The sequence below is a fragment of the Ictidomys tridecemlineatus genome, chromosome 3 (genome assembly GCF_052094955.1).
Source record: "Ictidomys tridecemlineatus isolate mIctTri1 chromosome 3, mIctTri1.hap1, whole genome shotgun sequence".
NCBI classification, from domain to species: domain Eukaryota; kingdom Metazoa; phylum Chordata; class Mammalia; order Rodentia; family Sciuridae; genus Ictidomys; species Ictidomys tridecemlineatus.
The window spans coordinates 37,149,796-37,292,804 of NC_135479.1; the positions used below are offsets into that span (position 1 = coordinate 37,149,796).

Here is a 143,009-nt window from a genome sequence, read left to right on the forward strand (position 1 = left end):
TATTTTTAAAGTCAATTCCTGAAGAGGAGTTTCTTCACCTCATTGAAACCATTTCTTATGGCTGTCATGAGGATGAACTAAGATGAAGCACAGCTTTGTGCTCTCAATATCTGTGTTCTGTGAGTGTGAAATGGCATTCCTTCTTGCTTCCTGGGGTAGATGTGCAGCAGGATTCTAGAGTCCAACTCCAACAGTCGGCAGTTGAGTCCCAGTGGGCTCTAGTTTCTAAGTGAGAGCAAATCAGACTTGTAAACTCCACAGTAAGTCATTTGAGTATCATTCATTTCAAAAGCTGTGGTTTCTGGTGACAGGTCTTGTACAGAGTTAGAGAAACTGTATCACCATCACAGTATTTCCTTAGAGAGCCCAGGAAAACAAGCTGCAGGAGGGCTGTATCCCACCACAGGAGCCATTGAGAAAGGAATAGTCCCAGATGTCCTCAAGATGCTCCTTGCACCTGGAGCCTTAGGCATCTGAATCTGCCCTCACTGGAGCAGTCCTCTCCTAGCCCCTTGGTTGTTTCCTGTTCATTGAGCTGTTCTCAATCTATCTCTGGAGGCAACAGCAAGGGGACAGCAGTGTCCCTCTGGGAATAGGAGTGTTGAAGTTCGGAAATCTTGAATTACTGCGCCAGAGGCTGGCAATTCTTCTATTTTGGGAGAGGGTGCTGGGGGTTGAACCTAGGGGGCGCTTTACTACTGAGTTCCAATGCTCCCCGAAACTTTTATTTTTGAGGCAGGGTCTCCCTAAATTCCTGAAGCTGGCTTTGAATTTGAGATCCTCCCGCCTGCACCTCCAGAGTCGCTGGGATTACAGATGTGCGCCACCACGCAGGCTACTTCTTGAATTTTGATAAACCAGAGACAATCTCGCAAGAACTCAATAGCATGACCGCCCGTGGCTCCACTTCCTTCAGTGTCAGCTGATCACAGTGGGCGGGCTCCGAATATTCATTCATAAAAAAGGCACTTGGAGTGCCAGGGGCCATTTTGGAAAACACAGAAGAAAGGAAGCAGGAAGTGATTCCCCAGCCGCCCCCAGCCTAGGTCGCGCGGAGAAGCAGCAGCTTGGCCTTGTCATTTCGCGTGCAGACCAAGGTTCCCCGGGGCAGGGTGCCCCAGTCGCCAGCTTAGTCTTTCTGGAGCCCGCACTCACTTGCCTCACAAGGCTCCTTCAAGGGATCCTGCTACCAGGCAAGGGTGTTCTGGTAAGTCTGTCTGCTCCATGGGGCCATCTTTGCGCATCTTGTCCCGGGTGTATGGGCGATTGGCTCTGGGGGAGGGAGGGGCGCTGGCAGCATCTGGCCACCGGTGTCTGGAGACCTGCCTCCCCAAACCCGCTGGTTTCTTTCGCTTCTGGGAATCTTGATCACTTGGCTTTTCTACCAAATCTCAACAGGCCATGGAGGCACCTCGAACTCAGACCTTGGGGTACTGGTGCCAGCAGGACTTTGGTCCCTGCTTGGGTGGGGGAGACTTTAAACAGCTTTGGGACAGGGTGCCTGGGGCCTGCGTTTTAGGACCAGGGGCTAGAGAGGCAGGTGCAGAGGGTGCGGGTCAGGCTCCTGTGGTCTGCAGAGTGCCACAGGGTGCCCCTGCTCCTAGAGATCTGAAGGTGAGGGGTGTTGAGGAACGTGGTGATATCACTGAAGAACTGCATTCTGGGTCTAGAAAGAGAAAGCAAACACAGGAATGCCCTGCCTGAAGTTGAGAAACTACAAGAGGGGAAAGGACAAAGCGCCTTCCCAGATGCAATTCAAAGTGGCACCTAGCAGAAGTAGGGGCAAGGAATGTTCCTTGATTTTTGTTCCTGAGGTTTCTCCTGTCACTTGGGTCCCACCTTTCTGAGCAGTTCTACCAACCTGTTCTTCTGGCAGAGCTCAAGGGATTGTATGTAGTCCCCTTTGTGACTCGAGGTAACTAACAGCACAACCTTTATCCCAAGTTCAGGTCTCATAGAATTTTTCCCCACAGGTAAAGGATTTTAGAGAAAACTAACTTGTGAACCCAGACCCAAGGTCTCACAGAGGATATTGAGTTTAAGGTCCTACTGAATTGGTGCGTCCCGTCTCCAGCTTATTTTTTTTGAAGGCTTGTGTCCCAGATATATGCCTGAAGAAGTGATTCTGAACCATAAAAATGTGTACCTAGTCTTGGGAGTTGGGTTGAGATTGCTAAGGACCCAGGCCAGCCCATACGTTCTCCTTAAAGAACCCTCTTCTGCAGCCGCCTCTAGCTTCAAGCTCCCCAGTGGAATGAGAATGCTCCTTGGGCCTGTTGGGGGTGGTGGGAGGAGGCAGGTGTGATTGATTCCTGTTCCTTTTGCATATGGTGGATAAACCTGAAGTGTCCCTGATAGCAGGGACTGATGCAGAGGGTGCTGGAATAGGGGCTGGGAGGAAAGGTGACAGCAGTCTATTCTCAGAGGCTACAGTATGAGATGAGGAACCATATTCTTCCTGGAAAAGCATAAACCCAAGATGGAGAAGTTCAAATGTGTCACTGAGCAGAAGTGAAACTGATTCCCCTGCCCTCCTTTGGATAGAAATGGAGAATCTTTTCTGTATGGTCAACAGGAAGGTGACTCATGTTTGAGCTGTCCTGTGTGTAAGAAATTTGGGGTAAAGTGATGGGGTAAAGGACACGAATTATGCCCTAATACTGTGGAGAAAGCTCAGTATGGCAGGAATATGCATGTTTCTCTGCTTTTTTTGCCTAATGATGTCACATGACAAAAATTATTGTTCTAAATTTAAACTGAAATGATTGTGCTTACCTAGCTTCTTGGTTGTTCATCTACCAGGAGTCAAGACTTTTCCTGTAGCCTCACTTTTTCTGGGACCTGTCTGGGCAGGGTGCTATTTTATTATAGGTTTGGAACCATGGTCTTCACCATAGGTGAAGCCCTGTAATCCTCCTCCCCAAGATAAAGTTGCTAAGGAAAAATCACATAAGATATCATTTGATAATGTATATCCAAGTTCTTAGTATTTCATCAGCTGCCCCAGTAATTCAACTTTCATAAACCACTCACTGTGTGTATATATATTTTATATGCTTACATAATTTTAGTTAACGTAAAACCTAAAGCGCAAGATCTGGTGCAATTCCTGTTTTAGCCTGAACCTTGATTTTCTACATGTTCAGACTGTTTCATCTCCTCTTTGACTCTGTGTCACCACAATGTGTCATACTCTTGAAAAATCAAAGAGTTGATTTTAAGTATTCTTACCGCAAAATAATGACAAGTGTATGAAGTAAATAATATCCTAATTAGCTTAAAGCAGTCATTCCACAACATCCAAATATTTTAAATAACATTTCCTACATTATAAATACATACATTTTAGTTGTAAAATTTAAAAAATGAAAGAAACAAAATGCCACAGCTATCTTAAAGATCAGAGATCTAGAGACAAAAATATGTATATATCACTATAGGAAACCAGGAAATAAATATATGAATAAAATGAGAATATTAACAAAAACTAAAAATTATGAAAAGGAACCAAAGTATGTGTTGAGCTAAACAATACAATAACCAAATTGAATAGCTTATTAAAAGGATTCAAGAGCAGAAACGGGAGATTTAAAAGATCAGTGAAGTTGAAGACAAGAGCATTAAAATGATTTAGCCTGCAAAACAACAACAGAAAGGTACAGAGCCTAAGGGACTAATGGAACACTTTCAAGCAGCTCAATATATCATTATTTTGGCCCAAGAAGAAGAGAGAAAGCAGCAGAGAAATTATCTGATGAAATAGTGGCAGAAAACATCTGAATTTTGACGAAAGATGTGACTTTACAGACCCAAGAAACTCAACAAACTCCAAGCAGGATGGACCCAAAGGGACCCACATCAAAACACATTGTGATGAAAAGCCAATCCTGAGAGAATCTTAAAAGCAGCGCAAGACAGAGGACATTCAGCACCAAAAAATGATTGCAAAAATCTGTGTAAACAGGTGTTCAAGACATAAAGGTGTGACATCCTAATAAATTGGAGAGGGACGGACGGGTCTCTAAAGGAATAGATTTTATATGTAACTGAAGTGAAGTTACTATGAATTTAAGGTAGATTGTCAAGACTTTAGGACTTCATATGTAATCTTTATGAAGCCTCTCAAGGAATTATCTGTAGAAGATACACAAAAGTAAATCAGAAAGGAATCAAAATGTCACAACCCAAAAACTCAAAGGAAGGCCCATTGAGAAATGTCAGAAAAGAAACCACAAGACTCAGAGGAGACAAGAAAATGACAATACAAGATCGTTCCCACGTGTGAAAGCCATGTTCATCAGGGCTCTGTGTCTAACTCAACTCTAAAACTTGTTTTTTCTCCCAAGACAGAAAACAAAAACAAAGGAAAAAGCATGCGTGTCATCTGGTGGGGACATTTACCATCCTCACCCTGAGCTGATCAACACCTTGTCCTAATCCTCCCAAATGCAGTCCACACAGCTGCCCACATCATGGGGATTTCCCATTCCACCTCTTTTGGAGATCTGAGGCAGGAGACACGTTGAAAGCCAACCTCAGTAACTTAGTGAGGCCCTAAGTGACTTAGCGAGACCATGTCTCAAAATTAAAAAAAAATAAAATAAAATAAAAAGAGTTGGTCATGTGGTTCAGGAAGAAAGAGAATATTGGAACAGATCAATAAGTAATAAGGAGATTGAGTTAATTATGAGAACAACAAATGCTCCCCAAAAAGAAAACCTCTGAATCAGAAGTGTATTCTACCCAAGCAAATGTGTTTGGGCTCCCTTGTCAATATAAAAACTGGTGTCAATGAAACTCAGCCTACTGACACCATCCTGGCAGTTTGACCTTGTTTGATCCTGTGAAAGAAATACCCCTTCCTCTGGTGAGAGGGATCTGTTGTTGTTTTGTGGTCTCTTGGAATCCACAGTCAACCACAGGGTCCCAGAACAACTCCCTAGGCCCAGAGTTCCTTAGGTAGAGGGTCGTGGCACATCCCAAAGGAGAGAAATAGGATGTGGGCAGTTTTATCTAGGTTTGGGCAGCCTCACTGGAGGACACTGCTGGTCCTGGGTTCCTGTAGGCCCTGGAAAGGGATTAGGAAATTTCAAGGAAGGCATTACAGAGCAAAGAGAGCACTCACAACCTCCCAAGATTCAGTGTCCATGACAGAAACCAAGCCTTAAAGCCTTTCCTTCTGGTGTCTTAAGTGATTTTTAAAATACAGATTTCCTGTAGTTTGAAAACCATTCTCTGCACACTTCAATGCAGTTTCTAAAGATTTCTCTCGGTCTATGGTAGAATTAGAGACAGGCATGGATCTATAGTTTAGTGGAAATACCTTGGAGAGAAGGATTAACATGGGAGATCTGTCGGAGGAAGGCAGTAGCATCACACGCACCCCTGGGCAAAAGCACATGTTGAATGGTGCTCACTCTGATGCTGTAGAGGGGTGGCATGTATTGAAAGGCCTATCTGGTCCGTGTAAACTGCTGTTGTATGGATTTATGCCTCTTTCTTTCCTAGATATGGAGTGCTCATCATTGACATATAAATTCTCAAATGGTCTGGGGCCTCAAAGTTATCATTCTTCACATGTGATCAGGAATTCATAGACACAATGGAGGTATTCACAGCCCACCACTACACCTATGCCTACACCTACGGTCCAGCAGCGAACAGGAATACTATGACCCTCTGATAACATTTTCTGGGTAGCGATGACTACCTAAGATGGACTTTTCTCTCAACCATCTCTGGGCCTGTTGATGAACCAAAATTCTTTTAGTTTTCAACTTATAGCAAAGCAGTATTACAAATGATCTTAAAGGCACAAGCTAATGGATTAGGAATACACAGACTAATGCAGACTGCCTTAGAACATTCAGGGTGCTATAACCAATCACCCTCGATGTGGGAGAGGCAGCTTCTAAATAATAGAATATGTGTTATACAATATTAATTATTAGAATGGAGATGTAAGCATGGGTTCAGATTTAGAGAATTAGAAGAGGATTATAGAAAACTACACCTACAAATTTGAAAAATCAGTAAAAGTGTGAGGCATTATAGTCTTAGATGAAAATCTGTTCAAAAAATCATGACTTCCAAGGTGTGCACTTACCGTCCAGTGGGACTTCTGCAGCAGATTTTGCCCCCAGTTTTCTCAGAATTCAGAATATGCTCACTCCTGCTTATGCCCCTTTCTAATGGCTTTGTCTGTTTTACAGGAAAGAATTTCAGCTCGAATCACATGGCCACTGTGGACATGAACGTGTATGGACTTGCAGACTCTATGTGGCAAGCTGAAAAGGTCCCTCTTGGAGTGAAGAATGAGATAGAAATGGAGGATCGTCGACTGAGAAAAAGGCAGAATGACTCTCTCTCAGAAGCTACGAGTGCTTTACCGAATTCTGGAGGAAAAGTGATGAAGCCTGAAATTGAGAGGAAAGAGGATAACAAAGACGGAATAGGACAAGATTTGGACCAATCTTTGCATAATATCCAGTCATGTGCTCAGAATGACCTTGAGTCCATGCAGGTTCCTGAGGAAATCCCGAATTTATTGAAACCAGGGATTGAGAATATCTTGGGTATGAGTATTTCCACCTTGCAAACAAATTTGTACCAAAGAAATGTAACACATACAGTTGTCATGAATGCTTCCAGTGCACTGGACTTCCTCAGAGAGAGAAAAAGTAGAAGCCGCTCGTATTCAAGATCACAGCTGCACACAAAGAGGGCCCCCAACCATGTACAAGAGGAAATTGATGTAGAAAAGAAGGCTGCTGAACTTTTTAACATGACGGAACCTATACTCAAAAAACAGTTGGACTTGACTGAATCCACAAACGTTGAGATGAAAATTTTCTCAACAAGAAAGGCTCGACAGCGCATTAAGGAGATTGTCCCTCGATTTGTTTCTGCATTTGGAAATACTGATGGCGGATATTTGTTCATTGGTTTAAATGCCCAGGAAATAGAGAGAAGTGGTTCTGAAACAAAGCAGTGTTATTTCTCGAAGATAGAAAGTGAAATCGAAAAGCATATTAGCAGGCTGCCTGTCTATCATTTCTGTAAGGAGAAAGCGAAGATTAATTACTCATGCAAATTCCTAGAAGTCCATGATGAAGGAGGTCTGCATAGTTATTTCTGTGCACTCCATGTGGAGAGATTCTGCTGTGCCGTGTTTGCCAAGGAGCCCGTCCTGCTTGAGAAAAAGAAACCTGATTCATATTTGATCGGGGAGGAGTGTATCAAGTACATCATGGATGCCAAGCAAGGTGGAGGAAGGGGGATTAGCAATGAGTATACACTTGGCCAGGATGGTTGGGAAGTTTTATCATTGTGATTTTTAGCAAGATCAATAGTCCTTAAATGTCAACCTCCACCTTATCAATCTCTAGTGGATCCCATCAGGAGTTCACTATCTCTTGTTTTCCTCTGCCCATGTAGAAGACACATATTACACACAGCAAGCACCTTAGCTCCTGCCAGGAGCCCCATGCTTTGGTCATCTTTCCAACACAATGACAGATTTCTGAGCTAATCCACTTAGGAAGAGAAAAGTTTCCCATAGGCACCCAGTTTTGGAGGTTCCAGTCCAAAGTGGATTGGACCCATTTCTTTTTGGGACAGCTCATTTTTTTTTTGTAAGTTTTTACTGTTTATTAATCCCTGTGAAAAATTCACACAATCAACACAGATAAAGTCTTTGCAGAATCTTCACTCCTTTGGCTGTAATCCAATCTCCAGCTCACTTCTTGCCAGTACTAACATTTACCTCTGCAGTGTGCCCCCCCCTTTCTTCCTTGTGCTGTTTTCTTGTTTTCTTACAGGCTCTGTCTTGTCAGTCTATGTTTGGGTTCATTTTTCTTTACATAATCCAAGGAATCCTAAAACGGGCCAAAGCCAGTTGTCTTGCCACCTCCAAAAAGGGTTGTGAGTCCAAACACAAAGATGACATCTGGTGTGGTCTTGTACCTTCTGACGAATTTATTTTTTCAAATTGCTGCTTAGATACTGTTGCTTTCCCCGGGTGGAGAACATCAATGACCATTTGTTTCCTCTGAAGTAGTCAGTTGGTCATGAACTTCCTGTTCTGAATAGTCACTGTGTCATTCATGATGGTGGCAGATCCTCAGAAACCCAGGGAGGAAAAGAAGGGGACCCATCATCTTGGCAGGGAGCAGGTGGTGGATGCAATCTGTTCATGTAATGTCGCAGGGAGTGAAAGTGAGGAAAGGAAGGGTTGAGGGACCCACAATCCTTCTGAAGAGAAAAGAGAGTAAGAGGAAGAGGCTGGGTGCCATAATTCCCTTCAGAGCTGTTCTGAGCCCCCACCAGAGTCCCTGTGAAGCTCTACTTACAGCCTGGGGAGCTTTTTCTAAGACCTCCCACTAGGTCTGGCATTCTCATGGCTCCATCACCTCCCAATAGTTTCACTCTGGAGTAAGGCATTCACACCTGGCCCTCTGGGAGATCCTTAAGTTCTAAGCTGGGTCATTCTACTGCAGCCCCACTCCGCCAAGGTTCATGTCCCTCTCACAAAGGAAAATGCATATAATTCGTCTGCAAGGGTCCAGAAGTCTTAACTGTTTTTTAAAGTTGCTCAAAAGTCCAAGTTCAAAGCATGCTCTGAGACTGGACGCCAACTCAGCTGTAAGTCCCAAATTTAAAAGAAAACACAAAAACTGATGGCATACTTCCAAGATTCATTGATGTACGGAAACAGCATGAACATTCTAATGGCAAAAGGGAAGAACAGGAAGATTGTGGGGAGACCCAGGAGCACAGCGAGACTGAAACTCAAGGCCAGCATTGAATCCTACAGCTGCACCTTCAATCCAGGGGGCACATTGCTCCAATAGCTTTTCTGGTTGCAGGCCACACAACTCTCTTAGGGGGGCACTGTATGCTGAATGTTGCTGCTTTTTTCAAACATCAGTCATCGCCTGCATCTCTTTCTCGCTGGGGTTTCGGCTGCAGCGCTGTCTTCACCATACCCTGATATGGTTCCTTAGTCTGTCCTGGGTTTCAGCGTGCCCTTGGGAATGCTGCCTTATTTGAAACAAATTGGCACTTTTCTATTCCTCAGAAGACCCCAGGCTGTCTTTCCCATTGTCTTATGTTCAAAGCCCCTGGATTCTTTTTCTGGGCACTAATTTCTTCAGCAGCTACCCCCTCCTAGGCTAAAATTTTACACGTGTACCTCTTTGGGTCATATTGAAGTTTCCCAATATTTCCATTGTGTTGTTTTATGTTCCTGATTCTCACTTGGCTAAAAGCAGCCAGTGAGTGGTAGGTACCCACTGCCACTTTGGCAATACTTTGCTGCCTGAACGATTTTTTCCACCAGACAAGCTGGCACATCACCTTTAAATTCAGCCTCCACCAAAGTCTCAGGAAATGGACAAATTGCAGTCAAATTCTTTGCTACACTATAATAAGAATAGCCTCTAGTCCAATGTCCCGTGGAATCCTCATTTCTGCTCAACACTTCATCAGCATAGCCTTTATGGTCCATGTTCCTCTCCGTATTTTGGCCTTCTGAGCCCTCAGCAGAATTGCTGAAGTTCACTGAGGGCACTGTTTGTAGCCGGCTTCAAACATTTCCAGATTGCTCTCATGAACCAATTCCTGAGACTTTTGAAGCACAACATCAGATATTGTCACAGCAAGGATCCCATTCTCACTACCAACTTTCTGTGTGAGCTTTCCCTCACTGTGAGAAATCCCTGAGATGATGAACAAGCAATATGAAAAAGGAAGCAGGTGTATTTTGTCTCACAGTCTTGAAGGTTTGAGTAGTGGCTGTCTCCATTGCTCTTGGGTCTGTGGTGAGGCAGTGTGTCATGGTGTGGAAGGAGCATGGTGGACCCAAAGTGCTCATATCATGACCAGGGAGAGCAAGAGCAAGGGGCTTGGGCCCCACAAGCATCTTCAAGGGCTGGGCTCTCTCTAATGACCTAAAGACCTCCCCTAGCACCCTCCCGGTAGAGGCTCCATCACTCCCTATAACCCACCCTGCAGAGAACACCTTTCACACGTGGACCTTTAGGGGACACATAAATTGCAAAGTATAGCCCCTATATTGTAGAAAGATCCAGAACCCCTGATGGTTCCACCTACCACCTCTTTACTCACACTGCAGAGAAATGTGCTCCATCCTCCTTTTTCTTCCGAAGCTCAATCTCAGAAACTGACCATTTCTTTCAGGAACACTTGCTCCTTTTTTTGCTCCTTCATTTTTCTACCCTCACTTTTCATGGACCCCTGTACCTTAAAACCTCTCCCGTCTTCTTCTCACATTGGTAAGACAAAACGTAGCCCTAAATTCTACGGAAAAGAAAAATGTTGGTATTTTGTCTTGTTTTGGTAAAGGAAAGCCTCCCATGAAATCAGACAAGCACTACCGACTTTCCAAATCTCTGAAAATGCAAGCTTTTGCTCAGACAGCACAGGACTCGGCACTCCTTCACCAGCCCTCACCTGCCCTGATTTTAACTGCTTTTAAAGGAAGCCAAGTTATTTGGTAATATATTCAATTACGATTGAGGTTATTTTCACTATAACAATTCATTGCAAACACAGTTTTTTAGTAGCACTAGGAGTTAATTTTACAATTTGTTTCTGGAATCCAACTACAATATCTGACCAGGACTCTATTGGGAATGGGGTCAGTTCTATGTCAACTTTTAAGGTATAGGTAGCAGTTAGTTTTCCTTGTGGCCAATTTAACATGTAATTTTTGTTTCCTTAGGTTTTCCCAGCTTATCTAAAGAAGCGTCTCTTCCGCCAGGTATGTCAACATTAATTATTCCCTGTAGTCACCCTATTTATGAATATGAGTTTGGAGAATTAGCAGCAGAGATGCCACCTTCTGAGTAGTTTCGTTTTGGCTTGTCCTGATCTGGTGGTATTCAAGCCTGCATACTGCAAGTCAGCTCTGTCTTAAAATGTGTCATGGAACCAGATACTTGTGTCTATCAAAATACCTTGGTGTTTTCCTCATTCTGTGAAATGGGTTTTGTATGCTGATTTTGTGTCCTGAAATTCTTCAGCATCTGAATAGGCTCTTTTTTGTGTGTGTGCAATTGGAGATCCTTTATGTGAACGTAAGAGAAAACCAACTCAGTTTAGTTGAAGCAAAATACGCAGCCTAGATATCACGTCTCCGGGAAGTCTAGCTTGAGATCAGGCTTCCAACAGGGCTATATTCAGTTGCTGAAGAAAAGCCAACAGCCCCCCACATCTCTCATTTATTTGTTTCTGTTGTTGATGATGGGTAACTGATTTATTTCCTGGCTTCTGCTTTACCAATAGAACTTTCCTGGTTCCTGTTTTATGTCACCTTCAACATTCTTTTTCAGTCTTCTGGTGCATGTGTGGAAGTTTGTCTTAGGACACACCTAGTGGTTGAATTGCTGGTTGAGGAGGTGTGCGAACATTCAAGTAACAAGATACTGCTGATACTTTCCCAGTTAGACAGCTCACTTGGCTCCCCTGGGGACCATCTTAGACATTCCACCTTTCCTCCAATTGTCAGATTTTTCTTCATCTTTCTGGCTCTCTTCTCCTCTCTGTCTGCCCAGTACAGAAGGTACAAGATGGGATATATGGGTATGAGGTGCTATCTTTATGGTATATGCTTTTATACTTAATAATTTGGTGGATCATATCTTAATATATTTATTAGTTGAATTGCTTCACAGTTTTTGGAGTGCCTGTTCTGTCCTTTGCCCATATTTCAATTCGACTTTGTCTTTTTCTCTTTGCTTTGTTGGAGTATCTTACAGATTAGAGAATCAGTCCCCTTGTTGTCCCAGGCATTACAGACTGCAAACAGCTTCAGTTTTTGTTTTTTGTTTTTTTTCCTATTTGGTCGTCTTCATTGTGTTTTCTGCTGTTTGTCTATTACAGGGAGCAATAACAATCTTAACATCAGATACTATCTTTTTAAGTTATAGAATATCAGTATAATCTTTACTCATTAATTTCAAATTTATGATCCTGACAGAAAATCAGGACATCTTCATATTTTTTTTTATCATTTCTTCATTTTGGGGTAAATATTAATTACAGTGATTTTTAAAGTCACTCTTTGGTAACTATGTCTGAAGAAGTTACCAGTCTTTTCCCGTTATGTGTTTCTTCTCTCTCTCTTTCTCTCTCTCTCTATTTGTCCTATTTTATTATGTCTCCTAACTTCTCATGTATCAGAGATTATGAATTAGAGAACCTTTGGAATAAGATCAGGTCCTCCCTGGAGGGTTCTGCTTTTTTTCTGGCAGGTAGATGCGATCCAGATAAAACTAAAGTTTACTTTTATGCTTTTCTAGCTAAGATTTTCCTCTTACTACTAGGTTATGACTTATGGAGTCTGAACTTATGTCAGGGTGTTCACCAAGGGCCTCCTGTTTGCTGGGACATCATGAATTCTTGCTGTAGTTCTGCTTGTAGTCCTACAAGGCTATTGAAATTTTAGCTTAGTTTTTCAAGCCTCTAGTTTCTACTTTCTTCTGTGTTCCCAGCTTCTCATCCTGGATCAGTCAGTGAGTTGAGGGGAATTTGTAAATTGACTTAGGCTCCTCCTCTGCAGTTTCACCTTCTCTGGGATTTTTCTTTCTCAAGTTCTAGCCCCTCTGGCAGCCTTGAAATTTGGACCCCTTCCTTTCTCCTCATCCCAGTGGCCTGTTGACTGCTGTGTGGGCTCTGGGGACCCACCCCAGGACATGGAAATATCTGAGGGAGAAGCAGGCTGGAGTGTGCTGCGGCTTCCTGTGCTCCTAGCACACGTGTTGGCCTTGTCGCCCTGCTTGTCCCACTTGCCCTCCAGTTCTGGACGCCACAGTTGGCTCTATTTTGTACAGCCTTAGTGGCTGTTTCAGGTGGGAGGTTTGGTGCTACAGTAATCACCGTTTCCATGGCATGTTCTCAGTGTTTTCTTTTTTATGTTTTCTTGTCATTTTCCCCATATCTAGTGCTCCCAGAGAAGATGAGATGTATTCCAGAAGCCCTCTGCAGAGAACTGTTCTCGCAAGAGGAAGCTCTTGAACAGTTAGTGCAGAAGGAGATGGGCTCCGCTGGTCAAGGCATACTGATCTTCTCTAGGAGCTGGTCTGTGGATCTGCACTTGCCACAGAACGAGGAAGTCATCTGTGATGCGCTTCTGATTTCCAAGGACAATCCACCGGTCCTGTACACCTTCCTCAGGATGGAAGAGGAGTTAGAAAATGGTTCCACTCTCCACAGGGAACTAGATGAGAAGATAAAGGGGTATTCTTCCCAAACTGCCCGAAGTTTAAAGCAGAAGCTTGGAAAACTTGGTAATTATACGGAGAAAATATGTATCATGACGAAGATATTCTGCTTGAGCCCTAAGGGAAAAATAATTGCCTTTTATGATTCAAGTGAGAAAGCATTTTATCCTGCGTCCTACTACGTTGCAGCATTCGAAACCATGGTAGACCAGCTGAAGGCTCTTTTTATGGTCTTAAAGAAACTCGGGTCTGTGAGTGAGCAGTGGGCCTCTGAGATTTTCAATTGGTATAGATCGCTTATAGGAAAATTCCCTGAGGAAGTTTAAATGGTGTCAAGGCCTCATCCAAATCATGGAAGGTGCACTGGGCTACTGAGAAATTTTTCATCATAAAGAGGATGATGATCTCCAAGTCTGAAAAATGATCTCCAAAAATGCTGCAAGCGAAGCAACTTCACCTAATTGGAAAAATAAATGTGGCCTGTGTTTACTTCTTCCTGAGCCTTTGGGGATTGTGATTGGGGAGATTTTAGAATTCAAGTGTTCCAGACTCGGAACATATGTAAAAAGATTATGCTTAAGGGTGATTAGGAAACTTAATCAGTTCACTATTCTGTGCACGATAGTTATTTACTCGGTTCCTGGTTCATGGATAGACTTTGTTCCATTTTTGGATCAGGACAGATTGCCGTCCCTTAACAAGAATGAGAACTGTCCAGGAACTACTCATAGAACCTTGTAACTTGGAAAATATCATTGTTGATGAAAGTCATAATTTCCCCAGTGGGAATGAAAAAGAAGGGAAATGTCATCTCCCCCAAAGAAAGACCCCAGGAATTCTTTAGGTCTTCTTGGACTACTTTACCTCTGCTCACTTGGAGGAGTCGAAACTTTCCTGATCACTCTCGTAGCACCAACTTTCCTGATCACTCTCGTAGCACCCTTAAATACTCACCCGAAAAGTTGTTTTTCTGCAGTTGGTTCTGAATAAGGCATGTGAGTGGATGAAATCCTAAAAAAGCTCTCTCACTCATCTCTGGGGAAAAGCAGCTGAAGGAAGTAGAAAGCCTCGCAGGTCTGGAGAGTTTTCGTAAGAAGAGGAGCACCAGGGTTTGGCGTTTCTCCCTCATCAGAGATGAGCTGGGGACTGCCAGGAATCCAGTGGACCCAGATACATCCTGGCTGGGGTGTTCTGAGTCCACGTCCAGGAGGCTCAGTGGGAACTTGGAACAGAGACTAGAGCTGGGAGCCCCGCAAGGCGCAGTCGAGAGGAGAGGAGCAATGCCCTCAGAATTCCGAGAAGAAGGAAACATTACACAGACCACATTTACAAGCCACGTTGTCGTTTGAATGTAAAAGCTAATGACCTGTGCTGATCTTTATCCTGAAAGACCGTAATCCCAAACTCCGTCATTGCAAATGTTTAAATCCCCAAAGATCAAAATGCCGAGTCTGGAACACCTGAATTCTAAAATCTCCCAAATCATAATCCCCAAAGGCTCAAATCTCCAATATTGAAATTCTAAAAAGTTCCAATTCCCAAAAACCACTAATCCCATGAAAAAAAGAGGTCATTTAGAGGGACAGGAAGCTGAATTCTGGGGAAGTGACTGGCCATGGGTCAAGGCGGTGTGTCAAGGCAACAGTGACAACTTCAATGTGAATGTGTCATGGTGTGCACTGACGTTCCCTCCTGCTGATGAAATTCCAGGAGCTTGTGATGAGCTCAAGTCATGTTTGCCCGAAGGAGCCAGCGAGGTTACTGACTTGTGTAATATGGATACCAGCACCGTATGATAAGAAGACGCTATGCATGTTACTGTTCCGGTCACTGTATTGTTCCTGCAATCCTTGGTCTGTGTGGGAGCATATGTGGGATAGGTTTCCACATCCCCAAAACACAGCATGGAGGTTGCGAATATTTCATAGGAATTGCTTGCGTCAGTATTTATCGAACATGCAACAGTTTTGAAAGGAGCAGTGCCATGAAGGAAATGGACGTCAATGTGTTCTCTCAGGAGAGCCAAGTCCTGAAGCTCAAAAGCAGCCATTCATGGCAGTCAATGCTTCACAGTAAACCAGGCTCGCTGACACCCACCTGTTATCCCAGTGACTTGGGAGGCTGAGGCAGGAGGATCCTGAGTTCAAAGGCAGCCTCAGCAAAAGCGAGGTGCTAAGCAACTCAGTGAGACCCTGTCTCTAAATACAAAATAGGGCTGGGGATGTGGCACAGTAGTTGAGTGCCCCTGAGTTTAATGGCCGGTATACCCCCAACTATCTATCTATCTATCTATCGATCGATCGATAATGAGCCGGAGCCTGAGGTTCAACCAGATTTTATGGAGTTGGAGTACAGTCATGCATATAATGTTAATGCACAGTCATACGATGAGTTTAATTAATCTTTTTTATTCTATGGTTGAGCATTTTCTCTTCATATCATTTCCAGTACTGGAAATATAGATGTGTAATGACTTTTAGAGAGTCCAATTTTGTTTCTGCATTTTTGCAAATTGGACTCCATGAAAGTACATTACCATAGCGTTGTGTTGACTTTCTACCGAATTATTGTGCGTATAGATAAAAATGGCGAAACTCCCTCCATAAGTGAGAGTCTTTCTGGTAGATCTGGGATTGGAAGGATAAAATTATAAAGATCCCAGTTCTTGGGTGGTTTTAGAGGCAGCGGTGACTCTCCTGGTTTTGATCAGGCTCATCAGTAGATTTGGGTTATCCTTCACCGAATTCGGGTGACTGCAGTAAAAAATTGATGTGGACACAGTTGCCAATCTGAGTGGGCCACATTTGTATGTGTTGTTGTCCAAAGTATTCCTTTCGAATACAGTGAATCTGCTGAGAATCGTTATGCAAATGCAACTATCTTTTGGACCCTTGAGGGTTCATCATTACCCTGAGGTAATTTCATACACCAGTGTCTGGAATGGGAATTGCATGGTTATGTCTTTGCGATGAGACTGGAGCTCTTCTCCTCCCAGTTCATGAATGGTGATTCAGAGGAAGGACATCTGCATCCTGAGGACCGAGAGGAATGAGGATGGACTCTGATCCAGGTACGAGGGAGAAAGCGCCACCCTGCTTGTCCTTTCTTCCTCTTTGTCCCTTCTGGGTCCTTTAGTCTCTGTGACTTGGAGCTCCTCCTACCCGCTGCAGTTTGCTATCTCCAAATGTCCTTGATCTTCATAAATGGACAAGTTTTATTGGGAGGATGAGGAAAAGCCAAATAAAATATTTGGTGAATGATGATTTTCCGTAAGAGAAGAAATAGAGGGAAATGTCGGAGGGGGATCCCATGTTGAACTCTACATTACTTAGCTTCTTTTCCTTGGAGTTGGCTGGAGCATCAGAATAATGACTAGCTTGTGCCTCAGTCTAGCAGGAGACCAACTCTGGGAGGCAAGAGCCAATGCTGGGTCAGGAGTGTTTCCAAAGGGCTTAGAGGAAATGCAAGGGCATAAAACACACTGTGATTAGAATTTTAGGAGAGCACTTTAAGTTATAGTATAGTTCCAGTAAAGAACTATTCAAAGGTACAAGAGGGAGCTTTATACTGAGTGGGGCAATAGGACTGGAGATTCAAAAGAAAGTCTCTTCATGATGGATCTTTGGGCACCTGGGTGTAGGGTCAAGAAAAATTGATGCGTCTCATCTGCTGGGCTGCATTACACCAGGGGAAGTGAAATTGAGATACAGCCTGGTCTGGCCTCTTCCAGTGAGGAGGGGGTGAAATCACCTAAATTGAGATGTTTTCTTCTTTCAGGGTGGTCTGAAACTTTTGAATCTCAGCTGAGTCTGTCCCAGTGTCTTCCATGTTGCAGACTAATATCTTCTAGGAAAGGTCTAGAACAGAAAGCCGATTTTCAATTTTCTTTCCAGTGTTAGCTGCCAGTTTACTTTAGGAGAGAGGGAGATAGTTTAAAACATTGATTTATAAATTGATGAAAATTTTGTACTGCAGCTAGGGTATATCAAGAGGCAATGTCACAAGCCTGTTGGGGAATGAGTTTCAGCTGCCTTTAGAAATCATCCATCTTTGTGCTTGCAAAACCCAGCTGATTGTCAGAAATGGTAGAGGAGGTAGTTAAACACACAGGTAGATGTCCCTACTTCACCAAGAACTTGTCCACATATGACTTCCAGCTAGGAGGCCTAAACATGTGCACGTGAGCAAGCTTCTCAAAGGATTCTGATGCTCTTCCCATGTTGGAACCACTGATTTAGACACGATAGGGAGAGCATTAGACTGGAGGACATGGTGGGTTAATTGACTCCCTCTTCTCAGCTTATCAGATGTAGAGGAGATACACCTATAGAAAGAGGACAGGCATTCAGCTCATAGAATATGAAAGGAGAGACCGTGAGTAATTTCTCTTGGAAAAATCACTAAGGTCCCAATGGACCACAACATAATCATTCATGATCAGGTGCAATGTTAGATGACCTTTCCCACCCCTGCCCCCCGACTTTTTTCACCTGGATTTTGTCTAGGAATTGTTACTTAGAAAAGGGAGTGTAGATGTTTGAGGAGGGAAATGTGTTTTTTACCTTCACATATTGAACCTTTTCAGTGTGAGATGCCACAGAATGTGACATAGGAATGTCCTATGTATATCCAAACTTGTGTCAAGGGTCAGGTAACTAGAATATTAGGACTCCTGTAGTTGCACCTTCAAGAAAATATTTTATTTACCTGAAATCTCTCTAGTCCTTAACAAAAAGGTGTTTAAACATTCCACAAGGAGGATCTGAGATTGAAGAGTGATTGCATATCTGGTTTTCACTTCTTTGGGCTCAACAAATTCCATTTATTTGGCACAAGTGCTCTCCATGAGATAATAGAAAAACAACATCATTCTTTTCTCCTGATTTTTAGGATACAGGTTAAGGAGAGGTGACCCAGAGGGAAATTCTCTTATGTTGTATTACGGGAGCTTTATTCTCTTTTTGAAGTGTTAACTGAGACTGATACAAAACAATACCAACACATTTTATAATCTCTGATGTTTTCATTCTAGAATCACCAGGATGTTCCTGATATCCTGCCAAATTCTCCTGGAATTTGGCATGAAGGACCGGAGGGGATAAAAAGTCAGCAAATGCATCCTCCTCCCAGGGAATTCTGAAATTCTCTAGAAGCAGGGCTGTGGGCCTGGACTTGCAAGCCAAGTAGAGAGTCATCTGGGATTCTCTGCTGATCCCACTGAACAGCATCTCCGTCCTCTGCATTGTCCTCTGGGAGCAGGATGCAGAAGGGTAGGTCTCCTTGCACCCACTTCCTTTTCCTTTGAAGTAGAAGCTGGTGAACGTGGGCAGAATAACGGGAAAAGTTTGTGTCATTACCAGGGTCTTCTACCTGAGATCTGAGAGCCATGCAGTGTGCATGGAAGGAACCATTACTCTGGTCCTGTTATCTTGCAGACACCCAGGATTGTCTTGAGATGCTCCATTTCTTTCTTGAGCTTGGCCGTGAGATTTTGAATTTGCTAACCAGCTCTGCCACGCGACCAGTGCTGGCCTCATGAAAGAAGGTTTGGTTCATAAGTAATTGCCAGGGAGTTTAAAATTAAAAGACAAGACTCTCATTAATACCAGCTTTAATACCAGCTCCAAGACGGCTTCTCCTAGCTCCTGCCTCCAGCCACCTAATGCGGTGGTGAGGTTTACAGAAGAGACTAGCGAGAGAGGGAGAACACGCCAGGGAGTGGGCTTTTATTAGGGAACAAAAAATTCCAGGGAAAAATCCCATCCAATGAAGGTTAAGGGGGATGCATCCTAAGATCAGTGGCGACGATTGGTCTTCAGGGCAGTGGCCAGGCATGCCTCTGCACTGACAAGTCCTCGGAGCTGGATCAGGGTGGGGAAGGCTCAGACACAGCTGTGTCTAAGTGCCTCTCACCCAGCCAGGGAGGTAACTCAAATCACATGGCAAGGATGGCCTACTACAACCAGCCTCTGAAGAACTTCATCTGGTAAGCCGTTGAATCTTATACCTATATGTGTTATCTAATCAGGGATTATTTTTCTACTAAGCCAACTTGTTGCTTGAGAATTACATGGTGAAATGATTTGTGACAACGGTACCATATTCAGGGGAGCACAAAAGAGTGATTTTCTCCTTTATAAAGTGAAGAAAAGCTGAGTGTGTCATTTTCTTGTTACAGTAATAAAAGGATCTGGGAGGCAGTGTCCCGGAAAACCTTCATGAAGAGGGACTTTGAAGACATTCAACACATCACTGTGGATGAAGCTCAGAATTTCCACACTGAAAATGGGGACTTATATGGGAAGGCAAAAGCCATCACTCAGAGGGAAAAGGAAGCCCAGAAATTCTCTGGAACTTTCTGAACCATTTTCAGACCAGCCACTTGGATGTTAGTGGTCTCCCTCCTCTTTCATCCCAGTAGCCAAGAGCTCACCAGAGTGATGCCCAATGCAGATGAAGTCGCCCAATACCTACCAGAAGTGATGAAGGTCATTAGAAGAAAACCACCATCCAACATCCCCCATGGGTCCTTGGAGGGGCTTATGAAAGCTGAACAACTTTGGGGTTGTAAGGAACTATGCAAATTGAGAGAGAGATGAGAAATGTGAGCCACTGCATCTGCATTTTTTCCTAAATTCATGAAATTTGTCTTTGCTCTATTGATTCGGGACATGGAAGATTCCTGAGATAATTCAGTCACTGAATTAATATCTCAAGCATTTGGCAGAACAAAGAGCACTGGTCTGGATATGTAGGATACTTCATTTGCCCTTTTTCAGAGAAATTTTAGACAAAGAGAAAGCACACATACACCTCTTTTTTTTTTTTTCTGGATTTCAACAGGAGTTTGTATTATGGAACAGAATCAGATTCTATAGGTGTGTATAAGCTCCTAAAGAACAGGAATAGGAAAGAAAGTCTTTTAAAATCTACAGGTCTTCTGGGTATGTCACTTCGTGGTAGATTCTTGCCAAGCAAGCCTCCGGTCCTGGGTTAGACTCACGTGGACACATCCCAACATCAATAGGTTGAAATGACGAACTCTCATCTCAGTTCTACTTACTAGTGCATAATACAGCTACTGAAGTATTAATTCCATGGTTTTTTTTTTACCATTTTTGTTAAGAATTTTCCATTTGTTATTTTTAGTTGTATAGGACAGTAGAGTGTATTTTGACATATTATACATAAGTAGGGAGGGAAGAATAAAAGTATTGAGTCAGTGATTGTCCTCCTTCTCTTTCATAGCATAGTGAGCTGAATGTTATGAGCTGAATGTTTGTATGTCCTCACTCTCACATTCACACATGACAGCCCTAGTGCCCAGTGTGCAGATGGGGCCGTCATGGAATTAAATCAGGTTAAAGAGACCATGTGGGCAAGACCCTGATCTATAGGATAGTGTCCTTAGAAGAAGAGACGCCAGAGAACTTCCTTCTTCTTCCTGTGTGCACAGACAAGAGGTCCTCTGAGCACACAGAGGGCAGAAACCTACAGGCCAAGAGAGGAAGCACAGGGTGAAACCACCTTGATCTTGGACTTCCCAGCCACCAGAACTATGGGAAATGAATTTCTAAAGTTGAAGCCACTCCGCCAGTGGTATTTCCTTATTGCAGACCAAGAACATCATTACAGTCATATAGTTAGCCTTCTGTCTAAAATTACTGGCACTAACTCTTAGCACAGGATGGGATTGTAGCTCAGGGACAGAGATCATGCTTAGCATTTGTGAGACCCAATATAAAGCTCCAGCACCAGAAAAAGACAACAAAAACCACAATAACAACAAAAATCATAGACAATGTTGATGCAATTATTTATTTGCTTTATTCTGGTCCAAACATTCTGAAAGGTTGTTCTAAGCACTAGCCAGAAAATATCTGGATAACTGATGGGAATCTGGAATATTACGGGACTAATATTTCACTTACTGTGAATGTATTCCCATGTTCTAAGCTTTGAGCTTCTCTGCCTGTTGTTCTCCCATCTGTGTTTACTCAAGGAATTCTAGGAGCTCTCCTTGAAATCCTAGGCTCCTCTAGTTTCAGCAAAATAGGGAGGAAAATATTTCTTATTTCTTTCTGAGTGCATTAAATCAGATACAACTGAGGCCCATCTCCTAGGTCCTGCCTCAGCCCCGGGGCCATCCATTTCTCCATGGAGCTCTGCATGCTTCAGTGGAGAATGGTAGCAGAAACCAGGATCTGGACACTGGCTGTGCTGGTTGCTACTTGTTAGCTTACTTTGTTGCTGCTGACTTTGCAGCTTTTGCCATCTGTCCCTGAATGTGGCTGTACTGTCCATCCTGGCACATACTGATCACAGGTGGCAGATGAATACTTGCAGTGTGGTTGGTCCAAATTGGGATATGGTGTGAGCATGAATCTGCACTGGATTCAATAATTTGGTATGGAGAATGAAAATATCCCCTTCATCATGTTTTTATAATTATTATATTTTATAACCATTTCATTATATTTTATAATCATTATATTTCCGAATCATTATATATACTCTTTAAAAAATGTGGTTACTGGAAAATTTTAAACGATGTAAGTATCTTGCATTATACTTCTGTAGAGCAGCCATGGTGTTCTCATTATTAAAATGAGTGTGGCTAGATGTGGTAGCACTCGCCCATAATCCTAGTGGTCGGGGAGGCTGAAGCAGGAGGATTGTGAGTTCAATGCCAGCCTCAGCAATTTAGCAAGGTCCTAAATAAAATATTTTTAAAAAGTGCTGGGGATGTGGGCAGTGGAGAAGTGCCCTGGGTTCAATCCTTGGTATAAACAACAACATTCATAATAATAATAGTAAATGTTCAATGCTTCACTAGAGCAGAGGTTCTCGACAAGGTAGAGGGGGAGGGTATTTTGCCTTTTAAGGTACATAATGTCTATAGAGTTGTTTTTAGTTGTCACAACTACAGGGAGTGTTAATGGTACCTGATGGGTTAAAGCCAGGTATGCTGCTAAGCATCCAATAACTTCCTCTTCTGTACTGCTAGTGGGCTGGTAGGTTGAATGAAGAGACCTGGGGTAACCTGTGCCTCCAATAGGGATCCTAAACTTTCTAAGATGGTGAAGTAACACCATTACAAAGGCTGTTTATTCCTTGTGCAGTGTAGAGAATACCAAGGTGAAGTATAGGAACAGTGTCCTTTGAACAACAGCCTATCTTTAGAGGTCTTAGCTTGTCTTCAATTCTATGGATGTATATTGATCAGTTGACATATTACTAAGTGCTTATTTAAATCTAGTAGTGGGGGTTTCCAAGATTTCCATGGGAAAAAAATAAAAACTAAAACACCACCTCTTATTCTGTAAACATCCTAACTCTTTAAGAAACATTCCAGGCATGAAGAAAATCAGAATATATAAGCTGAGTGGTTATGAAAAAGACACAAGTCTCCAAAACTTGCACAAGTTTGTGAAATGCATTGTTTGGTCTGAAAAATCTCTTCAGAACTCTGAATCTCATGATGCTTTCTGGTTAAAAACATTGCAAAAGAGAAAATCTTTACTCAAAAGTAAATGCAAAATCAGAGTAGAAAAACATATAAACATGACAATCTAATTAAATGTAAATAACATTTCATCTCTCAAATATAAGCCATTTCTCTCTCTAAAAGTGTTTTGGGTTTGAGAAATGGGAACATGTTTTTGGGAGTGTGGTCCTGGTGCTGATAAAGAGGTAAGAGATTCAGCCTGGTGGTGGTTCAGGCCTGTAACCCCAGCCACCCAGGAGGCTGAGGCAGGAGGATTGGAATCAGAGCCAGACTCAGCAACTTAACAAGGCCCTAAGCAACTTAGCGACACCCTGACCCTATATCAAAATAAAAAAACAGAAAAGAAGAGGGTAGCCCAGAAGGGAAAAGGGAGAGGAAACAAGAAGGATATTGAACTGAAATCAATTTTTACGTATATATGAGTCTCTGGGACAAAACCAACTACTGTGTATAACCATACATTTCTAATAGAATATAAAAGAAATAAAATGGGCTGGGGTGTGGTTCAGTGATTAAGCACCCCATGAGTTCAATCTCCACTACCAAAAAAAAAATTCAAATTAAATTTCAGCCAGAAATGTGTAGTACTTAAATAATTTATGACTCTTTATCAAGACTTTGAAGGATGTTTTGGAAGGCTGTGTTATTATGTGGTAGGATGAATAGGAAAAAATCAACCGTGAAGCTTCTAATTAAGGTATTGCCTTTGTGAAAATTGTTCCCTGAATGCAGGCTCCACAAAGTAGTTATCTTCTGTGTGATGCTCCAAGGTGTGAATGAAGATGCAAAGAAGACACTTTCAAGACTTTTGCATTGCTTAGGAATTTCCAAAATAGCCCCAGGAAGCTATGAGGCCACATGGGTGTATTACCTACAATAAATATGCCAATAGAGGATCCCAAACAAGGCCTTCCAGAGCTGAGCCAAGGTGGAATGACTTATCACTGGTTTACATAGTTTTTAAAAATTTTTTTTGAGACTAAATGGGAGAAGTGATCACAAGCTATTATCATGATAACCTTCACCAGAACTCACAGGAAGTGTAAAGAAAATACAATAACATTACATATGTGTTGAGAGCCACAGCGGAAGGGGCCCCAGCAAACTTCCAGCTGCCAGCAAACTTCCAGCTGCCAGCTGATGATTGGCTCACAGCGGCCCCAGCAAACTTCTAGCTGCCAACTGATTGGCTCCTCTGCGGTGATGCTCATTGGGCTGTTTCCCTGCCCTTTCAGACCACAGAGCTGGGCGACTTTTCTTGGCTCTGCTCACATGACCCAGCCAATCAGCCTCAAGAGCAGGAGGAGTGGGGGAGGTTGAGAGGCTTGTGGGAAGCCAGTGGCAGTTGGGCTCTGAGGGTTTTTCCTGAGGAGCTCTGTGGTTTGGCGTGTGTTCTAAAAAATAAAGTTCGTTTCTTTTGACAAGTGGCTCCTGAATTGTGCCCAGCCAGACTGCGGCACATATGAATACAGATAATGATAACTAGGAAAGAAAAGGGGAGCATAGTAGGGAAGGATAAAATCTGTAAACTACTATTATTTCATTTTATTGAAAGTACCTTGCACTCATGATGAATGTTTTCTGGCTTTTGCCACATATTTCAATGTTAAAGTTACTTTTTACATGCAAGGAGTATGAAGAGTTTTCCCCATATGGGAACATAGTTTTTTAAAAGATGACAGACCCCATGAATTAAATGTCTTTTTTTAATTGAAAAACTATCCAAATGTCTAGTTACATTTCTCCCCTCCAAATCCACAAACTGGGTAATAACTGAGTTCTCTAGGCAACATATTCAAAGCTGACATTCAAGAAAAAGAAAAAAGAAAAAAAAAACAAGTTCTCTGGTCCAATTAAGGAAGCCCTGCTACATACAGGCTAATCAATCCCAGTGGTACTGATTGACTCCAGGAGGCTGGAAGACATCCTAAGAACCCCAACTCAGAACATTTACTTTCAAGTAGCCTTTTTCCAGTTTCCAACTCATGAATAAAGATAATATTTTGTTAATTCCATTTCAGAAATTCTTTTGCCAACTTTTCAAAGCTCACTCAAGTTAACTGGACAATAAACTAGGCAGAAATTGCTTTACAAAAGGAGGGAAAGTTCAGTTCTCTCCCCCCCTTTTTTTTCCCTTGGGAGGGGAGGGGAGGGGGGATAGTAGGGGATAGGAAAGGTAGCAGAATACAATAGTCACTAATATGCCATTCTGTAAAAATTTGAGTATGTAACAGATGTGATTCTGCAATCTGTATTTGGGGAAAAAATGGGAGTTCAAAACCCAATTGAGTCAAATGTATGAAAGATGATATATCATGAGCTCTGTAATGTTTTGAACAATCAATAAAAAAAATCAATAAAAAACAAAACAAAACAAAAAAAACCAAAAAAAAAAAACAAAGGAAAAAAAGGAGGGAAAGCCCAAAATGCCCCTTTCTACAGAGAACCCACAGTCCTGTTGTATTCAGAAGAAAGAAAGAAAGAAAGAAACTTTCTCTCACACTAGAAGAAATTCAGCCATAGGTTTGGAGTCTGTACTCAAACCACACATGCAGTAAGGACAGTTTTATGCTAATAAAACTGATTTGCTTCTTCATTTCTCCTGTCTAGTACTAACAATTATAAACAGAGCAGTGCAACTAGTATTTGGAACAATCCTTAGAGTGTTACAGCATCAGGTCCAGCATTTCACTTCTCTTCACACCACTGGTTCTCTTTGAGTACCTGGGCTTCCTCCTCTTCAGTTGTTTTTGATATTGAAGTTTTTGGGAATCTCCAAGTTTTCCCCTTGATCATGTGGGCAACCGTCTTGCATGGAGCATCAAGCAAACCGTTGATGTCTAAGTAGTTTGCAGCCAGAAGAAGTTCAAAAAGTGTTCCTTGGTCAAGTTTCAGGAATTCTTAGTCCCAAACAGGGATATGTTCTGTTTGCTTTTCTTTGTTCTCATATTCCTCAGGAGGAGGAGGGTCATCCTTGTGGTGTGTGCACCACTGAATGACCTTTTGAAATATTGCTGCATTAACATTTGGTAGAGGAACTGGGTCATCATCACCTTCATCATCCGTTCCCAAATCTTGCAACATGGTCTTGATTGTCATAGATTGTTTGGCAATTTCTATATCAACTTCAAATATCTCCCCATCAGAGCTCTGCAATGTAATTGAAGGCATGGTGTTTGGTCTCAAAAAGACAGAGAACTGAGGCCAACGGGGCGGGGCAGAGTCCACACAAGGAGAGAAAAAGCTTACATAGACTTTTTCTTTTTAAAAATTAATTGATTAATTAATTTTAATGAGGTACATATGACATCAGAAAATGCATTTTGAATCATCCTACACAATTGCAGCACACCTTTTCATTTCCCTGGTTGTACACGATGTAGTGTCACACCCTATGTGCAGTCATATGTGATGATAACCTCAGGAAATGGCCAGGTACCTGGGGCTACAGAGTTATTCTGCTTATTCTGTCCCAGTGAAATTTGAAGCCGTCCTATTTCTCTGAGGAAATGATGAAACCTTTTGCGGTCTCAGTAACTTTTTGCAGATGGGGATGGGTGATCTCCAGCACCTGTCACCCAGAATCACTCAGCCCCTTCAGCTGAAGACCTGGAGAGGGTGCAGAGAGGAGACCTGAAGGCAGTCCTGCTTTCAACCAGCAGGGAAGAGACACAAGCGCTGAGCTCGCCCAGACCTGCCTAGGGCAGCAAACCTGGGTCCCCCACCTGCACAGCGACACCAGAGAGTCACTGTAAATGCCCCGTGGATGTGGGGCAGGACCCAGACTCCAGCTTCTGCTGGCTCCTGCAAAGAAGAAGGGGAGGCGGTCTGGTGGGGGAGGGAGGGACAAGGGAGGTAGGGGAGCCACAAGAGGGAAAGGGGAGGGCGGAGACGGGAGGAGGGGAGGAGCCCCCAGGACGCCCCAGTTGCTGGAGCCTTTCTCTTCCTCAGCGGGATCCTGGAGGCACAGGCGGCGTAGAGTACCTTTTCGTACGTCTGTAACATTTCAAAGTAAAAAGGAATCATTCTTAACTAGTTCTCCCTGGGTTGACTTTACTTGGTGAGTGGGACATGTTTCTCGGGCACCCGGGGGCGTCCTTAGTTCGGAGGAGCTCCCCTCCTGGTGGTGACAACTTCTGGCTCCCAGGGGACTTCATTCCCCCACCTGCAAAGGGCGGAATCTAATGACCAACCCGAGTGCCCAGATTTCTTGCGCGGGAAATTTGAAGATGCTCCCAGTGGCGCAGCAGATGCTGAATGAGAACCTCCCCACCCCCACTCCGCAAAGGAGTTTATCTGGTCTCTTTTGCTCTGGGGGCTTTGGATTTTCCCGGATCTTGGCGGGTCTGGTCAGTTGTTAGTGAACGGCCAGGGCAGCGCCCCCTAGCGGCGGCTGAAGACCAGATTCCAGTGTGGTCTTCAACTCTGGGGAAAATGGGTGGGGCAGGCACCACTTCTGCATTCCTGGAGCTGTGGAGGGCCATGGAGGGGTGTGGGGTAGGGAGGCAGGCACAGCTGAAGCATCTGTGACATCGTGCCCTTCCCAGGTGGGATGGGTTGAAGCAGAAGAGATGGCTGTGGCAGGATCTCAGGTCTCCTCACCAAGGGAAATGCATTCAGGGGAACTTCTTGGCCTGAGGATTCTTGGCAAGTGCAAATTGAGTCAGGCTGACCATACCTTAAATAGTGACCAGATGCATCCTTTATAAGGCGCCACTCCTAAGATAATGGGGACATTATGGTCTTCTTAATCACCTCTCAAAAGTCCCTTCTCTCAACACTGTTGACTGTGGAGTTTCCAACACAGGGATCTTAGGGGACACATTTAACTTATCACATCCCTTTAACTTTCAATGCTTCAGTGGTTGTTTCCTAAAATTAAGGGTGTTCACAGGACAACGATCAATATCAGGATGTTAACACTGATCCAGTACTACTACCTAAAGTACCTTTGGTGAATTGTATTGATTGTCCCCAAATCGTTCATGGCAAGAAGCAGATTACACCTGACTTTTTAGCCTTTCATTCCTTTTAGTCTGACTTAATGTGGAATCCTCCTTCAGTCTTTATCTCTCATAATATATAAATACTGTTGAGGGCATGGGTCCATTGTTTTGTAATTTATCAATTTCTGTGGGTCATCTCATGGTTCCTTATGTTTATATTCAGGTTATGCATGCTTAGCAAGAATACCACGTACCTCAGTGTATCACATCAGAATGAATGTGATTTTGATTCATTCAATTACTGATATTAACTTTGATTACTTTGATAAGATGATCTATGGTTTGTGTACCCACTGGCAAATTAATAGTATCCCATTTGTAATTATGATTATCTTGTAGGAAAGGTTTTGCTTCATGGCACTGATATTTGGGAATTTCTCTAATTACAAAATATTCAACAGAGTTCCCAGGACAGATCTTATACCAGCTCTATTCTTTGACCCACCAACGGAAATACCAAAGAAACTAGTTAATGGAATGGTAAATACAAAGTTTTCATATGTGCCAGAATTTAAAAATAGTTTTAACTCATGGATTAAAATAGAAATTCTATAGTCACTGATAGTCAGTGAATTAGTAGTAAAACATTTGCCCACAATCATCAAAGGAAGTTTTCATAGGTTTAAGGAAGAGAGAGTTTTGCCAGATGTGGTGGCTCACTCCTGTAATTACAGTTCCATCACCAGACTGAGGCAGGAGAATTGAAAGTTCCAGACCAGCCTGGGCCCTTAGGGAGTCTCTGTCTCAAACTAAAGTAAAATGGCCAAGGATATAGCTCAGAGGTACAGAGCTTGGGTTCAATTCCTGGAATGGGGGCAGGAAGATAAAGAGAACATCAACCTTACACAAAGTCTTCCAGTTATAGAAAAAGAGAACCCACTTCCTTTTTGTATGAGGCTAACATTATAGAAGACAAGTTAGATAGAGTACAAGAGGAACATCACACATCATCATCACTCAAATATGTACATGAAAAATCCCCAATAGATTAGCAAACCATATCCAACAGAATGGAAAAATGATAACAGATCACGTTTAAGGTGAGTAAAGTTAGGAATTCAGTGTTGATATTAGCATCAGAAAATCACTGTAACTCACCTCAGATTAAAAGAGAAAAATCATGAAAGTTGGAGTAGATGAGGAATAAGTTTTTGATGAAGTTCATTATCCATTCAGGACTCTTAACAAATTAGAAACACAAAGAAGCTTTTGGAAATGGGCAAAGGCATTTACTAGAAGGACATACAGCAATCATTTTTCATAATGAGGAACTGTTGCGATGTGCCCTGAAGATAGGGGCCATCATATTAGTGGCTACATCATCACTTCTGTTCAGTGTTGCACTAGAGGTCCTAGTCATGCATTTGAGTAAGAAAAAGAAAAGGTGATAAGATTCTGGGAAGAAAATAATTTTATTGACTATGCAGAAAAAAGAAATCTCATTAGAATTAGAATAGCATGTGAATTTGTTAGATCTAGATATCAAGGAATGAGAAACAATTATATTATTTTGAAAACAGTAGAAAATATTTTTAAATATATCATTTAAGCTGCCTCAAAATAAAGGGCATCCGAATAAATGCAGCTAAAGTTGTGCAAGAATATCACAGAAAATCGTATATAACTAAATTGTAAGGCACTGAAGACAATGTAAATGACAGAGCTGTGTTGTGTTCTTGGATGGCAAATTGTAATCTCATAAAGATGTCAATTGCTTCCTAATTGATCTATAGATATTTTCAGCACAATTTGTTGTTACACGCCAATCAATGATTGTTGCTCAGAGAGAAGTAAACTGAAACTTTCATGGTTGAGAAAAATGAGTAAGTGCAAAAATGCCAAGGGTTGGAAAGTACTTAGATCAAGGAGAATGTGAAGACAGTGCTGCATTGTGGCATCTGGTAGATTACACTTGGGCTTCACATGTGAGCCACCATTTTCTACTGAGGACTATGCATCAGGAACATAATGTTGGTGGAAAAAGGTAGGAAGATTGCAGAAGATGCACACAGTATTGCTCCAGTTACTACGGGTGTGTAACAAATTCCCCTGGGACTTAGCCAGTATAAAATAAACATTTATTAGACTCAGGGATCCTGAGGGTCTGGAAAAGATGCAGAGCACAGTGGGGGAGCCTTGTTTCTGCTGCCTTCACTTTTGGTGGACCAGCTTGACCAAAGGGGCTGGAATCATCCAAAGACTCCTTTACCTGTGTGTGGTTGATGATGGAGAGACATCAACAGCTGGGGGGTCCTTAGTTGTCCTCCCTGCCAACACACATGCACAACAAACACACACACACACAATCCTGCAGAGGCCTTGGGTGTAGCTCTACTGTCTTTTCAAATCAACCCTTGGAAGTGACACAGCATGGCTGATGCCTGACTCTCTTGGTTACAAGCAGGATACCAAGATTGGCACACGTTCAAGGGGAAGGGATATAGATGCTGCCTTTGTGAGTAGAATGTCAAGGAACAACGGAGAGTTTACAACCAACGCAAAGTACAAATTCATTTTTATGAGCTTCCATTTACAATCATGTGAAATCAAACCTCATGTATTTTAAAATATGGTGACACTATGCAGAAAAACAGGGGAATGTTAAATGTGAAATTTGTGAGGTGTCTTACCTCTGAGGGGAGAAAGAATGAAGTATGTTTTGGGAGCAGCACGCAGGGGTTTGTACGCTCCTGTTAGCATTCTCTGAGTAGGTAGGAGTGTGCACACACTCTTACTTCTGTTATACTTTAGGCCATAAATGTACTCCATGTGTGCTGTCCCCTCAATACTCCAGAGGTCATTATAACAGGATTTAAAAGTTGCATGAATTTTGTGTACTTGGGGAGCCCCTAGGGAGATGATGTGCCTCCCACCCGTTATGTTATGCTAACACTTATTATTTGTCAGCTTACATCTTGGAAGTTATCTTGTGCTCTGGGAAAGTTCCTGCTCCACTGTTTTTTAAGTCAATTCCTGAAGAGGAGTTTCTTCACCTCAGTGAAACCATTTCTTAAAACTGACGTGAGGAAGAACTGAGATGAGGCCCAGCTCTGCGCTCTCAGGATCTGTGTTGTGAACAGGTGGTCTGCTTTGCCTCCTGGATAGATGTGCAGCAGAGACTCTCTCCAACAGTCTGCAGCTGAGTCCCAGTGGGCTCTGGGGAGCAGCTCCCCAGTGAGAGCAACTCAGACTTGTACACTCTCCACTGTCATTTGTACCTCTGAGCATTTGAAAGCTGTGGTTTCCGGTGACTTGTGATTTCTGGTATCGGTTTGAGAAGTGCTAAGCTAGAGAAACGTACCCCCATAATGTGGACCAGAGCCAGGGGAAACAAGAGGCAGGTAGGTTGTGTCGCACCACAGGAGCCATAGTAGACTCTCAGTGAAAGGATGTCCCCTGATGCTCCTTGTTCTACAAGCTCTAGGCATTGGACTCTGCCTTCTGTGGAGCACCCGCTCCTTGCCCCTTGGTTGAGGCATTGACAGCTGTCCTCCCTGTTGCTGGAGGCACCTGGGATTTTAAGCAACGTGACAGCAAGTGACCTGTGAATGAGAGTAAAGTTTGGAAATACTGAGTTACCCCGCTACAGGGAGATACTTCTTCGAATTTGACAAATCAAATGACAATTGTGCAACTGAGCATAGTGCCCTCACTTCCTGGAGCGTCATGAGCCCGATAGAAGACGGGAACTAGAAAATTCTGTGTGAGAGTCGCGCTGAGAGTGGAAGGTACTAGGGTGCAGGAAACAGAAGGCAGAAGAGCTGGAAGGATCTATGGGCAACTACCCTGTCTCCACACTTAGAAGGGCTCGGTAGGTTTCCTTCTCCACTTTGCCTGGGGAAGAAAGTTTCTGAGGCAGGGTGCTCTCTTTTCTGACTGGGTTTATCCGGCACCTGCCTTCACCTGCTATGCAAGGGCCAGTGCATGCACTGGGTGCACTGATGTTTGCAAGAGGTCTTGTTTCAGGGGGCAATGCACTGGAAAGTGAGGCCTGCTCTTTAGTCACATTTTCCAGCCTTAGTTTTCTACTCTACTCCCACCCCCAGGTCTAGGCATCTGACTCTGGGGCGAGGTGGGGCACCAGCAGCACAACTCCACCTCTTTCTGGAAGACCCTCACCCCAACCCTGGTCTCCAGACTGACTGGGGTCTCTCTTTTCTGGGAAACTTGGCATCGTTGTTGGAGTGTTCAGATCACCTTCTCCCAGACCTTAACAGGACATTGAGGACTGGGCTCCTTGAACTCTGGACCACGGGGTATGGTGTGCCAGAAGGACTTTGGTCCCTGCTTGGACAGGGGAGACCTTAAACAGCTCTGGGACAGGGAGTCGGGGTCTGTGGTTTAGGAGACGGGTTAGAGAGGCACTGGCCGAGTGTGCAGGTCAGGCTCCTGTGGTCTCCAGGGCACCTCGGATCCTCCTAGAGATCTGCACTTGAGTGGAGTTGAGGAAATGTGGGGGTGTCACTGAAGAACTGCAGTCTAGGTCCAGAAAGGAAAAGCAAGCACAGGAGTTCCCTGCCCAAAGTTCATAAACTAGAAGAGGAGAAAGATGACCACATTGTCCTCCCAGATGCCATGGAACGTGGGACTGGTAAGCAAGGAGGGGCCAGGAATGTTCCTTAGTCTCTCCTGTCAGTTGGGTGCCACTTTTGTGCATTTCTACCCGACTTCTCACCTCACAGAATTCTCCCACCGTCAAGGGAATAAAGGAATTTAGAGGAAACAACTAACTTGTGAACCCAGACCCAAGGGTTCATGGAGGCCATTGAGTTTAAGGTACTAGGGACTTGGTGGAGTCCAGTCTACCGCTTATTTTTTTTTAAAGGATTGTGTCCCAGATATATGCCTGAAGACTGGTTTTGGATGGTGAAAATTGTACCTGGTCATGAGTGTTGGACTGAGATGGCCAAGGACCCAGCCCAGCCCACAAGTTCCCCTAAAGGAGCCTCTTCTACAGCTGCCACTAGTTTCGAGTTCCCTGTGGTGTGAGAAGGCTCCTTAGGCATGTTGGGGGTGGGGAGGCTGCTGTGATTGACTGCTGCTCCTTTTGCTTATTGTGGATGAACCAGAAGTGTCCCTAATAGCAGGGCCAGATGCAGAGGGTGTTGGAATGGGGGCTGGGAGGAAAGGTGACAGCAGTCTACTTCCAGAGGCTACAGTATGAGATGAGGGACCCTATTCCTCCTGGAAGGGCATGAACCTAAGATGGAGAAATTCAAATGCGTCACTGAGCAGAAGTGAAACTGACTCTCTTGCCCTTCTTGAAATAGAAATGGAGGATCTTTTCTGACTGGTCGACAGGAAGGTGACTCATAGTTCAGCTGCCCCTGTTGTGTAAGAAATACGAAGAAATGAGGTAAAGGGCCCCAATTGTGCCCTAATACTGTGGAGGAAGCTCAGCATGGCAGGAATAGACACGTTTCTCTGCTTTTTTGGATAATGATGTCCCATTAAAACAATATTTCTTATAAATGTAAACTGAAACAGTTTTGCTTACTTGGCTTCTCCGTTTTTCCTCTCCCAGGAGTCAAGGCTTCTCCTGCGGCCTCACTGTTTGGGGAGCTGTCAGAGTTCTGTGCCAATGCTTTCCTGGAGGGGCCCAGGCCCAGGGGACCCATCTGAATGAATGCCCAGGTCCTAGGATGTCTTAGGACACAGCTCTGATTTTCCAGGCCCCTCAGAGGGCAGGCGGCTACTTTGTTATAGACTGAGAACCAGCAGCCTGCACAGGCCCAGGGTGGAGCCCTGTAATCCTTCTGCCCAAGAGAAGCTTGCTAGTGAAAGTCTGATGCAATCCTTTAGGAAATCATTTGATAATACGTCTCCAATTGTTAGTATTTCATCAGCTGCTGCAGTAATTCAAACTCCATCAACCACTCACAGTGTGTATATGCACTTTGTATACTTGATTTAATTCCGAGTGTACAAGATCAGGTAAAACCTCTTGTTTTAGCTTGAGCCTTGATTTCTCCATGCCCAGACTGTCTCTTCCCCTATATGATTTTTTTTTTTTTTTCTGAGCCAGGGTTTCAGTTCCTCTTTTCTGCACTCTGGTCTGCTGTGGCCTTCCCCCCTGGGGCCAAGTGGCTGTTTCTTTATGTGTGAACCACATCTGTATGTAGAACTGAAGTACTTAGCCAGGGGACTCTTGGGCTCCATGAACATTCCATGAGGTCATTTGAATACCTGAGTCTCAATCTAACAGAGCCGAGGTCTTGGAATTATTACAATAAACACTGAAAAGCAACTTCAATTCTCAGGTATACAGGAATAATTACCTAAGAGTTCTTTTATACTACCTATAAAATTATGCAGCAGTTGGTAAGATGTTATAAACACAGGTGATCATTATTTTCCAAAAGTGATTATATAACATAGGAAGATTCAAAACTTTCTATTTTAGTTTCTGCAAGTGTGACAGACCTTGGTAAACTCTGCCACGGAAAGCCACCATGTTGGGTACGATGTTAGTGGATAGAAAACGAGGATCGATACCCAACTGATTTTATAAAGTCACCATAAAAGTTGATGTGAACAAAATCTAGCAATGATGTGAAAGTAGAATGTGAAAAAAGAGAGGAATATCATAAGAGCAAATTATTAACAAACTGAATTTATTATTTAGAAATGAGGATAGAGGCAGCAGGATGTTACAAACCTGTAGCCCCAGCTCCTAGGGAGGCTGAGACCAAATGGTTGCTTGTGCTAAGAAGGGCAAGGCCCGTCAGGGCAACAATAACAACAACAAAAAAACAAAATGGAAAAATAAAAACAAAAGAAAACAAAGAAACAGAAAAAAGAATGAAAGAAAAGAATAATGAGAGGGCTCATGTCAGCAAAGTGGAGACTAGGAAGCTTCCCCCTTGTGGAAACATCCAAAGCAACAGAAACTGACTGAAGTCAAAGGCAGAGGTTTACAGCAACCACGCAGAGGCCCAATCAAGAAGCAGCCACATTCAAACCTGTAGAAAAGGTAAGGATGTTTTTTCTTGCCCCTGCCATTCCTCTCCCTGGCATAGCAAAGTCTCAGGCTGCAGGGGGCAGCAGCACTGTTTGCAGTCCCTTCCCTTGAAGTGCAGGGGCCAGAGCAAACCTGATTGGCAGGGTTCTAATCTGCCTGAGGACTGGCTGAAGGATAGGTCTCTGGACCACCCAACTTGGATCTCATTTCATGGGGAAATGTGACTGCCACTGCATGTGAAGATTGTAGGGAGACTACATACCCCTGTATGCCTGGGGCAAGAGATTACAGCTGCGGATATGTATGAGCAATCCAAGGCCCAGGAGAGGAGCAGAGGGTGGTGAAGATTTGGGGGGTAATCAAGATATTCAAAAGCAGCTATTTATAGGAGGAATTGAGAAAAGTCCATTCAGAATAGGCAGGGTGAATGCTTAGGATATACCTGAGAAGACTTTAAACTTTGACCTCAAGCTGGTCCCTGGGATCAGAATAAGATCAGCTCATCTGTAAAGAGCTGCCCGGGTATAGAGCTGGTCTGCAAAGATTGGGAGACATGGTAGTTTGTTTTAAATGCCTGATTTTCAGCAGAAGCTCTGAAGGCATTAAAACCAGGGGAACATAGCTTATGCTTAAGAAGAAAGTAATTTGGCAGAACTTCTCCCTGAGGAAGGTAAGACCCATGGACATATTAAAAAGAAAGGCTGTAAAAAACAAATGTCTTTTTATCCACGTGGAGAAGAGTAAAATAAGAACCTTTTTCTTGCACCTGAGACACAAATCAACTCAAAATAGATGAAAAACTTGTGCAAGACCAGAAACTGAAAACTAGCACATGAAAACAAAGGAGAAAAGCTCTGTGACATTAGTTTGGGCAATGATTTTTTTAAAATATGTTCCCCAAAGTGCAGATAACAAAACCTAAGCTAGACGAATGGGACTACATCAAATTGAAATGTTTCTCTACAGGAAAGGAAACAATCAAAAGATTGAGATAACCTACAGGGTGGGAGGAAGTACTTGGCAGTCACATTCCTGATAAGGGCCTACTATCCAAAATATAGAAAGAACTCAACATATTGCGAGACATCAAATAACCTCGTTATGAAATGAACATAATAGACATTTCTCAAATGAAGACATAAAAAGGGCCAACAGGTACTTAAAACTCTGACAGGTCCCAGAAGAACTGAGGCTACAGGAGAAATCTTGACTCCTGGTAGAGATGAATCACCAAGAAGCTAGGTAAGCACAATGGTTTCAGTTGAAATTTCAAACAGTAATTGTTTTAATGTGACATCTTTATACAAAAAAGCAGAGAAAGCTGTGTATTCCTGCCATGCCGAGCATTCTCCATAGTTTAATAGCATGATTATTCTCTTTCCCCTCATGTCTTCATGTACAACAGTGACTCCATGTCATAGCAGCATATTGTGTTCTTGAAAAATTACTCAGAGAGTAGGTTTTAAGTGTTCTCGCCACAAAAAGGCACATCAGTAAAATAAACAATATATTATTTACCTTAATTGAATCATCCCACAACATACACATATTTTAAAACAACCTTTCCTACATTATATACACATAAAGTTTAGTCATCTGCTGAAAAAAGATACAAACAAAATCCCACAACTGTCTTAAATTTGTCCAGAGACCTAAAGGAAATGTATATTAAGAACTAAAGGAATTCAGGAAAAAACATATAAGTAAAATGACCATGTCAAGAAATATTAGAAATTATGAAAAGAAACTCAAAGAAGAAGTAGAGCTAAAAAATGCAATAATTGAATTGAAACGTTTATAAGAAGGGTTCAGGAGCCAATTTGAGAAGAAATCGGAAAGGGGAAAACATCTGTGAAATTAAATGCAAGAATTTTTAAAATATAATAACCTTTAAAACATTTGTCCTTTAGATATACATGACAGTAGAGTATATTTTGATATATTATGGAAACATGAGTATAACTTACTCTAATTAGGATCCTGTTCTTGTGGTTGTACATGAGGTGGAGTTCACTGGTTGCATATGCATATGTGAACATAGGAAAATTAGTCTAATTCCTTTTATTGCTTTCCTATTCCCATCTCCACTACCTTCTTGGGGCCGGGGAGAGCAACCAATAGAAGCAAAAAGCTGGAAAAATCACAAATATACAGAAATTAAATAGCACACTCCTGAAATGACAAAACGAGAAATGAGAAATCACAAGAAAAATTAGTAAATATCTTGAGATAAATGAAAACGAAACACAATATACCAAAATTTAGAGATCTAGTAAGAGTAGTTCTACAGGGAGGCTTTGAATAGTGTAAACACCTACAGTGAAAGTGAAGAAAGATCTCAAGTCAACAGCCTGACACTAGACCTCAGAGACACAGGGAAGAAAACAAGAAAGAACTAATCACAAGTCAGCAGAAGATGGGAAATTATAAATATTAGAGCAGAAATAAGTGAAATAATGGAGTAGAAAGTAGAAAACAATAAAAGAAAGTTGTTTTTTTTTTTTTTTACAAAATCCAGCAAATCTTTAGTTAGATTGATAAGAAAGAAAAAGAAAATGAAAGTACTAAAATCAGAAAGGAAAGAAACAAATTTACTAGTGGTTTTCTCAGAAGTAAAAGATTATCAGTGAGAACTACGAGCAAGAGTATGTCATCAAATTAGAAAATAGAGATGGAATAAAGAAAATCTTAGAAACACAACCTACGTACACTGAATCAGGAAGAAATAGAAAATCTAAACAGGTCAATACCTAGTAGGGAGACTGAATTAATAATGAAAACAAGCCAACAATCCCCCAAAAGAAAACCCTGGAATCAGAAGTTTTCAGTGGTGAATTCTACCAGCAAACGTGTTGGGCTCCCTTGTCAACTAAATAACTGGAGTCAGTGATTAAGAGCCTATTGACACTGTCCTGGAAGTGCAACCTGGCTTGATCCTGTGAAAGAAATAGTCCTGTGGGGTGTTCTCCTGGGATCCACAGCCAGCCACAGGGTCCCAGACAACCCAATAGGCCCAGGGTTCCTTGGATAGAAGGTCGTGGTGTATCCCAAATGAGAGAAATGGGACATGGGCCATCTTCTCTAGGTCTGGGCAGCTTCCCAGGAGGACACTGCTAGTCCTGGTTGACCTCAGGCCATGGGAGGGGCCTGGGAAATTTCCAGGTGGGCATTCCAGAGCATGGAGAGGGCTCAGAACCTCCCAAGGGTCAGTGTCCACACCACGAAGCAAGCCCCAAATCCCTTCCTTCTGGTATCTTAAGTGACTTTCAAAATACAGATTTCCTGTAGTTTGAAAACCTTTCTCTGCACATTTCAGTGCAGTGCAGCTTCCACGGGGAGAAGGAAGAAGACGGGAGGTCTGTGGGAGGAAGGCATTAGTGTCACCCAGCACACCTGGGCCAAAGCACAGAGCCCCCTATTCCATGTTGAATGGTGATCACTCTGATGCGGTCGAGGGGTGGCATGTATTGAAAGGCTTGTCTGGTCCCTGTGAACTGCTGTTACATGGATTTATGACGCTCTTTTCTGTATGGAGTGCTCATCATTCATGTAGGATTCTCAGGTGTTCTGGGGTCTGGGTCACAAGATGAGGAAATCATGGAGACAAGAGGAATATCTTGCACTTGTGCCTACTACTGACCCAGCAGTGGCCAGGAAGATGATGACTCCTGATAACCTTTTCTGGGTAGTGATGACGACCTAGGATGGACTTTTCTATCAACTGTCTCTATACCTATTGATGAACCCAAAGATCTTTTAGTTTTCAAGCCAAGCAGTAATCCCAGTGGCCTCAGAGGCACAAGCTAATGGATTAGAAGTACCCAGACTAAGGCAGACTGCCTTAGGACATGCAGGATGCTGTAACAAATCACCATTGATTGGGAGCTGGGCGGCTTATAAATTGCTGAAATGTGTTTCTCTCTCCGTCCTGGAGGCTGGCAAGTGCAAGATCAAGGTGCCAGCATGGTTGGGTTCTGGTGAGGCCTCTTCTCCCAGGGTGATTCCCAGCTTCTCTCTGTGTCTTCCCATCACAGAAGGGCTGAGCCAGCCTTCTAGGGTTCTTTTGTAAAAACACGAATCCTATGGTCAAGTGCTGTGTCTTCATGTCCCCACCTCCCAAAGGCCTAATCATCTTGGGGGTAAAGTTTTCAACATATTAATGTTGAGGGGACACAAACAATCAGACCATAATGCAGGCGGGTTGAGTGTAAGGATTTTCCCTCATTGAAGATACTGTGGTTTTCTAATAGGAAAAGGACACAGTGACATGGCCCACTTTGCTTAAGAGCAAGGGCCAAATATTTTGAATCACATTTATTATTGTTAACAGGAAGAAAAAAATAACTAACATGTCATATTGCTGATTGCCCCTAGAATTCCAAGTGACAATTTTCCCAAAGGACTTCCTACCATAGCCTGGTGTGGTGGCACATAGCTGTCTCCCAGTGGCTCAGGAGGCTGAGGCAGGAAGGATCAAGGTTCAAAGCCAGCGTCAGCAACTTACTGAGGACCTCAGCAACTCAGTGAGACCCCATCTGTAAATAAAATATGAAAAAGGCTGGGCATGTGGCTCGGGGGTTGAGCACTCCTGGGTTCTATCCCTGGTACCAAAACAAACACGCAAACAAACCCCAAAACTCCCTACAAAAGGAGAAAAGGAAGGTAAACGCTGTAAAAGTTGAAATCATTAAAATCACGATGGAAATTTGATACAATTGTATGATTAAATCTTGACTCAAGGACAAGGTCAAAAATGTAGATTCCCTTCTGGGGTTTGTATAAGGAAAGAAGAGAAAACACAATCTATACAAAATGAATGATCAGAAAGAATGATATAAGCACAGAGTAAGGGAAGATTTAAGGAATTAGAAGAGCATGATGGAAATCTATGGCAGCAAAATCAAACTACCGCTAAGAGTGTAAGTTGTGGGTCTTTTGTGATAATCTGCCCCCAAACCTGTCACTTCCTAGCCTTGTACTTCCCAGTCCAGGGCGACTTCTACAAAGGCTGGGCATGTGGCTCAGGGGTTGAGCACTCCTGGGTTCTATCCCTGGTACCAAAACAAACACGCAAACAAACCCCAAAACTCTGTTTCCCTCAGAATTCAGAATTTGCTTACTCCTGCCTGGGTCCCATTCTAATGGCTCTGTCGGTTTTACAGGAAAGAATTTCAGCTTGGAAACCAAATGGCCACTGTGGACGTAAACATCAGAATTGATTTTGAAACTGATTATAATGAGCTGGTTTTAGATGTAGGAAAAGTCACTCTTGGAGAGAAGAATAGGAACAGCATGAAGGACAAACAAAGGAAAAAAAGGCAGAAAGAGGCTGTCTCACGAGCCATGTGTGCTTTGCTGAATTCTGGAGGAGGAGTTATCAAGGCTGAAATCGAGAATACAGAGTATAAGTATAATGAAGACGGAATAGGAGAAGATTTGGAAATATCTTTCAGCGATATGCTGCCTCGTGTTCTAAATTACCTTGACTTCATGCAGAATGCTAACACATTTTTGATTTTTGTGAAATCCTGGAGCTTGGATAGCTCTGGTCAGCAGATTGTCACGTTGAGAACCAATCTGTATAGCAAAAATACAACATCTACAATTGTCATGGATGGTCCCCATGCACCGGCTTTCCTCCAAGAGAAGAAAACTGGATCCAGATTATTTTCAACACCAAAAACGAATGCAATGAAGGTCCCTACTGAAGAAAGTAGTGTGGTGGACTCACCTTCAGAGGTTTTTAGCAAGACAAAACTTACATACAGAAGTAAAGTCAACTTTTCTGAATCAACATTTGTTGCTACTAAATTAGTCCCAGGTACAGATGAGTTTGGAAAAGAAGAAAATTGTAAAAGAGAAGATGTGTTGGAGTTCATGAAAGAAGAGGTACCTCAATATGTTTCCGCATTTGCAAATACTGATGGGGGATATTTGTTCTTTGGTATACATAGCCAAACAAAAGAAATAATTGGCTTTGAAGGACAGCCTTGGTATCTTTCTGAGATAGAAAAGACAATTAGGGAGCTTCCTGTCCATCATTTCTGTAAAGAGAAGAAGACGATTAATTACTCCTGCAAACTCATTGAAGTCCATGATGAAGGAAGACATCGTGGCTACGTCTGTGCACTCCATGTAGAGAGCTTTTGCTGTGCCGTATTTGTTGAGGAGCCTGATTCCTGGCATGTGAAAGGGAACCACGTGATGCGGTTTACCATGGAGGAATGGATCAAGTGCATGGTGGATGGTGAGGCTGGTTAAGGAAGGGGGATTAGCAATGAGCATACATTTGGCCAGGGTGGTTGGGAAGGTATGACTGGAGCAAGATCAGTAGTCCTGAAATGTCAGTGCTCCATTTAACAGTCTCTAGTGGATCCCACTGGGAGTTCACCACCTCTTGTTTTCCTCTGCCCACTTAGAAGAGACCTATTACAACTAGCCCCATGCTTTGGTCAGCTTTCCATCACAATGACAAATTTCTGAGATAATCAACTTAGGAATGGAAATGTTTCTCTTTTTTTTTTCTTCTAATAATTTGGCTCACAGTTTTGGCGGTTCCAAAATGTTTTGGCTGCATTTCTTTTTGAAACAGCCCATTATGACAGGGAATGTGTGGTGGAAGAAAGTTGCTCACGTGATGGCCAGGGAGTGAAGGTGAGGACAAAGACTGGGCAGGGGTTCTACAATTCCCATCAAGAGCAAAGGGAGTAAGGAGGAGGGATCAGGCTATCATAATCCACTTTAAGGGTCTTCTAAACTCCCACTTGAATTGCTTGTTAAGCTCTGATTACAGCACTTGGGGCTCTTTATGAGACTTCTACTAGGCCCCACCTTTAGATGACTTCACCAACTCCCAATAGCACTTACTCTGGGAAGTAATCCTTGAACACAGGAATCTCTGGGTAACAGTTCAGTACCAAACCATGATATTCTACTATAGCCACCTGAAAGGTTCATGTCCATCTTAACAAAGTCAAATGCACCCACATTTTGTACACAAATCCCAAAGAATCTCAAAGTTTTGACAGCTTTGGCATTGCTCAACAGCGTTAAGTTGTGTATGCTGAGACACAAGGCAGTTCAGCTTTAGGATGCTATAAAAATTAAATTATAACAGTATTTTACTTCCGATTTGAAATAGTAAGTAGGAGCAGGGTAAACATTCCCAGTTCAAAGGGGAGGAACAGGAAAATATCAAGGAGGTTTTAAACCAAAGCAAGACTGCAACCCAGCAGGGCATACACCAAATCCTACAGCTCCATGTTTGGCAGCTGGGCCCACTGCCCCTGTTGCAGGCCACCTGCTCACTCACTTGAAAAGTCAGTCATAGAGATGTCGCCTTTTTTTGTATTTGTTGACGTGACTGTTCAAACCCCCTTGCAGAAGCCAGCTCTGTCCTGATGTGTGCCATCGAAACACATTCTGTGTTTATCAAAATACTTTGATGTTTTTGCCATGAATTCTGTCAAATTCATAATCTTCAGAATTTGAGTAGACTTTTATTGATGAAATAGGCGCTCCTGTACAGGAAAGTAAGAGCAAACTAATTCAGTTTAGTTGAAGCAAGTTATGTTGTTGATATATGTCCTGGGTAGCCTAGCTTGAGATGTAGCTCCCAACGTGGCTGTCTTCAGTTACTGAAAAATCACAATAGTCCCCTACATCTCTCATTATTTTTTGTTGTTGTTGATGATGGGTAACTGACTTATTTCCTGGGTTCTGCCTTAAAAACAGTGTCATCTTGAATATTCATGTGTAGTCTGGTGCACGGGTGAAAGTTTCTCTTGGAAGCTCACTGAGTAGTGGAATTGCTGGTTCAGGAGGTGTGAGAATATTCAAGTAATAGGAAAATATGCTGATATTTTTTCAGATTAGACAGGTCATTTTACTCCCATCAGGAATATATTAGAAATTCCACATTTCCTCCAATTGTCAGACTTCTCTTCATTTTTCTGCCTCTCTTCTGGTCTTTGTCCCATCAATGGGTCCAAGATAGTATCTTTGTGGCATGCGCTTTCCTGTTTATTAATTTGGTTGATTATATCTTAACGTTATTGGTTCAAAGTACTTTACCTTTCATGCCGTGCCTGTTCTGTCTTTTGTCTATATTCCGATTAGACTTTGTCTTTTTCTTTTTGCTGTGTTAGAATACCTTACAGACTGTAGAATCAATCACCTTGTCGTCACAGGTGTTACAGATTGTGGATATCTTCTCCAAATTTCTGCTTGGCATTTTCTCTTTTCTTAAGGCCTATTCTGATAAGTAGTAGTTTGAAATTTTAAGAGAGTCAAAACTTACCAGTTAAAAATTTGAAGTTTGGTGCTCTTTGTATCTTATGTGAGAGATGCTCCTCTACTCTAAGGTACTATAAAGTTTCCTTTCATTGTCTTCTGGACGCTTCAGTTTTGCTCTGAGCGTTTTACTTTTAAATATTTAATTCATTTCAGTAGACACTGACTCAGAGTGTTATTTCCTCTTGTTCCATGTGAAGAGCCATTTTCCCACCCTCACCACTGATCTGCCAAACCGTCTCCAGTGTATTTCTGCATACATCTATGGGTAGCTGTGGTTGTAGATTTTCTTTATGTTTGGTCAGTGTGTTTCTTCCTACAGAATTGTGATGTTAAACTGAATATAAATATCTGAAAGAGTGAGCCTCTTTTTTCTCTTGCTTTAAAAATATATGGACAGTTTTAGTCCTTTAACATTTCATAAATTTTAGAATCTACTTAAGCACCATAGAAATGCCTTTCTGGATGTTTATTGCAGTTACATTAAATATATAGATAAATTTAGGAAGGAATGACACGTTTCTATCAACTGGTCTTTTTATCCTTGAACATAGGAAGTCTGTTCATGTATTTCTATCTTTTTTAAAAAAATTCATTGTACATGCTTTATCAAAACGGTACTTGTATTTACAGTATCTGCAGAAAGAGTCCCTTGCAAGGTACCCTCACACACCCAGACACACACACAGGGACATCCATACCATGACCCTGCTCCCACACTAGTGAGATGTGAGGGTCAGACTCCTGAAATTAGGCCGCTGTTGGGGGATAAGAGTTGTGGATTTGTTTTTATTTAGTTATTTATTTATTTATTTTGGAAAGAGAAAAGCATGGGAAGAATGTATTTGGCCATGACATTGCTAACTAAGTTTGGGTATATTAACATATAGGTCAGCTAACACTAACTATTCCTTTTGCATTCTATATACACAGAATGACATCAAGGTTTTGTGATCAACAGAATATTCCAACTTCAGTCTCAATGCTGCTTGTAGTGACTTCTGAATTCATGTGAAGGCTTACCCTAATAATAATTCAAGTCTATGGACATGAAATAAGGCACAATAAATATTGATTTGACCTAGAGGAAGGAAGGAAAGGAGTAAAACTGGTTTCAAAGGATCTCAATTGGGAAACTGCTTTGACTTGAACTCACTTAAATCCATTCTAAGTTCCTAAGATTTCTTAGAAATGTTTTTTTTTTTTCTTTTCCCTGACAAAGCCCCTAAAGGAAAAGTTTGGGAATTCACATTTCCATGTTTCAGTAGCTTAAACTTCTCAACTCAATGTGTAACAACCTCCTCCCCTGCTCAGGTCTCCTCCGTCCTCAGTGCTCAAAAATGCAAAGTAGCAAATACACACCCAGTTGTCTTTGATATCTTAAAAAAGGGGGAGGGGAAGGAAGGAAGAGTAGGAAAGAAGGGAAGATGAGAAGAAAGGAGGAAGGGAGGAAGGGGGAAGGGGGAAGAGAGGAAGATAAAAGAGAAAGGGAAAAAGCTAAAAGTAACCTCATGACTTTCTTGCAGTTTAAGAAATCCCCTTTTCCTCCTTTTCAGGACGATGAAGCCACCCCAGACATCACAAACAACTGCAACAAATGAGTCTGGCAGCATAAAAGATGCCTAGTGTTCAAGTCTTCATGGTGAGACCCATACATCTTGTACACAGTCTGTCGAATGTTCTTCGCAGCAGGTGAATCAAACCCAAAGACACTGGACAGTCTGTGAAAGGGGGCGAGAATTGCAGTTCTGAAGGCCCCTGACTTTGGTTGTTTACAGAGTTTAATCCTGTTTATTGTGATCCTTGGTACGTTTTTTCATCTGTATATCCTGAAGGTTCTTCCCCTGGTTTTAGGAATCTGCCTACATAATCATATTTTTTCTTTCAACTGCATTTCCCATTGTTGAACACTCTCCATTTGCACTGCATTCAAGTCTGAGAGATCATCATATTCATCTCTAAATGCATCCTTATCTAGGCAAAATGTTGTGAGTCTTCTGGAGGCATCCCTACCAGCAAATATTCCATATGCACCCGTGGGGCCCTACAACTTGCGGCATTTGGTCACAGCAAAGACTTTCCTATTGACCTCAAGCAGGATGCGCAGCTTGAGGGACCCATCTGACTGGTGGAGCTACTCCAGGTGGAGCTACTGCAGGGAGGGCCTGGGCTCTCCTTCCCGCCCAGGCCCCTCCTCCCGCCCCATTCTCCAACACTCAGGGTCACTTGGCCAGTGAGCCACATGCCCAGCCCTATTTTGTATTTTATTTAGAGACAGGGTCTCACTAAGTTGCTAAGCAACTTGCCTTTGCTGAGGCTGGCTTTGAACTTGCGATCCTCCTGCCTCATCCTCTGGAGTCACTGGGATTATAGGCCTGCGCCATTGCGCCCAGCGGTATTTGTTCTTTTTAAAATATTGGACAGAATTCTTGTGTTTGTGACTGGTGTCTTTCGTCAACTTCAGGAAAGTCACTGCTGTTTATCTCTTCAGATCCTGCTTTTGTCTTTCTCTCCTCTTGTGACTCAGGCTGTGTTAGGCCTTTGGAGTACCTCTGACATGGCTCCTGTGTTCTGATTGTCCATTCTTTTTCTTTGTGTCAGTTGGAACTTTTTGCCAGCTTGTATCATGTCAGTTGATCTTGGTTTCTGCTGTTGGTCTGCTCTCACACTTAGTAACAAGGCCCTCAATATCAGATACTGCCTTTTAGAGTGATAGGATGTTGACACGACTTTTATCTATTGATTTCAAATTGATGAGCCTGTAAGAATCAGGAAATTTTTGTCTTTTCATTTCTTCTTCATTTGGGGGTAGATTTTCATTACAGTTGGCACTCAGCAGTCTTTTCCTTTTCTCATTTCTTTTTTCTCATGGTTGTTTTATTGTTTTTTTTTTTTTTTTTTTTTTTTGCAAATTGTCCGACTTTATCATGTTTCCTAATTTCTTATTATATCAGGGATTATGGATTAGGGAAACTTTGAAAGAGGTTCTATCCTTTCATATAGGGTTGTACTTTCTTCTGGCAGGTAGATGGGCGTCAGTGATTGTCTTGCTCTAATTGAAGTTTAGTTTTATGCTTTTCTAGCTAAGATTTTGCTCTTCCTACTAGTTGAGGCTGTTCTGGAGTCTAAGCTGAAGGCAGGGTGTTCTCCCAGGGCCTCCTCTTTGCTGGGACTTTAATTCTTGCCTGTGTCTGCTCAGCTCAGGAGGCTGGTGACATTTTAGTCCAGTTCCTCAGGCTCCCGGTTCCTGCTTTCTACTGGGTTCCCAGCCTCTCATCCTGGATCAGCTGGTGAGTTGAGGGGAATTTGTAAGCTGATTTAGGCTCCTCCTCTGCAGTTTCATCCTTTCTGAGGTTTTCTTCTCCAATTCTAGCCCCTCTAGGATTTGGACCCCTTCCTTTCTCCTCATGTCAGTGGCCTGTTGACAGCCATCGGGGCTCTAGTGACCCCTGCTACAGCCCAGACAATATCTGAGGGAGAAGCAGGCTGGAGTGTGCAGCGGCTTCCCGTGCTCCTAGCACACGTGTTGGCCTTGTCGTCCTGCTTGTCCCACTGGCCCTCCAGTTCCGGATGCCACGGTTGGCTCTGCTTTGTACAGCCTTCGTAGTAGCTGTTTCGGGTAGGAGGCTGGGTGCGACAGTAGACACAGTTTCCACGGCATGTTCCCAGGGTTTTCTTCTTTATATTTTGTTATCATTATTTCCATATCTAGTGCTTACAGAAAAAGATGAGATCTATTCCAGAAAGCCTCTGCCAGGAACTCTTCTTCCAGAGGAAGCACTTGAACAATGAACAGAATGACATGGACTTCGGTGAGCACTGTCCGCTGGTCTTCTCTAATAGCTGGTCTTTGGATCTGCACCTGCCAAAGAATGAGGAAGTCACCTGTGATGTGCTTCTGATTTCCCAGGAAAACCCACCAGTCCCGGACACTTTCCTCAGGGTAGTTGAGAATTGAGAAGATGATTCCCCTCTTTCTCAGGGAACTAGATATAAGCTTAAAGGCTATGCTTCCCAAACTGCCCAACTTTAAAGCAGAACTGGCAAAACTTGGTGGTTTCCCTATGAGACTCACCATCATGAGGAAGATATTCTGCTTGAGTCTTTTTTTGTTTCAATTACTTTTAGTTATACATAGCAATATAATATATTTGGGCAGAATATATATATACATAGAATGTAACTTATTCTATTTAGGTTCCCACTCTTGTGGTTGTACATAATGTAGAGTTCCCCTAGCCATGTATTCAAATACCAGGTTAGGAAAGTTACGACCAATTAATTTGACTGTCTTTCCTATTCCCCCATTCCCTTCCCCTAATTTCCATTTATCTAATCCAATAGACTTTATTCTTTTCCTCCCCACCCTCCCTTGTTGTGATTCAGCATCCACAAATCAGAGAGAACATTCGGATATTGGTTTTGGGGGACTGGCTTATTTCACTTATTGGCTTATTTCACATAATATTTTCCAGTTCTTTCCATTTACCAGCAAATGCCATTATTTTATTCTTCTTTAAGGCTGAGTAATATTCCACTGTGTATATGTCCTACATTTTCTTTTTCTATTCATCTGTTGAAGGACACCTCAGTTGTTTCCATAGCTTGGCTATTGTGAATTGAGCTGCTATAAACATGGATGTGGCTTAGTCACTGTAGTATGTTTTTAAGTCCCTTGGGTATAGACCGAGGAGGAGTGGGATAACAAGGTCAAATAGTGTTTCTATTCCAAGTTTTCTGAGGAATCTCCATACTGCTTTCCATAGTGGTTGCCTCATACCTTTCTCTCCACATCCTTGCCAACATTTATTGTTACTTGTATTCTTGATAATTGCCATTGTGACTGGAGTGAGATGAAATCTCAGTGTAGTTTTGATTCACACTTATCTAATTGCTAGAGATGTTGAATATTTTTTCTTATATTTGTTGACCAGTTGTATTTCTTTTTCCGTGAAGTGTTTAGTTCCTTTGCCCATTTCTTGATTGAATTATTTTTCCCCTGGTGTTATCTGTGTGAGTCTTGATGCCAAAATAATCTCCTTTATGATTCAAGATTGAAACTATCGTACCTCCTGGCTTACAATCTTTGAAGCCACGAGAGACCAGCTGAAGCCATATTTGTAGTCTGAAGGAGATTGGCTCTCTGAGGGAGCTGCATGCCCTTGGGATTTTCAAATGTCTACCAGATAATCAATATAGACTGTTTTTAATAAAATGCCATACAGATGTTAAAAACTTGGTGTTTTAGTCAACTTTTGTGTCACTGTGATAAAATTACTCAACAAGAGCAACTTAGAAGAGGATAAGTTTATTTGGGGCTCGGGGTTTTGGAGGTCTCAGTCCATAGACATCTGACCCCATTACTCTGGGCCCAAGATGAGGTAGCATATCATGGGAGAATGTCTCAGTAGAGTGAAGCTGTTCAGCTTATGACAGATTCAGGAAGCAGAGAGAGAGATAGAGGAGAGGGTAAGGGAATGTGGGGAAGATGCACCCTTCCAAGTCAGGTACCCAGTTACCAACTTCCTTGAGCCACCGATAGTCACCTCCCAGTGTCATTCACATGAGGAGGGACTGGTTAGGCCACAGCTCTCCCTGATCAGCCACTTTACCTCTGAGTATTACTGCATTGGCACAAGAACTTTTGTGGGATACATCACATCCAAACCATGACATTCTGTACCTGACCCCCAATGCTCATATCCATCTCACAGTGCAAAATTCATTTAATTTATTTCCAAGAGTTTCCCTTTCTTAACATTGTAAGAATCACCCCAAAGTCCAAGTCCAGAGTCTCATCTGAAAACTCTTGGTTGTGAGGCCCTGTAAAATCAAAAGCAAGTCACAATCTCTAATATACAATGGCACAGAGTAAACACTGTGACTCCAAAGGGGACAAATATGCACAGAAAAATTAGGGGCCAAAGAAAGACCAAAATCCAGCTGAGTTCCTGGAGCTCCATCCCTGATGGCTCATCTAGATACAAGGCTGTGCCATGTGCTCTCCCAAGGGCTTGGGCAGCCCTCCCTCTTTGGTCTTCATGTTGCTCTCTCAGTCTCTCACAATCCAATCACTTTACCTCTGAACGTTCCTGAATTAAGACAGGAGGTTTTGTGGGAAACCTTACATACCAACTATAACACTTGACAAAGCGTTACCTGGATAATGGAAGGTGGACTGGGCTACAAAGATATTTTTCATTATAAAGATGATGCTGTTCTCTAATTTTCAAAAATGTTTCTTTGAGATGCTGCAGGTTAAGCAGCTTCACCTGATGTTGGAGAACTTCAGTTTAGCTTCTGTTCACTTCTTCCTGAATAGTCTTTACATTTGTTGCTTAAGAGCAATTAGAAAAATTAACTAGTTACCTATTCTGTGCACAAATTTTATTTACTCTTTTCTTGTTCATGGATGGACTTTGTTTCATTTTAAAATCAAGACAGTTATACTGTTCCTTTAACAGCAATGAAAAACTGCCCAGGATCTAGTCAGACAATCTTTGTGATTTTGAAAAGAACGTCATTGATGAAGGCCATAATTTCCCCAATGGGCATGAAAAGAAGAGAAATGTCATTACCCCCAAGGAAAAACCCCAGGAATTCTTTAGGTGTGCTCACTTGGAGGAACTGAAGCTATCCTAATCACTCACGTAGCCCCTGTAAATACTCACGAGAAAGGTTGTTTTTCTACAAACAGTTCTGAATAGGAATCTGAGTTGAGCAAGTCCTGAAAAACCTCTCTCACTCATTTCTGGAGGAAAGCATCTGAGATAGAGGTAGAAAGCCTCGCAGGTCTGGAGAGTTTTCGTAAGAAGAGGAGCACCAGGGTTTGGCGTTTCTTCCTCATCAGAGATGAGCTGGGGACTGCCAGGAATCCAGTGGACCCAGATACATCCTGGCTGGGGTGTTCTGAGTCCACGTCCAGGAGGCTCAGTGGGACCTTGGAACAGAGACTAGAGCTGGGAGCCCCGCAAGGCGCAGTCGAGAGGAGAGGAGCAATGCCTCAGAATTCCGAGAAGAAGGAAACGTTACACAGACCAAATTTACAAGCCACGTTGTCGTTTGAATGTAAAAGCTAATGACCTGTGCTGGTCATTATCCTGAAAGACCGTAATCCCAAACTCCGTCATTGCAAATGTTTAAATCCCCAAAGATCAAAATGCTGAGTCTGGAACACCTGAATTCTAAAATCTCCCAATTCATAATCCTCAAAGGCTCAAATCTCCAATGGTGAAATTCTAAAAACTTCCAATTCCCAAAACCACAAGCCCCATGAAAAAAAGAGGTCATTTAGAGGGACAGGAAGCTGAATTCTGGGGAAGTGACTGGCCATGGTTCAAGGCGGTGTGTCAAGGCAACAGTGACAACTTCAATGTAAATGTGTCATGGTGTGCACTGACGTTCCCTCCTGCTGATGAAATTCCAGGAGCTTGTGATGAGCTCAAGTCATGTTTGCCTGAAGGAGCCAGCGAGGTTACTGACTTGTGTAATATGGATACCAGCACCGTATGATAAGAAGACGCTATGCATGTTAGTGTTCCGGTCACTGTATTGTTCCTGCAATCCTTGGTCTGTGTGGGAGCATATGTGGGATAGGTTTCCACATCCCCAAAACACAGCATGGAGGTTGCGAATATTTCATAGGAATTGCTTGCGTCAGTATTTATCGAACATGCAACAGTTTTGAAAGGAGCAGTGCCATGAAGGAAATGGACGTCAATGTGTTCTCTCAGGAGAGCCAAGTCCTAAAGCTCAAAAGCAGCCATTCATGGCAGTCAATGCTTCACAGTAAACCAGGCTCGCTGACACCCATCTGTTATCCCAGTGACTTGGGAGGCTGAGGCAGGAGGATCCTGAGTTCAAAGGCAGCCTCAGCAAAAGCGAGGTGCTAAGCAACTCAGTGAGACCCTGTCTCTAAATACAAAATAGGGCTGGGGATGTGGCACAGTAGTTGAGTGCCCCTGAGTTTAATGGCCGGTATACCCCCAACTATCTATCTATCTATCTATCGATCGATCGATAATGAGCCGGAGCCTGAGGTTCAACCAGATTTTATGGAGTTGGAGTACAGTCATGCATATAATGTTAATGCACAGTCATACGATGAGTTTAATTAATCTTTTTTATTCTATGGTTGAGCATTTTCTCTTCATATCATTTCCAGTACTGGAAATATAGATGTGTAATGACTTTTAGAGAGTCCAATTTTGTTTCTGCATTTTTGCAAATTGGACTCCATGAAAGTACATTACCATAGCGTTGTGTTGACTTTCTACCGAATTATTGTGCGTATAGATAAAAATGGCGAAACTCCCTCCATAAGTGAGAGTCTTTCTGGTAGATCTGGGATTGGAAGGATAAAATTATAAAGATCCCAGTTCTTGGGTGGTTTTAGAGGCAGCGGTGACTCTCCTGGTTTTGATCAGGCTCATCAGTAGATTTGGGTTATCCTTCACCGAATTCGGGTGACTGCAGTAAAAAATTGATGTGGACACAGTTGCCAATCTGAGTGGGCCACATTTGTATGTGTTGTTGTCCAAAGTATTCCTTTCGAATACAGTGAATCTGCTGAGAATCGTTATGCAAATGCAACTATCTTTTGGACCCTTGAGGGTTCATCATTACCCTGAGGTAATTTCATACACCAGTGTCTGGAATGGGAATTGCATGGTTATGTCTTTGCGATGAGACTGGAGCTCTTCTCCTCCCAGTTCATGAATGGTGATTCAGAGGAAGGACATCTGCATCCTGAGGACCGAGAGGAATGAGGATGGACTCTGATCCAGGTACGAGGGAGAAAGCGCCACCCTGCTTGTCCTTTCTTCCTCTTTGTCCCTTCTGGGTCCTTTAGTCTCTGTGACTTGGAGCTCCTCCTACCCGCTGCAGTTTGCTATCTCCAAATGTCCTTGATCTTCATAAATGGACAAGTTTTATTGGGAGGATGAGGAAAAGCCAAATAAAATATTTGGTGAATGATGATTTTCCGTAAGAGAAGAAATAGAGGGAAATGTCGGAGGGGGATCCCGTGTTGAACTCTACATTACTTAGCTTCTTTTCCTTGGAGTTGGCTGGAGCATCAGAATAATGACTAGCTTGTGCCTCAGTCTAGCAGGAGACCAACTCTGGGAGGCAAGAGCCAATGCTGGGTCAGGAGTGTTTCCAAAGGGCTTAGAGGAAATGCAAGGGCATAAAACACACTGTGATTAGAATTTTAGGAGAGCACTTTAAGTTATAGTATAGTTCCAGTAAAGAACTATTCAAAGGTACAAGAGGGAGCTTTATACTGAGTGGGGCAATAGGACTGGAGATTCAAAAGAAAGTCTCTTCATGATGGATCTTTGGGCACCTGGGTGTAGGGTCAAGAAAAATTGATGCGTCTCATCTGCTGGGCTGCATTACACCAGGGGAAGTGAAATTGAGATACAGCCTGGTCTGGCCTCTTCCAGTGAGGAGGGGGTGAAATCACCTAAATTGAGATGTTTTCTTCTTTCAGGGTGGTCTGAAACTTTTGAATCTCAGCTGAGTCTGTCCCAGTGTCTTCCATGTTGCAGACTAATATCTTCTAGGAAAGGTCTAGAACAGAAAGCCGATTTTCAATTTTCTTTCCAGTGTTAGCTGCCAGTTTACTTTAGGAGAGAGGGAGATAGTTTAAAACATTGATTTATAAATTGATGAAAATTTTGTACTGCAGCTAGGGTATATCAAGAGGCAATGTCACAAGCCTGTTGGGGAATGAGTTTCAGCTGCCTTTAGAAATCATCCATCTTTGTGCTTGCAAAACCCAGCTGATTGTCAGAAATGGTAGAGGAGGTAGTTAAACACACAGGTAGATGTCCCTACTTCACCAAGAACTTGTCCACATATGACTTCCAGCTAGGAGGCCTAAACATGTGCACGTGAGCAAGCTTCTCAAAGGATTCTGATGCTCTTCCCATGTTGGAACCACTGATTTAGACACGATAGGGAGAGCATTAGACTGGAGGACATGGTGGGTTAATTGACTCCCTCTTCTCAGCTTATCAGATGTAGAGGAGATACACCTATAGAAAGAGGACAGGCATTCAGCTCATAGAATATGAAAGGAGAGACCGTGAGTAATTTCTCTTGGAAAAATCACTAAGGTCCCAATGGACCACAACATAATCATTCATGATCAGGTGCAATGTTAGATGACCTTTCCCACCCCTGCCCCCCGACTTTTTTCACCTGGATTTTGTCTAGGAATTGTTACTTAGAAAAGGGAGTGTAGATGTTTGAGGAGGGAAATGTGTTTTTTACCTTCACATATTGAACCTTTTCAGTGTGAGATGCCACAGAATGTGACATAGGAATGTCCTATGTATATCCAAACTTGTGTCAAGGGTCAGGTAACTAGAATATTAGGACTCCTGTAGTTGCACCTTCAAGAAAATATTTTATTTACCTGAAATCTCTCTAGTCCTTAACAAAAAGGTGTTTAAACATTCCACAAGGAGGATCTGAGATTGAAGAGTGATTGCATATCTGGTTTTCACTTCTTTGGGCTCAACAAATTCCATTTATTTGGCACAAGTGCTCTCCATGAGATAATAGAAAAACAACATCATTCTTTTCTCCTGATTTTTAGGATACAGGTTAAGGAGAGGTGACCCAGAGGGAAATTCTCTTATGTTGTATTACGGGAGCTTTATTCTCTTTTTGAAGTGTTAACTGAGACTGATACAAAACAATACCAACACATTTTATAATCTCTGATGTTTTCATTCTAGAATCACCAGGATGTTCCTGATATCCTGCCAAATTCTCCTGGAATTTGGCATGAAGGACCGGAGGGGATAAAAAGTCAGCAAATGCATCCTCCTCCCAGGGAATTCTGAAATTCTCTAGAAGCAGGGCTGTGGGCCTGGACTTGCAAGCCAAGTAGAGAGTCATCTGGGATTCTCTGCTGATCCCACTGAACAGCATCTCCGTCCTCTGCATTGTCCTCTGGGAGCAGGATGCAGAAGGGTAGGTCTCCTTGCACCCACTTCCTTTTCCTTTGAAGTAGAAGCTGGTGAACGTGGGCAGAATAACGGGAAAAGTTTGTGTCATTACCAGGGTCTTCTACCTGAGATCTGAGAGCCATGCAGTGTGCATGGAAGGAACCATTACTCTGGTCCTGTTATCTTGCAGACACCCAGGATTGTCTTGAGATGCTCCATTTCTTTCTTGAGCTTGGCCGTGAGATTTTGAATTTGCTAACCAGCTCTGCCACGCGACCAGTGCTGGCCTCATGAAAGAAGGTTTGGTTCATAAGTAATTGCCAGGGAGTTTAAAATTAAAAGACAAGACTCTCATTAATACCAGCTTTAATACCAGCTCCAAGACGGCTTCTCCTAGCTCCTGCCTCCAGCCACCTAATGCGGTGGTGAGGTTTACAGAAGAGACTAGCGAGAGAGGGAGAACACGCCAGGGAGTGGGCTTTTATTAGGGAACAAAAAATTCCAGGGAAAAATCCCATCCAATGAAGGTTAAGGGGGATGCATCCTAAGATCAGTGGCGACGATTGGTCTTCAGGGCAGTGGCCAGGCATGCCTCTGCACTGACAAGTCCTCGGAGCTGGATCAGGGTGGGGAAGGCTCAGACACAGCTGTGTCTAAGTGCCTCTCACCCAGCCAGGGAGGTAACTCAAATCACATGGCAAGGATGGCCTACTACAACCAGCCTCTGAAGAACTTCATCTGGTAAGCCGTTGAATCTTATACCTATATGTGTTATCTAATCAGGGATTATTTTTCTACTAAGCCAACTTGTTGCTTGAGAATTACATGGTGAAATGATTTGTGACAACGGTACCATATTCAGGGGAGCACAAAAGAGTGATTTTCTCCTTTATAAAGTGAAGAAAAGCTGAGTGTGTCATTTTCTTGTTACAGTAATAAAAGGATCTGGGAGGCAGTGTCCCGGAAAACCTTCATGAAGAGGGACTTTGAAGACATTCAACACATCACTGTGGATGAAGCTCAGAATTTCCACACTGAAAATGGGGACTTATATGGGAAGGCAAAAGCCATCACTCAGAGGGAAAAGGAAGCCCAGAAATTCTCTGGAACTTTCTGAACCATTTTCAGACCAGCCACTTGGATGTTAGTGGTCTCCCTCCTCTTTCATCCCAGTAGCCAAGAGCTCACCAGAGTGATGCCCAATGCAGATGAAGTCGCCCAATACCTACCAGAAGTGATGAAGGTCATTAGAAGAAAACCACCATCCAACATCCCCCATGGGTCCTTGGAGGGGCTTATGAAAGCTGAACAACTTTGGGGTTGTAAGGAACTATGCAAATTGAGAGAGAGATGAGAAATGTGAGCCACTGCATCTGCATTTTTTCCTAAATTCATGAAATTTGTCTTTGCTCTATTGATTCGGGACATGGAAGATTCCTGAGATAATTCAGTCACTGAATTAATATCTCAAGCATTTGGCAGAACAAAGAGCACTGGTCTGGATATGTAGGATACTTCATTTGCCCTTTTTCAGAGAAATTTTAGACAAAGAGAAAGCACACATACACCTCTTTTTTTTTTTTTCTGGATTTCAACAGGAGTTTGTATTATGGAACAGAATCAGATTCTATAGGTGTGTATAAGCTCCTAAAGAACAGGAATAGGAAAGAAAGTCTTTTAAAATCTACAGGTCTTCTGGGTATGTCACTTCGTGGTAGATTCTTGCCAAGCAAGCCTCCGGTCCTGGGTTAGACTCACGTGGACACATCCCAACATCAATAGGTTGAAATGACGAACTCTCATCTCAGTTCTACTTACTAGTGCATAATACAGCTACTGAAGTATTAATTCCATGGTTTTTTTTTTACCATTTTTGTTAAGAATTTTCCATTTGTTATTTTTAGTTGTATAGGACAGTAGAGTGTATTTTGACATATTATACATAAGTAGGGAGGGAAGAATAAAAGTATTGAGTCAGTGATTGTCCTCCTTCTCTTTCATAGCATAGTGAGCTGAATGTTATGAGCTGAATGTTTGTATGTCCTCACTCTCACATTCACACATGACAGCCCTAGTGCCCAGTGTGCAGATGGGGCCGTCATGGAATTAAATCAGGTTAAAGAGACCATGTGGGCAAGACCCTGATCTATAGGATAGTGTCCTTAGAAGAAGAGACGCCAGAGAACTTCCTTCTTCTTCCTGTGTGCACAGACAAGAGGTCCTCTGAGCACACAGAGGGCAGAAACCTACAGGCCAAGAGAGGAAGCACAGGGTGAAACCACCTTGATCTTGGACTTCCCAGCCACCAGAACTATGGGAAATGAATTTCTAAAGTTGAAGCCACTCCGCCAGTGGTATTTCCTTATTGCAGACCAAGAACATCATTACAGTCATATAGTTAGCCTTCTGTCTAAAATTACTGGCACTAACTCTTAGCACAGGATGGGATTGTAGCTCAGGGACAGAGATCATGCTTAGCATTTGTGAGACCCAATATAAAGCTCCAGCACCAGAAAAAGACAACAAAAACCACAATAACAACAAAAATCATAGACAATGTTGATGCAATTATTTATTTGCTTTATTCTGGTCCAAACATTCTGAAAGGTTGTTCTAAGCACTAGCCAGAAAATATCTGGATAACTGATGGGAATCTGGAATATTACGGGACTAATATTTCACTTACTGTGAATGTATTCCCATGTTCTAAGCTTTGAGCTTCTCTGCCTGTTGTTCTCCCATCTGTGTTTACTCAAGGAATTCTAGGAGCTCTCCTTGAAATCCTAGGCTCCTCTAGTTTCAGCAAAATAGGGAGGAAAATATTTCTTATTTCTTTCTGAGTGCATTAAATCAGATACAACTGAGGCCCATCTCCTAGGTCCTGCCTCAGCCCCGGGGCCATCCATTTCTCCATGGAGCTCTGCATGCTTCAGTGGAGAATGGTAGCAGAAACCAGGATCTGGACACTGGCTGTGCTGGTTGCTACTTGTTAGCTTACTTTGTTGCTGCTGACTTTGCAGCTTTTGCCATCTGTCCCTGAATGTGGCTGTACTGTCCATCCTGGCACATACTGATCACAGGTGGCAGATGAATACTTGCAGTGTGGTTGGTCCAAATTGGGATATGGTGTGAGCATGAATCTGCACTGGATTCAATAATTTGGTATGGAGAATGAAAATATCCCCTTCATCATGTTTTTATAATTATTATATTTTATAACCATTTCATTATATTTTATAATCATTATATTTCCGAATCATTATATATACTCTTTAAAAAATGTGGTTACTGGAAAATTTTAAACGATGTAAGTATCTTGCATTATACTTCTGTAGAGCAGCCATGGTGTTCTCATTATTAAAATGAGTGTGGCTAGATGTGGTAGCACTCGCCCATAATCCTAGTGGTCGGGGAGGCTGAAGCAGGAGGATTGTGAGTTCAATGCCAGCCTCAGCAATTTAGCAAGGTCCTAAATAAAATATTTTTAAAAAGTGCTGGGGATGTGGGCAGTGGAGAAGTGCCCTGGGTTCAATCCTTGGTATAAACAACAACATTCATAATAATAATAGTAAATGTTCAATGCTTCACTAGAGCAGAGGTTCTCGACAAGGTAGAGGGGGAGGGTATTTTGCCTTTTAAGGTACATAATGTCTATAGAGTTGTTTTTAGTTGTCACAACTACAGGGAGTGTTAATGGTACCTGATGGGTTAAAGCCAGGTATGCTGCTAAGCATCCAATAACTTCCTCTTCTGTACTGCTAGTGGGCTGGTAGGTTGAATGAAGAGACCTGGGGTAACCTGTGCCTCCAATAGGGATCCTAAACTTTCTAAGATGGTGAAGTAACACCATTACAAAGGCTGTTTATTCCTTGTGCAGTGTAGAGAATACCAAGGTGAAGTATAGGAACAGTGTCCTTTGAACAACAGCCTATCTTTAGAGGTCTTAGCTTGTCTTCAATTCTATGGATGTATATTGATCAGTTGACATATTACTAAGTGCTTATTTAAATCTAGTAGTGGGGGTTTCCAAGATTTCCATGGGAAAAAAATAAAAACTAAAACACCACCTCTTATTCTGTAAACATCCTAACTCTTTAAGAAACATTCCAGGCATGAAGAAAATCAGAATATATAAGCTGAGTGGTTATGAAAAAGACACAAGTCTCCAAAACTTGCACAAGTTTGTGAAATGCATTGTTTGGTCTGAAAAATCTCTTCAGAACTCTGAATCTCATGATGCTTTCTGGTTAAAAACATTGCAAAAGAGAAAATCTTTACTCAAAAGTAAATGCAAAATCAGAGTAGAAAAACATATAAACATGACAATCTAATTAAATGTAAATAACATTTCATCTCTCAAATATAAGCCATTTCTCTCTCTAAAAGTGTTTTGGGTTTGAGAAATGGGAACATGTTTTTGGGAGTGTGGTCCTGGTGCTGATAAAGAGGTAAGAGATTCAGCCTGGTGGTGGTTCAGGCCTGTAACCCCAGCCACCCAGGAGGCTGAGGCAGGAGGATTGGAATCAGAGCCAGACTCAGCAACTTAACAAGGCCCTAAGCAACTTAGCGACACCCTGACCCTATATCAAAATAAAAAAACAGAAAAGAAGAGGGTAGCCCAGAAGGGAAAAGGGAGAGGAAACAAGAAGGATATTGAACTGAAATCAATTTTTACGTATATATGAGTCTCTGGGACAAAACCAACTACTGTGTATAACCATACATTTCTAATAGAATATAAAAGAAATAAAATGGGCTGGGGTGTGGTTCAGTGATTAAGCACCCCATGAGTTCAATCTCCACTACCAAAAAAAAAATTCAAATTAAATTTCAGCCAGAAATGTGTAGTACTTAAATAATTTATGACTCTTTATCAAGACTTTGAAGGATGTTTTGGAAGGCTGTGTTATTATGTGGTAGGATGAATAGGAAAAAATCAACCGTGAAGCTTCTAATTAAGGTATTGCCTTTGTGAAAATTGTTCCCTGAATGCAGGCTCCACAAAGTAGTTATCTTCTGTGTGATGCTCCAAGGTGTGAATGAAGATGCAAAGAAGACACTTTCAAGACTTTTGCATTGCTTAGGAATTTCCAAAATAGCCCCAGGAAGCTATGAGGCCACATGGGTGTATTACCTACAATAAATATGCCAATAGAGGATCCCAAACAAGGCCTTCCAGAGCTGAGCCAAGGTGGAATGACTTATCACTGGTTTACATAGTTTTTAAAAATTTTTTTTGAGACTAAATGGGAGAAGTGATCACAAGCTATTATCATGATAACCTTCACCAGAACTCACAGGAAGTGTAAAGAAAATACAATAACATTACATATGTGTTGAGAGCCACAGCGGAAGGGGCCCCAGCAAACTTCCAGCTGCCAGCAAACTTCCAGCTGCCAGCTGATGATTGGCTCACAGCGGCCCCAGCAAACTTCTAGCTGCCAACTGATTGGCTCCTCTGCGGTGATGCTCATTGGGCTGTTTCCCTGCCCTTTCAGACCACAGAGCTGGGCGACTTTTCTTGGCTCTGCTCACATGACCCAGCCAATCAGCCTCAAGAGCAGGAGGAGTGGGGGAGGTTGAGAGGCTTGTGGGAAGCCAGTGGCAGTTGGGCTCTGAGGGTTTTTCCTGAGGAGCTCTGTGGTTTGGCGTGTGTTCTAAAAAATAAAGTTCGTTTCTTTTGACAAGTGGCTCCTGAATTGTGCCCAGCCAGACTGCGGCACATATGAATACAGATAATGATAACTAGGAAAGAAAAGGGGAGCATAGTAGGGAAGGATAAAATCTGTAAACTACTATTATTTCATTTTATTGAAAGTACCTTGCACTCATGATGAATGTTTTCTGGCTTTTGCCACATATTTCAATGTTAAAGTTACTTTTTACATGCAAGGAGTATGAAGAGTTTTCCCCATATGGGAACATAGTTTTTTAAAAGATGACAGACCCCATGAATTAAATGTCTTTTTTTAATTGAAAAACTATCCAAATGTCTAGTTACATTTCTCCCCTCCAAATCCACAAACTGGGTAATAACTGAGTTCTCTAGGCAACATATTCAAAGCTGACATTCAAGAAAAAGAAAAAAGAAAAAAAAAACAAGTTCTCTGGTCCAATTAAGGAAGCCCTGCTACATACAGGCTAATCAATCCCAGTGGTACTGATTGACTCCAGGAGGCTGGAAGACATCCTAAGAACCCCAACTCAGAACATTTACTTTCAAGTAGCCTTTTTCCAGTTTCCAACTCATGAATAAAGATAATATTTTGTTAATTCCATTTCAGAAATTCTTTTGCCAACTTTTCAAAGCTCACTCAAGTTAACTGGACAATAAACTAGGCAGAAATTGCTTTACAAAAGGAGGGAAAGTTCAGTTCTCTCCCCCCCTTTTTTTTCCCTTGGGAGGGGAGGGGAGGGGGGATAGTAGGGGATAGGAAAGGTAGCAGAATACAATAGTCACTAATATGCCATTCTGTAAAAATTTGAGTATGTAACAGATGTGATTCTGCAATCTGTATTTGGGGAAAAAATGGGAGTTCAAAACCCAATTGAGTCAAATGTATGAAAGATGATATATCATGAGCTCTGTAATGTTTTGAACAATCAATAAAAAAAATCAATAAAAAACAAAACAAAACAAAAAAAACCAAAAAAAAAAAACAAAGGAAAAAAAGGAGGGAAAGCCCAAAATGCCCCTTTCTACAGAGAACCCACAGTCCTGTTGTATTCAGAAGAAAGAAAGAAAGAAAGAAACTTTCTCTCACACTAGAAGAAATTCAGCCATAGGTTTGGAGTCTGTACTCAAACCACACATGCAGTAAGGACAGTTTTATGCTAATAAAACTGATTTGCTTCTTCATTTCTCCTGTCTAGTACTAACAATTATAAACAGAGCAGTGCAACTAGTATTTGGAACAATCCTTAGAGTGTTACAGCATCAGGTCCAGCATTTCACTTCTCTTCACACCACTGGTTCTCTTTGAGTACCTGGGCTTCCTCCTCTTCAGTTGTTTTTGATATTGAAGTTTTTGGGAATCTCCAAGTTTTCCCCTTGATCATGTGGGCAACCGTCTTGCATGGAGCATCAAGCAAACCGTTGATGTCTAAGTAGTTTGCAGCCAGAAGAAGTTCAAAAAGTGTTCCTTGGTCAAGTTTCAGGAATTCTTAGTCCCAAACAGGGATATGTTCTGTTTGCTTTTCTTTGTTCTCATATTCCTCAGGAGGAGGAGGGTCATCCTTGTGGTGTGTGCACCACTGAATGACCTTTTGAAATATTGCTGCATTAACATTTGGTAGAGGAACTGGGTCATCATCACCTTCATCATCCGTTCCCAAATCTTGCAACATGGTCTTGATTGTCATAGATTGTTTGGCAATTTCTATATCAACTTCAAATATCTCCCCATCAGAGCTCTGCAATGTAATTGAAGGCATGGTGTTTGGTCTCAAAAAGACAGAGAACTGAGGCCAACGGGGCGGGGCAGAGTCCACACAAGGAGAGAAAAAGCTTACATAGACTTTTTCTTTTTAAAAATTAATTGATTAATTAATTTTAATGAGGTACATATGACATCAGAAAATGCATTTTGAATCATCCTACACAATTGCAGCACACCTTTTCATTTCCCTGGTTGTACACGATGTAGTGTCACACCCTATGTGCAGTCATATGTGATGATAACCTCAGGAAATGGCCAGGTACCTGGGGCTACAGAGTTATTCTGCTTATTCTGTCCCAGTGAAATTTGAAGCCGTCCTATTTCTCTGAGGAAATGATGAAACCTTTTGCGGTCTCAGTAACTTTTTGCAGATGGGGATGGGTGATCTCCAGCACCTGTCACCCAGAATCACTCAGCCCCTTCAGCTGAAGACCTGGAGAGGGTGCAGAGAGGAGACCTGAAGGCAGTCCTGCTTTCAACCAGCAGGGAAGAGACACAAGCGCTGAGCTCGCCCAGACCTGCCTAGGGCAGCAAACCTGGGTCCCCCACCTGCACAGCGACACCAGAGAGTCACTGTAAATGCCCCGTGGATGTGGGGCAGGACCCAGACTCCAGCTTCTGCTGGCTCCTGCAAAGAAGAAGGGGAGGCGGTCTGGTGGGGGAGGGAGGGACAAGGGAGGTAGGGGAGCCACAAGAGGGAAAGGGGAGGGCGGAGACGGGAGGAGGGGAGGAGCCCCCAGGACGCCCCAGTTGCTGGAGCCTTTCTCTTCCTCAGCGGGATCCTGGAGGCACAGGCGGCGTAGAGTACCTTTTCGTACGTCTGTAACATTTCAAAGTAAAAAGGAATCATTCTTAACTAGTTCTCCCTGGGTTGACTTTACTTGGTGAGTGGGACATGTTTCTCGGGCACCCGGGGGCGTCCTTAGTTCGGAGGAGCTCCCCTCCTGGTGGTGACAACTTCTGGCTCCCAGGGGACTTCATTCCCCCACCTGCAAAGGGCGGAATCTAATGACCAACCCGAGTGCCCAGATTTCTTGCGCGGGAAATTTGAAGATGCTCCCAGTGGCGCAGCAGATGCTGAATGAGAACCTCCCCACCCCCACTCCGCAAAGGAGTTTATCTGGTCTCTTTTGCTCTGGGGGCTTTGGATTTTCCCGGATCTTGGCGGGTCTGGTCAGTTGTTAGTGAACGGCCAGGGCAGCGCCCCCTAGCGGCGGCTGAAGACCAGATTCCAGTGTGGTCTTCAACTCTGGGGAAAATGGGTGGGGCAGGCACCACTTCTGCATTCCTGGAGCTGTGGAGGGCCATGGAGGGGTGTGGGGTAGGGAGGCAGGCACAGCTGAAGCATCTGTGACATCGTGCCCTTCCCAGGTGGGATGGGTTGAAGCAGAAGAGATGGCTGTGGCAGGATCTCAGGTCTCCTCACCAAGGGAAATGCATTCAGGGGAACTTCTTGGCCTGAGGATTCTTGGCAAGTGCAAATTGAGTCAGGCTGACCATACCTTAAATAGTGACCAGATGCATCCTTTATAAGGCGCCACTCCTAAGATAATGGGGACATTATGGTCTTCTTAATCACCTCTCAAAAGTCCCTTCTCTCAACACTGTTGACTGTGGAGTTTCCAACACAGGGATCTTAGGGGACACATTTAACTTATCACATCCCTTTAACTTTCAATGCTTCAGTGGTTGTTTCCTAAAATTAAGGGTGTTCACAGGACAACGATCAATATCAGGATGTTAACACTGATCCAGTACTACTACCTAAAGTACCTTTGGTGAATTGTATTGATTGTCCCCAAATCGTTCATGGCAAGAAGCAGATTACACCTGACTTTTTAGCCTTTCATTCCTTTTAGTCTGACTTAATGTGGAATCCTCCTTCAGTCTTTATCTCTCATAATATATAAATACTGTTGAGGGCATGGGTCCATTGTTTTGTAATTTATCAATTTCTGTGGGTCATCTCATGGTTCCTTATGTTTATATTCAGGTTATGCATGCTTAGCAAGAATACCACGTACCTCAGTGTATCACATCAGAATGAATGTGATTTTGATTCATTCAATTACTGATATTAACTTTGATTACTTTGATAAGATGATCTATGGTTTGTGTACCCACTGGCAAATTAATAGTATCCCATTTGTAATTATGATTATCTTGTAGGAAAGGTTTTGCTTCATGGCACTGATATTTGGGAATTTCTCTAATTACAAAATATTCAACAGAGTTCCCAGGACAGATCTTATACCAGCTCTATTCTTTGACCCACCAACGGAAATACCAAAGAAACTAGTTAATGGAATGGTAAATACAAAGTTTTCATATGTGCCAGAATTTAAAAATAGTTTTAACTCATGGATTAAAATAGAAATTCTATAGTCACTGATAGTCAGTGAATTAGTAGTAAAACATTTGCCCACAATCATCAAAGGAAGTTTTCATAGGTTTAAGGAAGAGAGAGTTTTGCCAGATGTGGTGGCTCACTCCTGTAATTACAGTTCCATCACCAGACTGAGGCAGGAGAATTGAAAGTTCCAGACCAGCCTGGGCCCTTAGGGAGTCTCTGTCTCAAACTAAAGTAAAATGGCCAAGGATATAGCTCAGAGGTACAGAGCTTGGGTTCAATTCCTGGAATGGGGGCAGGAAGATAAAGAGAACATCAACCTTACACAAAGTCTTCCAGTTATAGAAAAAGAGAACCCACTTCCTTTTTGTATGAGGCTAACATTATAGAAGACAAGTTAGATAGAGTACAAGAGGAACATCACACATCATCATCACTCAAATATGTACATGAAAAATCCCCAATAGATTAGCAAACCATATCCAACAGAATGGAAAAATGATAACAGATCACGTTTAAGGTGAGTAAAGTTAGGAATTCAGTGTTGATATTAGCATCAGAAAATCACTGTAACTCACCTCAGATTAAAAGAGAAAAATCATGAAAGTTGGAGTAGATGAGGAATAAGTTTTTGATGAAGTTCATTATCCATTCAGGACTCTTAACAAATTAGAAACACAAAGAAGCTTTTGGAAATGGGCAAAGGCATTTACTAGAAGGACATACAGCAATCATTTTTCATAATGAGGAACTGTTGCGATGTGCCCTGAAGATAGGGGCCATCATATTAGTGGCTACATCATCACTTCTGTTCAGTGTTGCACTAGAGGTCCTAGTCATGCATTTGAGTAAGAAAAAGAAAAGGTGATAAGATTCTGGGAAGAAAATAATTTTATTGACTATGCAGAAAAAAGAAATCTCATTAGAATTAGAATAGCATGTGAATTTGTTAGATCTAGATATCAAGGAATGAGAAACAATTATATTATTTTGAAAACAGTAGAAAATATTTTTAAATATATCATTTAAGCTGCCTCAAAATAAAGGGCATCCGAATAAATGCAGCTAAAGTTGTGCAAGAATATCACAGAAAATCGTATATAACTAAATTGTAAGGCACTGAAGACAATGTAAATGACAGAGCTGTGTTGTGTTCTTGGATGGCAAATTGTAATCTCATAAAGATGTCAATTGCTTCCTAATTGATCTATAGATATTTTCAGCACAATTTGTTGTTACACGCCAATCAATGATTGTTGCTCAGAGAGAAGTAAACTGAAACTTTCATGGTTGAGAAAAATGAGTAAGTGCAAAAATGCCAAGGGTTGGAAAGTACTTAGATCAAGGAGAATGTGAAGACAGTGCTGCATTGTGGCATCTGGTAGATTACACTTGGGCTTCACATGTGAGCCACCATTTTCTACTGAGGACTATGCATCAGGAACATAATGTTGGTGGAAAAAGGTAGGAAGATTGCAGAAGATGCACACAGTATTGCTCCAGTTACTACGGGTGTGTAACAAATTCCCCTGGGACTTAGCCAGTATAAAATAAACATTTATTAGACTCAGGGATCCTGAGGGTCTGGAAAAGATGCAGAGCACAGTGGGGGAGCCTTGTTTCTGCTGCCTTCACTTTTGGTGGACCAGCTTGACCAAAGGGGCTGGAATCATCCAAAGACTCCTTTACCTGTGTGTGGTTGATGATGGAGAGACATCAACAGCTGGGGGGTCCTTAGTTGTCCTCCCTGCCAACACACATGCACAACAAACACACACACACACAATCCTGCAGAGGCCTTGGGTGTAGCTCTACTGTCTTTTCAAATCAACCCTTGGAAGTGACACAGCATGGCTGATGCCTGACTCTCTTGGTTACAAGCAGGATACCAAGATTGGCACACGTTCAAGGGGAAGGGATATAGATGCTGCCTTTGTGAGTAGAATGTCAAGGAACAACGGAGAGTTTACAACCAACGCAAAGTACAAATTCATTTTTATGAGCTTCCATTTACAATCATGTGAAATCAAACCTCATGTATTTTAAAATATGGTGACACTATGCAGAAAAACAGGGGAATGTTAAATGTGAAATTTGTGAGGTGTCTTACCTCTGAGGGGAGAAAGAATGAAGTATGTTTTGGGAGCAGCACGCAGGGGTTTGTACGCTCCTGTTAGCATTCTCTGAGTAGGTAGGAGTGTGCACACACTCTTACTTCTGTTATACTTTAGGCCATAAATGTACTCCATGTGTGCTGTCCCCTCAATACTCCAGAGGTCATTATAACAGGATTTAAAAGTTGCATGAATTTTGTGTACTTGGGGAGCCCCTAGGGAGATGATGTGCCTCCCACCCGTTATGTTATGCTAACACTTATTATTTGTCAGCTTACATCTTGGAAGTTATCTTGTGCTCTGGGAAAGTTCCTGCTCCACTGTTTTTTAAGTCAATTCCTGAAGAGGAGTTTCTTCACCTCAGTGAAACCATTTCTTAAAACTGACGTGAGGAAGAACTGAGATGAGGCCCAGCTCTGCGCTCTCAGGATCTGTGTTGTGAACAGGTGGTCTGCTTTGCCTCCTGGATAGATGTGCAGCAGAGACTCTCTCCAACAGTCTGCAGCTGAGTCCCAGTGGGCTCTGGGGAGCAGCTCCCCAGTGAGAGCAACTCAGACTTGTACACTCTCCACTGTCATTTGTACCTCTGAGCATTTGAAAGCTGTGGTTTCCGGTGACTTGTGATTTCTGGTATCGGTTTGAGAAGTGCTAAGCTAGAGAAACGTACCCCCATAATGTGGACCAGAGCCAGGGGAAACAAGAGGCAGGTAGGTTGTGTCGCACCACAGGAGCCATAGTAGACTCTCAGTGAAAGGATGTCCCCTGATGCTCCTTGTTCTACAAGCTCTAGGCATTGGACTCTGCCTTCTGTGGAGCACCCGCTCCTTGCCCCTTGGTTGAGGCATTGACAGCTGTCCTCCCTGTTGCTGGAGGCACCTGGGATTTTAAGCAACGTGACAGCAAGTGACCTGTGAATGAGAGTAAAGTTTGGAAATACTGAGTTACCCCGCTACAGGGAGATACTTCTTCGAATTTGACAAATCAAATGACAATTGTGCAACTGAGCATAGTGCCCTCACTTCCTGGAGCGTCATGAGCCCGATAGAAGACGGGAACTAGAAAATTCTGTGTGAGAGTCGCGCTGAGAGTGGAAGGTACTAGGGTGCAGGAAACAGAAGGCAGAAGAGCTGGAAGGATCTATGGGCAACTACCCTGTCTCCACACTTAGAAGGGCTCGGTAGGTTTCCTTCTCCACTTTGCCTGGGGAAGAAAGTTTCTGAGGCAGGGTGCTCTCTTTTCTGACTGGGTTTATCCGGCACCTGCCTTCACCTGCTATGCAAGGGCCAGTGCATGCACTGGGTGCACTGATGTTTGCAAGAGGTCTTGTTTCAGGGGGCAATGCACTGGAAAGTGAGGCCTGCTCTTTAGTCACATTTTCCAGCCTTAGTTTTCTACTCTACTCCCACCCCCAGGTCTAGGCATCTGACTCTGGGGCGAGGTGGGGCACCAGCAGCACAACTCCACCTCTTTCTGGAAGACCCTCACGCCAACCCTGGTCTCCAGACTGACTGGGGTCTCTCTTTTCTGGGAAACTTGGCATCGTTGTTGGAGTGTTCAGATCACCTTCTCCCAGACCTTAACAGGACATTGAGGACTGGGCTCCTTGAACTCTGGACCACGGGGTATGGTGTGCCAGAAGGACTTTGGTCCCTGCTTGGACAGGGGAGACCTTAAACAGCTCTGGGACAGGGAGTCGGGGTCTGTGGTTTAGGAGACGGGTTAGAGAGGCACTGGCCGAGTGTGCAGGTCAGGCTCCTGTGGTCTCCAGGGCACCTCGGATCCTCCTAGAGATCTGCACTTGAGTGGAGTTGAGGAAATGTGGGGGTGTCACTGAAGAACTGCAGTCTAGGTCCAGAAAGGAAAAGCAAGCACAGGAGTTCCCTGCCCAAAGTTCATAAACTAGAAGAGGAGAAAGATGACCACATTGTCCTCCCAGATGCCATGGAACGTGGGACTGGTAAGCAAGGAGGGGCCAGGAATGTTCCTTAGTCTCTCCTGTCAGTTGGGTGCCACTTTTGTGCATTTCTACCCGACTTCTCACCTCACAGAATTCTCCCACCGTCAAGGGAATAAAGGAATTTAGAGGAAACAACTAACTTGTGAACCCAGACCCAAGGGTTCATGGAGGCCATTGAGTTTAAGGTACTAGGGACTTGGTGGAGTCCAGTCTACCGCTTATTTTTTTTTAAAGGATTGTGTCCCAGATATATGCCTGAAGACTGGTTTTGGATGGTGAAAATTGTACCTGGTCATGAGTGTTGGACTGAGATGGCCAAGGACCCAGCCCAGCCCACAAGTTCCCCTAAAGGAGCCTCTTCTACAGCTGCCACTAGTTTCGAGTTCCCTGTGGTGTGAGAAGGCTCCTTAGGCATGTTGGGGGTGGGGAGGCTGCTGTGATTGACTGCTGCTCCTTTTGCTTATTGTGGATGAACCAGAAGTGTCCCTAATAGCAGGGCCAGATGCAGAGGGTGTTGGAATGGGGGCTGGGAGGAAAGGTGACAGCAGTCTACTTCCAGAGGCTACAGTATGAGATGAGGGACCCTATTCCTCCTGGAAGGGCATGAACCTAAGATGGAGAAATTCAAATGCGTCACTGAGCAGAAGTGAAACTGACTCTCTTGCCCTTCTTGAAATAGAAATGGAGGATCTTTTCTGACTGGTCGACAGGAAGGTGACTCATAGTTCAGCTGCCCCTGTTGTGTAAGAAATACGAAGAAATGAGGTAAAGGGCCCCAATTGTGCCCTAATACTGTGGAGGAAGCTCAGCATGGCAGGAATAGACACGTTTCTCTGCTTTTTTGGATAATGATGTCCCATTAAAACAATATTTCTTATAAATGTAAACTGAAACAGTTTTGCTTACTTGGCTTCTCCGTTTTTCCTCTCCCAGGAGTCAAGGCTTCTCCTGCGGCCTCACTGTTTGGGGAGCTGTCAGAGTTCTGTGCCAATGCTTTCCTGGAGGGGCCCAGGCCCAGGGGACCCATCTGAATGAATGCCCAGGTCCTAGGATGTCTTAGGACACAGCTCTGATTTTCCAGGCCCCTCAGAGGGCAGGCGGCTACTTTGTTATAGACTGAGAACCAGCAGCCTGCACAGGCCCAGGGTGGAGCCCTGTAATCCTTCTGCCCAAGAGAAGCTTGCTAGTGAAAGTCTGATGCAATCCTTTAGGAAATCATTTGATAATACGTCTCCAATTGTTAGTATTTCATCAGCTGCTGCAGTAATTCAAACTCCATCAACCACTCACAGTGTGTATATGCACTTTGTATACTTGATTTAATTCCGAGTGTACAAGATCAGGTAAAACCTCTTGTTTTAGCTTGAGCCTTGATTTCTCCATGCCCAGACTGTCTCTTCCCCTATATGATTTTTTTTTTTTTTTCTGAGCCAGGGTTTCAGTTCCTCTTTTCTGCACTCTGGTCTGCTGTGGCCTTCCCCCCTGGGGCCAAGTGGCTGTTTCTTTATGTGTGAACCACATCTGTATGTAGAACTGAAGTACTTAGCCAGGGGACTCTTGGGCTCCATGAACATTCCATGAGGTCATTTGAATACCTGAGTCTCAATCTAACAGAGCCGAGGTCTTGGAATTATTACAATAAACACTGAAAAGCAACTTCAATTCTCAGGTATACAGGAATAATTACCTAAGAGTTCTTTTATACTACCTATAAAATTATGCAGCAGTTGGTAAGATGTTATAAACACAGGTGATCATTATTTTCCAAAAGTGATTATATAACATAGGAAGATTCAAAACTTTCTATTTTAGTTTCTGCAAGTGTGACAGACCTTGGTAAACTCTGCCACGGAAAGCCACCATGTTGGGTACGATGTTAGTGGATAGAAAACGAGGATCGATACCCAACTGATTTTATAAAGTCACCATAAAAGTTGATGTGAACAAAATCTAGCAATGATGTGAAAGTAGAATGTGAAAAAAGAGAGGAATATCATAAGAGCAAATTATTAACAAACTGAATTTATTATTTAGAAATGAGGATAGAGGCAGCAGGATGTTACAAACCTGTAGCCCCAGCTCCTAGGGAGGCTGAGACCAAATGGTTGCTTGTGCTAAGAAGGGCAAGGCCCGTCAGGGCAACAATAACAACAACAAAAAAACAAAATGGAAAAATAAAAACAAAAGAAAACAAAGAAACAGAAAAAAGAATGAAAGAAAAGAATAATGAGAGGGCTCATGTCAGCAAAGTGGAGACTAGGAAGCTTCCCCCTTGTGGAAACATCCAAAGCAACAGAAACTGACTGAAGTCAAAGGCAGAGGTTTACAGCAACCACGCAGAGGCCCAATCAAGAAGCAGCCACATTCAAACCTGTAGAAAAGGTAAGGATGTTTTTTCTTGCCCCTGCCATTCCTCTCCCTGGCATAGCAAAGTCTCAGGCTGCAGGGGGCAGCAGCACTGTTTGCAGTCCCTTCCCTTGAAGTGCAGGGGCCAGAGCAAACCTGATTGGCAGGGTTCTAATCTGCCTGAGGACTGGCTGAAGGATAGGTCTCTGGACCACCCAACTTGGATCTCATTTCATGGGGAAATGTGACTGCCACTGCATGTGAAGATTGTAGGGAGACTACATACCCCTGTATGCCTGGGGCAAGAGATTACAGCTGCGGATATGTATGAGCAATCCAAGGCCCAGGAGAGGAGCAGAGGGTGGTGAAGATTTGGGGGGTAATCAAGATATTCAAAAGCAGCTATTTATAGGAGGAATTGAGAAAAGTCCATTCAGAATAGGCAGGGTGAATGCTTAGGATATACCTGAGAAGACTTTAAACTTTGACCTCAAGCTGGTCCCTGGGATCAGAATAAGATCAGCTCATCTGTAAAGAGCTGCCCGGGTATAGAGCTGGTCTGCAAAGATTGGGAGACATGGTAGTTTGTTTTAAATGCCTGATTTTCAGCAGAAGCTCTGAAGGCATTAAAACCAGGGGAACATAGCTTATGCTTAAGAAGAAAGTAATTTGGCAGAACTTCTCCCTGAGGAAGGTAAGACCCATGGACATATTAAAAAGAAAGGCTGTAAAAAACAAATGTCTTTTTATCCACGTGGAGAAGAGTAAAATAAGAACCTTTTTCTTGCACCTGAGACACAAATCAACTCAAAATAGATGAAAAACTTGTGCAAGACCAGAAACTGAAAACTAGCACATGAAAACAAAGGAGAAAAGCTCTGTGACATTAGTTTGGGCAATGATTTTTTTAAAATATGTTCCCCAAAGTGCAGATAACAAAACCTAAGCTAGACGAATGGGACTACATCAAATTGAAATGTTTCTCTACAGGAAAGGAAACAATCAAAAGATTGAGATAACCTACAGGGTGGGAGGAAGTACTTGGCAGTCACATTCCTGATAAGGGCCTACTATCCAAAATATAGAAAGAACTCAACATATTGCGAGACATCAAATAACCTCGTTATGAAATGAACATAATAGACATTTCTCAAATGAAGACATAAAAAGGGCCAACAGGTACTTAAAACTCTGACAGGTCCCAGAAGAACTGAGGCTACAGGAGAAATCTTGACTCCTGGTAGAGATGAATCACCAAGAAGCTAGGTAAGCACAATGGTTTCAGTTGAAATTTCAAACAGTAATTGTTTTAATGTGACATCTTTATACAAAAAAGCAGAGAAAGCTGTGTATTCCTGCCATGCCGAGCATTCTCCATAGTTTAATAGCATGATTATTCTCTTTCCCCTCATGTCTTCATGTACAACAGTGACTCCATGTCATAGCAGCATATTGTGTTCTTGAAAAATTACTCAGAGAGTAGGTTTTAAGTGTTCTCGCCACAAAAAGGCACATCAGTAAAATAAACAATATATTATTTACCTTAATTGAATCATCCCACAACATACACATATTTTAAAACAACCTTTCCTACATTATATACACATAAAGTTTAGTCATCTGCTGAAAAAAGATACAAACAAAATCCCACAACTGTCTTAAATTTGTCCAGAGACCTAAAGGAAATGTATATTAAGAACTAAAGGAATTCAGGAAAAAACATATAAGTAAAATGACCATGTCAAGAAATATTAGAAATTATGAAAAGAAACTCAAAGAAGAAGTAGAGCTAAAAAATGCAATAATTGAATTGAAACGTTTATAAGAAGGGTTCAGGAGCCAATTTGAGAAGAAATCGGAAAGGGGAAAACATCTGTGAAATTAAATGCAAGAATTTTTAAAATATAATAACCTTTAAAACATTTGTCCTTTAGATATACATGACAGTAGAGTATATTTTGATATATTATGGAAACATGAGTATAACTTACTCTAATTAGGATCCTGTTCTTGTGGTTGTACATGAGGTGGAGTTCACTGGTTGCATATGCATATGTGAACATAGGAAAATTAGTCTAATTCCTTTTATTGCTTTCCTATTCCCATCTCCACTACCTTCTTGGGGCCGGGGAGAGCAACCAATAGAAGCAAAAAGCTGGAAAAATCACAAATATACAGAAATTAAATAGCACACTCCTGAAATGACAAAACGAGAAATGAGAAATCACAAGAAAAATTAGTAAATATCTTGAGATAAATGAAAACGAAACACAATATACCAAAATTTAGAGATCTAGTAAGAGTAGTTCTACAGGGAGGCTTTGAATAGTGTAAACACCTACAGTGAAAGTGAAGAAAGATCTCAAGTCAACAGCCTGACACTAGACCTCAGAGACACAGGGAAGAAAACAAGAAAGAACTAATCACAAGTCAGCAGAAGATGGGAAATTATAAATATTAGAGCAGAAATAAGTGAAATAATGGAGTAGAAAGTAGAAAACAATAAAAGAAAGTTGTTTTTTTTTTTTTTTACAAAATCCAGCAAATCTTTAGTTAGATTGATAAGAAAGAAAAAGAAAATGAAAGTACTAAAATCAGAAAGGAAAGAAACAAATTTACTAGTGGTTTTCTCAGAAGTAAAAGATTATCAGTGAGAACTACGAGCAAGAGTATGTCATCAAATTAGAAAATAGAGATGGAATAAAGAAAATCTTAGAAACACAACCTACGTACACTGAATCAGGAAGAAATAGAAAATCTAAACAGGTCAATACCTAGTAGGGAGACTGAATTAATAATGAAAACAAGCCAACAATCCCCCAAAAGAAAACCCTGGAATCAGAAGTTTTCAGTGGTGAATTCTACCAGCAAACGTGTTGGGCTCCCTTGTCAACTAAATAACTGGAGTCAGTGATTAAGAGCCTATTGACACTGTCCTGGAAGTGCAACCTGGCTTGATCCTGTGAAAGAAATAGTCCTGTGGGGTGTTCTCCTGGGATCCACAGCCAGCCACAGGGTCCCAGACAACCCAATAGGCCCAGGGTTCCTTGGATAGAAGGTCGTGGTGTATCCCAAATGAGAGAAATGGGACATGGGCCATCTTCTCTAGGTCTGGGCAGCTTCCCAGGAGGACACTGCTAGTCCTGGTTGACCTCAGGCCATGGGAGGGGCCTGGGAAATTTCCAGGTGGGCATTCCAGAGCATGGAGAGGGCTCAGAACCTCCCAAGGGTCAGTGTCCACACCACGAAGCAAGCCCCAAATCCCTTCCTTCTGGTATCTTAAGTGACTTTCAAAATACAGATTTCCTGTAGTTTGAAAACCTTTCTCTGCACATTTCAGTGCAGTGCAGCTTCCACGGGGAGAAGGAAGAAGACGGGAGGTCTGTGGGAGGAAGGCATTAGTGTCACCCAGCACACCTGGGCCAAAGCACAGAGCCCCCTATTCCATGTTGAATGGTGATCACTCTGATGCGGTCGAGGGGTGGCATGTATTGAAAGGCTTGTCTGGTCCCTGTGAACTGCTGTTACATGGATTTATGACGCTCTTTTCTGTATGGAGTGCTCATCATTCATGTAGGATTCTCAGGTGTTCTGGGGTCTGGGTCACAAGATGAGGAAATCATGGAGACAAGAGGAATATCTTGCACTTGTGCCTACTACTGACCCAGCAGTGGCCAGGAAGATGATGACTCCTGATAACCTTTTCTGGGTAGTGATGACGACCTAGGATGGACTTTTCTATCAACTGTCTCTATACCTATTGATGAACCCAAAGATCTTTTAGTTTTCAAGCCAAGCAGTAATCCCAGTGGCCTCAGAGGCACAAGCTAATGGATTAGAAGTACCCAGACTAAGGCAGACTGCCTTAGGACATGCAGGATGCTGTAACAAATCACCATTGATTGGGAGCTGGGCGGCTTATAAATTGCTGAAATGTGTTTCTCTCTCCGTCCTGGAGGCTGGCAAGTGCAAGATCAAGGTGCCAGCATGGTTGGGTTCTGGTGAGGCCTCTTCTCCCAGGGTGATTCCCAGCTTCTCTCTGTGTCTTCCCATCACAGAAGGGCTGAGCCAGCCTTCTAGGGTTCTTTTGTAAAAACACGAATCCTATGGTCAAGTGCTGTGTCTTCATGTCCCCACCTCCCAAAGGCCTAATCATCTTGGGGGTAAAGTTTTCAACATATTAATGTTGAGGGGACACAAACAATCAGACCATAATGCAGGCGGGTTGAGTGTAAGGATTTTCCCTCATTGAAGATACTGTGGTTTTCTAATAGGAAAAGGACACAGTGACATGGCCCACTTTGCTTAAGAGCAAGGGCCAAATATTTTGAATCACATTTATTATTGTTAACAGGAAGAAAAAAATAACTAACATGTCATATTGCTGATTGCCCCTAGAATTCCAAGTGACAATTTTCCCAAAGGACTTCCTACCATAGCCTGGTGTGGTGGCACATAGCTGTCTCCCAGTGGCTCAGGAGGCTGAGGCAGGAAGGATCAAGGTTCAAAGCCAGCGTCAGCAACTTACTGAGGACCTCAGCAACTCAGTGAGACCCCATCTGTAAATAAAATATGAAAAAGGCTGGGCATGTGGCTCGGGGGTTGAGCACTCCTGGGTTCTATCCCTGGTACCAAAACAAACACGCAAACAAACCCCAAAACTCCCTACAAAAGGAGAAAAGGAAGGTAAACGCTGTAAAAGTTGAAATCATTAAAATCACGATGGAAATTTGATACAATTGTATGATTAAATCTTGACTCAAGGACAAGGTCAAAAATGTAGATTCCCTTCTGGGGTTTGTATAAGGAAAGAAGAGAAAACACAATCTATACAAAATGAATGATCAGAAAGAATGATATAAGCACAGAGTAAGGGAAGATTTAAGGAATTAGAAGAGCATGATGGAAATCTATGGCAGCAAAATCAAACTACCGCTAAGAGTGTAAGTTGTGGGTCTTTTGTGATAATCTGCCCCCAAACCTGTCACTTCCTAGCCTTGTACTTCCCAGTCCAGGGCGACTTCTACAAAGGCTGGGCATGTGGCTCAGGGGTTGAGCACTCCTGGGTTCTATCCCTGGTACCAAAACAAACACGCAAACAAACCCCAAAACTCTGTTTCCCTCAGAATTCAGAATTTGCTTACTCCTGCCTGGGTCCCATTCTAATGGCTCTGTCGGTTTTACAGGAAAGAATTTCAGCTTGGAAACCAAATGGCCACTGTGGACGTAAACATCAGAATTGATTTTGAAACTGATTATAATGAGCTGGTTTTAGATGTAGGAAAAGTCACTCTTGGAGAGAAGAATAGGAACAGCATGAAGGACAAACAAAGGAAAAAAAGGCAGAAAGAGGCTGTCTCACGAGCCATGTGTGCTTTGCTGAATTCTGGAGGAGGAGTTATCAAGGCTGAAATCGAGAATACAGAGTATAAGTATAATGAAGACGGAATAGGAGAAGATTTGGAAATATCTTTCAGCGATATGCTGCCTCGTGTTCTAAATTACCTTGACTTCATGCAGAATGCTAACACATTTTTGATTTTTGTGAAATCCTGGAGCTTGGATAGCTCTGGTCAGCAGATTGTCACGTTGAGAACCAATCTGTATAGCAAAAATACAACATCTACAATTGTCATGGATGGTCCCCATGCACCGGCTTTCCTCCAAGAGAAGAAAACTGGATCCAGATTATTTTCAACACCAAAAACGAATGCAATGAAGGTCCCTACTGAAGAAAGTAGTGTGGTGGACTCACCTTCAGAGGTTTTTAGCAAGACAAAACTTACATACAGAAGTAAAGTCAACTTTTCTGAATCAACATTTGTTGCTACTAAATTAGTCCCAGGTACAGATGAGTTTGGAAAAGAAGAAAATTGTAAAAGAGAAGATGTGTTGGAGTTCATGAAAGAAGAGGTACCTCAATATGTTTCCGCATTTGCAAATACTGATGGGGGATATTTGTTCTTTGGTATACATAGCCAAACAAAAGAAATAATTGGCTTTGAAGGACAGCCTTGGTATCTTTCTGAGATAGAAAAGACAATTAGGGAGCTTCCTGTCCATCATTTCTGTAAAGAGAAGAAGACGATTAATTACTCCTGCAAACTCATTGAAGTCCATGATGAAGGAAGACATCGTGGCTACGTCTGTGCACTCCATGTAGAGAGCTTTTGCTGTGCCGTATTTGTTGAGGAGCCTGATTCCTGGCATGTGAAAGGGAACCACGTGATGCGGTTTACCATGGAGGAATGGATCAAGTGCATGGTGGATGGTGAGGCTGGTTAAGGAAGGGGGATTAGCAATGAGCATACATTTGGCCAGGGTGGTTGGGAAGGTATGACTGGAGCAAGATCAGTAGTCCTGAAATGTCAGTGCTCCATTTAACAGTCTCTAGTGGATCCCACTGGGAGTTCACCACCTCTTGTTTTCCTCTGCCCACTTAGAAGAGACCTATTACAACTAGCCCCATGCTTTGGTCAGCTTTCCATCACAATGACAAATTTCTGAGATAATCAACTTAGGAATGGAAATGTTTCTCTTTTTTTTTTCTTCTAATAATTTGGCTCACAGTTTTGGCGGTTCCAAAATGTTTTGGCTGCATTTCTTTTTGAAACAGCCCATTATGACAGGGAATGTGTGGTGGAAGAAAGTTGCTCACGTGATGGCCAGGGAGTGAAGGTGAGGACAAAGACTGGGCAGGGGTTCTACAATTCCCATCAAGAGCAAAGGGAGTAAGGAGGAGGGATCAGGCTATCATAATCCACTTTAAGGGTCTTCTAAACTCCCACTTGAATTGCTTGTTAAGCTCTGATTACAGCACTTGGGGCTCTTTATGAGACTTCTACTAGGCCCCACCTTTAGATGACTTCACCAACTCCCAATAGCACTTACTCTGGGAAGTAATCCTTGAACACAGGAATCTCTGGGTAACAGTTCAGTACCAAACCATGATATTCTACTATAGCCACCTGAAAGGTTCATGTCCATCTTAACAAAGTCAAATGCACCCACATTTTGTACACAAATCCCAAAGAATCTCAAAGTTTTGACAGCTTTGGCATTGCTCAACAGCGTTAAGTTGTGTATGCTGAGACACAAGGCAGTTCAGCTTTAGGATGCTATAAAAATTAAATTATAACAGTATTTTACTTCCGATTTGAAATAGTAAGTAGGAGCAGGGTAAACATTCCCAGTTCAAAGGGGAGGAACAGGAAAATATCAAGGAGGTTTTAAACCAAAGCAAGACTGCAACCCAGCAGGGCATACACCAAATCCTACAGCTCCATGTTTGGCAGCTGGGCCCACTGCCCCTGTTGCAGGCCACCTGCTCACTCACTTGAAAAGTCAGTCATAGAGATGTCGCCTTTTTTTGTATTTGTTGACGTGACTGTTCAAACCCCCTTGCAGAAGCCAGCTCTGTCCTGATGTGTGCCATCGAAACACATTCTGTGTTTATCAAAATACTTTGATGTTTTTGCCATGAATTCTGTCAAATTCATAATCTTCAGAATTTGAGTAGACTTTTATTGATGAAATAGGCGCTCCTGTACAGGAAAGTAAGAGCAAACTAATTCAGTTTAGTTGAAGCAAGTTATGTTGTTGATATATGTCCTGGGTAGCCTAGCTTGAGATGTAGCTCCCAACGTGGCTGTCTTCAGTTACTGAAAAATCACAATAGTCCCCTACATCTCTCATTATTTTTTGTTGTTGTTGATGATGGGTAACTGACTTATTTCCTGGGTTCTGCCTTAAAAACAGTGTCATCTTGAATATTCATGTGTAGTCTGGTGCACGGGTGAAAGTTTCTCTTGGAAGCTCACTGAGTAGTGGAATTGCTGGTTCAGGAGGTGTGAGAATATTCAAGTAATAGGAAAATATGCTGATATTTTTTCAGATTAGACAGGTCATTTTACTCCCATCAGGAATATATTAGAAATTCCACATTTCCTCCAATTGTCAGACTTCTCTTCATTTTTCTGCCTCTCTTCTGGTCTTTGTCCCATCAATGGGTCCAAGATAGTATCTTTGTGGCATGCGCTTTCCTGTTTATTAATTTGGTTGATTATATCTTAACGTTATTGGTTCAAAGTACTTTACCTTTCATGCCGTGCCTGTTCTGTCTTTTGTCTATATTCCGATTAGACTTTGTCTTTTTCTTTTTGCTGTGTTAGAATACCTTACAGACTGTAGAATCAATCACCTTGTCGTCACAGGTGTTACAGATTGTGGATATCTTCTCCAAATTTCTGCTTGGCATTTTCTCTTTTCTTAAGGCCTATTCTGATAAGTAGTAGTTTGAAATTTTAAGAGAGTCAAAACTTACCAGTTAAAAATTTGAAGTTTGGTGCTCTTTGTATCTTATGTGAGAGATGCTCCTCTACTCTAAGGTACTATAAAGTTTCCTTTCATTGTCTTCTGGACGCTTCAGTTTTGCTCTGAGCGTTTTACTTTTAAATATTTAATTCATTTCAGTAGACACTGACTCAGAGTGTTATTTCCTCTTGTTCCATGTGAAGAGCCATTTTCCCACCCTCACCACTGATCTGCCAAACCGTCTCCAGTGTATTTCTGCATACATCTATGGGTAGCTGTGGTTGTAGATTTTCTTTATGTTTGGTCAGTGTGTTTCTTCCTACAGAATTGTGATGTTAAACTGAATATAAATATCTGAAAGAGTGAGCCTCTTTTTTCTCTTGCTTTAAAAATATATGGACAGTTTTAGTCCTTTAACATTTCATAAATTTTAGAATCTACTTAAGCACCATAGAAATGCCTTTCTGGATGTTTATTGCAGTTACATTAAATATATAGATAAATTTAGGAAGGAATGACACGTTTCTATCAACTGGTCTTTTTATCCTTGAACATAGGAAGTCTGTTCATGTATTTCTATCTTTTTTAAAAAAATTCATTGTACATGCTTTATCAAAACGGTACTTGTATTTACAGTATCTGCAGAAAGAGTCCCTTGCAAGGTACCCTCACACACCCAGACACACACACAGGGACATCCATACCATGACCCTGCTCCCACACTAGTGAGATGTGAGGGTCAGACTCCTGAAATTAGGCCGCTGTTGGGGGATAAGAGTTGTGGATTTGTTTTTATTTAGTTATTTATTTATTTATTTTGGAAAGAGAAAAGCATGGGAAGAATGTATTTGGCCATGACATTGCTAACTAAGTTTGGGTATATTAACATATAGGTCAGCTAACACTAACTATTCCTTTTGCATTCTATATACACAGAATGACATCAAGGTTTTGTGATCAACAGAATATTCCAACTTCAGTCTCAATGCTGCTTGTAGTGACTTCTGAATTCATGTGAAGGCTTACCCTAATAATAATTCAAGTCTATGGACATGAAATAAGGCACAATAAATATTGATTTGACCTAGAGGAAGGAAGGAAAGGAGTAAAACTGGTTTCAAAGGATCTCAATTGGGAAACTGCTTTGACTTGAACTCACTTAAATCCATTCTAAGTTCCTAAGATTTCTTAGAAATGTTTTTTTTTTTTCTTTTCCCTGACAAAGCCCCTAAAGGAAAAGTTTGGGAATTCACATTTCCATGTTTCAGTAGCTTAAACTTCTCAACTCAATGTGTAACAACCTCCTCCCCTGCTCAGGTCTCCTCCGTCCTCAGTGCTCAAAAATGCAAAGTAGCAAATACACACCCAGTTGTCTTTGATATCTTAAAAAAGGGGGAGGGGAAGGAAGGAAGAGTAGGAAAGAAGGGAAGATGAGAAGAAAGGAGGAAGGGAGGAAGGGGGAAGGGGGAAGAGAGGAAGATAAAAGAGAAAGGGAAAAAGCTAAAAGTAACCTCATGACTTTCTTGCAGTTTAAGAAATCCCCTTTTCCTCCTTTTCAGGACGATGAAGCCACCCCAGACATCACAAACAACTGCAACAAATGAGTCTGGCAGCATAAAAGATGCCTAGTGTTCAAGTCTTCATGGTGAGACCCATACATCTTGTACACAGTCTGTCGAATGTTCTTCGCAGCAGGTGAATCAAACCCAAAGACACTGGACAGTCTGTGAAAGGGGGCGAGAATTGCAGTTCTGAAGGCCCCTGACTTTGGTTGTTTACAGAGTTTAATCCTGTTTATTGTGATCCTTGGTACGTTTTTTCATCTGTATATCCTGAAGGTTCTTCCCCTGGTTTTAGGAATCTGCCTACATAATCATATTTTTTCTTTCAACTGCATTTCCCATTGTTGAACACTCTCCATTTGCACTGCATTCAAGTCTGAGAGATCATCATATTCATCTCTAAATGCATCCTTATCTAGGCAAAATGTTGTGAGTCTTCTGGAGGCATCCCTACCAGCAAATATTCCATATGCACCCGTGGGGCCCTACAACTTGCGGCATTTGGTCACAGCAAAGACTTTCCTATTGACCTCAAGCAGGATGCGCAGCTTGAGGGACCCATCTGACTGGTGGAGCTACTCCAGGTGGAGCTACTGCAGGGAGGGCCTGGGCTCTCCTTCCCGCCCAGGCCCCTCCTCCCGCCCCATTCTCCAACACTCAGGGTCACTTGGCCAGTGAGCCACATGCCCAGCCCTATTTTGTATTTTATTTAGAGACAGGGTCTCACTAAGTTGCTAAGCAACTTGCCTTTGCTGAGGCTGGCTTTGAACTTGCGATCCTCCTGCCTCATCCTCTGGAGTCACTGGGATTATAGGCCTGCGCCATTGCGCCCAGCGGTATTTGTTCTTTTTAAAATATTGGACAGAATTCTTGTGTTTGTGACTGGTGTCTTTCGTCAACTTCAGGAAAGTCACTGCTGTTTATCTCTTCAGATCCTGCTTTTGTCTTTCTCTCCTCTTGTGACTCAGGCTGTGTTAGGCCTTTGGAGTACCTCTGACATGGCTCCTGTGTTCTGATTGTCCATTCTTTTTCTTTGTGTCAGTTGGAACTTTTTGCCAGCTTGTATCATGTCAGTTGATCTTGGTTTCTGCTGTTGGTCTGCTCTCACACTTAGTAACAAGGCCCTCAATATCAGATACTGCCTTTTAGAGTGATAGGATGTTGACACGACTTTTATCTATTGATTTCAAATTGATGAGCCTGTAAGAATCAGGAAATTTTTGTCTTTTCATTTCTTCTTCATTTGGGGGTAGATTTTCATTACAGTTGGCACTCAGCAGTCTTTTCCTTTTCTCATTTCTTTTTTCTCATGGTTGTTTTATTGTTTTTTTTTTTTTTTTTTTTTTTTGCAAATTGTCCGACTTTATCATGTTTCCTAATTTCTTATTATATCAGGGATTATGGATTAGGGAAACTTTGAAAGAGGTTCTATCCTTTCATATAGGGTTGTACTTTCTTCTGGCAGGTAGATGGGCGTCAGTGATTGTCTTGCTCTAATTGAAGTTTAGTTTTATGCTTTTCTAGCTAAGATTTTGCTCTTCCTACTAGTTGAGGCTGTTCTGGAGTCTAAGCTGAAGGCAGGGTGTTCTCCCAGGGCCTCCTCTTTGCTGGGACTTTAATTCTTGCCTGTGTCTGCTCAGCTCAGGAGGCTGGTGACATTTTAGTCCAGTTCCTCAGGCTCCCGGTTCCTGCTTTCTACTGGGTTCCCAGCCTCTCATCCTGGATCAGCTGGTGAGTTGAGGGGAATTTGTAAGCTGATTTAGGCTCCTCCTCTGCAGTTTCATCCTTTCTGAGGTTTTCTTCTCCAATTCTAGCCCCTCTAGGATTTGGACCCCTTCCTTTCTCCTCATGTCAGTGGCCTGTTGACAGCCATCGGGGCTCTAGTGACCCCTGCTACAGCCCAGACAATATCTGAGGGAGAAGCAGGCTGGAGTGTGCAGCGGCTTCCCGTGCTCCTAGCACACGTGTTGGCCTTGTCGTCCTGCTTGTCCCACTGGCCCTCCAGTTCCGGATGCCACGGTTGGCTCTGCTTTGTACAGCCTTCGTAGTAGCTGTTTCGGGTAGGAGGCTGGGTGCGACAGTAGACACAGTTTCCACGGCATGTTCCCAGGGTTTTCTTCTTTATATTTTGTTATCATTATTTCCATATCTAGTGCTTACAGAAAAAGATGAGATCTATTCCAGAAAGCCTCTGCCAGGAACTCTTCTTCCAGAGGAAGCACTTGAACAATGAACAGAATGACATGGACTTCGGTGAGCACTGTCCGCTGGTCTTCTCTAATAGCTGGTCTTTGGATCTGCACCTGCCAAAGAATGAGGAAGTCACCTGTGATGTGCTTCTGATTTCCCAGGAAAACCCACCAGTCCCGGACACTTTCCTCAGGGTAGTTGAGAATTGAGAAGATGATTCCCCTCTTTCTCAGGGAACTAGATATAAGCTTAAAGGCTATGCTTCCCAAACTGCCCAACTTTAAAGCAGAACTGGCAAAACTTGGTGGTTTCCCTATGAGACTCACCATCATGAGGAAGATATTCTGCTTGAGTCTTTTTTTGTTTCAATTACTTTTAGTTATACATAGCAATATAATATATTTGGGCAGAATATATATATACATAGAATGTAACTTATTCTATTTAGGTTCCCACTCTTGTGGTTGTACATAATGTAGAGTTCCCCTAGCCATGTATTCAAATACCAGGTTAGGAAAGTTACGACCAATTAATTTGACTGTCTTTCCTATTCCCCCATTCCCTTCCCCTAATTTCCATTTATCTAATCCAATAGACTTTATTCTTTTCCTCCCCACCCTCCCTTGTTGTGATTCAGCATCCACAAATCAGAGAGAACATTCGGATATTGGTTTTGGGGGACTGGCTTATTTCACTTATTGGCTTATTTCACATAATATTTTCCAGTTCTTTCCATTTACCAGCAAATGCCATTATTTTATTCTTCTTTAAGGCTGAGTAATATTCCACTGTGTATATGTCCTACATTTTCTTTTTCTATTCATCTGTTGAAGGACACCTCAGTTGTTTCCATAGCTTGGCTATTGTGAATTGAGCTGCTATAAACATGGATGTGGCTTAGTCACTGTAGTATGTTTTTAAGTCCCTTGGGTATAGACCGAGGAGGAGTGGGATAACAAGGTCAAATAGTGTTTCTATTCCAAGTTTTCTGAGGAATCTCCATACTGCTTTCCATAGTGGTTGCCTCATACCTTTCTCTCCACATCCTTGCCAACATTTATTGTTACTTGTATTCTTGATAATTGCCATTGTGACTGGAGTGAGATGAAATCTCAGTGTAGTTTTGATTCACACTTATCTAATTGCTAGAGATGTTGAATATTTTTTCTTATATTTGTTGACCAGTTGTATTTCTTTTTCCGTGAAGTGTTTAGTTCCTTTGCCCATTTCTTGATTGAATTATTTTTCCCCTGGTGTTATCTGTGTGAGTCTTGATGCCAAAATAATCTCCTTTATGATTCAAGATTGAAACTATCGTACCTCCTGGCTTACAATCTTTGAAGCCACGAGAGACCAGCTGAAGCCATATTTGTAGTCTGAAGGAGATTGGCTCTCTGAGGGAGCTGCATGCCCTTGGGATTTTCAAATGTCTACCAGATAATCAATATAGACTGTTTTTAATAAAATGCCATACAGATGTTAAAAACTTGGTGTTTTAGTCAACTTTTGTGTCACTGTGATAAAATTACTCAACAAGAGCAACTTAGAAGAGGATAAGTTTATTTGGGGCTCGGGGTTTTGGAGGTCTCAGTCCATAGACATCTGACCCCATTACTCTGGGCCCAAGATGAGGTAGCATATCATGGGAGAATGTCTCAGTAGAGTGAAGCTGTTCAGCTTATGACAGATTCAGGAAGCAGAGAGAGAGATAGAGGAGAGGGTAAGGGAATGTGGGGAAGATGCACCCTTCCAAGTCAGGTACCCAGTTACCAACTTCCTTGAGCCACCGATAGTCACCTCCCAGTGTCATTCACATGAGGAGGGACTGGTTAGGCCACAGCTCTCCCTGATCAGCCACTTTACCTCTGAGTATTACTGCATTGGCACAAGAACTTTTGTGGGATACATCACATCCAAACCATGACATTCTGTACCTGACCCCCAATGCTCATATCCATCTCACAGTGCAAAATTCATTTAATTTATTTCCAAGAGTTTCCCTTTCTTAACATTGTAAGAATCACCCCAAAGTCCAAGTCCAGAGTCTCATCTGAAAACTCTTGGTTGTGAGGCCCTGTAAAATCAAAAGCAAGTCACAATCTCTAATATACAATGGCACAGAGTAAACACTGTGACTCCAAAGGGGACAAATATGCACAGAAAAATTAGGGGCCAAAGAAAGACCAAAATCCAGCTGAGTTCCTGGAGCTCCATCCCTGATGGCTCATCTAGATACAAGGCTGTGCCATGTGCTCTCCCAAGGGCTTGGGCAGCCCTCCCTCTTTGGTCTTCATGTTGCTCTCTCAGTCTCTCACAATCCAATCACTTTACCTCTGAACGTTCCTGAATTAAGACAGGAGGTTTTGTGGGAAACCTTACATACCAACTATAACACTTGACAAAGCGTTACCTGGATAATGGAAGGTGGACTGGGCTACAAAGATATTTTTCATTATAAAGATGATGCTGTTCTCTAATTTTCAAAAATGTTTCTTTGAGATGCTGCAGGTTAAGCAGCTTCACCTGATGTTGGAGAACTTCAGTTTAGCTTCTGTTCACTTCTTCCTGAATAGTCTTTACATTTGTTGCTTAAGAGCAATTAGAAAAATTAACTAGTTACCTATTCTGTGCACAAATTTTATTTACTCTTTTCTTGTTCATGGATGGACTTTGTTTCATTTTAAAATCAAGACAGTTATACTGTTCCTTTAACAGCAATGAAAAACTGCCCAGGATCTAGTCAGACAATCTTTGTGATTTTGAAAAGAACGTCATTGATGAAGGCCATAATTTCCCCAATGGGCATGAAAAGAAGAGAAATGTCATTACCCCCAAGGAAAAACCCCAGGAATTCTTTAGGTGTGCTCACTTGGAGGAACTGAAGCTATCCTAATCACTCACGTAGCCCCTGTAAATACTCACGAGAAAGGTTGTTTTTCTACAAACAGTTCTGAATAGGAATCTGAGTTGAGCAAGTCCTGAAAAACCTCTCTCACTCATTTCTGGAGGAAAGCATCTGAGATAGAGGTAGAAAGCCTCGCAGGTCTGGAGAGTTTTCGTAAGAAGAGGAGCACCAGGGTTTGGCGTTTCTTCCTCATCAGAGATGAGCTGGGGACTGCCAGGAATCCAGTGGACCCAGATACATCCTGGCTGGGGTGTTCTGAGTCCACGTCCAGGAGGCTCAGTGGGACCTTGGAACAGAGACTAGAGCTGGGAGCCCCGCAAGGCGCAGTCGAGAGGAGAGGAGCAATGCCTCAGAATTCCGAGAAGAAGGAAACGTTACACAGACCAAATTTACAAGCCACGTTGTCGTTTGAATGTAAAAGCTAATGACCTGTGCTGGTCATTATCCTGAAAGACCGTAATCCCAAACTCCGTCATTGCAAATGTTTAAATCCCCAAAGATCAAAATGCTGAGTCTGGAACACCTGAATTCTAAAATCTCCCAATTCATAATCCTCAAAGGCTCAAATCTCCAATGGTGAAATTCTAAAAACTTCCAATTCCCAAAACCACAAGCCCCATGAAAAAAAGAGGTCATTTAGAGGGACAGGAAGCTGAATTCTGGGGAAGTGACTGGCCATGGTTCAAGGCGGTGTGTCAAGGCAACAGTGACAACTTCAATGTAAATGTGTCATGGTGTGCACTGACGTTCCCTCCTGCTGATGAAATTCCAGGAGCTTGTGATGAGCTCAAGTCATGTTTGCCTGAAGGAGCCAGCGAGGTTACTGACTTGTGTAATATGGATACCAGCACCGTATGATAAGAAGACGCTATGCATGTTAGTGTTCCGGTCACTGTATTGTTCCTGCAATCCTTGGTCTGTGTGGGAGCATATGTGGGATAGGTTTCCACATCCCCAAAACACAGCATGGAGGTTGCGAATATTTCATAGGAATTGCTTGCGTCAGTATTTATCGAACATGCAACAGTTTTGAAAGGAGCAGTGCCATGAAGGAAATGGACGTCAATGTGTTCTCTCAGGAGAGCCAAGTCCTAAAGCTCAAAAGCAGCCATTCATGGCAGTCAATGCTTCACAGTAAACCAGGCTCGCTGACACCCATCTGTTATCCCAGTGACTTGGGAGGCTGAGGCAGGAGGATCCTGAGTTCAAAGGCAGCCTCAGCAAAAGCGAGGTGCTAAGCAACTCAGTGAGACCCTGTCTCTAAATACAAAATAGGGCTGGGGATGTGGCACAGTAGTTGAGTGCCCCTGAGTTTAATGGCCGGTATACCCCCAACTATCTATCTATCTATCTATCGATCGATCGATAATGAGCCGGAGCCTGAGGTTCAACCAGATTTTATGGAGTTGGAGTACAGTCATGCATATAATGTTAATGCACAGTCATACGATGAGTTTAATTAATCTTTTTTATTCTATGGTTGAGCATTTTCTCTTCATATCATTTCCAGTACTGGAAATATAGATGTGTAATGACTTTTAGAGAGTCCAATTTTGTTTCTGCATTTTTGCAAATTGGACTCCATGAAAGTACATTACCATAGCGTTGTGTTGACTTTCTACCGAATTATTGTGCGTATAGATAAAAATGGCGAAACTCCCTCCATAAGTGAGAGTCTTTCTGGTAGATCTGGGATTGGAAGGATAAAATTATAAAGATCCCAGTTCTTGGGTGGTTTTAGAGGCAGCGGTGACTCTCCTGGTTTTGATCAGGCTCATCAGTAGATTTGGGTTATCCTTCACCGAATTCGGGTGACTGCAGTAAAAAATTGATGTGGACACAGTTGCCAATCTGAGTGGGCCACATTTGTATGTGTTGTTGTCCAAAGTATTCCTTTCGAATACAGTGAATCTGCTGAGAATCGTTATGCAAATGCAACTATCTTTTGGACCCTTGAGGGTTCATCATTACCCTGAGGTAATTTCATACACCAGTGTCTGGAATGGGAATTGCATGGTTATGTCTTTGCGATGAGACTGGAGCTCTTCTCCTCCCAGTTCATGAATGGTGATTCAGAGGAAGGACATCTGCATCCTGAGGACCGAGAGGAATGAGGATGGACTCTGATCCAGGTACGAGGGAGAAAGCGCCACCCTGCTTGTCCTTTCTTCCTCTTTGTCCCTTCTGGGTCCTTTAGTCTCTGTGACTTGGAGCTCCTCCTACCCGCTGCAGTTTGCTATCTCCAAATGTCCTTGATCTTCATAAATGGACAAGTTTTATTGGGAGGATGAGGAAAAGCCAAATAAAATATTTGGTGAATGATGATTTTCCGTAAGAGAAGAAATAGAGGGAAATGTCGGAGGGGGATCCCGTGTTGAACTCTACATTACTTAGCTTCTTTTCCTTGGAGTTGGCTGGAGCATCAGAATAATGACTAGCTTGTGCCTCAGTCTAGCAGGAGACCAACTCTGGGAGGCAAGAGCCAATGCTGGGTCAGGAGTGTTTCCAAAGGGCTTAGAGGAAATGCAAGGGCATAAAACACACTGTGATTAGAATTTTAGGAGAGCACTTTAAGTTATAGTATAGTTCCAGTAAAGAACTATTCAAAGGTACAAGAGGGAGCTTTATACTGAGTGGGGCAATAGGACTGGAGATTCAAAAGAAAGTCTCTTCATGATGGATCTTTGGGCACCTGGGTGTAGGGTCAAGAAAAATTGATGCGTCTCATCTGCTGGGCTGCATTACACCAGGGGAAGTGAAATTGAGATACAGCCTGGTCTGGCCTCTTCCAGTGAGGAGGGGGTGAAATCACCTAAATTGAGATGTTTTCTTCTTTCAGGGTGGTCTGAAACTTTTGAATCTCAGCTGAGTCTGTCCCAGTGTCTTCCATGTTGCAGACTAATATCTTCTAGGAAAGGTCTAGAACAGAAAGCCGATTTTCAATTTTCTTTCCAGTGTTAGCTGCCAGTTTACTTTAGGAGAGAGGGAGATAGTTTAAAACATTGATTTATAAATTGATGAAAATTTTGTACTGCAGCTAGGGTATATCAAGAGGCAATGTCACAAGCCTGTTGGGGAATGAGTTTCAGCTGCCTTTAGAAATCATCCATCTTTGTGCTTGCAAAACCCAGCTGATTGTCAGAAATGGTAGAGGAGGTAGTTAAACACACAGGTAGATGTCCCTACTTCACCAAGAACTTGTCCACATATGACTTCCAGCTAGGAGGCCTAAACATGTGCACGTGAGCAAGCTTCTCAAAGGATTCTGATGCTCTTCCCATGTTGGAACCACTGATTTAGACACGATAGGGAGAGCATTAGACTGGAGGACATGGTGGGTTAATTGACTCCCTCTTCTCAGCTTATCAGATGTAGAGGAGATACACCTATAGAAAGAGGACAGGCATTCAGCTCATAGAATATGAAAGGAGAGACCGTGAGTAATTTCTCTTGGAAAAATCACTAAGGTCCCAATGGACCACAACATAATCATTCATGATCAGGTGCAATGTTAGATGACCTTTCCCACCCCTGCCCCCCGACTTTTTTCACCTGGATTTTGTCTAGGAATTGTTACTTAGAAAAGGGAGTGTAGATGTTTGAGGAGGGAAATGTGTTTTTTACCTTCACATATTGAACCTTTTCAGTGTGAGATGCCACAGAATGTGACATAGGAATGTCCTATGTATATCCAAACTTGTGTCAAGGGTCAGGTAACTAGAATATTAGGACTCCTGTAGTTGCACCTTCAAGAAAATATTTTATTTACCTGAAATCTCTCTAGTCCTTAACAAAAAGGTGTTTAAACATTCCACAAGGAGGATCTGAGATTGAAGAGTGATTGCATATCTGGTTTTCACTTCTTTGGGCTCAACAAATTCCATTTATTTGGCACAAGTGCTCTCCATGAGATAATAGAAAAACAACATCATTCTTTTCTCCTGATTTTTAGGATACAGGTTAAGGAGAGGTGACCCAGAGGGAAATTCTCTTATGTTGTATTACGGGAGCTTTATTCTCTTTTTGAAGTGTTAACTGAGACTGATACAAAACAATACCAACACATTTTATAATCTCTGATGTTTTCATTCTAGAATCACCAGGATGTTCCTGATATCCTGCCAAATTCTCCTGGAATTTGGCATGAAGGACCGGAGGGGATAAAAAGTCAGCAAATGCATCCTCCTCCCAGGGAATTCTGAAATTCTCTAGAAGCAGGGCTGTGGGCCTGGACTTGCAAGCCAAGTAGAGAGTCATCTGGGATTCTCTGCTGATCCCACTGAACAGCATCTCCGTCCTCTGCATTGTCCTCTGGGAGCAGGATGCAGAAGGGTAGGTCTCCTTGCACCCACTTCCTTTTCCTTTGAAGTAGAAGCTGGTGAACGTGGGCAGAATAACGGGAAAAGTTTGTGTCATTACCAGGGTCTTCTACCTGAGATCTGAGAGCCATGCAGTGTGCATGGAAGGAACCATTACTCTGGTCCTGTTATCTTGCAGACACCCAGGATTGTCTTGAGATGCTCCATTTCTTTCTTGAGCTTGGCCGTGAGATTTTGAATTTGCTAACCAGCTCTGCCACGCGACCAGTGCTGGCCTCATGAAAGAAGGTTTGGTTCATAAGTAATTGCCAGGGAGTTTAAAATTAAAAGACAAGACTCTCATTAATACCAGCTTTAATACCAGCTCCAAGACGGCTTCTCCTAGCTCCTGCCTCCAGCCACCTAATGCGGTGGTGAGGTTTACAGAAGAGACTAGCGAGAGAGGGAGAACACGCCAGGGAGTGGGCTTTTATTAGGGAACAAAAAATTCCAGGGAAAAATCCCATCCAATGAAGGTTAAGGGGGATGCATCCTAAGATCAGTGGCGACGATTGGTCTTCAGGGCAGTGGCCAGGCATGCCTCTGCACTGACAAGTCCTCGGAGCTGGATCAGGGTGGGGAAGGCTCAGACACAGCTGTGTCTAAGTGCCTCTCACCCAGCCAGGGAGGTAACTCAAATCACATGGCAAGGATGGCCTACTACAACCAGCCTCTGAAGAACTTCATCTGGTAAGCCGTTGAATCTTATACCTATATGTGTTATCTAATCAGGGATTATTTTTCTACTAAGCCAACTTGTTGCTTGAGAATTACATGGTGAAATGATTTGTGACAACGGTACCATATTCAGGGGAGCACAAAAGAGTGATTTTCTCCTTTATAAAGTGAAGAAAAGCTGAGTGTGTCATTTTCTTGTTACAGTAATAAAAGGATCTGGGAGGCAGTGTCCCGGAAAACCTTCATGAAGAGGGACTTTGAAGACATTCAACACATCACTGTGGATGAAGCTCAGAATTTCCACACTGAAAATGGGGACTTATATGGGAAGGCAAAAGCCATCACTCAGAGGGAAAAGGAAGCCCAGAAATTCTCTGGAACTTTTTCAGACCAGCCACTTGGATGTTAGTGGTCTCCCTCCTCTTTCATCCCAGTAGCCAAGAGCTCACCAGAGTGATGCCCAATGCAGATGAAGTCGCCCAATACCTACCAGAAGTGATGAAGGTCATTAGAAGAAAACCACCATGCACCATCCCCCATGGGTCCTTGGAGGGGCTTATGAAAGCTGAACAACTTCAGGGTTGTAAGGAACTATGCAAATTGAGAGAGAGATGAGAAATGTGAGCCACTGCATCTGCATTTTTTCCTAAATTCATGAAATTTGTCTTTGCTCTATTGATTCGGGACATGGAAGATTCCTGAGATAATTCAGTCACTGAATTAATATCTCAAGCATTTGGCAGAACAAAGAGCACTGGTCTGGATATGTAAGATACTTCATTTGCCCTTTTTCAGAGAAATTTTAGACAAAGAGAAAGCACACATACACCTCTTTTTTTTTTTTTTCTGGATTTCAACAGGAGTTTGTATTATGGAACAGAATCAGATTCTATAGGTGTGTATAAGCTCCTAAAGAACAGGAATAGGAAAGAAAGTCTTTTAAAATCTACAGGTCTTCTGGGTATGTCACTTCGTGGTAGATTCTTGCCAAGCAAGCCTCCGGTCCTGGGTTAGACTCACGTGGACACATCCCAACATCAATAGGTTGAAATGACGAACTCTCATCTCAGTTCTACTTACTAGTGCATAATACAGCTACTGAAGTATTAATTCCATGGTTTTTTTTTTACCATTTTTGTTAAGAATTTTCCATTTGTTATTTTTAGTTGTATAGGACAGTAGAGTGTATTTTGACATATTATACATAAGTAGGGAGGGAAGAATAAAAGTATTGAGTCAGTGATTGTCCTCCTTCTCTTTCATAGCATAGTGAGCTGAATGTTATGAGCTGAATGTTTGTATGTCCTCACTCTCACATTCACACATGACAGCCCTAGTGCCCAGTGTGCAGATGGGGCCGTCATGGAATTAAATCAGGTTAAAGAGACCATGTGGGCAAGACCCTGATCTATAGGATAGTGTCCTTAGAAGAAGAGACGCCAGAGAACTTCCTTCTTCTTCCTGTGTGCACAGACAAGAGGTCCTCTGAGCACACAGAGGGCAGAAACCTGCAGGCCAAGAGAGGAAGCACAGGGTGAAACCACCTTGATCTTGGACTTCCCAGCCACCAGAACTATGGGAAATGAATTTCTGAAGTTGAAGCCACTCCGACAGTGGTATTTTCTTATTGCAGACCAAGAACATCATTACAGTCATATAGTTAGCCTTCCGTCTAAAATTACTGGCACTAACTCTTAGCACAGGATGGGATTGTAGCTCAGGGACAGAGATCATGCTTAGCATTTGTGAGACCCAATATAAAGCTCCAGCACCAGAAAAAGACAACAAAAACCACAATAACAACAAAAATCATAGACAATGTTGATGCAATTATTTATTTGCTTTATTCTGGTCCAAACATTCTGAAAGGTTGTTCTAAGCACTAGCCAGAAAATATCTGGATAACTGATGGGAATCTGGAATATTACGGGACTAATATTTCACTTACTGTGAATGTATTCCCATGTTCTAAGCTCTGAGCTTCTCTGCCTGTTGTTCTCCCATCTGTGTTTACTCAAGGAATTCTAGGAGCTCTCCTTGAAATCCTAGGCTCCTCTAGTTTCATCAAAATAGGGAGGAAAATATTTCTTATTTCTTTCTGAGTGCATTAAATCAGATACAACTGAGGCCCATCTCCTAGGTCCTGCCTCAGCCCCGGGGCCATCCATTTCTCCATGGAGCTCTGCATGCTTCAGTGGAGAATGGTAGCAGAAACCAGGATCTGGACACTGGCTGTGCTGGTTGCTACTTGTTAGCTTACTTTGTTGCTGCTGACTTTGCAGCTTTTGCCATCTGTCCCTGAATGTGGCTGTACTGTCCATCCTGGCACATACTGATCACAGGTGGCAGATGAATACTTGCAGTGCGGTTGGTCCAAATTGGGATATGGTGTGAGCATGAATCTGCACTGGATTCAATAATTTGGTATGGAGAATGAAAATATCCCCTTCATCATGTTTTTATAATTATTATATTTTATAACCATTTCATTATATTTTATAATCATTATATTTCCGAATCATTATATATACTCTTTAAAAAATGTGGTTACTGGAAAATTTTAAACGATGTAAGTATCTTGCATTATACTTCTGTAGAGCAGCCATGGTGTTCTCATTATTAAAATGAGTGTGGCTAGATGTGGTAGCACTCGCCCATAATCCTAGTGGTCGGGGAGGCTGAAGCAGGAGGATTGTGAGTTCAATGCCAGCCTCAGCAATTTAGCAAGGCCCTAAATAAAATATTTTTAAAAAGTGCTGGGGATGTGGGCAGTGGAGAAGTGCCCTGGGTTCAATCCTTGGTATAAACAACAACATTCATAATAATAATAGTAAATGTTCAATGCTTCACTAGAGCAGAGGTTCTCGACAAGGTAGAGGGGGAGGGTATTTTGCCTTTTAAGGTACATAATGTCTATAGAGTTGTTTTTAGTTGTCACAACTACAGGGAGTGTTAATGGTACCTGATGGGTTAAAGCCAGGTATGCTGCTAAGCATCCAATAACTTCCTCTTCTGTACTGCTAGTGGGCTGGTAGGTTGAATGAAGAGACCTGGGGTAACCTGTGCCTCCAATAGGGATCCTAAACTTTCTAAGATGGTGAAGTAACACCATTACAAAGGCTGTTTATTCCTTGTGCAGTGTAGAGAATACCAAGGTGAAGTATAGGAACAGTGTCCTTTGAACAACAGCCTATCTTTAGAGGTCTTAGCTTGTCTTCAATTCTATGGATGTATATTGATCAGTTGACATATTACTAAGTGCTTATTTAAATCTAGTAGTGGGGGTTTCCAAGATTTCCATGGGAAAAAAATAAAAACTAAAACACCACCTCTTATTCTGTAAACATCCTAACTCTTTAAGAAACATTCCAGGCATGAAGAAAATCAGAATATATAAGCTGAGTGGTTATGAAAAAGACACAAGTCTCCAAAACTTGCACAAGTTTGTGAAATGCATTGTTTGGTCTGAAAAATCTCTTCAGAACTCTGAATCTCATGATGCTTTCTGGTTAAAAACATTGCAAAAGAGAAAATCTTTACTCAAAAGTAAATGCAAAATCAGAGTAGAAAAACATATAAACATGACAATCTAATTAAATGTAAATAACATTTCATCTCTCAAATATAAGCCATTTCTCTCTCTAAAAGTGTTTTGGGTTTGAGAAATGGGAACATGTTTTTGGGAGTGTGGTCCTGGTGCTGATAAAGAGGTAAGAGATTCAGCCTGGTGGTGGTTCAGGCCTGTAACCCCAGCCACCCAGGAGGCTGAGGCAGGAGGATTGGAATCAGAGCCAGACTCAGCAACTTAACAAGGCCCTAAGCAACTTAGCGACACCCTGACCCTATATCAAAATAAAAAAACAGAAAAGAAGAGGGTAGCCCAGAAGGGAAAAGGGAGAGGAAACAAGAAGGATCATGAACTGAAATCAATTTTTACGTATATATGAGTCTCTGGGACAAAACCAACTACTGTGTATAACCATACATTTCTAATAGAATATAAAAGAAATAAAATGGGCTGGGGTGTGGTTCAGTGATTAAGCACCCCATGAGTTCAATCTCCACTACCAAAAAAAAAATTCAAATTAAATTTCAGCCAGAAATGTGTAGTACTTAAATAATTTATGACTCTTTATCAAGACTTTGAAGGATGTTTTGGAAGGCTGTGTTATTATGTGGTAGGATGAATAGGAAAAAATCAACCGTGAAGCTTCTAATTAAGGTATTGCCTTTGTGAAAATTGTTCCCTGAATGCAGGCTCCACAAAGTAGTTATCTTCTCTGTGATGCTCCAAGGTGTGAATGAAGATGCAAAGAAGACACTTTCAAGACTTTTGCATTGCTTAGGAATTTCCAAAATAGCCCCAGGAAGCTATGAGGCCACATGGGTGTATTACCTACAATAAATATGCCAATAGAGGATCCCAAACAAGGCCTTCCAGAGCTGAGCCAAGGTGGAATGACTTATCACTGGTTTACATAGTTTTTAAAAAATTTTTTTGAGACTAAATGGGAGAAGTGATCGCAAGCTATTATCATGATAACCTTCACCAGAACTCACAGGAAGTGTAAAGAAAATACAATAACATTACATATGTGTTGAGAGCCACAGCGGAAGGGGCCCCAGCAAACTTCCAGCTGCCAGCAAACTTCCAGCTGCCAGCTGATGATTGGCTCACAGCGGCCCCAGCAAACTTCTAGCTGCCAACTGATTGGCTCCTCTGCGGTGATGCTCATTGGGCTGTTTCCCTGCCCTTTCAGACCACAGAGCTGGGCGACTTTTCTTGGCTCTGCTCACATGACCCAGCCAATCAGCCTCAAGAGCAGGAGGAGTGGGGGAGGTTGAGAGGCTTGTGGGAAGCCAGTGGCAGTTGGGCTCTGAGGGTTTTTCCTGAGGAGCTCTGTGGTTTGGCGTGTGTTCTAAAAAATAAAGTTCGTTTCTTTTGACAAGTGGCTCCTGAATTGTACCCAGCCAGACTGCGGCACATATGAATACAGATAATGATAACTAGGAAAGAAAAGGGGAGCATAGTAGGGAAGGATAAAATCTGTAAACTACTATTATTTTATTTTATTGAAAGTACCTTGCACTCATGATGAATGTTTTCTGGCTTTTGCCACATCTTTCAATGTTAAAGTTACTTTTTACATGCAAGGAGTATGAAGAGTTTTCCCCATATGGGAACATAGTTTTTTAAAAGATGACAGACCCCATGAATTAAATGTCTTTTTTTAATTGAAAAGCTATCCAAATGTCTAGTTACATTTCTCCCCTCCAAATCCACAAACTGGGTAATAACTGAGTTCTCTAGGCAACATATTCAAAGCTGACATTCAAGAAAAAGAAAAAAGAAAAAAAAAACAAGTTCTCTGGTCCAATTAAGGAAGCCCTGCTACATACAGGCTAATCAATCCCAGTGGTACTGATTGACTCCAGGAGGCTGGAAGACATCCTAAGAACCCCAACTCAGAACATTTACTTTCAAGTAGCCTTTTTCCAGTTTCCAACTCATGAATAAAGATAATATTTTGTTAATTCCATTTCAGAAATTCTTTTGCCAACTTTTCAAAGCTCACTCAAGTTAACTGGACAATAAACTAGGCAGAAATTGCTTTACAAAAGGAGGGAAAGTTCAATTCTCTCCCCCCCTTTTTATTCCCTTGGGAGGGGAGGGGAGGGGGGATAGTAGGGGATAGGAAAGGTAGCAGAATACAATAGTCACTAATATGCCATTCTGTAAAAATTTGAGTATGTAACAGATGTGATTCTGCAATCTGTATTTGGGGAAAAAATGGGAGTTCAAAACCCAGTTGAGTCAAATGTATGAAAGATGATATATCATGAGCTTTGTAATGTTTTGAACAATCAATAAAAAAAATCAATAAAAAACAAAACAAAACAAAAAAACCAAAAAAAAAAAAAAACAAAGAAAAAAAAGGAGGGAAAGCCCAAAATGCCCCTTTCTACAGAGAACCCACAGTTCCGTTGTATTCAGAAGAAAGAAAGAAAGAAAGAAACTTTCTCTCACACTAGAAGAAATTCAGCCATAGGTTTGGAGTCTGTACTCAAACCACACATGCAGTAAGGACAGTTTTATGCTAATAAAACTGATTTGCTTCTTCATTTCTCCTGTCTAGTACTAACAATTATAAACAGAGCAGTGCAACTAGTATTTGGAACAATCCTTAGAGTGTTACAGCATCAGGTCCAGCATTTCACTTCTCTTCACACCACTGGTTCTCTTTGAGTACCTGGGCTTCCTCCTCTTCAGTTGTTTTTGATATTGAAGTTTTTGGGAATCTCCAAGTTTTCTCCTTGATCATGTGGGCAACCATCTTGCATGGAGCATCAAGCAAACCGTTGATGTGTAAGTAGTATGCAGCCAGAAGAAGTTCAAAAAGTGTTCCTTGGTCAAGTTTCAGGAATTCTTAGTCCCAAACAGGGATATGTTCTGTTTGCTTTTCTTTGTTCTCATATTCCTCAGGAGGAGGAGGGTCATCCTTGTGGTGTGTGCACCACTGAATGACCTTTTGAAATATTGCTGCATTAACATTTGGTAGAGGAACTGGGTCATCATCACCTTCATCATCCGTTCCCAAATCTTGCAACATGGTCTTGATTGTCATAGATTGTTTGGCAATTTCTATATCAACTTCAAATATCTCCCCATCAGAGCTCTGCAATGTAATTGAAGGCATGGTGTTTGGTCTCAAAAAGACAGAGAACTGAGGCGAACCGGGCAGGCCAGCGTCCACACAAGGAGAGAAAAAGCTTACATAGACTTTTTCTTTTTAAAAATTAATTGATTAATTAATTTTAATGAGGTACATATGACATCAGAAAATGCATTTTGAATCATCCTACACAATTGCAGCACACCTTTTCATTTCCCTGGTTGTACACGATGTAGTGTCACACCCTATGTGCAGTCATATGTGATGATAACCTCAGGAAATGGCCAGGTACCTGGGGCTACAGAGTTATTCTGCTTATTCTGTCCCAGTGAAATTTGAAGCCGTCCTATTTCTCTGAGGAAATGATGAAACCTTTTGCGGTCTCAGTAACTTTTTGCAGATGGGGATGGGTGATCTCCAGCACCTGTCACCCAGAATCACTCAGCCCCTTCAGCTGAAGACCTGGAGAGGGTGCAGAGAGGAGACCTGAAGGCAGTCCTGCTTTCAACCAGCAGGGAAGAAACACAAGCGCTGAGCTCTCCCAGACCTGGCGAGGGCAGCAAACCTGGGTCCCCCACCTGCACAGCGACACCAGAGAGTCACTGTAAATGCCCCGTGGATGTGGGGCAGGACCCAGACTCCAGCTTCTGCTGGCTCCTGCCAGGAAGAAGGGGAGGCGGTCTGGTGGGGGAGGGAGGGACAAGGGAGGTAGGGGAGCCACAAGAGGGAAAGGGGAGGGCGGAGACGGGAGGAGGGGAGGAGCCCCCAGGACGCCCCAGTTGCAGGAGCCTTTCTCTTCCTCAGCGGGATCCTGGAGGCACAGGAGGCGTAGAGTACCTTTTCGTACGTCTGTAACATTTCAAAGTAAAAAGGAATCATTCTTAACTAGTTCTCCCTGGGTTGACTTTACTTGGTGAGTGGGACATGTTTCTCGGGCACCCGGGGGCGTCCTTAGTTCGGAGGAGCTCCCCTCCTGGTGGTGACAACTTCTGGCTCCCAGGGGACTTCATTCCCCCACCTGCAAAGGGCGGAATCTAATGACAACCCGAGTGCCCGGGAAATTTGAAGATGCTCCCAGTGGCGCAGCAGATGCTGAATGAGAACCTCCCCACCCCCACTCCGCAAAGGAGTTTATCTGGTCTCTTTTGCTCTGGGGGCTTTGGATTTTCCCGGATCTTGGCGGGTCTGGTCAGTTGTTAGTGAACGGCGAGGGCAGCGCCCCCTAGCGGCGGCTGAAGACCAGATTCCAGTGTGGTCTTCAACTCTGGGGAAAATGGGTGGGGCAGGCACCACTTCTGCATTCCTGGAGCTGTGGAGGGCCATGGAGGGGTGTGGGTAGGGAGGAAGGCACAGCTGAAGCATCTGTGACATCGTGCCCTTCCCAGGTGGGATGGGTTGAAGCAGAAGAGATGGCTGTGGCAGGATCTCAGGTCTCCTCACCAAGGGAAATGCATTCAGGGGAACTTCTTGGCCTGAGGATTCTTGGCAAGTGCAAATTGAGTCAGGCTGACCATACCTTAAATAGTGACCAGATGCATCCTTTTATAAGGCGCCACTCCTAAGATAATGGGGACATTATGGTCTTCTTAATCACCTCTCAAAAGTCCCTTCTCTCAACACTGTTGACTGTGGAGTTTCCAACACAGGGATCTTAGGGGACACATTTAACTTATCACATCCCTTTAACTTTCAATGCTTCAGTGGTTGTTTCCTAAAATTAAGGGTGTTCACAGGACAACGATCAATATCAGGATGTTAACACTGATCCAGTACTACTACCTAAAGTACCTTTGGTGAATTGTATTGATTGTCCCCAAATCGTTCATGGCAAGAAGCAGATTACACCTGACTTTTTAGCCTTTCATTCCTTTTAGTCTGACTTAATGTGGAATCCTCCTTCAGTCTTTATCTCTCATAATATATAAATACTGTTGAGGGCATGGGTCCATTGTTTTGTAATTTATCAATTTCTGTGGGTCATCTCATGGTTCCTTATGTTTATATTCAGGTTATGCATGCTTAGCAAGAATACCACGTACCTCAGTGTATCACATCAGAATGAATGTGATTTTGATTCATTCAATTACTGATATTAACTTTGATTACTTTGATAAGATGATCTATGGTTTGTGTACCCACTGGCAAATTAATAGTATCCCATTTGTAATTATGATTATCTTGTAGGAAAGGTTTTGCTTCATAGCACTGATATTTGGGAATTTCTCTAATTACAAAATATTCAACAGAGTTCCCAGGACAGATCTTATACCAGCTCTATTCTTTGACCCACCAACGGAAATACCAAAGAAACTAGTTAATGGAATGGTAAATACAAAGTTTTCATATGTGCCAGAATTTAAAAATAGTTTTAACTCATGGATTAAAATAGAAATTCTATAGTCACTGATAGTCAGTGAATTAGTAGTAAAACATTTGCCCACAATCATCAAAGGAAGTTTTCATAGGTTTAAGGAAGAGAGAGTTTTGCCAGATGTGGTGGCTCACTCCTGTAATTACAGTTCCATCACCAGACTGAGGCAGGAGAATTGAAAGTTCCAGACCAGCCTGGGCCCTTAGGGAGTCTCTGTCTCAAACTAAAGTAAAATGGCCAAGGATATAGCTCAGAGGTACAGAGCTTGGGTTCAATTCCTGGAATGGGGGCAGGAAGATAAAGAGAACATCAACCTTACACAAAGTCTTCCAGTTATAGAAAAAGAGAACCCACTTCCTTTTTGTATGAGGCTAACATTATAGAAGACAAGTTAGATAGAGTACAAGAGGAACATCACACATCATCATCACTCAAATATGTACATGAAAAATCCCCAATAGATTAGCAAACCATATCCAACAGAATGGAAAAATGATAACAGATCACGTTTAAGGTGAGTAAAGTTAGGAATTCAGTGTTGATATTAGCATCAGAAAATCACTGTAACTCACCTCAGATTAAAAGAGAAAAATCATGAAAGTTGGAGTAGATGAGGAATAAGTTTTTGATGAAGTTCAATATCCATTCAGGACTCTTAACAAATTAGAAACACAAAGAAGCTTTTGGAAATGGGCAAAGGCATTTACTAGAAGGACATACAGCAATCATTTTTCATAATGAGGAACTGTTGCGATGTGCCCTGAAGATAGGGGCCATCATATTAGTGGCTACATCATCACTTCTGTTCAGTGTTGCACTAGAGGTCCTAGTCATGCATTTGAGTAAGAAAAAGAAAAGGTGATAAGATTCTGGGAAGAAAATAATTTTATTGACTATGCAGAAAAAAGAAATCTCATTAGAATTAGAATAGCATGTGAATTTGTTAGATCTAGATATCAAGGAATGAGAAACAATTATATTATTTTGAAAACAGTAGAAAATATTTTTAAATATATCATTTAAGCTGCCTCAAAATAAAGGGCATCCGAATAAATGCAGCTAAAGTTGTGCAAGAATATCACAGAAAATCGTATATAACTAAATTGTAAGGCACTGAAGACAATGTAAATGACAGAGCTGTGTTGTGTTCTTGGATTGCAAATTGTAATCTCATAAAGATGTCAATTGCTTCCTAATTGATCTATAGATATTTTCAGCACAATTTGTTGTTACACGCCAATCAATGATTGTTGCTCAGAGAGAAGTAAACTGAAACTTTCATGGTTGAGAAAAATGAGTAAGTGCAAAAATGCCAAGGGTTGGAAAGTACTTAGATCAAGGAGAATGTGAAGACAGTGCTGCATTGTGGCATCTGGTAGATTACACTTGGGCTTCACATGTGAGCCACCATTTTCTACTGAGGACTATGCATCAGGAACATAATGTTGGTGGAAAAAGGTAGGAAGATTGCAGAAGATGCACACAGTATTGCTCCAGTTACTACGGGTGTGTAACAAATTCCCCTGGGACTTAGCCAGTATAAAATAAACATTTATTAGACTCAGGGATCCTGAGGGTCTAGAAAAGATGCAGAACACAGTGGGGGAGCCTTGTTTCTGCTGCCTTCACTTTTGGTGGACCAGCTTGACCAAAGGGGCTGGAATCATCCAAAGACTCCTTTACCTGTGTGTGGTTGATGATGGAGAGACATCAACAGCTGGGGGGTCCTTAGTTGTCCTCCCTGCCAACACACATGCACAACACACACACACACACACACACAATCCTTGGGTGTAGCTCTACTGTCTTTTCAAATCAACCCTTGGAAGTGACACAGCATGGCTGATGCCTGACTCTCTTGGTTACAAGCAGGATACCAAGATTGGCACACGTTCAAGGGGAAGGGATATAGATGCTGCCTTTGTGAGTAGAATGTCAAGGAACAACGGAGAGTTTACAACCAACGCAAAGTACAAATTCATTTTTATGAGCTTCCATTTACAATCATGTGAAATCAAACCTCATGTATTTTAAAATATGGTGACACTATGCAGAAAAACAGGGGAATGTTAAATGTGAAATTTGTGAGGTGTCTTACCTCTGAGGGGAGAAAGAATGAAGTATGTTTTGGGAGCAGCACGCAGGGGTTTGTACGCTCCTGTTAGCATTCTCTGAGTAGGTAGGAGTGTGCACATGCTCTTACTTCTGTTATACTTTAGGCCATAAATGTACTCCATGTGTGCTGTCCCCTCAATACTCCAGAGGTCATTATAACAGGATTTAAAAGTTGCATGAATTTTGTGTACTTGGGGAGCCCCTAGGGAGATGATGTGCCTCCCACCCGTTATGTTATGCTAACACTTATTATTTGTCAGCTTACATCTTGGAAGTTATCTTGTGCTCTGGGAAAGTTCCTGCTCCACTGTTTTTTAAGTCAATTCCTGAAGAGGAGTTTCTTCACCTCAGTGAAACCATTTCTTAAAACTGACGTGAGGAAGAACTGAGATGAGGCCCAGCTCTGCGCTCTCAGGATCTGTGTTGTGAACAGGTGGTCTGCTTTGCCTCCTGGATAGATGTGCAGCAGAGACTCTCTCCAACAGTCTGCAGCTGAGTCCCAGTGGGCTCTGGGGAGCAGCTCCCCAGTGAGAGCAACTCAGACTTGTACACTCTCCACTGCCATTTGTACCTCTGAGCATTTGAAAGCTGTGGTTTCCGGTGACTTGTGATTTCTGGTATCGGTTTGAGAAGTGCTAAGCTAGAGAAACGTACCCCCATAATGTGGACCAGAGCCAGGGGAAACAAGAGGCAGGTAGGTTGTGTCGCACCACAGGAGCCATAGTAGACTCTCAGTGAAAGGATGTCCCCTGATGCTCCTTGTTCTACAAGCTCTAGGCATTGGACTCTGCCTTCTGTGGAGCACCCGCTCCTTGCCCCTTGGTTGAGGCATTGACAGCTGTCCTCCCTGTTGCTGGAGGCACCTGGGATTTTAAGCAACGTGACAGGAAGTGACCTGTGAATGCGAGTAAAGTTTGGAAATACTGAGTTACCCCGCTACAGGGAGATACTTCTTCGAATTTGACAAATCAAATGACAATTGTGCAACTGAGCATAGTGCCCTCACTTCCTGGAGCGTCATGAGCCCGATAGAAGACGGGAACTAGAAAATTCTGTGTGAGAGTCGCGCTGAGAGTGGAAGGTACTAGGGTGCAGGAAACAGAAGGCAGAAGAGCTGGAAGGATCTACGGGCAACTACCCTGTCTCCACACTTAGAAGGGCTCGGTAGGTTTCCCTCTCCACTTTGCCTGGGGAAGAAAGTTTCTGAGGCAGGGTGCTCTCTTTTCTGGCTGGGTTTATCCGGCACCTGCCTTCACCTGCTATGCAAGGGCCAGTGCATGCACTGGGTGCACTGATGTTTGCAAGAGGTCTTGTTTCAGGGGGCAATGCACTGGAAAGTGAGGCCTGCTCTTTAGTCACATTTTCCAGCCTTAGTTTTCTACTCTACTCCCACCCCCAGGTCTAGGCATCTGACTCTGGGGTGAGGTGGGGCACCAGCAGCACAACTCCACCTCTTTCTGGAAGACCCTCACGCCAACCCTGGTCTCCAGACTGACTGGGGTCTCTCTTTTGTGGGAAACTTGGCACCGTTGTTGGAGTGTTCAGATCACCTTCTCCCAGACCTTAACAGGACATTGAGGACTGGGCTCCTTGAACTCTGGACCACGGGGTATGGTGTGCCAGAAGGACTTTGGTCCCTGCTTGGACAGGGGAGACCTTAAACAGCTCTGGGACAGGGAGTCGGGGTCTGTGGTTTAGGAGACGGGGTTAGAGAGGCACTGGCCGAGTGTGCAGGTCAGGCTCCTGTGTCTCCAGGGCACCTCGGATCCTCCTAGAGATCTGCACTTAAGTGGAGTTGAGGAAATGTGGGGGTGTCACTGACGAACTGCAGTCTAGGTCCAGAAAGGAAAAGCAAGCACAGGAGTTCCCTGCCCAAAGTTCATAAACTAGAAGAGGAGAAAGATGACCACATTGTCCTCCCAGATGCCATGGAACGTGGGACTGGTAAGCAAGGAGGGGCCAGGAATGTTCCTTAGTCTCTCCTGTCAGTTGGGTGCCACTTTTGTGCATTTCTACCCGACTTCTCACCTCACAGAATTCTCCCACCGTCAAGGGAATAAAGGAATTTAGAGGAAACAACTAACTTGTGAACCCAGACCCAAGGGTTCATGGAGGCCATTGAGTTTAAGGTACTAGGGACTTGGTGGAGTCCAGTCTCCAGCTTATTTTTTTTTAAAGGATTGTGTCCCAGATATATGCCTGAAGACTGGTTTTGGATGGTGAAAATTGTACCTAGTCATGAGTGTTGGACTGAGATGGCCAAGGACCCAGCCCAGCCCACAAGTTCCCCTAAAGGAGCCTCTTCTATAGCTGCCACTAGTTTCCAGTTCCCTGTGGTGTGAGAAGGCTCCTTAGGCATGTTGGGGGTGGGGAGGCTGGTGTGATTGACTGCTACTCCTTTTGCTTATTGTGGATGAACCAGAAGTGTCCCTAATAGCAGGGCCAGATGCAGAGGGTGTTGGAATGGGGGCTGGGAGGAAAGGTGACAGCAGTCTACTTCCAGAGGCTACAGTATGAGATGAGGGACCCTATTCCTCCTGGAAGGGCATGAACCTAAGATGGAGAAATTCAAATGCGTCACTGAGCAGAAGTGAAACTGACTCTCTTGCCCTTCTTGAAATAGAAATGGAGGATCTTTTCTGACTGGTCGACAGGAAGGTGACTCATAGTTCAGCTGCCCCTGTTGTGTAAGAAATACGAAGAAATGAGGTAAAGGACCCCAATTGTGCCCTAATACTGTGGAGGAAGCTCAGCATGGCAAGAATAGACACGTTTCTCTGCTTTTTTGGATAATGATGTCCCATTAAAACAATATTTCTTATAAATGTAAACTGAAACAGTTTTGCTTACTTGGCTTCTCCGTTGTTCCTCTCCCAGGAGTCAAGGCTTCTCCTGCGGCCTCACTGTTTGGGGAGCTGTCAGAGTTCTGTGCCAATGCTTTCCTGGAGGGGCCCAGGCCCAGGGGACCCATCTGAATGAATGCCCAGGTCCCAGGATGTCTTAGGACACAGCTCTGATTTTCCAGGCCCCTCAGAGGGCAGGCGGCTACTTTGTTGTAGACTGAGAACCAGCAGCCTGCACAGGCCCAGGGTGGAGCCCTGTAATCCTTCTGCCCAAGAGAAGCTTGCTAGTGAAAGTCTGATGCAATCCTTTAGGAAATCATTTGATAATAAGTCTCCAATTGTTAGTATTTCATCAGCTGCTGCAGTAATTCAAACTCCATCAACCACTCACAGTGTGTATATGCACTTTGTATACTTGATTTAATTCCGAATGTACAAGATCAGGTAAAACCTCTTGTTTTAGCTTGAGCCTTGATTTCTCCATGTCCAGACTGTTTCTTCCCCTATATGATTTTTTTTTTTTCTGAGCCAGGGTTTCAGTTCCTATTTTCTGCACTCTGGTCTGCTGTGGCCTTCCCCCCTGGGGCCAAGCGGCTGTTTCTTTATGTGTGAACCACATCTGCATGTAGAACTGAAGTACTTAGCCAGGGGACTCTTGGGCTCCATGAACATTCCATGAGGTCATTTGAATACCCGAGTCTCAATCTAACAGAGCCGAGGTCTTGGAATTATTATAATAAACACTGGAAAGCAACTTCAATTCTCAGGTATACAGGAATAATTACCTAAGAGTTCTTTTATACTACCTATAAAATTATGCAGCAGTTGGTAAGATGTTATAAACACAGGTGATCATTATTTTCCAAAAGTGATTATATAACATAGGAAGATTCAAAACTTTCTATTTTAGTTTCTGCAAGTGTGACAGACCTTGGTAAACTCTGCCACGGAAAGCCACCATGTTGGGTATGATGTTAGAGGATAGAAAACGAGGATCGATCCCCAACTGATTTTATAAAGTCACCATAAAAGTTGATGGGAACAAAATCTAGCAATGATGTGAAAGTAGAACGTGAAAAAAGAGAGGAATATCATAAAAGCAAATTATTAATAAACTGAATTTATTATTTAGAAATGAGGATAGAGCCAGCAGGATGTTACAAACCTGTAGTCCCAGCTCCTTGGGAGGCTGAGACCAAATGGTTGCTTTTGCCAAGAAGGGCAAGGCCCATTAGGGCAACAATAACAACAACAAAAAAACAAAATGGAAAAATAAAAACAAAAGAAAACAAAGAAACAGAAAAAAGAATGAAAGAAAAGAATAATGAGAGGGCTCATGTCAGCAAAGTGGAGACTAGGAAGCTTCCCCCTTGTGGAAACATCCAAAGCAACAGAAACTGACTGAAGACAAAGTCAGAGGTTTACAGCAACCACGCAGAGGCCCAATCAAGAAGCAGCCACATTCAAACCTGTAGAAAAAGTCAGGATGTTTTTTCTTGCCCCTGCCATTCCTCTCCCTGGCATGGCAAAGTCTCAGGCTGCAGGGGGCAGCAGCAGCACTGTTTGCAGTCCCTTCCCTTGAAGTGCAGGGGCCAGAGCAAACCTGATTGGCAGGGTTCTAACCTGCCTGAGAACTGGCTGAAGGATAGGTCTCTGGATCACCCAACTTGGATCTCATTTCATGGGGAAATGTGACTGCCACTGCATGTGAAGGTTGTAGGGAGACTACATACCCCTGGATGCCTGGAGCAAGAGATTACAGCTGAGGATATGTATGAGCAATTCAAGGCCCAGGAGAGGAGCAGAGGGTGGTGAAGATCTGGGGGGTAATCAAGATATTCAAAAGCAGCTATTTATTAGGAGGAATTGAGAAAAGTCCATTCAGAATAGACAGGGTGAATGCTTAGGATATACCTGAGAAGACTTTAAACTTTGACCTCAAGCTGGTCCCTGGGATCAGAATAGGATCAGCTCATCTGTAAAGAGCTGCCCTGGCATAGAGCTGGTCTGCAAAGATTGGGAGACATGGTAGTTTGTTTTAAATGCCTGATTTTCAGAAGAAGCTCTGAAGGCATGAAAACCAGGGGAACATAGCTCATGCTTAAGAAGAAATTAATTTGGCAGAACTTCTCCCTGAGGAAGGTAAGACCCTGGACATATTAAAAAAAAAAAGGCTGCAAAAAACAAGTGTCTTTATATCCACGTGGAGAAGAGTAAAATAAGAGCCTTTTTCTTGCACCAGAGACACAAATCAACTCAAAATAGATGAAAAACTTGGGCGAGACCAGAAACTGAAAACTAGCACATGAAAACAAAGGAGAAAAGCTCTGTGACATTAGTTTGGGCAATAATTTTTTTTTAAAATATGTTCCCCAAAGTGCAGATAACAAAACCTAAGCTAGAAGAATGGGACTACATCAAATTGAAATGTTTCTCTACAGGAAAGGAAACAATCAAAAGATTGAGATAACCTACAGGGTGGGAGGAAGTACTTGGCAGCCACACTCCTGATAAGGGCCTACTATCCAAAATATAGAAAGAACTCAACACATTGCGAGACATCAAATAACCTCGTTATAAAATGAACATAATAGACATTTCTCAAATGAAGACATAAAAAGGGCCAACAGGTACTTAAAACTCTGACAGGTCCCAGAAGAACTGAGGCTCCAGGAGAAGTCTTGACTCCTGGTAGAGATGAATCACCAAGAAGCTAGGTAAGCACAATTGTTTCAGTTGAAATTTCAAACAGTAATTGTTTTAATGTGACATCTTTATACAAAAAAGCAGAGAAAGCTGTGTATTCCTGCCATGCCGAGCATTCTCCATAGTTTAATAGCATGATTATTGTCTTTCCCCTCATGTCTTCACGTACAACAGTGACTCCATGTCATAGCAGCATATTGTGTTCTTGAAAAATTACTCAGAGAGTAGGTTTTAAGTGTTCTCACCACAAAAAGGCACATCAGTAAAATAAACAATATATTATTTACCTTAATTGAATCATCCCACAACATACACATATTTTAAAACAACCTTTCCTACATTATATACACATAAAGTTTAGTCATCTGCTGAAAAAAGATACAAACAAAATCCCACAACTGTCTTAAATTTGTCCAGAGACCTAAAGGAAATGTATATTAAGAACTAAAGGAATTCAGGAAAAAACATATAAGTAAAATGACCATGTCAACAAATATTAGAAATTATGAAAAGAAACTCAAAGAAGAAGTAGAGCTAAAAAATGCAATAATTGAATTGAAACGTTTATAAGAAGGGTTCAGGAGCCAATTTGAGAAGAAATCGGAAAGGGGAAAACATCTGTGAAATTAAATGCAAGAATTTTTGAAATATAATAACTTTTAAAACATTTGTCCTTTAGATATACATGACAGTAGAGTATATTTTGACATATTATGGAGACATGAGTATAACTTACTCTAATTAGGATCCTGTTCTTGTGGCTGTACATGAGGTGGAGTTCACTGGTTGCATATGCATATATGAACATAGGAAAATTAGTCTAATTCCTTTTATTGCTTTCCTATTCCCGTCTCCACTACCTTCTTGGGGCAGGGGAGAACAACCAATAGAAGCAAAAAGCTGGAAAAATCACAAATATACAGAAATTAAATAGCACACTCCTGAAATGACAAAACGAGAAATGAGAAATCACAAGAAAAATTAGTAAATATCTTGAGATAAATGAAAACGAAACACAATATACCAAAATTTAGAGATCTAGTAAGAGTAGTTCTACAGAAAGGCTTTGAATAGTGTAAACACCTACAGTGAAAGTGAAGAAAGATCTGAAGTCAACAGCCTGACACTAGACCTCAGAGACACAGGGAAGAAAACAAGAAAGAACTAATCACAAGTCAGCAGAAGATGGGAAATTATAAATATTAGAGCAGAAATAAGTGAAATAATGGAGTAGAAAGTAGAAAACAATAAAAGAAAGTTGTTTTTTTTTTTTTTACAAAATCCAGCAAATCTTTAGTTAGATTGATAAGAAAGAAAAAGAAAATGAAAGTACTAAAATCAGAAAGGAAAGAAACAAATTTACTAGTGGTTTTCTCAGAAGTAAAAGATTATCAGTGAGAACTACAAGCAAGAGTATGTCATCAAATTAGAAAATAGAGATGGAATGGAGAAAATCTTAGAAACACAACCTACGTACACTGAATCAGGAAGAAATAGAAAATCTAAACAGGTCAATACCTAGTAGGGAGACTGAATTAATAATGAAAACAAGCCAACAATCCCCCAAAAGAAAACCCTGGAATCAGAAGTTTTCAGTGGTGAATTCTACCAGCAAACGTGTTGGGCTCCCTTGTCAACTAAATAACTGGAGTCAGTGATTAAGAGCCTATTGACACTGTCCTGGAAGTGCAACCTGGCTTGATCCTGTGAAAGAAATAGTCCTGTGGGGTGTTCTCCTGGGATCCACAGCCAGCCACAGGGTCCCAGACAACCCAATAGGCCCAGGGTTCCTTGGATAGAAGGTCGTGGTGTATCCCAAATGAGAGAAATGGGACATGGGCCGTCTTCTCTAGGTCTGGGCAGCTTCCCAGGAGGACACTGCTAGTCCTGGTTGACCTCAGGCCATGGGAGGGGCCTGGGAAATTTCCAGGTGGGCATTCCAGAGCATGGAGAGGGCTCAGAACCTCCCAAGGGTCAGTGTCCACACCACGAAGCAAGCCCCAGAGCCTTTCCTTCTGGTATCTTAAGTGACTTTCAAAATACAGATTTCCTGTAGTTTGAAAACCATTCTCTGCACATTTCAGTGCAGTGCAGATTCCACGGGGAGAAGGAAGAACACGGGAGGTCTGTGGGAGGAAGGCATTAGTGTCACCCAGCACACCTGGGCCAAAGCACAGAGCCCCCTATTCCATGTTGAATGGTGATCACTCTGATGCGGTCGAGGGGTGGCATGTATTGAAAGGCTTGTCTGGTCCCTGTGAACTGCTGTTACATGGATTTATGACGCTCTTTTCTGTACGGAGTGCTCATCATTCATGTAGGATTCTCAGGTGTTCTGGGGTCTGGGTCACAAGATGAGGAAATCATGGAGACAAGAGGAATATCTTGCACTTGTGCCTACTACTGATCCAGCAGTGGCCAGGAAGATGATGACTCCTGATAACCTTTTCTGGGTAGTGATGACGACCTAGGATGGACTTTTCTATCAACTGTCTCTATACCTATTGATGAACCCAAAGATCTTTTAGTTTTCAAGCCAAGCAGTAATCCCAGTGGCCTCAGAGGCACAAGCTAATGGATTAGAAGTACCCAGACTAAGGCAGACTGCCTTAGGACATGCAGGATGCTGTAACAAATCACCATTGATTGGGAGCTGGGCGGCTTATAAATTGCTGAAATGTGTTTCTCTCTCCGTCCTGGAGGCTGGCAAGTGCAAGATCAAGGTGCCAGCATGGTTGGGTTCTGGTGAGGCCTCTTCTCCCAGGGTGATTCCCAGCTTCTCTCTGAGTCTTCCCATCACAGAAGGGCTGAGCCAGCCTTCTAGGGTTCTTTTGTAAAAACACGAATCCTATGGTCAAGGGCTGTGTCTTCATGTCCCCACCTCCCAAAGGACTAATCATCTTTGGGGTATGGCTTTCAGCATATTAATGTTGAGGGGACACAAACAATCAGACCATAATGCAGGCGGGTTGAGTGTAAGGATTTTCCCTCATTGAAGATACTGTGGTTTTCTAATAGGAAAAGGACACAGTGACATGGCCCACTTTGCTTAAGAGCAAGGGCCAAATATTTTGAATCACATTTATTATTGTTAACAGGAAGAAAAAAATAACTAACATGTCATATTGCTGATTGCCCCTAGAATTCCAAGTGACAATTTTCCCAAAGGACTTCCTACCATAGCCTGGTGTGGTGGCACATAGCTGTCTCCCAGTGGCTCAGGAGGCTGAGGCAGGAAGGATCAAGGTTCAAAGCCAGCCTCAGCAACTTACTGAGGACCTAAGCAACTCAGTGAGACCCTGTCTGTAAATAAAATATGAAAAAGGCTGGGCATGTGGCTCAGGGGTTGAGCACTCCTGGGTTCTATCCCTGGTACCAAAACAAACACGCAAACAAACCCCAAAACTCCCTACAAAAGGAGATAAGGAAGGTAAACGCTGTAAAAGTTGAAATCGTTAAAATCACGATGGAAATTTGATACAATTGTATAATTAAAACTTGATTCAAGAACAAGGTCAAAAATGTAGATTCCCTTCTGGGGTTTGTATAAGGAAAGAAGAAAAAACACAATCTATACAAAAGGAATGATCAGAAAGAATGATATAAGCACAGAGTAAGGGAAGATTTAAGGAATTAGAAGAGCATGATGGAAATCTATGGCAGCAAAATCAAACTACCGCTAAGAGTGTAAGTTGTGGGTCTTTTGTGATAATCTGCCCCCAAACCTGTCACTTCCTAGCCTTGTCCTTCCCAGTCCAGGGCGACTTCTACAAAGGGTTTCACTCTGTTTCCCTCAGAATTCAGAATTTGCTTACTCCTGCCTGGGTCCCATTCTAATGGCTCTGTCGGTTTTACAGGAAAGAATTTCAGCTTGGAAACCAAATGGCCACTGTGGACGTAAACATCAGAATTGATTTTGAAACTGATTATAATGAGCTGGTTTTAGATGTAGGAAAAGTCACTCTTGGAGAGAAGAATAGGAACAGCATGAAGGACAAACAAAGGAAAAAAAGGCAGAAAGAGGCTGTCTCACGAGCCATGTGTGCTTTGCTGAATTCTGGAGGAGGAGTTATCAAGGCTGAAATCGAGAATACAGAGTATAAGTATAATGAAGACGGAATAGGAGAAGATTTGGAAATATCTTTCAGCGATATGCTGCCTCGTGTTCTAAATTACCTTGACTTCATGCAGAATGCTAACACATTTTTGATTTTTGTGAAATCCTGGAGCTTGGATAGCTCTGGTCAGCAGATTGTCACGTTGAGAACCAATCTGTATAGCAAAAATACAACATCTACAATTGTCATGGATGGTCCCCATGCACTGGCTTTCCTCCAAGAGAAGAAAACTGGATCCAGATTATTTTCAACACCAAAAACGAATGCAATGAAGGTCCCTACTGAAGAAAGTAGTGTGGTGGACTCACCTTCAGAGGTTTTTAGCAAGACAAAACTTACATACAGAAGTAAAGTCAACTTTTCTGAATCAACATTTGTTGCTACTAAATTAGTCCCAGGTACAGATGAGTTTGGAAAAGAAGAAAATTGTAAAAGAGAAGATGTGCTGGAGTTCATGAAAGAAGAGGTACCTCAATATGTTTCCGCATTTGCAAATACTGATGGGGGATATTTGTTCTTTGGTATACATAGCCAAACAAAAGAAATAATTGGCTTTGAAGGACAGCCTTGGTATCTTTCTGAGATAGAAAAGACAATTAGGGAGCTTCCTGTCCATCATTTCTGTAAAGAGAAGAAGACGATTAATTACTCCTGCAAACTCATTGAAGTCCATGATGAAGAAAGACATCGTGGCTACGTCTGTGCACTCCATGTAGACAGCTTTTGCTGTGCCGTATTTGTTGAGGAGCCTGATTCCTGGCATGTGAAAGGGAACCACGTGATGCGGTTTACCATGGAGGAATGGATCAAGTGCATGGTGGATGGTGAGGCTGGTTAAGGAAGGGGGATTAGCAATGAGCATACATTTGGCTAGGGTGCTTGGGAAGCTGTGACTGGAGCAAGATCAGTAGTCCTGAAATGTCAATGCTCCATTTAACAGTCTCTAGTGGATCCCACTGGGAGTTCACCACCTCTTGTTTTCCTCTGCCCACTTAGAAGAGACCTATTACAACTAGCCCCATGCTTTGGTCAGCTTTCCATCACAATGACAAATTTCTGAGATAATCAACTTAGGAATGGAAATGTTTCTCTTTTTTTTTTCTTCTAATAATTTGGCTCACAGTTTTGGCGGTTCCAAAATGTTTTGGCTGCATTTCTTTTTGAAACAGCCCATTATGACAGGGAATGTGTGGTGGAAGAAAGTTGCTCACGTGATGGCCAGGGAGTGAAGGTGAGGACAAAGACTGGGCAGGGGTTCTACAATTCCCATCAAGGGCAAAGGGAGTAAGGAGGATGGATCAGGCTACCATAATCCACTTTAAGGGTCTTCTAAACTCCCACTTGAATTGCTTGTTAAGCTCTGATTACAGCACTTGGGGCTCTTTATGAGACTTCTACTAGGCCCCACCTTTAGATGACTTCACCAACTCCCAATAGCACTTACTCTGGGAAGTAATCCTTGAACACAAGAATCTCTGGGTAACAGTTCAGTACCAAACCATGATATTCTACTATAGCCACCTGAAAGGTTCATGTCCATCTTAACAAAGTCAAATGCACCCACATTTTGTACACAAATCCCAAAGAATCTCAAAGTTTTGACAGCTTTGGCATTGCTCAACAGCGTTAAGTTGTGTATGCTGAGACTCAAGGCAGTTCAGCTTTAGGATGCTATAAAAATTAAATTATAACAGTATGTTACTTCCGATTTGAAATAGTAAGTAGGAGCAGGGTAAACATTCCCAGTTCAAAGGGGAGGAAAAGGAAAATATCAAGGAGGTTTCAGACCAAAGCAAGACTGCAACCCAGCAGGGCATACACCAAATCCTACAGCTCCATGTTTGGCAGCTGGGCCCACTGCCCCTGTGACTGTGCTGGTTGCAGGCTACCTGCTCACTCACTTGAAAAGTCAGTCATAGAGATGTCGCCTTTCTTTGTATTTGTTGACGTGACTGTTCAAACCCCCTTGCAGAAGCCAGCTCTGTCCTGATGTGTGCCATCGAAACACATTCTGTGTTTATCAAAATACTTTGATGTTTTTGCCATGAATTCTGTCAAATTCATAATCTTCAGAATTTGAGTAGACTTTTATTGATGAAATAGGTGCTCCTGTACAGGAAAGTAAGAGCAAACTAATTCAGTTTAGTTGAAGCAAGTTATGTTGTCGATATATGTCCTGGGTAGCCTAGCTTGAGATGTAGCTCCCAACGTGGCTGTCTTCAGTTACTGAAAAATCACAATAGTCCCCTACATCTCTCATTATTTTTTGTTGTTGTTGATGATGGGTAACTGACTTATTTCCTGGGTTCTGCCTTAAAAACAGTGTCATCTTGAATATTCATGTGTAGTCTGGTGCACGGGTGAAAGTTTCTCTTGGAAGCACACTGAGTAGTGGAATTGCTGGTTCAGGAGGTGTGAGAATATTCAAGTAATAGGAAAATATGCTGATATTTTTTCAGATTAGACAGGTCATTTTACTCCCATCAGGAATATATTAGAAATTCCACATTTCCTCCAATTGTCAGACTTCTCTTCATTTTTCTGCCTCTCTTCTTGTCTTTGTCCCATCAATGGGTCCAAGATAGTATCTTTGTGGCATGCGCTTTCCTGTTTATTAATTTGGTTGATTATATCTTAACGTTATTGGTTCAAAGTACTTTACCTTTTATGCAGTGCCTGTTCTGTCTTTTGTCTATATTCCGATTAGACTTTGTCTTTTTCTTTTTGCTGTGTTAGAATACCTTACAGACTGCAGAACCAATCACCTTGTCGTCACAGGTGTTACAGGTTGTGGATGTCTTCTCCAAGTTTCTGCTTGGCATTTTCTCTTTTCGTAAGGCCTATTCTGATAAGTAGTAGTTTGAAATTTTAAGAGAGTCAAAACTTACCAGTTAAAAATTTGAAGTTTGGTGCTGTTTGTGCCTTATGTGAGAGATGCTCCTCTACTCTAAGGTATTATAATGTTTCCTTTCATTGTTTTCTGGACGCTTCAGTTTTGCTCTGAGCATTTTACTTTTAAATATTTAATTCATTTCAGTAGACACTGACTCAGAGTGTTATTTCCTCTTGTTCCATGTGAAGAGCCATTTTCCCACCCATAGAAATGCCTTTCTGGATGTTTGTTGCAGTTACATTAAATATATAGATAAATTTAGGAAGGAATGTCACGTTTCTATCAACCGGTCTTTTTATCCGGAAGGAACATAGGAAGTCTGTCCATGTTTTTCTATATTTAAAAAAAAATTCATTGTACATGCTTTATCAAAACGGTACTTGTATTTACAGTATCTGCAGAAAGAGTCCCTTGCAAGGTACCCTCACACACCCAGACACACACACACAGACATCCACACCATGACCCTGCTCCCACACTAGTGAGATGTGAGGGTCAGACTCCTGAAATTAGGCCGCTGTTGGGGGATAAGAGTTGTTGATTTGTTTTTATTTAGTTATTTATTTATTTTGGAAAGAGAAAAGCATGGGAAGAATGTATTTGGCCATGACATTGCTAACTAAGTTTGGGTATATTAACATGTATGTCAGCTAACACTAACTATTCCTTTTGCATTCTATATACACAGAATGACATCAAGGTTTTGTGATCAACAGAATATTCCAACTTCAGTCTCAATGCTGCTTGTAGTGACTTCTGAATTCATGTGAAGGCTTACCCTAATAATAGTTCAAGTCTATGGATATGAAATAAGGCACAATAAATATTGATTTGACCTAGAGGAAGGAAGGAAAGGAGTAAAACTGGTTTCAAATGATTTCAATTGGGAAACTGCTTTGACTTGAACTCACTTAAATCCATTCTAAGTTCCTAAGATTTCTTAGAAATGTTTTTTTCTTTTCCCTGACAAAGCCCCTAAAGGAAAAGTTTGGGAATTCACATTTCCATGTTTCAGTAGCTTAAACTTCTCAACTCAATGTGTAACAACCTCCTCCCCTGCTCAGGTCTACTCCGTCCTCAGTGCTCAAAAATGCAGAGTAGCAAATACACATCCAGTTGTCTTTGATATCTTAAAAAAGGGGGAGGGGAAGGAAGGAAGAGTAGGAAAGAAGGGAAGATGAGAAGAAAGGAGGAAGGGAGGAAGGGGGAAGGGGGAAGAGAGGAAGAGAAAAGAGAAAGGGAAAAAGCTAAAAGTAACCTCATGACTTTCTTGCAGTTTAAGAAATCCCCTTTTCCTCCTTTTCAGGACGATGAAGCCACCCCAGACATCACAAACAACTGCAACAAATGAGTCTGGCAGCATAAAAAATGCCTAGTGTTCAAGTCTTCATGGTGAGACCCATACATCTTGTACACAGTCTGTCGAATGTTCTTCGCAGCAGGTGAATCAAACCCAAAGACACTGGACAGTCTGTGAAAGGGGGCGAGAATTGCAGTTCTGAAGGCCCCTGACTTTGGTTGTTTACAGAGTTCAATCCTGTTTATTGTGATCCTTGGTACCTTCTTCATCTGTATATCCTGAAGGTTCTTCCCCTGGTTTTAGGAATCTGCCTACATAATCATATTTTTTCTTTCAACTGCATTTCCCATTGTCGAACACTCTCCATTTGCACTGCATTCAAGTCTGAGAGATCATCATATTCATCTCTAAATGCATCCTTATCTAGGCAAAATGTTGTGAGTCTTCTGGAGGCATCCCTACCAGCAAATATTCCATATGCACCCGTGGGGCCCTACAACTTGCGGCATTTGGTCACAGCAAAGACTTTCCTATTGACCTCAAGCAGGATGCGCAGCTTGAGGGACCCATCTGACTGGTGGAGCTACTCCAGGTGGAGCTACTGCAGGGAGGGCCTGGGCTCTCCTTCCCGCCCAGGCCCCTCCTCCCGCCCCATTCTCCAACACTCAGGGTCACTTGGCCAGTGAGCCACATGCCCAGCCCTATTTTGTATTTTATTTAGAGACAGGGTCTCACTAAGTTGCTAAGCAACTTGCCTTTGCTGAGGCTGGCTTTGAACTTGCGATCCTCCTGCCTCATCCTCTGGAGTCACTGGGATTATAGGCCTGCGCCATTGCGCCCAGCGGTATTTGTTCTTTTTAAAATATTGGACAGAATTCTTGTGTTTGTGACTGGTGTCTTTCGTCAACTTCAGGAAAGTCACTGCTGTTTATCTCTTCAGATCCTGCTTTTGTCTTTCTCTCCTCTTGTGACTCAGGCTGTGTTAGGCCTTTGGAGTACCTCTGACATGGCTCCTGTGTTCTGATTGTCCATTCTTTTTCTTTGTGTCAGTTGGAACTTTTTGCTAGCTTGTATCATGTCAGTTGATCTTGGTTTCTGCTGTTGGTCTGCTCTCACACTTAGTAACAAGGCCCTCAATATCAGATACTGCCTTTTAGAGTGATAGGATGTTGACACGACTTTTATCTATTGATTTCAAATTGATGAGCCTGTAAGAATCAGGAAATTTTTGTCTTTTCATTTCTTCTTCATTTGGGGGTAGATTTTCATTACAGTTGGCGCTCAGCAGTCTTTTCCTTTTCTCATTTCTTTTTTCTCATGGTTGTTTTATTGTTTTTTTTTTTTTTTTTTTTTTTTTTTGCAAATTGTCCGACTTTATCATGTTTCCTAATTTCTTATTATATCAGGGATTATGGATTAGGGAAACTTTGAAAGAGGTTCTATCCTTTCATATAGGGTTGTACTTTCTTCTGGCAGGTAGATGGGCGTCAGTGATTGTCTTGCTCTAATTGAAGTTTAGTTTTATGCTTTTCTAGCTAAGATTTTGCTCTTCCTACTAGTTGAGGCTGTTCTGGAGTCTAAGCTGAAGGCAGGGTGTTCTCCCAGGGCCTCCTCTTTGCTGGGACTTTAATTCTTGCCTGTGTCTGCTCAGCTCAGGAGGCTGGTGACATTTTAGTCCAGTTCCTCAGGCTCCCGGTTCCTATTTTCTACTGGGTTCCCAGCCTCTCATCCTGGATCAGTGAGTTGAGGGGAATTTGGAAGCTGACTTAGGCTCCTCCTCTGCAGTTTCATCCTTTCTGAGGTTTTCTTCTCCAATTCTAGCCCCTCTAGGATTTGGACCCCTTCCTTTCTCCTCATGTCAGTGGCCTGTTGACAGCCATCGGGGCTCTAGTGACCCCTGCTACAGCCCAGAAAATATCTGAGGGAGAAGCAGGCTGGAGTGTGCAGCGGCTTCCCGTGCTCCTAGCACACGTGTTGGCCTTGTCGTCCTGCTTGTCCCACTGGCCCTCCAGTTCCGGATGCCACGGTTGGCTCTGCTTTGTACAGCCTTCGTAGTAGCTGTTTCGGGTAGGAGGCTGGGTGCGACAGTAGACACAGTTTCCACGGCATGTTCCCAGGGTTTTCTTCTTTATATTTTGTTATCATTATTTCCATATCTAGTGCTTACAGAAAAAGATGAGATCTATTCCAGAAAGCCTCTGCCGGGAACTCTTCTTCCATAGGAAGCACTTGAACAATGAACAGAATGACATGGACTTGGATGAGCACTGTCCGCTGGTCTTCTCTAATAGCTGGTCTTTGGATCGGCACCTGCCAAAGAATGAGGAAGTCACCTGTGATGTGCTTCTGATTTCCCAGGAAAACCCACCAGTCCCGGACACTTTCCTCAGGGTAGTTGAGAATTGAGAAGATGATTCCCCTCATTCTCAGGGAACTAGATATAAGCTTAAAGGCTATGCTTCCCAAACTGCCCAAACTTTAAAGCAGAACTGGCAAAACTTGGTGGTTTCCCTATGAGACTCACCATCATGAGGAAGATATTCTGCTTGAGTCTTTTTTTGTTTCAATTACTTTTAGTTATACATAGCAATATAATATATCTGGGCAGAATATATATACATAGAATGTAACTTATTCTATTTAAGTTCCCACTCTTGTGGTTGTACATAATGTAGAGTTCCCCTAGCCATGTATTCAAATACTAGGTTAGGAAAGTTACGACCAATTAATTTGACTGTCTTTCCTATTCCCCCATTCCCTTCCCCTAATTTCCATTTATCTAATCCAATAGACTTTATTCTTTTCCTCCCCACCCTCCCTTGTTGTGATTCAGCATCCACAAATCAGAGAGAACATTCGGATATTGTTTTTTGGGGACTGGCTTATTTCACTTATTGGCTTATTTCACATAATATTTTCCAGTTCTTTCCATTTACCAGCAAATGCCATTATTTCATTCTTCTTTAAGGCTGAGTAATATTCCACTGTGTATATGTCCTACATTTTCTTTTTCTATTCATCTGTTGAAGGACACCTCAGTTGTTTCCATAGCTTGGCTATTGTGAATTGAGCTGCTATAAACATGGATGTGGCTTAGTCACTGTAGTATGTTTTTAAGTCCCTTGGGTATAGACCGAGGAGGAGTGGGATAACAAGGTCAAATAGTGTTTCTATTCCAAGTTTTCTGAGGAATCTCCATACTGCTTTCCATAGTGGTTACATCATACCTTTCTCTCCACTTCCTTGCCAACATTTATTGTTACTTGTATTCTTGATAATTGCCATTGTGACTGGAGTGAGATGAAATCTCAGTGTAGTTTTGATTCACGCTTATCTAATTGCTAGAGATGTTGAATATTTTTTCTTATATTTGTTGACCAGTTGTATTTCTTTTTCCGTGAAGTGTTTAGTTCCTTTGCCCATTTCTTGATTGAATTATTCTTTCCCCTGGTGTTATCTGTGTGAGTCTTGATGCCAAAATAATCTCCTTTATGATTCAAGATTGAAACTATCGTACCTCCTGGCTTACAATCTTTGAAGCCACGAGAGACCAGCTGAAGCCATATTTGTAGTCTGAAGGAGATTGGCTCTCTGAGGGAGCTGCATGCCCTTGGGATTTTTCAAATGTCTACCAGATAATCAATATAGACTGTTTTTAATAAAATGCCATACAGATGTTAAAAACTTGGTGTTTTAGTCAACTTTTGTGTCATTGTGATAAAATTACCCAACAAGAGCAACTTAGAAAAGGAGAAGTTTATTTGGGGCTCACGGGGTTTTGGAGGTCTCAGTCCATAGACATCTGACCCCATTACTCTGGGCCCAAGATGAGGTAGCATATCATGGGAGAATGTCTCAGTAGAGTGAAGCTGTTCAGCTTATGACAGATTCAGGAAGCAGAGAGAGAGATAGAGGAGAGGGTAAGGGAATGTGGGGAAGATGCACCCTTCCAAGTCAGGTACCCAGTTACCAACTTCCTTCAGCCACCGACAGTCACCTCCCAGTGTCATTCACATGAGGAGGGACTGGTTAGGCCACAGCTCTCCCTGATCAGCCACTTTACCTCTGAGTATTACTGCATTGGCACAAGAACTTTTGTGGGATACATCACATCCAAACCATAACATTCTGTACCTGACTCCCAACGCTCATATCCATCTCACAGTGCAAAATTCATTTAATTTATTTCCAAGAGTTTCCCTTTCTTAACATTGTAAGAATCACCCCAAAGTCCATGTCCAAAGTCTCATCTGAAAACTCTTGGTTGTGAGGCCCTTTAAAATCAGAAGCAAGTCACAATCTCTAATATACAATGGCACAGAGTAAACACTGTGACTCCAAAGGGGACAAATATGCACAGAAAAATTAGGGGCCAAAGAAAGACCAAAATCCAGCTGAGTTCCTGGAGCTCCATCCCTGATGGCTCATCTAGATACAAGGCTGTGCCATGTGCTCTCCCAAGGGCTTGGGCAGCCCTCCCTCTTTGGTCTTCATGTTGCTCTCTCAGTCTCTCACAATCCAATCACTTTACCTCTGAACGTTCCTGAATTAAGACAGGAGGTTTTGTGGGAAACCTTACATACCAACTATAACACTTGACAAAGCGTTACCTGGATAATGGAAGGTGGACTGGGCTACAAAGATATTTTTCATTATAAAGATGATGCTGTTCTCTAATTTTCAAAAATGTTTCTTTGAGATGCTGCAAGTTAAGCAGCTTCACCTGATGTTGGAGAACTTCAGTTTAGCTTCTATTCACTTCTTCCTGAATAGCCTTAACATATGTTGCTTAAGAGCAATTAGAAAAATTAACTAGTTACCTATTCTGTGCACAAATTTTATTTACTCTTTTCTTGTTCATGGATGGACTTTGTTTCATTTTAAAATCAAGACAGTTTGCTGTTCCTTTAACAGCAATGAAAAACTGCCCAGGATCTAGTCAGACAATCTTTGTGATTTTGAAAAGAACGTCATTGATGAAGGCCATAATTTCCCCAATGGAAATGAAAAGAAGAGAAATGTCATTACCTCCAAGGAAAAACCCCAGGAATTCTTTAGGTGTGCTCACTTGGAGGAACTGAAGCTATCCTAATCACTCACGTAGCCCCTGTAAATACTCAGGAGAAAGGCTGTTTTTCTACAAACAGTTCTGAATAGGAATCTGAGTTGAGCAAGTCCTGAAAAACCTCTCTCACTCATTTCTGGAGGAAAGCCTCTGAGATAGAGGTAGAAAGCCTCGCAGGTCTGGAGAGTTTTCGTAAGAAGAGGAGCACCAGGGTTTGGCGTTTCTCCCTCATCAGAGATGAGCTGGGGACTGCCAGGAAGCCAGTGGACCCAGATACATCCTGGCTGGGGTGTTCTGAGTCCACGTCCAGGAGGCTCAGTGGGACCTTGGAACAGAGACTAGAGCTGGGAGCCCCGCAAGACGCAGTCGAGAGGAGAGGAGCAATGCCCTCAGAATTCCGAGAAGAAGGAAACGTTACACAGACCACATTTACAAGCCACGTTGTCGTTTGAATGTAAAAGATAATGACCTGTGCTGATCTTTATCCTGAGAGACCGTAATCCCAAACTCCGTCATTGCAAATGTTTAAATCCCCAAAGATCAAAATGCCGAGTCTGGAACACCTGAATTCTAAAATCTCCCAAATCATAATCCTCAAAGGCTCAAATCTTCAATATTGAAATTCTAGAAACTTCCAATTCCCAAAACCACTAATCCCATGAAAAAAAGAGGTCATTTAGAGGGACAGGAAGCTGAATTCTGGGGAAGAGATTGCCCACATCTCAAGTCTGTGTCAAGGCAACAGGGACAACTTCAATGTGAATGTGTCATGGTGTGCACTGACGTTCCCTCCTGCTGATGAAACTCCAGGAGCTTGTGATGAGCTCAAGTCATGTTTGCCTGAAGGAGCCAGCCAGGTTACTGACTAGTGTACATGGTCACTTACACTCAACCCGCCTGCATTATGGTCTGATTGTTTGTGTCCCCTCAACATTAATATGTTGAAAACTTTACCCCCAAGATGATTAGGCCTTTGGGAGGTGGGGTCATGAAGACACAGCCCTTGACCATAGGATTCGTGTTTTTACAAAAGAACCCTAGAAGGCTGGCTCAGCCCTTCTGTGATGGGAAGACACAGAGAGAAGCTGGGAATCACCCTGGGAGAAGAGGCCTCACCAGAACCCAACCATGCTGGCACCTTGATCTTGCACTTGCCAGCCTCCAGGACGGAGAGAGAAATACATTTCAGCAATTTATAAGCCGCCCAGCTCCCAATCAATGGTGATTTGTTACAGCATCCTGCATGTCCTAAGGCAGTCTGCCTTAGTCTGGGTACTTCTAATCCATTAGCTTGTGCCTCTGAGGCCACTGGGATTACTGCTTGGCTTTAGGTTGAAAACTAAAAGATCTTTGGGTTCAGCAATAGGTATAGAGACAGTTGATAGAAAAGTCCATCCTAGGTCCTCATCACTACCCAGAAAATGTTATCAGGAGTCATCATCTTCCTGGCCACTGCTGGGTCAGTAGTAGGCACAAGTGCAAGATATTCCTCTTGTCTCCATGATTTCCTCATCTTGTGACCCAGACCCCAGAACACCTGATAATCCCACGTGAATGATGAGCACTCCATACAGAAAAGAGCGTCATAAATCCATGTAACAGCAGTTCACAGGGACCAGACAAGCCTTTCAATACATGCCACCCCTCGACCACATCAGAGTGATCACCATTCAACATGGAATAGGGGGCTCTGTGCTTTGGCCCAGGTGTGCTGGGTGACACTAATGCCTTCCTCCCACAGACCTCCCGTGTTCTTCCTTCTCCCCGTGGAATCTGCACTGCACTGAAATGTGCAGAGAATGGTTTTCAAACTACAGGAAATCTGTATTTTGAAAGTCACTTAAGATACCAGAAGGAAAGGCTCTGGGGCTTGCTTCGTGGTGTGGACACTGACCCTTGGGAGGTTCTGAGCCCTCTCCATGCTCTGGAATGCCCACCTGGAAATTTCCCAGGCCCCTTCCATGGCCTGAGGTCAACCAGGACTAGCAGTGTCCTCCTGGGAAGCTGCCCAGACCTAGAGAAGATGGCCCATGTCCCATTTCTCTCATTTGGGATACACCACGACCTTCTATCCAAGGAACCCTGGGCCTATTGGGTTGTCTGGGACCCTGTGGCTGGCTGTGGATCCCAGGAGAACTCCCCACAGGACTATTTCTTTCACAGGATCAAGCCAGGTTGCACTTCCAGGACAGTGTCAATAGGCTCTTAATCATTGACTCCAGTTATTTAGTTGACAAGGGAGCCCAACACGTTTGCTGGTAGAATTCACCACTGAAAACTTCTGATTCCAGGGTTTTCTTTTGGGGGATTGTTGGCTTGTTTTCATTATTAATTCAGTCTCCCTACTAGGTATTGACCTGTTTAGATTTTCTATTTCTTCCTGATTCAGTGTACGTAGGTTGTGTGTCTAAGATTTTCTCCATTCCATCTCTATTTTCTAATTTGATGACATACTCTTGCTCGTAGTTCTCACTGATAATCTTTTATTTCTGAGAAAACCACTAGTAAATTTGTTTCTTTCCTTTCTGATTTTAGTACTTTCATTTTCTTTTTCTTTCTTATCAATCTAACTAAAGATTTGCTGGATTTTGTAAAAAAAAAAAAAACAACTTTCTTTTATTGTTTTCTACTTTCTACTCCATTATTTCACTTATTTCTGCTCTAATATTTATAATTTCCCATCTTCTGCTGACTTGTGATTAGTTCTTTCTTTTTTTCTTCTCTGTGTCTCTGAGGTCTAGTGTCAGGCTGTTGACTTCAGATCTTTCTTCACTTTCACTGTAGGTGTTTACACTATTCAAAGCCTCCCTGTAGAACTACTCTTACTAGATCTCTAAATTTTGGTATATTGTGTTTCGTTTTCATTTATCTCAAGATATTTACTAATTTTTCTTGTGATTTCTCATTTCTCGTTTTGTCATTTCAGGAGTGTGCTATTTAATTTCTGTATATTTGTGATTTTTCCAGCTTTTTGCTTCTATTGGTTGCTCTCCCCCGCCCCAAGAAGGTAGTGGAGATGGGAATAGGAAAGCAATAAAAGGAATTAGACTAATTTTCCTATGTTCACATATGCATATGCCACCAGTGAACTCCACCTCATGTACAACCACAAGAACAGGATCCTAATTAGAGTAAGTTATACTCATGTCTCCATAATATGTCAAAATATACTCTACTGTCATGTATATCTAAAGGACAAATGTTTTAAAAGTTATTATATTTTAAAAATTCTTGCATTTAATTTCACAGATCTTTTCCCCTTTCCGATTTCTACTCAAATTGGCTCCTGAACCCTTTCAATTCAATTATTGCATTTTTTAGCTCTACTTCTTCTTTGAGTTTCTTTTCATAATTTCTAATATTTGTTGACATGGTCATTTTACTTATATGTTTTTTCCTGAATTCCTTTAGTTCTTAATATACATTTCCTTTAGGTCTCTGGACAAATTTAAGACAGTTGTGGGATTTTGTTTGTATCTTTTTTCAGCAGATGACTAAACTTTATGTGTATATAATGTAGGAAAGGTTGTTTTAAAATATGTGTATGTTGTGGGATGATTCAATTAAGGTAATTAATATATTGTTTATTTTACTGATGTGCCTTTTTGTGGTGAGAACACTTAAAAACTACTCTCTGCGTAATTTTTCAAGAACACAATATGCTGCTATGACATGGAGTCACTGTTGTACGTGAAGACATGAGGGGAAAGACAATAATCATGCTATTAAACTATGGAGAATGCTCGGCATGGCAGGAATACACAGCTTTCTCTGCTTTTTTGTATAAAGATGTCACATTAAAACAATTACTGTTTGAAATTTCAACTGAAATGATTATGCTTACCTAGCTTCTTGGTTATTCATCTATACCAGGAGTCAAGATTTCTCCTGTAGCCTCAGTTCTTCTGGGACCTGTCAGATTTTTAAGTACCTGTTGGCCCTTTTTATGTCTTCATTTGAGAAATGTCTATTATGTTCATTTTATAACGAGGTCATTTAATGTTCGCAATGTGTTGAGTTCTTTCTATATTTTGGATAGTAGGCCCTTATCAGGAGTGTGGCTGCCAAGTACATCCTCCCACCCTGTAGGTTATCTCAATCTTTTGATTGTTTCCTTTCCTGTAGAGAAACATTTCAATTTGATGTAGTCCCATTCTTCTAGCTTAGGTTTTGTTATCTGCACTTTGGGGAACATATTTTAAAAAAAATCATTGCCCAAACTAATGTCATAGAGCTTTTTTCCTTTGTTTTCATGTGCTAGTTTTCAGTTTCTGGTCTTGCACAAGTTTTTCATCTATTTTGAGTTGATTTGTGTCTCTGGTGCAAGAAAAAGGGTCTTATTTTACTCTTCTCCACGTGGATATAAAGACATTAGTTTTTTACAGCCTTTTTTTTTTTAATATGTCCAGGGGTCTTACCTTCCTCAGGGAGAAGTTCTGCCAAATTACTTTCTTGTTAAGCATGAGCTATGTTCCCCTGGTTTTCATGCCTTCAGAACTTCTGCTGAAAATCAGGCATTTAAAGCAAACTACCATGTCTCCCAATCTTTGCAGACCAGCTCTTTGCCAGGGCAGCTCTTTACAGATGAGCTGATCCTATTCTGATCCCAGGGACCAGCTTGAGGTCAAAGTTTAAAAGTCTTCTCAGGTATATCCTAAGCATTCACCCTGCCTATTCTGCTTGGACTTTTCTCAATTTCTCCTAATAAATAGCTTCTTTTGAATGTCTTGATTACCCCCCAAATCTTCACCACCCTCTGCTCCTCTCCTGGGCCTTGGATTGCTCATACATATCCTCAGCTGTAATTTCTTGCCCCAGGCATCCACGGGTATGTAGTCTCCCTACAACCTTCACATGCAGTGGCAGTCACATTTCCCCATGAAATGAGATCCATGTTGGGTGATCCAGAGACCTATCCTTCAGCCAGTCCTCAGGCAGGTTAGAACCCTGCCAATCAGGTTTGCTCTGGCCCCTGCACTTCAAGGGAAGGAACTGCAAACAGTGCTGCTGCCCCCTGCAGCCTGAGACTTTGCCATGCCAGGGAGAGGAATGGCAGGGGCAAGAAAAAACATCCTGACTTTCTCTACAGGTTTGAATGTGGCTGCTTGTTGATTGGGCATCTGCGTGGTTGCTGTAAACCTCTGACGTTGACTTCAGTCAGTTTCTGTTGCTTTGGATGTTTCCACAAGGGGGAAGCTTCCTAGTCTCCACTTTGCTGACATGAGCCCTCTCATTATTCTTTTCTTTCATTCTTTTTTCTGTTTCTTTGTTTTCTTTTGTTTTTATTTTTCCATTTTGTTTTTTTGTTGTTGTTATTGTTGCCCTGATGGGCCTTTCCCTTCTTGGCAAAAGCAACCATTTGGTCTCAGCCTCCCTAGGAGCTGGGGCTACAGGTTTGTAACATCCTGCTGGCTCTATCCTCATTTCTAAATAATAAATTCAGTTTGTTAATAATTTGCTTTTATAATATTCCTCCCTTTTTTCACGTTCTACTTTCACATCTTTGCTAGATTTTGTTCCCATCAACTTTTATGGTGACTTTATAAAATCAGTTGGGGATCGATCCTCGTTTTCTATCCTCTAACATCATACCCAACATGGTGGCTTTCCGTGGCAGAGTTCACCAAGGTCTGTCACACTTGCAGAAACTAAAATAGAAAGTTTTGAATCTTCCTATGTTATATAATCACTTTTGGAAAATAATGATCACCTGTGTTTATAACATCTTACCAACTGCTGCATAATTTTATAGGTAGTATAAAAGAACTCTTAGGTAATTATTCCTGTATACCTGAGAATCGAAGTTGCTTTCCAGTGTTTATTGTAATAATTCCAAGACCTCGGCTCTGTTAGATTGAGACTCGGGTATTCAAATGACCTCATGGAATGTTCATGGAGCCCAAGAGTCCCCTGGCTAAGTACTTCAGTTCTACATACAGATGTGGTTCACACATAAAGAAACAGCCACTTGGCCCCAGGGGGGAAGGCCACAGCAGACCAGAGTGCAGAAAATAGGAACTGAAACCCTGGCTCAGAAAAAAAAAAAAAATCATATAGGGGAAGAGACAGTCTGGGCATGGAGAAATCAAGGCTCAAGCTAAAACAAGAGGTTTTACCTGATCTTGTACATTCGGAATTAAATCAAGTATACAAAGTGCATATACACACTGTGAGTGGTTGATGGAGTTTGAATTACTGCAGCAGCTGATGAAATACTAACAATTGGAGACGTATTATCAAATGATTTCCTAAAGGATTGCATCAGACTTTCACTAGCAAGCTTCTCTTGGGCAGAAGGATTACAGGGCTCCACCCTGGGCCTGTGCAGGCTGCTGGTTCTCAGTCTATAACAAAGTAGCCGCCTGCCCTCTGAGGGGCCTGGAAAATCAGAGCTGTGTCCTAAGACATCCTGGGACCTGGGCATTCATTCAGATGGGTCCCCTGGGCCTGGGCCCCTCCAGGAAAGCATTGGCACAGAACTCTGACAGCTCCCCAAACAGTGAGGCCGCAGGAGAAGCCTTGACTCCTGGGAGAGGAACAACGGAGAAGCCAAGTAAGCAAAACTGTTTCAGTTTACATTTATAAGAAATATTGTTTTAATGGGACATCATTATCCAAAAAAGCAGAGAAACGTGTCTATTCCTGCCATGCTGAGCTTCCTCCACAGTATTAGGGCACAATTGGGGCCCTTTACCTCATTTCTTCGTATTTCTTACACAACAGGGGCAGTCACAAAAGATCCTCCATTTCTATTTCAAGAAGGGCAAGAGAGTCAGTTTCACTTCTGCTCAGTGACGCATTTGAATTTCTCCATCTCAGGTTCATGCCCTTCCAGGAGGAATAAGTTCCCTCATCTCATACTGTAGCCTCTGGAAGTAGACTGCTGTCACCTTTCCTCCCAGCCCCCATTCCAACACCCTCTGCAGCTGGCCCTGCTATTAGGGACACTTCTGGTTTATCCACAATAAGCAAAAGGAGCAGCAGTCAATCACACCAGCCTCCCCACCCCCAACATGCCTAAGGAGCCTTCTCACACCACAGGGAACTGGAAACTAGTGGCAGCTGTAGAAGAGGCTCCTTTAGGGGAATTTGTGGGTTCGGCTGGGTCCTTGGCCATCTCAGTCCAACACTCATGACCAGGTACAATTTTCACCATCCAAAATCAGTCTTCAGGCATATATCTGGGACACAATCCTTTTAAAAAAAAAATAAGCTGGAGACTGGACTCCACCAAGTCCCTAGTACCTTAAACTCAATGGCCTCCATGAACCCTTGGGTCTGGGTTCACAAGTTAGTTGTTTCCTCTAAATTCTTTTATTCCCTTGATGGGGGGAGAATTCTGTGAGGTGAGAATTCGGGTAGAACTGCACAAAAGTGGCACCCAACTGACAGGAGAGACTAAGGAACATTCCTGGCCCCTCCTTGCTTACCAGTCCCACGTTCCATGGCATCTGGGAGGACAATGTGGTCATCTTTCTCCTCTTCTAGTTTATGAACTTTGGGCAGGGAACTCCTGTGCTTGCTGTTTCTTTCTGGACCTAGACTGTAGTTCGTCAGTGACACCCCCACATTTCCTCAACTCCACTCAAGTTCAGATCTCTAGGAGGATCCGAGGTGCCCTGGAGACCACAGGAGCCTGACCTGCACACTCGGCCAGTGCCTCTCTAACCCCGTCTCCTAAACCACAGACCCCGACTCCCTGTCCCAGAGCTGTTTAAGGTCTCCCCTGTCCAAGCAGGGACCAAAGTCCTTCTGGCACACCATACCCCGTGGTCCAGAGTTCAAGGAGCCCAGTCCTCAATGTCCTGTTAAGGTCTGGGAGAAGGTGATCTGAACACTCCAAAAACGGAGCCAAGTTTCCCACAAAAGAGAGACCCCAGTCAGTCTGGAGACCAGGGATGGGGTGAGGGTCTTCCAGAGAGAGATGGAGTTGTGCTGCTGGTGCTCCACCTCGCCCCAGAGCCAGATGCCTAGACCTGGGGGTGGGAGTAGAGTAGAAAACTAAGGCTGGAAAATGTGGCTAAAGAGTTAAAACCATGAGTTAAAACTATTTTTAAATTCAGGCACATATGAAAACTTTCTATTTACCATTCCATTAACTAGTTTCTAAGGTATTTCCGTTGGTGGGCCTAAGAATAGAGCTGGTATAAGATCTGTCCTGGAAACTCTGTTAAATATTTTGTAATTAGAGAAATTCCCAAATATCAGTGTTATGAAGCAAAATCTCACCTACAAGGTAATCATAATTACAAATGGGATACTATTAATTTGCCAGTGGGTACACAAACCATAGATCATCTTATCAAAGTAATCAAAGTTAATATCAGTAATTGAATGAATCAAAATCACATTCATTCTGATGTGATACACTGAGGTGCGTGGTATTCTTGCTAAGCATGCATAACCTGAATATAAACATAAGGAACCATGAGATGACCCACAGAAATTGATAAATTGCAAAACAATGGACCCATGCCCTCAACAGTATTTATATATTATGAGAGATAAAGACTGAAGGAGGATTCCACATTAAGTCAGACTAAAAGGAATGAAAGGCTAAAAAATCAGGTGTAATCCTAGGTAGAATCTTAGAGAAAAATCTGTTCTGCTTCTTGCCATGAAGACGATTTGGGGACAATCAATACAATTCACCAAAGGTACTTTAGGTAGTATACTGGATCAGTGTTAACATCCTGTTATTGATCGTTGTCCTGTGAACACCCTTAATTTTAGGAAGCAACCACTGAAGTATTGAAAGTTAAAGGGATGTGATAAGTTAAATGTGTCCCCTAAGGTCCCTGTGTTGGAAACTCCCCAGTCAACAGTGTTGAGAGAAGGGACTTTTGGGAGGTGATTAAGAAGACCATAATGTCCCCATTATCTTAGGAGTGGCGCCTTATAAAAGGATGCATCTGGTCACTATTTAAGGTATGGTCAGCCTGACTCAATTTGCACTTGCCAAGAATCCTCAGGCCAAGAAGTTCCCCTGAATGCATTTCCCTTGGTGAGGAGACCTGAGATCCTGCCACAGCCATCTCTTCTGCTTCAACCCATCCCACCTGGGAAGGGCACGATGTCACAGATGCTTCAGCTGTGCCTGCCTCCCTACCCACACCCCTCTATGGCCCTCCACAGCTCCAGGAATGCAGAAGTGGTGCCTGCCCCACCCATTTTCCCCAGAGTTGAAGACCACACTGGAATCTGGTCTTCAGACGCCGCTAGGGGGCGCTGCCCTCGCCGTTCACTAACAACTGACCAGACCCGCCAAGATCCGGGAAAATCCAAAGCCCCCAGAGCAAAAGAGACCAGATAAACTCCTTTGCGGAGTGGGCGTGGGGAGGTTCTCATTCAGCATCTGCTGCGCCACTGGGAGCTTCTTCAAATTTCCCGCCCAAGAAATCGATTCCGCCTTTTGCAGGGTGGGGGAATGAAGTTCCCTGGGAGCCAGAAGTTGTCACCACCAGGAGGGGAGCTCCTCCGAACTAATGACGCCCCCGGGGGCCCGAGAAACACGTCCCACTCACCAAGTAAAGTCAACCCAGGGAGAACTAGTTAAGAATGATTCCTTTTTACTTTGAAATGTTACAGACCTATGAAAAGGTACTCTTCGCTGGTGCCTCCAGGATCCCGCTGAGGAAGAGAAAGGCTCCAGCAACTGGGGCATCCTGGGGGCTCCACCCTCCTCCCGTCTCCGCCCTCCCCTTTCCCTCTTGTGGCTCCCCTACCTCCCTTGTCCCTCCCTCCCCCACCAGACCACCTCCCCTTCTTCTTTGCAGGAGCCAGCAGAAGGTGGAGTCTGGGTCCTGCCCCACATCCACAGGGAATTTACAGTGACTGTCTGGTGTTTCTGTGCAGGTGGGGGACCCAGGTTTGCTGCCCTCGCCAGGTCTGGGAGAGCTCAGCGCTTGTGTCTCTTCCCTGCCGGTTGAAAGCAGGACTGCCTTCAGGTCTCCTCTCTGCACCCTCTCCAGGTCTTCAGCTGAAGGGGCTGAGTGATTCTTGGTGACAGGTGCTGGAGATCACCCATCCCCATCTGCAAAAAGTTACTGAGACCGCAGAAGGTTTCATCATTTCGTCAGAGAAATAGGACGGCTTCAAATTTCACTGGGACAGAATAAGCAGAATAACTCTGTAGCCCCAGATACTTGGCTATTTCCTGAGGTTATCATCACATATGACTGCACATAGGGTGTGACACTACATCGTGTACAACCAGGGAAATGAAAGGGTGTGCTGCAATTGTGTACGATGAATCAAAATGCATTTTCTGATGTCATATGTACCTAATTAAAATTAATTAATTAATTAATTTTTTAAAAGAAAAGGTCTATGTAAGCTTTTTCTTTCCTTGTGTGGACGCTGCCCCGCCCCGTTGGCCTCAGTACTCTGTCTTTTTTAGACCAATCACCATGCCTTCAATTACATTGCAGAGCTCTGATGGGGAGATATTTGATGTTGATATAGAAATTGCCAAACAATCTATGACAATCAAGACCATGTTGCAAGATTTGGGAACGGATGATGAAGGTGATGATGACCCAGTTCCTCTACCAAATGTTAATGCAGCAATATTTCAAAAGGTCATTCAGTGGTGCACACACCACAAGGATGACCCTCCTCCTCCTGAGGAATATGAGAACAAAGAAAAGCAAACAGAACATATCCCTGTTTGGGACTAAGAATTCCTGAAACTTGACCAAGGAACACTTTTTGAACTTCTTCTGGCTGCAAACTACTTAGACATCAACGGTTTGCTTGATGCTCCATGCAAGACGGTTGCCCACATGATCAAGGGGAAAACTTGGAGATTCGCAAAAACTTCAATATCAAAAACAACTGAAGAGGAGGAAGCCCAGGTACTCAAAGAGAAGCAGTGGTGTGCAGAGAAGTGAAATGCTGGACCTGATGCTGTAACACTCTAAGGATTGTTCCAAATACTAGTTGCACTGCTCTGTTTATAATTGTTAGTACTAGACAAACAGGAGAAATGAAGAAGCAAATCAGTTGTATTAGCATAAAACTGTCCTTACTGCATGTGTGGTTTAAGTACAGACTCCAAACCTATGGCTGAATTTCTTCTAGTGTGAGAGAAAGTTTCTTTCTTTCTTTCTTCTGAATACAACGGAACTGTGGGTTCTCTGAAGAAAGGGGCATTTTGGGCTTTCCCTCCTTTTTTTTCTTTGTTTTTTTTTTGTTTTTTGTTTTTTTGTTTTGTTTTGTTTTTTATTAATTATTTTTTTATTGATTGTTCAAAACATTACAGAGCTCATAATATATCATCTTTCATACATTTGACTCAATTGGGTTTTGAACTCCCATTTTTTCCCCAAATACAGATTGCAGAATCACATCTGTTACATACTCAAATTTTTACAGAATGGCATATTAGTGACTGTTGTATTCTGCTACCTTTCCTATCCCCTACTATCACCCCTCCCCTCCCCTCCCAAGGGAAAAAAAAAGGGGGGGAGAGAGTTGAACTTTCCCTCCTTTTGTAAAGCAATTTCTGCCTAGTTTATTGTCCAGTTAACTTTAGTGAGCTTTGAAAAGTTGGCAAAAGAATTTCTGAAATGGAATTAACAAAATATTATCTTTATTCATGAGTTGGAAACTGGAAAAGGGCTACTTGAAAGTAAATGTTCTGAGTTGGGGTTCTTAGGATGTCTTCCAGCCTCCTGGAGTCAATCAGTACCACTGGGATTGATTAGCCTGTATGTAGCAGGGCTTCCTTAATTAAACCAGAGAACTTGATTTTTTTTTTTTTCAAGCAGGAACAAACTTTATTTTCGAACTCACGCTAATGCCACCCACACGGCCCTGCCAGGAACTTCACACCAACTGAAACTCTCAAACTTGTTTTTTTTTTTTCTTTTTTCTTTTTCTTGAATGTCAGCTTTGAATATGTTGCCTAGAGAACTCAGTTATTACCCAGTTTGTGAATGTGGAGGGGAGAAATGTAACTAGACATTTGGATAGTTTTTCAATTAAAAAAAGACATTTAATTCATGGGGTCTGTCATCTTTTAAAAAACGATGTTCCCATATGGGGAAAACTCTTCATACTCCTTGCATGTAAAAAGTAACTTTAGCATGTGGCAAAATGCAGAAAACATTCATCAAGAGTGCAAGGTACTTTCAATAAAATAAAATAATAGTAGTTTACAGATTTTATCCTTCCCTACTATGCTCCCCTTTTCTTTCCTAGTTATCATTATCTGTATTCATATGTGACGCAGTCTGGCTGGGCACAATTCAGGAGCCACTAGTCAAAAGAAACGAACTTTATTTTTTAGAACACACGCCAAACCACAGAGCTCCTCAGGAAAAACCCTCAGAGCCCAACTGCCACTGGCTTCCCACAAGCCTCTCAACCTCCTCCACTCCTCCTGCTCTTGAGGCTGTTTGGCTGGGTCATGTGAGCAGAGCCAAAAAAAAGTCATAGTCCCCGCCCCCGCCCCCGCCCCCGCCCCCGCCCCCGCCCCCTGGTCTGAAAGGGCGGGAAACAGCCCAGTGAGCCTCAACCCAGAGGAGCCAATCAGCTGGCAGCTGGAAGTTTGCTGGGGCCCCTTCCTCTGTGGCTCTCAACACATATGTAATTTTATTGTGTTTTCTTTACACTTCCTGTGAGTTCTGGTGAAGGTTATCAGTTATCATGATAGTAGCTTGCGATCACTTCTTCTCCCATTTGTCCCAAATTCATCTTGCCTAATAATATCCCATATGTAGTCTCAAAAAAAATTTCTAAAAACTATGTAAACCAGTGATAAGTCATTCCACCTTCCCTCAGCTCTGGAAGGCCTTGTTTGGGATCCTCTATTGGCATATTTATTGTAGGTAATACACCCATGTGGCCTCATAGCTTCCTGGGGCTATTTTGGAAATTCCTAAGCAATGCAAAAGTCTTGAAAGTGTCTTCTTTGCATCTTCATTCACACCTTGGAGCATCACAGAGAAGATAACTACTTTGTGGAGCCTGCATTCAGGGAACAATTTTCACAAAGGCAATACCTTAATTAGAAGCTTCACGGTTGATTTTTTCCTATTCATCCTACCACATAATAACACAGCCTTCCAAAACATCCTTCAAAGTCTTGATAGAGAGTCATAAATTATTTAAGTACTACACATTTCTGGCTGAAATTTAATTTGAATGTCTTTTTTTCTTTCTTTTTTTTTTTTTTTTTGGTACTAGAGATTGAACTCATGGGGTGCTTAATCACTGAACCACACCCCAGCCCATTTTATTTCTTTTTTATTCTATTAGAAATGTATGGTTATACACAGAAGTTGGTTTTGTCCCACAGACTCATATATACATGGAAATTGATTTCAGTTCATGATCCTTCCTGTTTCCTCTCCCTTTTCCCTTCTGGGCTACCCTCTCCTTTTCTGTTTTTTATTTTGATATAGGGTCAGGGTGTCCCTAAGTTGCTTAGGGCCCTGTTAAGTTGCTGAGTCTGGCTCTGATTCCAATCCTCCTGCCTCAGCCTCCTGGGTGGCTGGGATTACAGGCCTGAACCACCTCCAGGCTGAATCTCTTACCTCTTTATCAGCACCAGGACCACACTCCCAAAAACATGTTCCCATTTCTCAAACCCAAAACACTTTTAGAGAGAGAAATGGCTTATATTTGAAAGATGAAATATGATTTACATTTAATTAGATTGTCATGTTTATATGTTTTTCTACTCTGATTTTGCATTTACTTTTGAGTAAAGATTTTCTCTTTTGCAATGTTTTTAACCATAAAGTATCATGAGATTCAGAGTTCTGAAGAAATTTTCCAGACCAAACAATGCATTTCACAAACTTGTGCAAGTTTTGGAGACTTGTGTCTTTTTCATAACCACTCAGCTTATATATTCTGATTTTCTTCATGCGTGGAATGTTTCTTAAAGTGTTAGGATGTTTACAGAATAAGAGGTGGTGTTTTAGTTTTTATTTTTTTTTCCCATGGGAATCTTGGAAACACCCACTACTAGATTTATATAAGCACTTAGTAATATGTCAACTGATCAATATACATCCATAGAATTGAAGACAAGCTAAGACCCCTGAAGATACGCTCTTGTTCAAAGGATACTGTTCCTATACTTCACCTTGGTATTCTCTACACTGCACAAGGAATAAACAGCCTTTGCAACGGTGTTACTTCACCATCTTAGAAAGTTTAGGATCCCTATTGGAGGCACAGGTTACCCCAGGTCTCTTCATTCAACCTACCAGCCCACTAGCAGTACAGAAGAGGAAGTTATTGGATGCTTAGCAGCATACCTGGCTTTAACCCATCAGGTACCATTAACACTCCCTGTAGTTGTGACAACTAAAAACAACTCTATAGACATTATGTACTTTAAAAGGCAAAATACCCTCCCCCTCTGCTCTAGTGAAGCATTGAACATTTACTATTATTATTATGAATGTTGTTGTTTATACCAAGGATTGAACCCAGGGCACTCCTCCACTGCCCACATCCCCAGAACTTTTTAAAAATATTTTATTTAGGACCTTGCTAAATTGCTGAGGCTGGCATTGAACTCACAATCCTCCTGCCTCAGCCTCCCCGACCACTAGGATTATGGGCAAGTGCTACCACATCTAACCACACTCATTTTAATAATGACAACACCATGGCTGCTCTACAGAAGTATAATGCAAGATACATACATCGTTTAAAATTTTCCAGTAACCACATTTTTTAAAGAGTATATATAATGATTCGGAAATATAATGATTATAAAGTATAATGAAATGGTTATAAAATATAATAATTATAAAAACATGATGAAGGGGATATTTTCATTCTCCATACCAAATTATTGAAACCAGTGCAGATTCATGCTCACACCATATCCCAATTTGGACCAACCGCACTGCAAGTATTCACCTGCCACCTGTGGTCAGTATGTGCCAGGATGGACTGTACAGCCACATTCAGGGACAGAAGACAAAAGCTTCAAAGTCAGCAGCAACAAAGTAAGCTAACAAGTAGCAACCAGCACAGCCAGTGTCCAGATCCTGGTTTCTGCTACCATTCTCCACTGAAGGATGCAGAGCTCCACGGAGAAATGGATGACCCCGGGGCTGAGGCAGGACCTAGGAGATGGGCCTCAGTTGTATCTGATTTAATGCACTGAGAAAGAAATAAGAAATATTTTCCTCCCTATTTTGCTGAAACTAGAGGAGCCTAGGATTTCAAGGAGAGCTCCTAGAAATCCTTGAGTAAACACAGATGGGAGAACAACAGGCAGAGAAGCTCAAAGCTTAGAACATGGGAATACATTCACAGTAAGTGAAATATTAGTCCCGTAATATTCCAGATTCCCATCAGTTATCCAGATATTTTCTGGCTAGTGCTTAGAACAACCTTTCAGAATGTTTGGACCAGAATAAAGCAAATAAATAATTGCATTAACATTGTGAATGATTTTTATTGTTATTGTGGTTTTTGTTGTCTTTTTCTGGTGCTGGAGCTTTACATTGGGTCTCACAAATGCTAAGCATGATCTCTGCCCCTGAGCTACACTCCTACACTATGCTAAGATTTAGTGCCAGTATTTTTAGATGGAAGGCTAACTATATGACTGTAATGATGTTCTTGGTCTACAATAAGGAAATACCACTGACGGAGTGGCTTCAACTTCAGAAATTCATTTCCCATAGTTCTGGTGGCTGGGAAGTCCAAGATCAAGGTGGTTTCACCCTGTGCTTCCTCTCTTGGCCTGCAGGTTTCTGCCCTCTGTGTGCTCAGAGGACCTCTTGTCTGTGCACACAGGAAGAAGAAGCAAGTTCTCTGGCGTCTCTTCTTTTAAGGACACTATCCTATAGATCAGGGTCTTGCCCACATGGTCGCTTTAACCTGATTTAATTCCATGACGGCCCCATCTGCACACTGGGCACTAGGGCTGTCATGTGTGAATGTGAGAGTGAGGACATACAAACATTCAGCTCATAACATTCAGCTCACTATGCTATGAAAGAGAAGGAGGACAATCACTGACTCAATACTTTTATTCTTCCCTCCCTACTTATGTATAATATGTCAAAATATACTCTACTGTCCTATACAACTAAAAATAACAAATGGAAAATTCTTAACAAAAATGGTAAAAAAAAAAAACCATGGAATTACTACTTCAGTAGCTGTATTATGCACTAGTAAGTAGAACTGAGATGAGAGTTCGTCATTTCAACCTATTGATGTTAGGATGTGTCCACGTGAGTCTAACCCAGGACCGGAGGCTTGCTTGGCAAAATCTACCACGAAGTGACATCCCCAGAAGACCTGTAGATTTTAAAAGACTTTCTTTCCTATTCCTGTTCCTTAGGAGCTTATACACACCTATAGAATCTGATTCTGTTCCATAATACAATCTTCTGTTGAAATCAAGAAAAAAAAAAAAAAAAGAGGTGTATGTGTGCTTTCTCTTTGTCTAAAATTTCTCTGAAAAAGGGCAAATGAAGTACCTTACATATCCAGACCAGTGCTCTTTGTTCTGCCAAATGCTTGAGATAACTCAGAGACTGAATTATCTCGGGAATCTTCCATGTCCCGAATCAATACAGCAAAGACAAATTTCAAGAATTCAGGAAAAAATGCAGATGCAGTGGCTCACATTTCTCATCTCTCTCTCAATTTGCATAGTTCCTTAGAACCCCGAAGTTGTTCAGCTTTCATAAGCCCCTCCAAGGACCCATGGGGGATGGTGCATGGTGGTTTTCTTCTAATGACCTTCATCACTTCTGGTAGGTATTGGGCGACTTCATCTGCATTGGGCATCACTCTGGTGAGCTCTTGGCTACTGGGATGAAAGAGGAGGGAGACCACTAACATCCAAGTGGCTGGTCTGAAAATGGTTCAGAAAGTTCCAGAGAATTTCTGGGCTTCCTTTTCCCTCTGAGTGATGGCTTTTGCCTTCCCATATAAGTCCCCATTTTCAGTGTGGAAATTCTGAGCTTCATCCACAGTGATGTGTTGAATGTCTTCAAAGTCCCTCTTCATGAAGGTTTTCCGGGACACTGCCTCCCAGATCCTTTTATTACTGTAACAAGAAAATGACACACTCAGCTTTTCTTCACTTTATAAAGGAGAAAATCACTCTTTTGTGCTCCCCTGAATATGGTACCGTTGTCACAAATCATTTCACCATGTAATTCTCAAGCAACAATTTGGCTTAGTGGAAAGATAATCCCTGATTAGATAACACATATAGGTATAAGATTCAACTGCTTACCAGATGAAGTTCTTCAGAGGCTGGTTGTAGTAGGCCATCCTTGCCATGTGATTTGAGTTACCTCCCTGGCTGGGTGAGAGGCACTTAGACACAGCTGTGTCTGAGCCTTCCCCACCCTGTCCCAGCTCCGAGGACTTGTCAGTTCAGAGGCGTGCCTGGCCACTGCCCTGAAGACCAATCGTCGCCCCTGATCTTGGGATGCATCCCCCTTAAACTTCATTGGATGGGATTTTTCCCTGGAATTTTTTGTTCCCCAATAAAAGCCCACTCCCTGGCGTGTTCTCCCTCTCTCGCTAGTCTCTTCTGTAAACCTCACCACCGCATTAGGTGGCTGGAGGCAGGAGCTAGGAGAAGCCGTCTTGGAGCTGGTATTAAAGCTGGTATTAAAGCTGGTATTAATGAGAGTCTTGTCTTTTAATTTTAAACTCCCTGGCAATTACTTATGAACCAAACCTTCTTTCATGAAGCCAGCACTGGTTGCGTGGCAGAGCTGGTTAGCAAATTCAAAATCTCACGGCCAAGCTCAAGAAAGAAATGGAGCATCTCAAGACAATCCTGGGTGTCTGCAAGATAACAGGACCAGAGTAATGGTTCCTTCCATGCACTCTGCATGCCTCTCAGATCTCAGGTAGAAGACCCTGGTAATGACACAAACTTTCCCCGTTATTCTGCCCACGTTCATCTGCTTCTACTTCAAAAGAAAAGGAAGTGGGTGCAAGGAGACCTACCCCTCTGCATCCTGCTCCCTGAGGACACTGCAGAGGACGGAGGTGCTGTTCAGTGGAATCAGCAGAGAATCCCAGATGACTCTCTGCTTGGCTTGCAAGTCCTGCTTCTAGAGAATTTCAGAATTCCCTGGGAGGAGGATGCATTTGCTGATTTTTTATCCCCTCCGGTCCTTCATGCCAAATTCCAGGAGAATTTGGCAGGATATCAGGAACATCCTGGTGGTTCTAGAATGAAAACATCAGAGATTATTAAAATGTGTTGGTATTGTTTTGTATCAGTCTCAGTTAACACTTCAAAAAGAGAATAAAGCTCCCGTAATACAACATAAGAGAATTTCCCTCTGGGTCACCTCTCCTTGACCTGTATCCTAAAAATCGGGTGAAAAGAACGATGTTGTTTTTCTATGATCTCATGGAGAGCGCTTATGCCAAATAAATGGAATTCGTTGAGCTCAAGGAAGTGAAAACCAGATATGCAATCACTCTTCAATCTCAGATCCTCCTTGTGGAATGTTTAAACACCTTTTTGTTAAGGACTAGAGAGATTTCAGGTAAATAAAATATTTTCTTGAAGGTGCAACTACAGGAGTCCTAATATTCTAGTTACCTGACCCTTGACACAAGTTTGGATATACATAGGACATTCCTATGTCACATTCTGTGGCATCTCACACTGAATAGGTTCAATATGTGAAGGTCAAAAACACATTTCCCTCCTCAAACATCTACACTTCCTTTTCTAAGTAACAATTCCTAGACAAAATCCAGGTGAAAAAAGTCGGGGGCAGGGGTGGGAAAGGTCATCTAACATTACACTTGATCTTGAATGATTATGTTGTGGTCCATCGGGACCTTGGTGATTCTTCCAAGAGAAATTACTCACGGTCTCTCCTTTCATATTCTTTCATATTCATTCCTCTTTATGATGAAAAATTTCTCAGTAGCCCAGTGCACCTTCCATGATTTGGATGAGGCCTTGGCACCATTTAAACTCTTTCAGGGAATTTTCCTATAAGCGAACTATACTAATTGAAAATCTCAGAGGCCCACTGCTCACTCACAGAACCGAGTTTCTTTAAGACCATAAAAAGAGCCTTCAGCTGGTCTACCATGGTTTCGAATGCTGCAACGTAGTAGGACACAGGATAAAATGCTTTCTCACTTGAATCATAAAAGGCAATTATTTTTCCCTTAGGGCTCAAGCAGAATATCTTTGTCATGATACATATTTTCTCATGATAATTACCAAGTTTTCCAAGCATCTGCTTTAAACTTCGGGCAGTTTGGGAAGAATACCCCTTTATCTTCTCATCTAGTTCCCTGTGGAGAGTGGAACCATTTTCTAACTCCTCTTCCATCCTGAGGAAGGTGTACAGGACCGGTGGATTGTCCTTGGAAATCAGAAGCGCATCACAGATGACTTCCTCGTTCTGTGGCAAGTGCAGATCCACAGACCAGCTCCTAGAGAAGATCAGTATGCCTTGACCAGCGGAGCCCGTCTCCTTCTGCACTAACTGTTCAAGAGCTTCCTCTTGCGAGAACAGTTCTCTGCAGAGGGCTTCTGGAATACATCTCATCTTCTCTGGGAGCACTAGATATGGGGAAAATGACAAGAAAACATAAAAAAGAAAACATTGAGAATATGCCATGGAAACTGTGACTACTGATCTCAAGCTAGACTTTCCGGAGACGTGATATCTAGGCTGCGTATTTTGCTTCAACTAAACTGAGTTGGTTTTCTCTTACTTTCACATAAAGGATCTCCAATTTCACAAAAAAAAAAAAAATAGCCTAATTCAGATTCTGAAGAATTTCAGGGTACAAAATCAGCATACAAAACCCATTTCACAGAATGAGGAAAACACCAAGGTATTTTGATAGACACAAGTATCTGGTTCCATGACACATTTTAAGACAGAGCTGACTTGCAGTATGCAGGCTTGAATACCACTAGATCAAGACAAGCCAAAACGAAACTACTCAGAAGGTGGCATCTCTGCTGCTAATTCTCCAAACTCATATTCATAAACAGGGAGACTACAGGGAATAATTAATGTTGACATACCTGGCGGAAGAGATGCTTCTTTAGATAAGCTGGAAAAACCTAAGGAAAATAAAATTACATGTTCAATTGGCCACAAGGAAAACTAACTGCTGCCTATACCTTAAAAGTTGACATAGAACTGACCCCATTCCCAATAGAGTCCTGGTCAGATATTGTAGCTGGATTCCAGAAACAAATTGTAAAATTAACTCCTGGTGCTACTAAAACACTGTGTTTGCAATGAATTGTTATAGTGAAAATAACCTCAATCGTAATTGAATATATTACCAAATAAATTGGCTTCCTTTAAAAGCAGTTAAAATCAGGGCAGGTGAGGGCTGGTGAAGGAGGGCTGAGTTCTGTGCTGTCTGAGCAAAAGCTTGCATTTTGCTATATATTGGGGACACGATACTTGAAAAAATACATTGGAAACTAGAGCCTACAAAAATCCTTAGGGCTTTTAAACTTGAAACACTCTGTGTTTTCATGAAATGCAATGGCAAAAATGCTGCAGCAGTCATTGAATATATTACCAAATAACTTTAAAAGCAGTTAAAATCAGGGCAGGTGAGGGCTGGTGAAGGAGGGCTGAGTTCTGTGCTGTCTGAGCAAAAGCTTGCATTTTCAGAGATTTGGAAAGTCGGTAGTGCTTGTCTGATTTTATGGGAGGCTTTCCTTTCCCAAAACAAGACAAAATACCAACATTTTTCTTTTCCGTAGAATTTAGGGCTACGTTTTGTCTTACCAATGTGAGAAGAAGACGGGAGAGGTTTTAAGGTACAGGGGTCCATGAAAAGTGAGAGTAGAAAAATAAAGGAGCAAAAAAAGGAGCAAGTGTTCCTGAAAGAAATGGTCAGTTTCTGAGATTGAGCTTCGGAAGAAAAAGGAGGATGGAGCACATTTCTCTGCAGTGTGAGTAAAGAGGTGGTAGGCGGAACCACCCAGGGGTTCTGGATCTTTCTACAATATAGGGGGCTATACTTTGCAATTTATGTGTCCCCTAAAGGTCCACGTGTGAAAGGTGTTCTCTGCAGGGTGGGTTATAGGGAGTGATGGAGCCTCTACCGGGAGGGTGCTAGGGGAGGTCTTTAGGTCATTAGAGAGAGCCCAGCCCTTGAAGATGCTTGTGGGGCCCAAGCCCCTTGCTCTTGCTCTCCCTGGCCATGATATGAGCACTTTGGGTCCACCATGCTCCTTCCACACCATGACACGCTGCCTCACCACAGACCCAAGAGCAATGGAGACAACCACTACTCAAACCTTCAAGACTGTGGGACAAAATACACCTGCTTCCTTTTTCATATTGCTTGTTCATCATCTCAGGGATTTCTCACAGTGAGGGAAAGCTCACACAGAAAGTTGGTAGTGAGAATGGGATCCTTGCTGTGACAATATCTGATGTTGTGCTTCAAAAGTCTCAGGAATTGGTTCATGAGAGCAATCTGGAAATGTTTAAAGCCGGCTACAAACAGTGCCCTCAGTGAACTTCAGCAATTCTGCTGAGGGCTCAGAAGGCCAAAAGACGGAGAGGAACATGGACCATAAAAGTTATGCTGATGACGTGTTGAGCAGAAATGAGGATTCCACGGGACACTGGACTAGAGGCTATTCTTATTATAGTGTAGCAAAGAATTTGACTGCAATTTGTCCATTTCCTGAGACTTTGGTGGAGGCTGAATTTAAAGGTGATGTGCCAGCTTATCTGGTGGAAAAAATCGTTAAGGCAGTAAAGTATTGCCAAAGTGGCAGTGGGTACCTACCACTCACTGGCTGCTTTTAGCAAAGTGAGAATCAGGAACATAAAACAACACAATGAAAATATTGGAAAACTTGCAGTATGACCTAAAGAGGTACACGTGTAAAATTTTAGCCTAGGAGCGGGTAGCTGCTGAAGAAATTAGTGCCCAGAAAAAGAATCCAGGGGCTTTGAACATAAGACAATGGGAAAGACAGCCTGGGGTCTTCTGAGGAATAGAAAAATGCCAATTTGTTTCAAAGACAGCAGCTGAAGGAAACAGTCCCAAGGGCATGCTGAAACCCAGGACAGCCTAAGGAACCATATCAGGGTATGGTGAAGATAGCGCTGCAGCCGAAACCCCAGCGAGAAAGAGATGCAGGCGATGACTGATGTTGACAAAAGCAGCAACATTCAGCATACAGTGCCCCCCTAAGAGAGTTGTGTGGCCTGCAACCAGAAACGCTATTGGAGCAATGTGCCCCCTGGATTGAAGGTGCAGCTGTAGGATTCAATGCTGGCCTTGAGTTTCAGTCTCGCTGTGCTCCTGGGTCTCCCCACAATCTTCCTGTTCTTCCCTTTTGCCATTAGAATGTTCATGCTGTTTCCGTACATCAATGAATCTTGGAGGTATGTCATCAGTTTTTGTGTTTTCTTTTAAATTTGGGACTTACAGCTGAGTTGGCGTCCAATCTCAGAGCATGCTTTGAACTTGGACTTTTGAGCAACTTTAAAAAACAGTTAAGACTTCTGGACCCTTGCAGATGAATTATATGCATTTTCCTTTGTGAGAGGGACATGAACCTTGGCGGAGTGGGGCTGCAGTAGAATGACCCAGCTTAGAACTTAAGGATCTCCCAGAGGGCCAGGTGTGAATGCCTTACTCCAGAGTGAAACTATTGGGAGGTGATGGAGCCATGAGAATGCCAGACCTAGTGGGAGGTCTTAGAAAAAGCTCCCCAGGCTGTAAGTAGAGCTTCACAGGGACTCTGGTGGGGGC

At 42.5% G+C, this 143,009-nt stretch overlaps 4 protein-coding genes, 2 long non-coding RNA genes and 4 pseudogenes across 13 annotated transcripts; 7 read left to right on the forward strand and 3 right to left on the reverse strand.

Annotated features, from left to right (window-relative positions):
- The first annotated feature begins 965 nt into the window (after positions 1–965).
- On the forward strand, positions 966–20,470 carry LOC101958475 (ribonuclease SLFN12-like). 4 transcript variants are annotated; one of them, XM_078042444.1, is made up of 6 exons: positions 966–1,207; positions 6,213–7,265; positions 10,745–10,783; positions 12,966–16,314; positions 18,277–19,230; positions 19,423–20,470. In XM_078042444.1, exons 2-4 carry the CDS (start codon positions 6,236–6,238, stop codon positions 13,568–13,570), a joined length of 1,674 nt encoding a protein of 557 aa, XP_077898570.1. In that variant the 5' UTR covers positions 966–1,207; positions 6,213–6,235; the 3' UTR covers positions 13,571–16,314; positions 18,277–19,230; positions 19,423–20,470. The 4 variants fall into 4 exon arrangements, with proteins under 4 accessions (XP_077898570.1, XP_077898569.1, XP_077898571.1 ...); XM_078042443.1 differs by having other exon boundaries at positions 18,277–18,514; positions 18,680–20,470; XM_078042445.1 differs by having other exon boundaries at positions 18,277–18,514.
- Positions 20,471–25,440: 4,970 nt separating this feature from the next.
- LOC144375793 (S-phase kinase-associated protein 1 pseudogene) lies at positions 25,441–25,932 on the reverse strand (annotated as a pseudogene).
- Positions 25,933–31,079: 5,147 nt separating this feature from the next.
- Positions 31,080–46,734, forward strand: LOC144376100 (ribonuclease SLFN12-like). Of its 3 annotated transcripts, XM_078042447.1 has the most exons (3): positions 31,080–31,569; positions 39,882–40,966; positions 44,568–46,734. In XM_078042447.1, the coding sequence occupies exons 1-3, from the start codon at positions 31,532–31,534 to the stop codon at positions 44,573–44,575; spliced, it is 1,131 nt and encodes a 376-aa protein (XP_077898573.1). In that variant the 5' UTR covers positions 31,080–31,531; the 3' UTR covers positions 44,576–46,734. The 3 variants fall into 3 exon arrangements, with proteins under 3 accessions (XP_077898573.1, XP_077898572.1, XP_077898575.1); XM_078042446.1 differs by lacking the exon at positions 44,568–46,734 and having other exon boundaries at positions 39,882–40,980; XM_078042449.1 differs by lacking the exons at positions 31,080–31,569; positions 44,568–46,734 and adding an exon at positions 33,247–34,731 and having other exon boundaries at positions 39,882–40,980.
- Positions 46,735–46,965: 231 nt separating this feature from the next.
- Positions 46,966–55,953, forward strand: LOC144376101 (uncharacterized). 2 transcript variants are annotated; one of them, XR_013436196.1, is made up of 3 exons: positions 49,407–51,797; positions 53,760–53,997; positions 54,163–55,953. It is a non-coding gene; the product is annotated as an uncharacterized LOC144376101 (long non-coding RNA). The 2 variants fall into 2 exon arrangements; XR_013436195.1 differs by having other exon boundaries at positions 46,966–51,797; positions 53,760–55,953.
- Positions 55,954–60,923: 4,970 nt separating this feature from the next.
- Positions 60,924–61,415, reverse strand: LOC144375794 (S-phase kinase-associated protein 1 pseudogene; annotated as a pseudogene).
- Positions 61,416–66,563: 5,148 nt separating this feature from the next.
- On the forward strand, positions 66,564–82,217 carry LOC144376102 (ribonuclease SLFN12-like). 2 transcript variants are annotated; one of them, XM_078042450.1, is made up of 3 exons: positions 66,564–67,052; positions 75,365–76,449; positions 80,051–82,217. In XM_078042450.1, exons 1-3 carry the CDS (start codon positions 67,015–67,017, stop codon positions 80,056–80,058), a joined length of 1,131 nt encoding a protein of 376 aa, XP_077898576.1. In that variant the 5' UTR covers positions 66,564–67,014; the 3' UTR covers positions 80,059–82,217. The 2 variants fall into 2 exon arrangements, with proteins under 2 accessions (XP_077898576.1, XP_077898577.1); XM_078042451.1 differs by lacking the exon at positions 66,564–67,052 and adding an exon at positions 68,730–70,214.
- Positions 82,218–82,448: 231 nt separating this feature from the next.
- On the forward strand, positions 82,449–91,427 carry LOC144376103 (uncharacterized). Its single transcript, XR_013436197.1, has 2 exons — positions 82,449–87,280; positions 89,243–91,427. It is a non-coding gene; the product is annotated as an uncharacterized LOC144376103 (long non-coding RNA).
- A 4,972-nt stretch (positions 91,428–96,399) lies between these two features.
- Positions 96,400–96,891, reverse strand: LOC144375795 (S-phase kinase-associated protein 1 pseudogene; annotated as a pseudogene).
- Positions 96,892–102,020: 5,129 nt separating this feature from the next.
- On the forward strand, positions 102,021–118,848 carry LOC144376104 (ribonuclease SLFN12-like). Its single transcript, XM_078042452.1, has 3 exons — positions 102,021–102,508; positions 110,751–111,835; positions 115,211–118,848. Exons 2-3 carry the CDS (start codon positions 110,776–110,778, stop codon positions 115,216–115,218), a joined length of 1,068 nt encoding a protein of 355 aa, XP_077898578.1. The 5' UTR covers positions 102,021–102,508; positions 110,751–110,775; the 3' UTR covers positions 115,219–118,848.
- An 11,830-nt stretch (positions 118,849–130,678) lies between these two features.
- Positions 130,679–131,161, forward strand: LOC144375796 (S-phase kinase-associated protein 1 pseudogene; annotated as a pseudogene).
- Positions 131,162–143,009: the final 11,848 nt, after the last annotated feature.

What these genes read in the sequence shown, in the direction of transcription:
- LOC144376104 (XM_078042452.1), top strand. Translation starts at nt 110,776, where the DNA reads ATGGCCACTGTGGACGTAAACATCAGAATTGATTTTGAAACTGATTAT.
- LOC101958475 (XM_078042442.1), top strand. Translation starts at nt 6,236, where the DNA reads ATGGCCACTGTGGACATGAACGTGTATGGACTTGCAGACTCTATGTGG. An exon ending in CATCATGGATGCCAAGCAAG is followed by an intron (nt 7,266 to 10,744) that starts GTGGAGGAAGGG and finishes TTGTTTCCTTAG; the next exon opens with GTTTTCCCAGCTTATCTAAA. An exon ending in AGAAGCGTCTCTTCCGCCAG is followed by an intron (nt 10,784 to 12,965) that starts GTATGTCAACAT and finishes CCCCATATCTAG; the next exon opens with TGCTCCCAGAGAAGATGAGA.
- LOC144376100 (XM_078042446.1), top strand. Translation starts at nt 31,532, where the DNA reads ATGGGCAACTACCCTGTCTCCACACTTAGAAGGGCTCG. An exon ending in TCCACACTTAGAAGGGCTCG is followed by an intron (nt 31,570 to 39,881) that starts GTAGGTTTCCTT and finishes TCGGTTTTACAG; the next exon opens with GAAAGAATTTCAGCTTGGAA.
- LOC144376102 (XM_078042450.1), top strand. Translation starts at nt 67,015, where the DNA reads ATGGGCAACTACCCTGTCTCCACACTTAGAAGGGCTCG. An exon ending in TCCACACTTAGAAGGGCTCG is followed by an intron (nt 67,053 to 75,364) that starts GTAGGTTTCCTT and finishes TCGGTTTTACAG; the next exon opens with GAAAGAATTTCAGCTTGGAA.